Below are 144,179 nucleotides of genomic sequence, written 5' to 3'. Positions count from 1 at the left end.
GCTCGTTACCAAGGTTAGATGTTACACATTTTTGAGGAATACTGAAAGACTCGTTCGTATTTTTTTTAAACTCAACCCCCCCCCCTTCGCCCCCCCCCCCCCCCCGCCAAAAAAATCATCAGCCCAAAATATTGCGGAAATGATGCTCGCCCACTTCTGATGATGGTTAGTAAGTATGAATTAAAGAGGCGTACACTTTGGTGGAATAAATTTGAGGATGCAAGACACTTTGCCACTATCATTGTGAAAAATCTCATCATGCAAAGTGTAATACGTTTGCCCACCCCACGAATAAATAATGAACATAAATTTATCTCTTTTTTAACATATGGGACGAGAAAGTTTCCACTTACTGTAGGTATGTAGAATTCAAATAAACATAATATTTTAAGTTATCGATAAAAAAAAATTGGTTGTCTGTAAAGTCGGTTTACGGACGATAGTTTAACGTGACGTCATAACAAAACATTGATGAAATGATTGATCCAGAAGAAAAGGAAATATCATATTCGGCCTGAGACTGAGCCGTAATAGGCTTCTGCAACCAAACCATTTAGGCATTAAAAATATTATATTCTTTGAGGAAGAATTTTTTTTTAATTTGAATCATTTTTATTGAATTATCACTATTTTGTATGGATACAAAGGAATGAAATGAAATGTACAATTTAATTAATAAATTTACTTTTTGTTGCATTCATTCATTAATTCAAATATATTTATTACTATTGAAATGTTGCGTGCGCCGTATTTATTTTTAGAAGTACAAAAAAGAAATTTACATCTGCCAGGATTTGAACCGACATTCTACGGATTGTACGTTTGAGACGCTGACCGCAAGACCACGAGGCCATATATTAAAATAAGTAGTTTCAAATGACATATATATATTTATTAACTGTTTTTCAGGGTAGGGGAATAATATTATTTCGCTTTTATAACACAATTTGATAACAAATACGCATCCCAAATACACCAAACTTATTTATAATGTGTTACAATATTTTTTAAAACATTGTGCAAAAGATCCCGGGTGTAATTTGAATTATAATGTGTAACTGTAAAACTCCATTGTTGGTTCAAAACATATTTGAATATTCAACATTACTTTTAAATAACCGTACCAATTGTGCTGAAAATCGGTGGACGATCGTTAAATTACATAATATTAATAATTCAAACGACGAAAATATGATTGAAAAGTCAAATCGATGGTTGTTCCAATTGAGTGGAAGAGAGATGCCGCGCATGCGTACAATGAGCATGAAGAGAGATGCCACGCATGCGTACAATGAGCAAACACGTCACATCCGTAGTGGGACATCCGTAGTGGGACACTTTTTCGTGCGTGCAGCTGGCGTTCATTGATTTATTAGACGTTGTCACGTCAAAAAAGAAAAAAAAATAGTTTATCACTTCACTTCAATAGATTTTTATTTTCGATTTTAACATCCTACTAATATTATAAACGGGAAAGTTTGTAAGTATGGATGGATGGATGTTTGTTACTCTTTCACGTAAAAACTACTGAATGGATTTGAATGCAATTTGGCCTACAGCTAACCTATAACCTGGATTAACACATAGACACCATATTAATATGAAATTCCATCCCTAAAGGAGTGAAAAAGTGATAATTTCATTTTATAACAGAAAATAATAGGCCATAGACATACAAATAGTGAGTGAGTGTCATTTCTCTATGTCTGACACAAAATCATACACATATTAAGGTCTGGCAAATTAATATTTTTTTCCTTGGTGAGACCAGGCCGCTTAGTGGAGCTCGCAGCGGCTAGCAAAATAAAGGCGCTAATAACAGTTTTGTTCTTAACTACGTCAATAGATAGAGTTGCCTTGAATTTTAAACGCACCATCGTTTGATGTGTTTGTCATGTCTTTAATTTTCGTTTGTTTGTGCCGTATGCGTTCCTATACCATTCATCCGATTGCGATGATATTTTGGTGATTTGTTATGTGTATGCCAATGAAGGTTACTGAGACGGTATAACTATTTTTCAATAGTTGGAGCACGAATCGTGTCAAAAAATGTGTTTATTTCATTTTAGGCTATATAGCGGAGCTTCGTCTGTTTTTGTTGTATAAGTGCGCACGCATGACACAATTTATTGAAATATAAAAGAGAGACAGAGAGAGAGTGATATATATATATATATATATATATATATATATATGAGTGAGATAGAGATGGAGAGATAGTTGAGATAGAGCGAGGTATAGAGAATGAAATGGGTTAGATAAAGAGATATACCTATAGATGTATAGAGCTATATAGAGACTTATATATAGAAGATATGGAGATAGTGGGAACTATATATGTAGATATAAAGAGATAAATAGAGATAGAGAGATACATAGATGTATATATATATATATATATATATATATAGAGAGAGAGAGATGGATAAATGATTTCTATATGTGGAATTACTTCAAACATATTAAAAAAAAAACTGAATGAGGCATTGCAATACAGGCCGAGCATTAGCTAGATAATGGAATATTTTCAATATTAGTAATCTCTTAATGTTCAGCTTTTTTCTATATTGCTTTATAAAGCCTAAATAACATACAGACCAGGTAAATAACTATAAACTGGCAGAACAACGTCTGTGGATCTGAAAGTGATATGAATTAATTTTCACACTTGACATTCAAATTAAGAAGACAATTACTAACTACACCCAGTGTTCAGACTAGTGTGTAAATGTTCCTCCGGCGCCAGTCGTCAGGCGGTGGTGCCGAGTGCCGGGTCGATGACCGATCTCTCTGACGTCACGGCGGCCATCTTGGACTCAAAAATTCCTCAAAATTCCTCAAAAATGACTCAAAATTACTCAAAAATTCCCGTTTTGAAGAAAAATTTCCTTTTTTAGTCCATAAAAATACCAGAGGCTAAAAATGTCCATATAGAGGCTTAAGCATCCATGCTTAAGCATCCATGCTTCGATAAGCATCTGTAGTCATCATAGAATATGTCATCTTGGATTATAACGTCACCGTTGCAATTTCCGTTACGTCCAACATATTGAAAATCTTTATTATCCGATTTTAAAGATATTTTTAAAATTTATAAAAAAATTCAATTAATAAAATGTTAATAAAAATATTTAAAAAAAATACATTTACGGCATGGAGCTCGGAGTCCTCGGTTCGAACACGGTGATGGCAAAAAAATAAAAATGGCGGCCAATCCTTCCCTCACTGTGGCTGCTGGCAGACTGACCCCCGCCACTTGTTTCATAGCATATATATCATCAGGTAGTATGACGTCATGTCCACCATCTTGAAATTTAGACGCCATCTTGGAAATCCATAATTTTTATGTTAGAAAATCGGGAAAAATTCCAAAATTCATCATAAAATTTACTTATTAGAATACTGATTGATTAGATCGATTCCCGTCCTTGTTTCGAAACCGTTAAAAGCAAAAAAACATCAGATCCTTCCTCGACAGAAGCCACCTACAGACTGACCTACCACCACCAATACCAAGGTATATATCGTCAGCTGGTATGACGTCATGTCCACCATCTTGTCTTCGTCCGCTGGGGACCGTCATCTTGTTTTCGTATGCTAGAGTGTGCTGGCGTCATGTTAGTAGCCTATAATTTTCTGTTCAAAATACCTTTAACCTCGACTGTTGGCATTGAACTTTGACATTGAGCTTGAACTTTGACCATGACCTTGAACTTTGACCTTGTCCTTGAACTTAGACCTTGTCCTTGAACTTTGACCTTGACCTTGAAATTTGACCTTTACCTTGATCTTTGACTTTGACCTTGACCACCATCATCGATCCGACATTTTATGTTCAGTACATGCTACCAGGAGCTACCGCCTACTACTGGTCATTGCAAACATATTGTTTTCGTCTGCTGGAAGCCACCATCTTGTGTGTGTACTCGTCTTACCATCATGCTAGTTTTATTCTAACCCGCTACAGTGCAGTAATAATTTATTATTGCTGTGACACCCGCCATCTTGTAATTCGGATGCCATCTGGGAATTGCATAATTATTTAGCTAGAAATTAGGGCAAAATTCCCAAATTCATCAAACAAATTATCAATCAAATTACTTTTGATTCGATCAGTTCCTGTCCTTGGTTCGATACTCGATCGATGCAATAATGATTTATTTTATGTAAAAAAATAATAATTTCAATACACCATGTTCAAATTCTTAAAGAGACTTTAAATCCTCTACTACCATCATCCTATAAACCATCAATACCACCATATTGGAAACTCGTAATAATTAACCTAGAAACTCAGGAAAAAGTTCAAAAGTCATTAAATCAATTTGCAATCAATATACTGATTAATTATACCCACTAAGGGCCTTGGTACGAGCCTGGATGATGCAAAAAAATAAAATATAACATCAATTTAACATAATAGTGACAGGTTCGAAAATAAATCACCACAAGTACTTTCACAAACATAATATTCATTACATAATCTATATTTCACTACAGGATCACTTGCGAAAGCCAGCAATCTTATAAACATTTAGCCCTGCATAGGCGTGAAATGACTAATTCTTAGCTCCAATCGGTTTATACTAGACAAAGACCAACCAGAACCTTTACAGACATTGTCCTCCTCTTCTTGACAGAGTTTCTGGATACCGTTTTTAACAGTTTGCTTCACATCGTCAGAACTGTAAATTACTGCAGCCGATGTCTTGAATGCACACTTCTTCACTTTGTCATCGAACGGATATGGCTTTCCATATAAACAGTCCAACCACTAGTTATACTTCAAAGGTCCGTTGGTTGCTACGTCATTAGTAAGCTGATTGATTATGTACTGTCTGATATCGTTAAGAAAATTACAAATGTCTTTCGACTCACTAAACGTATTTAGATAATAGTAGTCTTTCAATGTTCCACGTCATGCAGACTGCGCCAAGTAGAAGCCATTATCGTTTACTTGTAATGCTCCGAACACAGTCTTAGGTTTATTTTCATGTTCAGACGTCATAGCATTCGGTTGCTGCACACCAGTTTTTTTGGTTGTACGCTTCCGTGTCTCCAATCTAAAGCGAGGAGTCGAATATCTGCAGGTAATTCAGCAGTCGGCGCACGGACTTCACCTTTACAGTTTTTCACATGTCGTTGCAAATTATCAATTCGAGTAAACCATTTAAGGCACTCATCACAGCGAAACGTCATGCGAGAAGGATTCTTCTTGAATTTTCTCCGCTAATGTCTTCGTGCATCATGAGTAAATGCGAACGACGTATCACAGTAGTTGCAAGGATACCGTGGTGATGAAGACGAGCCTTTCAGACCTGATCCAGATACTGGCGTTGCAACATTAGTACAATTTCCAGGCATACTCTTATGCACATCAATCATTCGCTGTTGCACCGAAACCTTTACTTTCTGCAGGGCCTTTGCATGTTTCCAAGTGATGCTTCAAATTAGCATTTCTTGTAAATTGCATGCGACACTTAACACAAACAAACATTTTACGATATAGGTTCTTAGTAGATTCTCTCTTCTCGTGCCGTCGTGCATTGCTGATGTTTGATAAAATCTTGTCGTAGTAACAGCACCGATGATCGTTAGTTGTTGACGATTCTCCATCCATTGAAGTCTCCATCGAGTTCGAATCGTCGTTCATCGTGGTTTCCTGCACAGCCAGCACTACCGGCATTAAAGTCTCTTCTTCTGGTGGTACCACGACTGATGAAGTCTCCTCTAATGTTGACTTCGTCGTTTCCAACGGGATCTGCACCTTCTTCATCGTCGCTGACGTCAAGGTTCCCGTAGACGATGGTACAACGTCCATCAAGTTCGTCGTTAAAGTCGGTAAAGATGCCATAGGGTTCGCAAGAACAAGTAATTACGCGACTTATGCACCAGATGAATCAAATTAGGTGATCCTTACACCGTCGTCGTCAGTAACAAACTGATCGGTCTGCTGTCAAGGACTTGCTTATATACATGCACCGGATGGAATAATATGCTAGTCAAATAAAGAACAATTTACTATAATACTAGAGTCAAAACAACATTAAAAATAGAAGCACCATCATCAAAAAGGCAGCACATTTTGGACGCACCGTCAATAAAAAGGAAGCACATTCTACAAAACGAAAGCTCATTTAACGAAAAGGAGGTACATTCTCACTTACATTCAACTCGGTAGGATGCGATCGTCAGTGTTAAGTTAGGATATAATGTCTCAACCCGTCTATGAATCCATCAGTTTGTAGTTCCATAAGTCATTGGCTCCAATATTCATTGGCTCCAATAGTCATTGGCTCCATCAGCCATTTACTTAAACAGTCTTTTGGATCCAAAAGTCATTGGCTCCTACAGTCATTGGCTCCAACTGCCTTTTGTTTCAACAGCTTCAATGATATTTGGCTAGAATGCTACGAGTCTAAGAGACTATGAGGCCACAAGGCTATGAGTCTAAAAGGATCTAGCTGGTTACGAGTTATACATGGCTGCGAGACTGCATGGCTAAAAGACCGCGTGGCTACGAAACTACATGTCTATGAATCTACAACGATACAAGACTACTCGGCTCCAAATGACTGCAAGGCGAAATGGCTACAAGACCACTTGGATACAAAGCTTCAATTCTACGAGTCTACAAGACTCCACCAACTACCTTCGAGTGAATAAAGCTCCAACTACTCCAGCAGCATTATGTTATAAGATTGCATGTCTACTTGTTTACGTAGCTACAAGTTTACGAGGCTACTTGGCTACGTTGCTACAATTCTACGAGGTCCCAAGACATCATGACTACGCAACTACGAGCCATGAGGTTACGAGACTACGTGACTACGAATCTTCAAGTTTACGAGACATCGAGGCTACAGAGCTACGAAGCTTCTAGAACACATGTTTACGTGACTGCGAGGATACAGGACTACAAGTCTGCATGAGTACTTGACTACGAAGCTACACGTCTACAAGGCTCCAATTGCCGCATCTGTCTTCGACGGAATTTTCTCTTTTGCTCCAACTGCTCCAACAGCATTATGTTATAAGATTACAAGGCTACTTGCTTACGTAGCTTCAAGTCTACGAGGCTCCAATGCATCATGACTACGAGACTACGAGCCATGAGGTTACAAGACTATGCGATTACGAGTCTTCAAGGTTACGTGATCGCGAGGCTATAGGACTACGAAGCTTCCAGAACACATGGTTACGAGACTGCATGGCTAAAAGGCCGCGTGGCTACGAAAATACATGACTCCAACTGACTACAATAGCAGCATTCAGTGGTGAGAGTTAATTTATCTCATTTTAAATAACCTGTTTAAAGTAGTATCGATTATTGTCAACAGATGACACCACATGTTGCTTACAGGTGAATATAATTTATTTATTTTATGCGGGATGCGGGATGCTCACTAACGATCGCAATAGAAGGATGGCTTCGCTAGACTCCAAGGAGAAGGAAGTTTGTTCTTCCAGGCAGTGTTTCACAGATTTCTCAGAGCATATTATTTGATTGAGTAATGATATTTTTTTTAAATTCCACCTGATAAAATATTGCAAGTGTTGATTGAGTAGCAGAAATTATCGAATTAAATGTAACTCCAAATAAAATGACATGACTCATAAGGCAAAAAAAAAAATCCTTCATGCAGAGAGCGGTTTATCAGAAAAGACAGAAGCACTTGTAAAAACCACAGGAAAGATCGCAAGCACACGGAAAAAACCATCAAAATATTGATAAGAATAATCAGGAGCACACAAAGAAAACCATCATAATATTGAAAAGAATAATCAGGAGCACACGGAGAAAACCATCTTAATATTGGAAAGAATAATCAGGAGCACACGGAGAAAACCATCATAATATTGACACGGATAATCGGGAGCACACGGAGAAAACCGCCACACATTTTCTTTGATAAAATAAAATTTAAAAAAAATTTAAAATAAAAATATTACAAAAAATACAAAAAATTCTGGCTTGAACTAGAACTCTATCTTTGCTCATCAATGAGAAGATCACAAGATAACAGAAACAGTTTAAGTGAAGAAGTGTGCATTCAAGACATCGGCTGCAGTAATTTACAGTTCTGACGATGTGAAGCAAACTGTTAAAAACGGTATCCAGAAACTCTGTCAAGAAGAGGAGGACAATATCTGTAAAGGTTCTGGTTGGTCTCTGTCTAGTATAAACCGATTGGAGCTAAGAATTAGTAATTTCACGCCTATGCAGGACTAAATGTTTATAAGATTGCTGGCTTTCGCAAGTGATCCTGTAGTAAAATATAGATTATGTAATGAATATTATGTTTGTGAAAGTACTTGTGGTGATTTATTTTCGAACCTGTCACTATTATGTTAAATTGATGTTATATTTTATTTTTTTGCATCATCCAGGCTCGTACCAAGGCCCTTAGTCGATCTAATTAATCAGTTTATTGATTGCAAATTGATTTAATGACTTTTGAACTTTTTCCTGAGTTTCTAGGTTAATTATTACGAGTTTCCAATATGGTGGTATTGATGGTTTATAGGATGATTGTAGTGGAGGATTTTAAGTCTCTTCAAGAATTTGAACATGGTGTATTGAAATTATTATTTTTTTACATAAAATAAATCATTATTGCATCGATCAAGTATCGAACCAAGGACAGGAACTGATCGAATTAAAAGTAATTTGATTGCTAATTTGTTTGATGAGTTTAGGAATTTTCCCCGAATTTCTAGCTAAATAATTATGCAATTCCCAGATGGCGTCCGAATTACAAGATGGCGGGTGTCACAGTATAATAAATGATTACTGCACTGTAGCGGGTTAGAATAAAACTAGCATGATGGTAAGACGAGTACACACACAAGATGGTGGCTTCCAGCAGACGAAAACAAGATGGTTGCAATGACCACTAGTAGGCAGTAGCTCCTGGTAGCATGTACTGAACATAAAATTTCGGATCCATGATGGTGGTCAAGGTCAAAGTCAAAGATCAAGGTCAAGGTCAAATTTCAAGGTCAAGGTCAAAGTTCAAGGACAAGGTCAAAGTTCAAGGACAAGGTCAAAGTTCAAGGTCATGGTCAAAGTTCAAGCTCAATGTCAAAGTTCAATGCCAACAGTCGAGGTTAAAGGTATTTTGAACAGAAAATTATAGGTTACTAACATGACTCCAGCACACTCTAGCAGACGAAAACAAGATGGCGGTCTCCAGCGGACGAAGACAAGATGGTGGACATGACGTCACACCAGCTGACGATATATACCTTGGTATTGGTGGTGGTAGGTCAGTCTGTAGGTGGCTTCTGTCGAGGAAGGATCTGATGTTTTTTTGCTTTTAACGGTTTCGAAACAAGGACGGGAATCGATCTAATCAATCAGTATTCTAATAAGTAAATTTTATGATGAATTTTGGAATTTTTCCCGATTTTCTAACATAAAAATTATGGATTTCCAAGATGGCGTCTAAATTTCAAGATGGCGAACATGACGTCATACTACCTGATGATATATATGCTATGAAACAAGTGGCGGGGGTCAGTCTGCCAGCAGCCACAGTGAGGGAAGGATTGGCCACCATTTTTATTTTTTTGCCCTCACTGGGTTCGAAACGAGAACTCCGAGCTCCATGCCGTAAATGTATTTTTTTAAATATTTTTACTAACAATTTATTAATTGATTTTTTTATAAATTTTAAAAATATCTTTAAAATCGGATAATAAAGATTTTCAATATGTTGGACGTAACGGAAATTGCAACGGTGACGTTATAATCCAAGATGACATATTCTATGATGACTACAGATGCTTATCGAAGCATGGATGCTTAAACCTCTATATGGACATTTTTAGCCTCTGGTATTTTTATGGACTAAAACGGGAAATTTTTCTTCAAAACGGGAATTTTTGAGTAATTTTGCGTCATTGTTGAGGAATTTTGAGGAATTTTTGAGTCCAAGATGGCCACCGTGACGTCAGAGAGATCGGTCATCGACCCGGCACCCGGCACCACCGCCTGACGACTGGCGCCGGAGGAACATTTACACACTACTGTTCAGCCCGGGCAACGCCGGGTATTGCAGATAGTTTGTACATATAATGTTCATTTGACATCCCAGCACTATGTGCTCTTTTGCTACGATAAATATATGATTTCATTTCAGTATTTACATAAACTTTCATTATTAACAGTATTGACACTAAAGGAAAATTTCAAAAACCTTTAGTGTTGTTTCTTGGAACATAGCTCAATACCTTGTTAGCGTTTTCAAAAACTGTTAACAATAATCGTTGCCATTAATATATTACATTTGTTAAGAAAATTTAAGTTACACTGTGTTACAATTAAATTTTGCCAATAGTTAATATTTAATTACCAGTAAACAAAAAATCGGTTTGGGTTAGTTCTATTTACAATAATGAAACTGTGGTGTTTATTCTTTCTATATACCTACTATTCACTAGCACTATGGATGGTGTCTTCTTTTCTATTTGCAAGTTATGGTTGGGGAATTCGGCTGCCCGGTCAGGTTGGTATGCCAATAACGATGGTCTGCAAGTCAGGGTGGTCTGCCAGTCAGTGATCTGTCAGTAAGGTGGTCTGCCAGTCAAGGTAGTCTGCTAGTCAGGGTAGTATGCGAGTCAGGGTAATCTGCCAGTCAGGGTGGTCTGCCAGGGTGGGTCTGCGAGGCAGTTAGAAGCTCTAACCACTGTGCGTATTGCCATAACAATTTTTTTTGCAAAGTTGCACGTATACCAATATGTTGTACCTCGTTTATCAACTGGCTGTTTCTCGAGAAAAATTGAGTTGGGTTTTGTCCTTCACAGGGTGTGTTGCTATCGGGAAGTACTTTACTCTCGCGAAGGGGCGACCTGAGTTTCGCAGCCCCTCCTTGCTAGTAGTACATGGAGTCGACCTCGTAACTGCCAATATTCAGTGGCGCGTTAAATGCGGTGCTGCGGGAGAAGTGGTAATTGAATAATGGGCAAGACGAAGCGCGACGGGCGGCCTTAGTTGTGAAGGACGCTCTCCGGAGGAGGTGGAAGGAGGGAGGGGCAAGGACACCTGGAGACCTTGAAGCCTGCGAAGTGTGGTTGCAACGAGTCGTGGCGTCACCACTGACGAAGTGGACCTGAACGCTGGTGACGTCATGAAGCCAGACTCCGCGCACCTGCCAAGCACTAAAATGACGATGACGGCGGTAGTATTGAGTGTCCGCTTAGAACTATAATCATAATGTTGCTATCTTCTTCCTGTGTTCAGATTTATACTTATTATTTTATGTGAATACGTCTCATAAATTGAGAGATTAATTTTAAAAGTGGAGTGTAAAATATATATATATTTTTTGAAACGTTATAAAATATCAATCTGGCGTAGTATGATCCAGTTACGCATTATATGTATGAGGGTTTACGCATAAGCCATTATTAACAGATTCTGTATATTTATGTCACTACGAGTAACATACAAGTTTATAGAACGTTCAATTCCGGGTGACCTTCTATTTTGAGAGTAGACATTAGACATCCACGTAAACATGCAATTTTAATCAAATAAATTTCATTTTTTGTAGAACATTGTGAATTAATTAAACCTCTTAAAAAGTATTTAAAAATTTTATCATATAACAACAGTGAAAATAATTACAAATAATAGCTTGAAAAAATTACAATGGCAAGGCATAAAGCGTATTTATATTATTAAATGGTAAGAAAAGACGACCAGAAGATAGAGCAGCTTGTGACGGTTCCACAAGGCGGCACCTACCGCAGCCGAGCGCACCAGACTCTGCAGGGAGAGGGAGAAAGCTAAGATGGCGGTCGTCACCGGGTCTGGTATGAGTGCAGAAATCACCCGTAGTAGTAATCAGCAACGACCTAGTACTTATGTCTTTATTTTAACGTCCAATTTGCACGACGTATTTAGGTTAAAAACTTGAGGTCACATCATGATATAGCCTACTCCCCCTCCCCAGATTTTTAAAATAGGTTTTGACGTTAAGAAATGTGTAAAACACTAACATAATTTTGAAGTGAAACTCTTGTACAGATAGTAGGGTAGTTCGAGGCGATGACTCATCACAGCGTAACAAAAAGTGCAACACGCAGGAATGGTGCGTCGATGGGGGGAGATTGGAGGAACAATATTGAGTGCTCCACTTCTTGCTCCTTGGCAAGCGTTAGTGAACCGACGCCACAGAGTTGCATTTTTCATAACGCTAAAAAAGCTAACTTAAAAAATCCCATTTAATTCAATTAGAATGGTGAGAATTTGTATGAATATTTCAAAGGTGTCATTGTGAACTTAAAAAAAATGTTCCATGAAATAAAAATTCACAAAGTTTAAAATAATAGTTTTATGCTGAGACAGCTTTTTAATCACATACCGAACCTATTATTATGCTATAAGTATAAATCGATATATATGTATATATATAAAAATCGATGTAAGTATGTATGTTCCCTATGGACTCCAAAACGGCTGGACCTATTTTGATGAAATTTTCAGGCAATCTTCAGATTAGCCCAGCGGGCGATCCTGTGAAGTCTGGTAGTGATCACATGAACTGAAATTAATTTTTTTTTTGGCAATTATGTTGCATATTTTAAATACAAATTAATACAAACTTAGATTTTTCTATTTATTTCTTCAGATTTTTTAACATTCACAGTTAAAAGTGATATTAGGGTCGCTAGTGTATAATAAATAAGTTCATTACTGAATCACTGATTGACTCTTTAACGCTGTATTAATTCTGTTCTCATGCGCCAACAGTGTAATATTTTCATTGCTCTTTGCTAAACTGTTCCTCCTAGCATTGCTGCCGAGCATAGAAAAGAGCTGCCGAGTCTGTGGCATAATGATAATATGCATTTAGGAGGTCGGGGAGGAATATTATCATATTTGGAAAAAAAAACGATAGTTTTATAATTTATCAGTGATAAAGTAGCGAGCCATAGCTTGGTTTGCTACATTTTGGAAGCTTATATCTATTTAATATGACTCAAGTTGTTGGCCTCCACTTGCAATTATGAATATACCAGCGACAGTTGTGCCAATTACCAGCATGATTAGATTGAACGCAAATAGATGTTAAGGCACATTTAAAACTGTAGCGTACTAATGTTGTGGCGATATCTATTCAAATGAGCACCTTCATACAAATCGCACTGCCAAATTTGTTGCCATCCTGGTGTATAATAAATCGAATCCAAAGCGAGGAAGATTAATAAAAGATCAGACAATATTACCATGCAATGTAGATTAACAAAAGGTGTTTTATTTTTTTAATTATTATTTCATGTATATATATATATAAAGCTATCACTTGCAATATATTAAAAAAATAAATAATATAATAAATTTAATGTGTTTATTAAATAATTAGTTTCTTACATACAACATTTTTGTAAAGCACCTTTAACTCCTTAAAACTAACATGTAAGAATATATGTTTTTAACTCCCCTGAAACTCATCCTAACAGCCGAAACTCCGACCAAGCCTGATAACAGACACTCGGGCTGACCAGCTGTTCCTCGTGGACAACCCGCTGGAGACACTTGGAGACTTACAGCCACTACACGTGGTCAGCCCGCTGGAGACACATGGGTCGACCTCCAGTAGCTTCACGTGGTTAGTCCTCTGAAGACACTCGGGCCAAATTCATATCACACCTCTGTTCAGCCCGCTGTGATTACACTTGGGCCGACTTACAGCCGCTATAGCCCGTCCCACTCTTAGATTGCAGTACACGGCTTATGGCACGCGCTGTTGCCAAATCTCTAACACATTACGAATTTCAGGAGATGGGTGTCTTTGTAATTCGGATCGAACAAGAAGCATTTTAATAAATCATATCGTTATTTATAATATTTTATACTATTACACATATAAATTTGTAATAATGCCACTTTTATGTAAATTTCAAATAAAAACTACCTATTGTACACGAACATTTCTTATAGTTTTCTTTTATGTTCTAAAAATCCCATATATATATATATATATATATATATATATATATATATATATATATATATACATAATCACATTTTCATGGGCCCGATAAATGCCGTATTTTTGAACAAGTCATGTCCAAAATGATAAATAAAATACGGTAATGGAAATTCTCGGTCGAGTAGTTATAAGAAAAATCCGAACAATTGGGTCGAAATGGGGAAGATTTTTTAAAAAAACAGAAAAATCGCAACAACTCCCATAATATGAATAATATCGCATCCGTTTTAACGTATGATAACTCGTAGTATCTAATGCCAAAAAATGTTTTCTAAATAAATTTTTCTTACGACCAGCCATAACTGCATGGGTTCGAAAAATATTTTCACCGGACAAAAAAAAACGTAACTGCCTTAGTAGACACCTTATCAAATCTGTTTAAATTGTTTGTAAATATCATAATTATTTTCCAAAACTTTGTCAAAATCAATGTTTGATAAGATGCTTGGTGTTGAGAAGGATAGAAAAATAATTCAAAATTTTGTACCATCATCGCTATTAAATTCCTTCGTATTTATTTTATACATTTTACATATTATGTTCAAGATTCGATTAAAATATATTTTGTAACAACCATTACTGCAAGGGGAAGAAAAAAATATGGGTTTAAGGATATAAAAATCCCTTTTTGTTCCAATGTAAAGAAATATAATCATCAAAATCTTCCTGCGCCTTTAGGCTGTGCCGATAAGGAATTTTTTTTAAATTTAACTTACAACAAGAATCTGTTCACACACATTTCATTCATAGGAATTTATACGATAAATGTAACGTTAACTTGATTAAGAAATTAATAACTTCACATACCTACCTTTTAATCACTATCGCTACCGCTGACCAATGTTGATACCCCTTCCATAAGAGTAGCACAGAGCTGACCAGAAGAATTGTAAGCTTCCTTAATTTCATTGCACACACTCATATTTTTTGAAAAATACTCAAATACATTCAACACAATCTTGCGCTCCCTCCCACGTAGCCTACCGATATAATTTCTTTTCGGTGTTCTAACTTCCATATTTTATATGTACGTAATAAAAATAAATGTAGAAAATAAAATCACGTATGTTAATATATAATATGTTTGTCAAAATTATAACTGTAACGAGTCACCGGACACAACGCGTTGCTTCGTCGCGAGACGCGATACGAACTGGCAGGCTGGTTTTCAGAAATGCGTGTCTAAGGAAATACATGGTTGACTAAGGAAGCCATGTATTTGAAATTGCTTGCAGGACAGAACCCCACTTATCTAAACACACGACCCTGTTTCCTCTTACGACGGCAGCTTGTGAGAGAAACCTCTATTGCAGCGCGCTCTTGTACTGATAAGACACATCTTTAACAGCTATTTACACGGAAACTGTAGAAGCAATATAGATGGAGCTGCTTTTAAAAACTAATTCAGTTCATTGTGAACATTTTTCACGCTTTCGTCCCCCATCTATCTTTAATAGAAAAAAGTTTTCCGCTGGTCAACGTTTTGATGTGTCAGTTTGTGAGAAAATGCATTTCAATATATTAAAAAAATTATTTAAGTGAAACCTGTATAGTTTTTGTCTTAACATTTGTTCGGTGGCGTCCTAAGGCATTAATTTATTAATAAAAAAAATCTGAATGAAATACACATGTAGGTTAATTTTTTATGATGTGAAACATCTCGGAATACTTCAAAACAGTTCGCAGTTAATAAGTTATGTTTTTTAATTTTTTCGGACACTTAAAATATTGTTAAGTATTCAAAATAAGCATTGGCTGATGCGTTTTTCGATGCTATACAATATGAAAAAAAGCTTGGTCCAAAAATTTAAATTTTAATTTCGTTTGATATTTGGCAACAACGCACGAAGAAACAAGGACAGCGCTAACGGCAATCGGCGTGTGTTAGAGAGAGAGAGAATGCGCCCATTTGCTTCCACACTGCAATCTAAGAGTGGGATGCTCTATAGTCGTAGTCAGAACGCTGGAGACACTCAAGCTGGCTTACAGCCGCTACTCGTGGTCAGCCCGCAGGAGACACACGGGCCGACTTACAGTCTCTACTTGAGCCCGTTGGAGACACTCGGGCCGACTTACATTAGCTACTCATGGCAAACTCGCTGGAAACACTCGGGCCGACTTCCAGTCGCTACTCGTTGTTAGCCCGCTGGAGACACTCGGAGACTTACAGCCACTACTCGTTGTCAGCCCGCTGGAGACACTCGGGCCGACTTACAGCCGCTACTCGTGGCCAAACCCGCTGATGACACTGGGGCATACTTACAGCCGCTACTCGTGGTCAGCCTGCTGGAGACACTCGGGGCGACTTACATTCTCTACTTAAGGTCAGCCCGCTGGAAACACTAGGGACCATAGCTTTTATGCTTGCATATTTGTATCAGATATATTTAAAACATATGCTGAAGCATATATATGTTAACATATCTAAAATTATAATTTATTTATGATTAAACATATATATGCTTTAGCATAAATTATATAATATATATATGGTGCTCACCTACATCAGAAAAGAAATTGGCCGTCGTGGGAGATAATTTATTTTATTATAGCTTGATTTTTCTTTAGCTGACTGCAGGCAGTTGTTATAAAAAAAAATAATGTTAAAAGCTGTCAACACACATTCATCCGCAACGACATATTCTAATATTCAAATACATTGATACATCTCCTTCTCCAATTTATGATTTTATTTATCTAAGTAGTAACATTTATTCTTGGTGTTGGAATTTTATAAATCTACTTTTTAAATAACATATAAGATCTATAGGCTGTAGAATCTAACATGGATTATTTATCGCTACCAGCATCAGTATCGTATGTTACCTGATCTTTTCCTTGAGAAAGAATTCTTCCCCCCTAGAGGTCTAGCGAATCTCTCCATCTCTTGTGACTGTGAGAGAGCATCCCACCTAATTATATGCAAACTTTATTTTGACACAGCATGTGGTGATATTTATGTTAGCATGAAGCCTAACTACATGCAACTTACATATTTTAAAAGGAAAATTAATTACCACTGATGGCATGTTAAAAAAAATATTTAAGTATTTGTTACAATTTAAAACTCCCAATATGCATCTGGTATTAGTCATAGAAGCTGATATGTATTCTGAGTCGTTGCCAGCAATGTTATCGAAAGGACACAGGTGTGTATATTGCGACAAGGAGTTCACCTTGAGAAAAAATGCGCAGCGACATGAGAGAGCAGAGTGTACATTAAGTCCTTACCAAAAGCCATTTAGTTGCAATCTGTGTCAGAAATACTTTGGTCGAAGATATTTGTTGAATAAACATCACAAGATCTGTGCAACCAGGCTATCTAATGATAACGAGGTCAGGTCTACAACAGCAAAGAAGAGGAAAGAAGATAAATTATTAAAAAAATATTATAAACTCGAAGAAGTTGAAAATGCTGGTTCTACCAACTCTAGCATAGGTATCACTAATGAAATAGAATTGAAATCTAATGAAGAAAGTAGTGTCTTCATTGGAAATAAAAAAAATTATTTACACCAAATTTAAATTGCCTACACTAAATTATGAACAACATAGAACAGGCTGAAGCTGACAACTTCAAAGATGTCGATGAAGCACTAGAAGCTGGCAATATCGAAGACTGTAATGCGGCACCTAAAGCTCACAAGATTATGAACTGTGATGAAGTTTTGAAACCTAAACGATGGAACCGTAGGTATCAAAGATTTTGATGAAGTGCCCGAAACTCTTAAGATTGCAGAATGTGATGAAGTTGTGAGATCTAAACAAGGGAAATGTCGTGTTACTGAAAACATCAACGACTTTGATGAAGCACCCGAAGATAAAAAAGATAAAAGAATATGTTGAAGCGGTGAGACCTAAACGATGGAAACGTCGTGTTATAATAAATAAATCAGATAAAGCTTATTATGATTACTGGGACGATTGTGAGTAGTATGTAAATGGGCATACTGGCACATGGCTTCTGGCTGAGGAGCGAGGAGACGGTCCGCCATATTGGATTGTGACGTCACGGCGGCCATCTTGGATGGTTGTGACCTTGACCTTTGACCTTGACCTTGAATTTGATCCTCAAAATGTGTCAAAATCCGCCAAAATTGGGCAAAATTTGCCCAAAATTCCTCAAAATTTCCATTTCTGTGGAAAAACATTCCGCCAAAAAATCTCAAAAAATTCCACAATTCAAAAATTCCCGTTTTCGAGAGAAAAATTCCCGTTTCGAGGGAAAATTTCCCGTTTTTAGTCCTTAAAAATCCCAGCGGCTAGAAATGTCCATATGTAGGCTTAAGCATCCATGTCTACAGCCTACGATAAGCCTCTGACGTCATCATGGATTATGACGTCACCGTTGCAATTTCCGTTACGACCGCCATCTTTAACTTTTTTATTTATTATCCGATTTTAATGAATTTTTTTTAAAAATTAATAAAAAATTTACTTAATAAAATTTTAATAAAATACTTATAAAAAACAAACATTTACGACACGGAGTTCGAAGTCCTCGGTTCGAACCCGACGAGTGCAAAAAAAATTAAAAATGGCGACCGATCCTTCCCCCGTGGTGGGTGCTAGCAGACTGACTCCCACCACTTTTTTTCAAAGCATATATATCGTCACCTAGTATGACGTCATGTCCGCCATCTTGTCTTCGATGCTGGAAGCCATCATCAATGTATCGCCGGCTAGAGTGCGCCGATAACATGTTAGTTTAATTCGTATCCGCTAGAGTGCAGTAATCATTTATTACTGTGACACCCGCCATCTTGTCATTTGGCCGCCATCTTGAAAATCCGTAATTATTTAGCTAGAAATTCGGGAAAAGTTCCAAAATTCATTAAATAAATCACTCATTAATTTACATATTGATTCGATCGATTCCTGTCCTCGGTTCGATACCCGATCGATGCAAATAATCTTAATTTTTATGTAAAAATACCTAAAAAATGACAGGTTCGAAAATAAAAACACTGCAAGTTCTTTTACAAACATAATATTTATTACATAATTTCTATTTTACTACAGGATCACCTGCGAAGGTTAGCAATCTTACAAACATTTAGGTCCGCATAGGCGTGAAATGACTAATTCTTAGCTCCAATCGGTTTATACAAGACAGAGTCCAGCCAGATCCTTTACAGACATAGTCCTCCTCTTCTTGACAGAGTTTCTGGATACCTTGTTTAACAGTTTGCTCGATATCGTTAGAACTGTAAATTACTGCAGCCGATGTCTTGAATGCACACTTCTTCACTTTGTCATCGAACGGATAAGGCTTTCCATATATACAGTCCAACCACAAGTTATATTTCAAAGGTCCGTTTGTTGCTACGTCATCAGTAAGCTGATTGATTATGTCCTGTCTGATATCATCAAGAAAATTACAAATGTCCTTTGACTCACTTAACGTACTTGGATAATAGTAGTCTTTCAATGTTCCACGAAATGCAGACTGCGCCAAGTAGAAGCCATTATCGTTCACTTGTAATGCTCCGATCACAGTCTTATGTTTATTTTCATGTTCAGATGCCACAGCAATCGGTTGCTGCACATCAGTTTTTTTTACTTGTACGCTCACGAGTCACCAATCTAAACTCAGGAGTCGTAATTGCTGCAGGTAGTTCAGCAGTAGGCGCACGGACTTCACCTTTACAGTTTATCGAATGTTGGCGCAAATTATCAATTCGAGTAAACCATTTATGACACTCGTCACAGCGAAACTTCATGCGAGAAGGACTCTTCGTACATTTACTCCTCTCATGTCTCCGTACATCATGTGCAAATGCAAACGTCATGTCGCAGTAGCCACAAGGATGCCTAGTTGAAGACAAACCCGAACCAGATGTCGCTGTTACTGCAACTGAATCATTTCCAGGCATACTCTTATGCACATCAATGCATCGTTGTTGTATAGAAACCTTTACTTTCTGCCGCACTGCAGGTCCTTTACATGTCTCCAAGTGATGCTTCAAATTAGCATTTCTTGTAAATTGCTTGCGACACTTAATACAACCAAACATTTTACGATAAGGGTTCTTGGCACATTCTCTATTCTCGTGACGACGAGCATTGCTGATGTTTGAGAAAATCTTGTCACAGTAACGACATCGATGTTCGTTAGTTGACGATTCGCCATCCATTGAAGTCTCCATCGAGGGCGAAACAGCGTTCGTCGAGGTTTCCTGTACAGTCAGCACTACCGGCATTAAAGTCTCTTCTGCTGGTGGTATCACATCTGTTGAAATCCCCTCCAATGTTGACGTCATCGTTACCAACGGGATCTGCTCCTTCTCCGTCGTAGCTGTCGATAAGGTTCCCGTAGTCGATGGTACAACCTCCGAGTTCAACGTTAAAGACGGTAAAGATGCCATCGAGTTCGCAAGAACAGGTAATTACGCGATTTATGCACCAGATTAAACAATCTAGGTGATCCTTACACCGCCGTCGTCAGAAACAAACTGAGCGTCCTGCTGTCTAGGACTCGCTTATATACATGCACCGGATGGAATAATACGCTAGTCAAATCAAGAACAATTTATTATAATACTAGAGTCAAAACAACATTAAAAAAATAGAAGCACCATCAAAAAAATAAAGGAAGCACACTTGGAAGCACCGACAACGAAAAGGCAGCACCATCATCGAAAAGACCGCACATTTGTCATTGGCTCCAATATTCATTGGCTCCAATATTCATTGGTTCCATCAGTCTATTGATTCTATCAGTCTAGTGACTCCAACAGTCATTGACACCAACGGCCTTTTTCTTCATCAGATCCAATGATATTTGGCTAGAATGCTACGAGTCTAAGAGACCATGAGGCTACAATTCTACGAGTGTACAAGACTCCTCCAACTACCTTCAAGTGTATAAAGCTCCAAATGCTCCAACAGCTCCAACACGCAATGTACGCGCAATACATGTAATTTACACACAATAAATGTAATGATTACACAGTACACACACACAGGAAACGGAACGTACACACAGTACACACAGGAAACGGAACGTACACACAGTACACACAGGAAACGGAACGTACACACAGTACACACAGGAAACGGAACGTACACACAGTACACACAGGGAACGGAACGTACACACAGTACACACAGGAAACGGAACGTACACACAGTACACACAGGGAACGGAACGTACACACACAGTACACACAGGAAACGGAACGTACACACAGTACACACAGGAAACGGAACGTACACACAGTACACACAGGAAACGGAACGAACACGTAATATTCACGCAATTGACACACAGTACACGCAGAGTACACGCAATTTACGCAAAGTACACCCAATGTACGCAATGTACGCAATATATATATGTAATGTACACACAATGACTACGCTTCGTTCGCGCAGGACAAACATTTAATGAAAACGAAGCACGTTTGGACGGAAATTCTATAAAACGAAAGCTCATTTAACGAAAAGGAGGCGCATTCTCTCGTTCATTCAACTTGGTAGGATACGACGGCGGTGTAAGGATCACCTAGATTGTTTAATCTGGTGCATAAATCGCGTAATTACCTGTTCTTGCGAACTCGATGGCATCTTTACCGTCTTTAACGTTGAACTCGGAGGTTGTACCATCGACTACGGGAACCTTATCGACAGCTACGACGGAGAAGGAGCAGATCCCGTTGGTAACGATGACGTCAACATTGGAGGGGATTTCAACAGATGTGATACCACCAGCAGAAGAGACTTTAATGCCGGTAGTGCTGACTGTACAGGAAACCTCGACGAACGCTGTTTCGCCCTCGATGGAGACTTCAATGGATGGCGAATCGTCAACTAACGAACATCGATGTCGTTACTGTGACAAGATTTTCTCAAACATCAGCAATGCTCGTCGTCACGAGAAGAGAGAATGTGCCAAGAACCCTTATCGTAAAATGTTTGGTTGTATTAAGTGTCGCAAGCAATTTACAAGAAATGCTAATTTGAAGCATCACTTGGAAACATGTAAAGGACCTGCAGTGCGGCAGAAAGTAAAGGTTTCTATACAACAACGATGCATTGATGTGCATAAGAGTATGCCTGGAAATGATTCAGTTGCAGTAACAGCGACATCTGGTTCGGGTTTGTCTTCAACTAGGCATCCTTGTGGCTACTGCGACATGACGTTTGCATTTGCACATGATGTACGGAGATATGAGAGGAGTAAATGTACGAAGAGTCCTTCTCGCATGAAGTTTCGCTGTGACGAGTGTCATAAATGGTTTACTCGAATTGATAATTTGCGCCAACATTCGATAAACTGTAAAGGTGAAGTCCGTGCGCCTACTGCTGAACTACCTGCAGCAATTACGACTCCTGAGTTTAGATTGGTGACTCGTGAGCGTACAAGTAAAAAAAATGATGTGCAGCAACCGATTGCTGTGGCATCTGAACATGAAAATAAACATAAGACTGTGATCGGAGCATTACAAGTGAACGATAATGGCTTCTACTTGGCGCAGTCTGCATTTCGTGGAACATTGAAAGACTACTATTATCCAAGTACGTTAAGTGAGTCAAAGGACATTTGTAATTTTCTTGATGATATCAGACAGGACATAATCAATCAGCTTACTGATGACGTAGCAACAAACGGACCTTTGAAATATAACTTGTGGTTGGACTGTATATATGGAAAGCCTTATCCGTTCGATGACAAAGTGAAGAAGTGTGCATTCAAGACATCGGCTGCAGTAATTTACAGTTCTAACGATATCGAGCAAACTGTTAAACAAGGTATCCAGAAACTCTGTCAAGAAGAGGAGGACTATGTCTGTAAAGGATCTGGCTGGACTCTGTCTTGTATAAACCGATTGGAGCTAAGAATTAGTCATTTCACGCCTATGCGGACCTAAATGTTTGTAAGATTGCTAACCTTCGCAGGTGATCCTGTAGTAAAATAGAAATTATGTAATAAATATTATGTTTGTAAAAGAACTTGCAGTGTTTTTATTTTCGAACCTGTCATTTTTTAGGTATTTTTACATAAAATTAAGATTATTTGCATCGATCGGGTATCGAACCGAGGACAGGAATCGATCGAATCAATATGTAAATTAATGAGTGATTTATTTAATGAATTTTGGAACTTTTCCCGAATTTCTAGCTAAATAATTACGGATTTTCAAGATGGCGGCCAAATGACAAGATGGCGGGTGTCACAGTAATAAATGATTACTGCACTCTAGCGGATACGAATTAAACTAACATGTTATCGGCGCACTCTAGCCGGCGATACATTGATGATGGCTTCCAGCATCGAAGACAAGATGGCGGACATGACGTCATACTAGGTGACGATATATATGCTTTGAAAAAAAGTGGTGGGAGTCAGTCTGCTAGCACCCACCACGGGGGAAGGATCGGTCGCCATTTTTAATTTTTTTTGCACTCGTCGGGTTCGAACCGAGGACTTCGAACTCCGTGTCGTAAATGTTTGTTTTTTATAAGTATTTTATTAAAATTTTATTAAGTAAATTTTTTATTAATTTTTAAAAAAAATTCATTAAAATCGGATAATAAATAAAAAAGTTAAAGATGGCGGTCGTAACGGAAATTGCAACGGTGACGTCATAGTCCATGATGACGTCAGAGGCTTATCGTAGGCTGTAGACATGGATGCTTAAGCCTACATATGGACATTTCAGCCGCTGGGATTTTTAAGGACTAAAAACGGGAAATTTTCCCTCGAAACGGGAATTTTTCTCTCGAAAACGGGAATTTTTGAATTGTGGAATTTTTTGAGATTTTTTGGCGGAATGTTTTTCCACAGAAATGGAAATTTTGAGGAATTTTGGGCAAATTTTGCCCAATTTTGGCGGATTTTGACACATTTTGAGGATCAAATTCAAGGTCAAGGTCAAAGGTCAAGGTCACAACCATCCAAGATGGCCGCCGTGACGTCACAATCCAATATGGCGGACCGTCTCCTCGCTCCTCAGCCAGAAGCCATGTGCCAGTATGCCCATTTACATACTACTATTGTGATATTAAAAGTATTTACAATAAACAAGCAAGTAAGATGGTAAAAGAGATTGATTACACATCATGCAAAGATCCAAACATATTGGTTGACCGGCTAAGACTTCTACATGGCTCGCTTTGTGCAGGAAACTATTCGTGCAGCAAAGAAATATCCTTCATACTCAAAGAACTGAGGAAATCTGGCTACATACAATAACGGCTTGTTTTACTTGCATATGTATAATGTGGAGAAATAAATAAAATATTGAAAATAAAATTTTAATGTTTTTATTTCTTGTATTCTGATTTCTAACTAAGACTTAGTTCTCGTAACTTGTGCTTCCAAATGTGCTGCCTTTTTGTTGATGGTGCTTCCAAATGTGCTTCCTTTTTGTTGATTATGCTTCCAAAATGTGCTGCCTTTTTGATTGTGCTTCTAAAATGTGCTGCTTTTTTTATGACGGTGCTTCCAAATGTGCTTCCTTTTTTTTATTGTGCTTCCAAAATGTGCTGCCTTTTTGATGATGGTGCTTCCAAATGTGCTTCCTTTTTTGATTGTGCTTCCAAATGTGCTTCCTTTTTTTTATTGTGCTTCCAAAATGTGCTGCCTTTTTGATGATGGTGCTTCCAAATGTGCTTCCTTTTTTGATTGTACTTCCAAATGTGTTTTCAACTAACTCCAGTAAATGATGTTACCAAGAGTTGGAGCTATTATAGCTACTGAAGGTATTTGGATCCATTTGGAGCTAGTTTTAGTCACATGTGTGGCAACTGTGTGTATTCAGTGAGTGCAGTGCATGTCCATGTGAATACATATTTATGTATGTAAGATAACTCGGCTTCTTTTAATTGGTTAATATGACGTGATCATAGTTTCGAGAGTATATAAGGCGTGATGTTAATAGCAATCCATCAGTTTGTTTCTGGGCTTTAAATAGCGGAGACTCATTGGGATAGCCTTCCCAGGTTATTTTTTCTCCTGCAATGGGTCAAACATTTAGTGGTAGATCACTAGCGGTGAATCATTCTACTACACAGGAAATAAAGTCGAAGTCATCGTACCCGTCATCACCAACGCCTACATCACCTATAGTGTCACCAGAATCATCATATGCTGAAAAACATGGGTGTATAAAGAATTCCTCCGATATAATACTTCTGTGTGACAGATGTGAAAAGTTGTTGATGCGACGAGAAAATTTTAACCTCCATTTTGTGAAGTGTAAATCCGAAATTTTGTGTACATATTGTAAGCAGAAGTTTGCAAGCAGCAGTAGTGCTCGGCGACATGAAGAACATCATTGTCTTGTGAATCCTACCTCCAAGTCGCATCAGTGTTATTGATGTGGAAAGTTGTTTTCACGAAGTGATAATTTGAATGTACACATGAGTCGCTGCAACATATAATTTCATTCTTATGAAAGCATCCAGCCCAGCACAAACTACTATGAGACTGGCCTCCAGTTTACAAGATCTCGTCGGCTTCCAGATTATGATGATGATGATGATGATGTGATTTTCAACTGAAGCATTTGGAAATGATTGTTCATTAACGGTGTGTAATAGATATTCACCTAAAAGAGATTTAACTTGGCGATATACCACATGAAGTAATGTCCGATTGCAAGAACCTGATAAAAACATTTTCTTTCATGATATGTTTTCGCAGCTGAATCCTGAATCATCAAATATTATCGGCCGTATTTGAAAGTGTAAGAACTTGTCCATGCTATCATGTACCTACCTGTATCAGTGAGATAGTAAAATTAAGCTGTGTGCCAAATTCCAGCATTTGTTGTTAATTCTAGATTCTTCTCATTTCATTTACTTCTCCTTTTTCTGACAATACATTATAGATGTTGCTTCAATATTTTTACTCAATAATCGAATGAGTGCTAATGTCATTAACTTGTATGTATGTATGTAGCTTAGCAGCAATGCAAAAGCTAAATATATGTTCCATCGTTCGGGAAAACTTGTTGTGAACTGCTTTTAAAAGGTTTAAAGTAATGTTTAGCATGTATGGTTTAACTACTCGAATCGTGAAAGTGTTGTAAATACTTATACATATGACTTTACATATTTTTGTTATGTAGATCTACTAACATGTTGAGGAATATGAGAATTGAGAATGATGGTTGATTAATTTTTTTTTGACTTTACGTTCATATTATGTGGGTAAGGAGAGTTATTACCAGTACTTATAATATGACTCGATTGCATAGTAGTTGTTATTTAAGTAAGAAATTTAATTCGGAATCTCTACAGCATAATCATTACAAGTATTTACGTCGTGAAAAGAACAATTAAAATGGGTGATACCTATGTATCGAGTATTTCTTTTTGCTGGCCTTACATTTCATACACTTTAGGTGGATAAAGGAAACGGCTGATATAAATGCGATGGACATAGATCTTATGTCTTAGACTGTGACATCAGTATTATATGTTGACTTTGCAGTTATTTTGATCTTAGACGATATTTATGTGTTTTTTGCCTGGGTTTCTGAATGATAGATCGGAAAGTAATTTAAATTGGAAACATACCTCTTATAATTTACTTTTCTGGTTGATATAGTTGGTATTTGAGTAAAGTTTGGTGTGATTTATGTATGTATGCTACGATCCCTCCTCCTCATATTTGTTTTAATATACAACGATCTCTCTTCCTCATATTTGTATTCGTATGTAATGACTTAGCTTGTGTGTACCCTCCTCATATTTGTATTCATATGCAATGACTCGACCAGAATGTGAGATCGGACTTTGTACATATATTAAGTATTATCTATTTAGTTGAAGATGCTATATTGGTTTATCCTGTGGTTAAGTCGATATATGCTGTGATTTTTTTGTATGGCAGGATGTGACTGGTTATGTCTGTAAGTGGTATTTGACTCAAAATTATTTACTGCAAGAAACATTCAAATAATGAAAGAAAATACATAATTAAATGTTTAATTCAAAGAGTTTGTAAGCTGATGAATGGTGGGTACTGCGGGCTGAGGTATAGGAATGTATGTTATGGTTTGTAGATTTAAAAGTGCCTTTTGACTGATGTTCATGTTGGATTGTTCGGTGGACCAAGTACATATTAAATATGGTGTAGTTAATGTTTGCGTATGGTAAATATTAATGGAATTATATTAAGTAGTATGATGATGATGGACTGATAGTATTAAATTTGGCTGCTTTGGAACAATGGCTAGAGTATAGTTATGCACGATTACGACTTCAACTGATATAATGGGACGGAATGCTAAATAACATTATCAAAGTATTATGTTAGTAGGTTATGCTGTAATGGAAACTATATAAAAAAATACAGTGGATAATATTATACAAATATGCCGGTTTGAGACTGTGAGTTGGAATAGTATTATTGCTTTATACTTAATAAAGAAATAATTATATAGAGAACTGGATAGGATGGTTTTATTATGATTTCCCAGGAAGAGAGAGACGTGGCTGTATTTTTTTGCAGAGAATTTTAAGCATTTTATTTAATGACTCGTGATATTATCAGTAAAGAAGTAGTTGTGTAAACCTAAGTCTTGGAGGTGTTTGTCGTACAAAGAATGATCTAGTGATAATTATGGTTCTGATTGTATGATTGATTTCAAAATGTTTTTGTATGGAATAGTTTCTAGAATTTTTTTTATGGTAAACCCTCTCCCCAATAAATTCCGTTTAACATTTTAACACACACACAATTAATGAATTACATTATAGTAATTTAAATTAACACTAATAAAATAAGTGTTCTTTTGACTCACGTATTGTACTAGCTACTGATGGGTATATATGTGAGGTCTACGCGGCAGCACCCTCAGTCCGCCTTTAGCTGCGGTGTAGTGAGGATCGCCTAGTTTGATTTCTCTGACACGCAAGATTTGTATCAAGCTATGCTTGTGAACTCGATAGTCTCATAACCATTATTAATGTCAGACTTGAAGTAAGTTGTACCAGTGATGGTGTAGACCTCGATGGTTAAGGAGTCAACAGCTGTAGGGATCCCTGTGGAAGGCCTAACATCGCCGATGGAGATCCAGATAGAGGCGACGACAGTGATGCAGACCCCGATGGTAACAATGCCTGTGGCAGCGGAGATAAAATCAACAGGGGTGTCTACAGGAGCTTCTACTGTTCCGGAACTACCGGAGATTTTGACTCTTGCAGCATCATCAGCAGAGCATACCTCGGAGATGTCCCCAGTTTACATTTCACCAGTGTTGACAGCAACCTCGGAGACAACAACATGTGTTCATTAACATCTTCGGCACGACAATGCAAATACTGTGGTGCATCTATTTCTACAATTTCAAGTGCTCGTCGTCATGAAAAAAGTGGATGTCCGAATAATGAACAAAGAACCCAGTTTCAGTGCGAAATGTGTAATAAAATATTTGGACGATGTGATAGCTTGAAAAGGCATCTTAAAACCTGTATAAGGTCTCTGCCCCTGCCTCGGGATAGTATGCCACATGAATATCGGAAATCATCTTTTATTGCTTTACCTGAGACGATTACTAACAAAAGAGCAGTAGTCAATTGTCGAAACCTAAACGATTGGTTTTGTTTTAAATGGAGTATTTTAGCAAGATATATTGAGGGAAGTCATCAAAACCGTGTAAATAAGAGGTACTATGCTTTGGAGAATAAGTACGACTTCAGTGGTCTGGACTACCCACCTAAATTATATCAGATAAACAATTTTGAGAAAAACAATCCTGAAGTATCAGTTAACGTGTATGGGTTAGCTAAGAACAATAAGGTGTGTCCATTACGTGTAACTAAACAAGAAAGAAATGACCATTACGATCTGTTGCTTTTAATTAATGAAAGCAATGCTGCACATTATTGTTACATCAAAAACTTTTCCCGACTAGTGAGACCTCAAGTTACGAAACATCAGCACAAGATTCATGTATGTAAGATGTGTTTTAAGTATTTCGCTGATCGACCTCTGAAATGGGGTCGTACAGCTGTACAGCGACTTGAACTACACAAAATTAAATGTAGAAATAAATGCTGAACATAATTTGCTAATATAATATAAGTATTAATGTTTTTTGTACTTGTAGTAGATTCAAAACTGTAATAAATTTATGTATGTTAAAAATATGTTTTTTTATTTCTTGAACATGCTACTTATGTTAAATTGATGTGATATTTTATTAAATAAATATATATATTAACCTTAAGTTATATTTTTGCAAAGAAAATGCAAGCTTTCTAATGTGCAAATGAAAGCACTTAAAGAAATTGTAGGAGGAAATGAAAGCCCTCAAAGAAAATGTAGACGCAAATGAAAGCCCTCAAAGAAATTGTAAGCGCAAATGAAAGCCCTCAAAGAAAATGTAGCCGCAAATGAAAGCACGTAAAGAAAACGTAAGCTATGTAAGTCAGTTTGAGTAGAGTGCTACAGTGCACAAGTCTGCTGTATGACTTTGGTATAAGGACTGTGATATGTTTAATGGCAATACATTTTTTATCTTAGTATTTGGGAGGACCAGGTGATGCTCATTACGAATAATTAATCTACATACTCTAGCAGAGGATGAAAGTTAGTATGATTATATAATCAAGTATGGTGGGTGCATACATGAGATGATAATACAATATGTTGGTGGTCAAGATTAAAGTGGGTGATAACAAAATCTAAGTAGGCGGCGGTGTGGATATGTTATAAGTCAAATGTGATGATATAGTCCTAGATGGCGGGAAGTTCAGTGTGTCTACAGTAATGTGATGACATACCTCAAGATGGCGGGAAGTTCAGGGTATCTACGGTAATGTGAAATGCGATGTCTAAGATGCCAATGGTTAAGATAGTGTTGGTGACGACATATAGGAAGGCGAACAGAAATTATGTAATCCAATATAGTGGAAAGTTCAATGTGAGGGATATAGTCCAAGATGTTATATGCTAAGTGAAGACGATATAGTCCAAGATGTCGTTCGAAAGGAGCTACAGTGATGAAAATACAATATGTCTGCCTACAGAAGATGAAAAAATATATAATGATATATAATCATAATGAAAAGTAAGGGTGCTTGGTGTCTTAACGACAACTGCAACATGTAGGAGTGGGGCACTAGATTACGAGATAGGCGTGATGTCATAATTCAAAATGATCGAAAGTTCTAGAGTCCGAGATGGCTTTGGAGCTGGTGATGATGACGTAGTTCAATATGATTTTCATGATGTCCTAGGTTAAAGGTGAGGATTAAAAAAAATCCAATATGGCTGCCTTCAAAAGATAAAATTACTTTGACTGTATAATGAAAATATCAACACTAGGAGTAGGGTGTTCGATTGTGGGGTGTTATTTGTGATTACATAATTCAAAATGGTGGGTGTTTCTATAAACCAAATTGGTGATTGTATAATATTAATGTGAAGGTCTTAAATCTCAATTCCTAAGTCTTATCAGTGGTGATGTAATCGAGACAGTAGAAAGTTCTAGAAATCAAAAATGGTGAATGGAAATGATGTAATCCAAGATGGCAGCCGGAAATGACATAATACTATATGGTAGCCGGGTCATCCAAGATGGCGGTCAGATATGATGTAATACTATATGATTGCATAATAATAATGGAATGATAGAGCATGCGAAAATTGAATCCAAAATGACGGTCGGAAATGATGGTGACCGGATATGACATAATCCAAGAAGGGGGTGTCGTGATGTCATATATGGGTGGGTAGGTAAGGGGGATACCAAACCTTTATCCGGATATGGGAGGGTAGGTAAGGATGATTCCAAGCCTCTATGGGGAGATTTGCGGGTAGTTAGAATTTTGGAGGAATGGGGAAATTTTGTAGGGTAATTTGGTAGGAAAATGGGAAATTTATAGGGGAAAAAGGGAAATTTTAAAGGGAAAACGGGAAATTTTGAGGAAATTTGGGGGGAAATCGGGAAATTTCCAGGAAATCGGTGATGATGTCATCGGTCAAAGGTCGTAACAGTGACGTCAGGGGTCAAAGGTCACCAATCCTGAATCCTAATCCATAATCCACTGCGCTCGGATGGGCTATTCCTAACTACTTATATTACACTTTGTGTTTTCTTTTGTTCGTAAAAGTTTATAAAAAATTAATCAAACAATTGATTAGATTTGGTCATATTCATTGTGGCTGTTAGTATAGTGGCTGTTTAAAATTTATACCTAAATGAAAATAAATATCTCCCAATGCTTTATGTGCAGGAGTGGAAAAACACTTTTACAAATTCCTTGTTACATTAATATTTAGTTGAGGAAAAGCCTTGCTGTTGGAGATCGCCATTTTTAATAAATTTTCAATTGGGATAATGTCAGTGATTTCCGAACAAAAGCATCTGGCAAAATATAACTCATAAAAAAATTAAAACGCTTTTTGAATACTTTCATATACTGTATTCTCAATATTAGGGATTCAATACCAAAATGCCATTTGACATATGTATATTATGAGAATGATAATGGTCTAATTTAAATAACTCAGATTTGCATTTAGATATGTTTGGCAATTTACACAAAAAATACATGTACTATAACTAATTTGCAGCAATAGGCAAGGTAAATAAACACTAAAAACGTCTGTATTAAAAAATATACAAATGTTTGGTAATTTCATGGCAAAACTGGGATTCCAAACAAGTTGTTGATCAAAAGCATATTTCTTTATGGATTTTTTTATTCGAAGATATGCTTATTTTTTATTTTGGTTTTGAACACCATATATGATAATTAACTGTGTGTTCCCTTCCACAGAGTATTTTAATGTTAAAGATACTTTATCATTAAAAATTAGTACGCATTTCGTACTAAATGTGATAAGATACAACGTTCGAGCCATGCACCATTTCTTATTTAGTAAGTAAACTGTTACGAATGCAATTTATATCACGTACAATCTCAAAGAGAACAGTTTCGATATCACTTGAAAATCACGTGTTTGATTTGATTGTACATAACAGTGTTAAGGTAACAACTTAGTGCTCATAAATTGAGTCAAAACGAGGTTTGGGATAGAATACACGACCCATGTCGCTTGAGAGTGACATCTAAGCGACATAATTTATTTAGAATATAATTTGGATTGAACTCTATGTTTGTATAAGTGTTTATTTTAAAAATCCACTACCTAAATCGTTGTTTTCTATATAGTGGTTTTTAGATTTCCAATTTAATTTATACTAAATGCATACAAAACAACGGAACACAAAATACATTATCAGTTCTATGTACGTATATAAGTTTAGCAACATACGTGAAAAAAAAAATTACCCTACAAATTTGTCGATTTAAACTGTGTTATGCCATATGCTATGATACGGTCACCACAATCGCTGCAGGACACCAGGATTCTACAGTTGACAGGTGACAGGTAACAGGTGACAATTAATTGTCAGACATATTTACAATTCGACATATGTTCGTTTCATAAAATTTGACAAGTCTACACATATGTCACGACAAATATGTATAAATGTATGACAATTTGACATATAGCTGTTTCATAAAAGTTTAAAGCTGACAGGTAAAAATGTGATAAATGTGTCACATCTGACAGGTAATACTGTTTTATGAAACACAGATATGTAAATTGTATTTAACAATTTTACAAATTTGTAGAATTGTCAGAGTGGAAGTGACAGGTAAACCATTTAGTATCACCTAATGATTGGTAATAGCAGTGTAATAGTGTGATAAAATATTGGGTTAATTTGATGTGATTGGACATAATGGACAGTAGTAGCAGCATTAGCAGTAGCGGGAGTGATGAAGAAAGAGAAAGACGAGTTCGTAGAGTTTTTAGGCCACAGATTAACCTAACCTTCAATTTCAGTGACTTTGTCTTCAAAGAGAAATTCCGCATTAGCAAGGTAACAGCTGAATACATTATAAATAGGTTAGTGCAACAGTTGCGGACAGAAACGAAAAGAAATCATGCTCTTACTGTTCAAGAACAACTTTTGTGCGCATTGCATTGGCTGGGCACAGGAGCACAATATCATGTAAATGTAGATGCACATGGCTTATCAAAAGCCACTATCCACCGATGTGTAAATAAGTTATGTCACTTACTGGTTCACACCTTTCTTGGAGAAGAGGTTCGCTGGACAACTGAATCTGTCCAAGCAATTCCACAGCTTTCATTGAGTGTAGCAAACATTCCAAGGGTTGCTGGAGTTGTAGATGGGTCATTGATCAAGATAGATGCCCCACATGATAATGAAGTCTCATTTGTAGACAGGAATGGCAACCATTAAATCAATATAATGGTAGTGTGTGTACCTACCCTAGAATTTTTGTATGCCAATGCTCGGTGGCCCGGTTCAGTACATTATGTACGAGTACTACGATGTTCGTCGTTGTCACAACATTGGGAAAATGGATGGAGACCATTTCCACATGCAATATTACTGGGAGACAGTGGATATGGATTAAAAATTGGTTGTCTGTAAAGTCGGTTTACGATAGTTTAACTATTACAAAAACTTAAACTAATAATTAGGTACAAAATATACATAACTGCTGAAAATTAACATAAGCTTGTCTTGAAATGTCCGTTTAATTATTTTGGTTTCATTACAAAAGATTATATACATCAGATGTTAATGTGTAGAACATATAGGGGAGACCGGGGCAAGTTGACGATGTTAAGCTTTGAAATGGCCTTTAACAGATAAATAAGCATATATAATATCTAATTTGGTACCAATACGAAGTACATATACCAATTTCTACCTAAATATGTAAAAAGGTTGTATTACTTTGCGTAGTTCCGAAGTTATTGACAAGAAACCAATTAGTTAGCACATTCGTCATCTTGCCCCAGGAGTGGGGTAAGTTGACGAACCTATTGGGGTAAGATGACGAAACCAAAATATATATATTTATGGACAAAGTAAACAATAGTTTTATAGATATCCTACACTAAACAACGTGCAGGATGTAAAGAAGATATATTGTAACATATTTGAACGACTTTGATATAATTCCTTGACTTCATAATTGGAAAAGTTTTCGTGCCACCACTCAGAACATGTGGAACACTGAATACAGTCTTCATTTGGAGGTTCCAAGTAAACTTCTTCACATGCAGGGCAAGGAACGCTATTTAGGCTTTATGGTTTTGCTACAGAATGATCAGAGCTTTGTTTTTCAGTTTTCTTAGTTTTTCTTTCATTTTTCTTCTCTTCATTCTGCTTCTTCTATCTATCTCTTCGTCACTCCAACGCCTCCTTTCCGTTTTCCGCTTATAATATGCCTAGGCATCTACAAAAAAATCAAACAAAATTGTTACGACTATTAACACAGGAACTATTTATAATATTTTATAATTTCATTATTATTTTTATTTTACTTAAATGTTCGTCATATCTGTACATCATTGGTTTAAATAACACATATAATACAAAATAATGCTCACACTGTCATTACCTATGGCAAGTTGACGATTGCAGGGGCAAGATGACGAATTCGTCATCTTGCCCCCGTCAACTTGCCCCAGCAGCCGTATTTTTGCTTTACCAAAATCACGAACAACATTAACAAATTTTCTTCAACAATCTATACACTAAAATACTTCCAAAAGTCAGCATTTCATTTTACATATATAAACATTTAAAACAGATGGACTCTTTTCTCGTAATAGCTTAACATACGTACCTTCAATATTACAACAATGGCTCACGAAACAGACTGCCTCTCAAAACTGCCACATTCAAACTGACTGGAAAATTCCGCTGCACCTGCCTAGTAGGTGCAGATGGTGACACACAAGGTCACAGGTGCGCCAACCGTCTATCTGTGTTTCTGGATTAGTTACATACGATTCGTCATCTTACCCCGTTCGCCAACTTACCCCGGTCTCCCCTATATATTACGTAGTTATATTCACATGTATTGTTAACAATGAAAATAGCACCTTCAATTACACTGTTTGAAGCACCAAATTGCAACGTTTCGATGTTAACAGGAAATATAGTTGAATTTGTCAAATGAGCTGTAAATTCAGATGGCGGAAGGCCTGCTTCTTTCTCCATTTTCAGTAACTCTAGATCCATTTTGTATGTTTCTCGTTTTGCTGTTTCGAGTTTCTGTACCAGTAATAACGTTAGCAGTTTAATTTTTTTTGTTCTTAACAATTAATATTCCTTCTTTGCAGAGTTTACGTTTCTTTTCCTTGTGTTGCCACCTGTGCTTGCTGATGGTGTTTGATGAGTACCGCTCAAATTGTCAGATGCATTTGGACACGTTGGTTCAGCAACACCATCTGCATTATTTACAATAACTTCTCCAGTCTGATTTCCTAAATCCTCGTGATATGTGAATGTAATTGCAGCAATGTCAGTCCCAAAAGATTCAGGAACCATTATTCCTTCAAGAACAGGTGATTCTTTTCCAATAATGTCCATGATAATATGATCTGCCTCGTCATAAATACATTTCTTCCCATCTGCACTTCCCGTCTTTGTTCTGTTATCTTTTTTCTCCTGGGCATGAAAAAGATTTAGGTTTTAGTAATTAAATTATAATATACATCCTATATCACTAAGGCGTGTTCCATTACTAGCACAGGCAGATACAAAAGCTCAAATTTTTATTATTATTTCTTAAACCATATTAATTAGACTACTGAGGCTAAATATGAAGTGTCATGCTATATTAGCAGCTACTTGTTGCAAACACATGAAGATAATTGTTAAGTCTACCTACTCATTGAATATAGGCTAAACTATTGATAATATAAGCAAGATTTATTAAAGAAAAATGCCTCTTTTGTTACGAAAATGAGTCTCCTGTAAAAACGTGTATGTGGCACATGTTTATTTTTTTTCCAATTTTCGTAGATTTTCTGTTCCGCAATCAAAACAAGCTAAATGTTACATGTAATTTGTACACAGAGACTAACCTAACATAACATTACCAAACATAACCTAACTTAACCCAACCTAACATAGGTTTATTTACATTAGATTATGTATGCTTACGTTAGGTTTGTTAAGGTTTGGTTACTTTTGGTTAGGTTACATTATGTGACGTTAGGTTGGTTTGGGTTATGTTAGGTTAGTATATGTGTACGAATTACAAGTCCATACATTTCTTTTGCTTGTGGGACTTAGAAAATCTCCGAAAATCGAAAATATATACATCTGCAACATGCTCTTTTTGTCTCTCGCGACAACTTTTCGTATTAAAAGAAGCAATTTCATTAATACACCTTGCTTCTATTATCAATAGTTTAGCCGGTATACAATGAGTAGCTATAACTAAAAATATTCACATGAATAACATGCCTCTGTGTCCATAACTAACCTATTAATAATCAGGTACACATACAATATTTGTACTTAGAATCGTTCTCTTGCGCCAAATTTGCCATGTAGTATCCCTAAGATACTTCCAATCCCTTGTAAAGGCTCCGATGGCTTTCGCTTTTCCAGTTAGGTATGCATTTCCATGTGTCCATTTTCTGTTCATGTGTCAAACTGCATGAAAATCTTCCAAAAAACACCTCCTTTTCCTCACGAATGAGGTTTAAAATACTTATCTTATCCACACTGATCATTGTACTACTGTATGTGTGAAGGTTATATATGTCGCATAAATATTTTACTGCTTACTTTTTTGTGGTACAAATCGATTGTTCTTGAAACGCAAAGGTATGGCAGGGTTAGATTATCGCACGCACCACTTGAAAGCCAACAAATGTTTTGACATACACGTGGCCGCGGGCGATTGTTTTTGGCCACATCACTAAAAAATAATTTGACCTACAATTAATTGTCACATACGATCGTGTTTATGAGACAGTTGTTTTTAATTGTAGCTATTTAAGATTCTTTGCCTGTCAACTTCTTTGTATATGAAACGTACACGTGTACTTACAAACTGACATATTTGTAAATTTTGACATAATTGTCGCGTATGTCACGCCTGTCGAGGGCCCATTCATTCTTGGCAAGGGACGTGCGTTCCTTCAAGGTCAGGGTTTGCTGAAATCACCTCTCGGCTGTGACACGTCACCCGAGGCTAGCCCGTGGAGTTGACAACACTGGTAGGCTAATCCCTACCCGTCGCCCAGCTCGGCTCGGTAAAACCTTTAAATATATATATATATATATATATATATATATATATATATATATATACTATATAGAAGTCGCGAGTGGATAGGATTTACTCTCCGTTTTTCAGAAGCGTATGATGAGCAGCTTGGGAACTTCACCGCTGCAGTGCGCTGCCGTAACACTCTGTATCGTCTTAGTTGTTATTTACACGCTAGAGCGCAGAACTCTCGCTCGCTGTCATTCCCCGCACCCCCCACCTATCATTCACTGCAGCTCAAGGTCGTTCAACGGGAGGGCGAAGGGGTGTTTGAAGAGTTCGACACTTGTCCGCTAGGGACCACCACAAGTCGATGCCCTAGAGATGGTGGCGATTGCGGCGGTGAATTAACCAACTACCTCAAAATCGTATTAGAAATTTTAACCTGGGCTGGCGACTTCTATACAGTATATATATATTCAAAGGTTGAATATATATTCAATGGTACGACAGAGAGGGCAACTACAGTTTGTAACTGCGATAAGACACTCTTCCAGCCACCAGCGCCTGTAGAGCAGCCTCCACTACCTAGCGGTATTCGGGCGACTGCATTTTGGCTTGTGTTTTATACTTCTTTCAATTTTTGTAATTTGTTTTAAGTATGTACATATATACAAAGCATATATCTCTATCTCTCTATATATGCCCCTCTTTAAATCATACTATATTTCTCTCCATATATAAATTTCTATACATATCTATCTCTCTACATCTCTCTTAGTATCTATGTTTCTCTTTATTTCTCAATATTTTCCTTAATGTATCTTAACATCTCTACATATATCTCGTTCTAACTCTCTGTATCTCCCTCTCTCTCTATCTCTCTATACCTCTCTGTATCTCTATCTATGTCAATATATCTATCCCTCTATGTTTATATTCCTATCTCTCTATGTCTATATCCTCCTATCTATATCTTTATCTTTACAAAACAGATGACGAACACACTAAAATTCATTTATAAATATTTGTATGTACCTACACTTTTATCTTTTTTTTTTACCTGTCGCATGTGTGACATATGTAAATAAAACACTTGTGTATTCGAATGCCACATTGTGTCAAATTTTCAAAGCAATCGGTGAAGAACTTTAGTTGATTTAAGGTTTTGAGCAAACGAACATTTACATTTTTACTTATATAAATATGTTTGTATATAATCTTATATGCATGTATGATTTTTGTCATAAGTTAGGAAGAGTTTAACCAAGCCTCTAATGGCACTGTGACAGGCTAAAGCAATATACTTATGTGAGCTTAAACAACTCCCAATATATGATAACAACTTTGACGATGTGCACTAAACCAGAATTTGAATTGGAAATTGATAGCTCATGGAATGCTATGGTATAGAATCACCCCCTATACCCAGAGTCATCGAATGTTACCAGCCAAAGGAGGGGGAGGAGGGGTGGCAAAACCTCTGGATCCCAAGCCCAGGTTGTTTTTGAGATTTGTTTTATGCGTGATTTACCTTGCTTAGTTGTAGTTTCTTAAAGAAACTTGATCAAAGTGAGGGATTTGTAAGGCAAGTATTGTTCGTCCTAAACGTACAAACGTCTATTGGTTACAACGAAAAACTATTTACTGTCATATGTCTATTATGTAATAGGTCTCTATTTATTTTGTGTCGTGTGTTTGTACAAGCTACTCTATATAACCAGCAAATAATAAATTACATTAATAATTTTATACCCAACCATTTGTTTTTTGTATATTGGTCATCAAACAAGTATTTTTTGGTTTTTAAAATTACAAAGTGTACATTTTAATAGATTAAAGTTCGTAAAATTAATTTAAGGAAACTCCATTGCTTAGATAATTCATTTACTATATTCATATTCAACATTTATACCAGTGCATTGACGTAGATCCTTAAGCACATAACATGTGGTTCAACAATAACAAATTTAAGGGAAAGATACAATTACTATGCTAAACTTCATCATGGTGAAGAAATAATGAATTACACTCTTAGTGTAAAACTTTGATTTGCCATTAAGTTTTCATTTATTTTATATAACTAGGTATATTGCAAATATTAAGCTTATCATGTTTTCCTTCTTTGTTAACAATTTTGAATTTAAAAATCGTTTAAATTACGACTTTTTTGAAACAAGGTACACTATCAATAAAGATTTCCCGGCATTTAAATTAAATTCTCTGCCTTCAAAAACCGATACACACTTTTGCCCCACCTTTACATGTTTGGCCAGTGTGTGAGCAGCGCGTCTCGGGCTGCCAGGCCCAGCCACAGTCCGCGCTGAGTGGCCTACTTGCGGGCACTTGCACACGCCCTGGGGAAGGTTGCGTCAGGCAACGAGGCGCTTCCGCCAATCATGTCACTAGCGAAGTGGCTCCCTTGAACGCACCCTGCCCACCGCCGGCCTTACAGCAGTTTCCTCAACACCGAGCAGTTTGTTACTATGCGTGATGGAAGTGCCAGTGGTCAACGGTTTTCAGAATAATATTAACATTGAAGGGTTTTAATGGTTTTAGTATTGTCGCGACCAAATGGTTACTGTATTTGTTTTATTATTAATAAGAGCTAAAACTGTGTTCACATTACGCTAGTATTATCTCATAACGTACATCTCCGCAAAAATAAAATACTACAGGTCCCTGCCCTTTTCGTGCGATTCGGAGAGCATCTTATTTTATTAATCTAATTATAATTTAATGATGTATTTACTGTCTGTATTTTTCTTGCCAGTTGCCTGCTTACCAGAGTTCAGAAACTAACAAGACTAGCTTTGTCTGTTTTGAGAGACTGAGTTACACTATTATATATATATATATATATATATATATATATATATATATATATATATATATATACACACACACACACCTACACACACACACACACACATCCCGATTCGCGTCTCGATCACTCACTCACGTATACAAATTCTATCCCACTTCCAGATAATGAGCTGGAACTCGAAATTTTGACAGTAGGTAGATCTCGTCCCTTACCCGACGGGAAAATTACGAAAAGTTGAAATTTTTCATTTTGAACCCCCGAAAAAATTAAAAATAATCAAAAAACTACCAAGACAGGCCATTATAACATTATTGTAGACATGACAACACGATCGGACCAATGTATGTTTAGTTATAAGCCATGGACATAGACTACAATAACACGTGAACACAGGAAAACCTTTGCTCTCTTCTGTGAGCAATGTATTGTTTGCTGCGGAAAGGTATTGAGAAATATGGCGTCCTAAACGAATCAAGCTGTATTTTTTAGTGTGTATGTCATTTCTTAATAATCTAACATGCAGTTTTTCCATTATGTTTACGTTGGTGCTGAAAGCGTGCATAGATCAAGTCGTAACTCCATTCTGTAACTGAATTCAGGTTAAGGTTAATGTTACATGTTAAAAAATATAATTTTGGAAATTTTGCACGCTAAGAAATAAAAACAATTTACAGCTCACAGCACGTTTCGCGTAAAAGTGTAAACGTACGTAACGTTTAGCAGTGCTCGAAAAAATATCACTTAGGTACTGAGTTACATACTGGTGGTTAAAATAAGAAGAATTAGTGCTTACGTTTCAAGATTGACTTAAAACTCCGTAAATTTACACCTGTAATAGTCTACAGTCACAAATTATACGCGTAAAAATATTTAATAAATAGTGTTTTCAGTTTTAATACATTACTGTGATTATTAATATCATATTGCAGCATTATGATTTTCCCAGAATTATATTATCTGAATTAAAATAAACACTTGGTTGTTTAGGTATATACTTTTAAAATAATGCAATAAAAAATTAAAAACATCCTTGGGTTAGGTTAAATATATTTAAAATACTGTAAAAAATATTTTAACTGTTTTTTTTTTTTGTAAATTTTGTGGCTTAATCAAAGAAATATAGTTGTAAAATATGCAATTTTTAGATTTTTTTCCATGGAATGGATTGCACTCTAGAATACCTATTATTTTCACATCAGAATACTCAAAACCTTTAACGGCCCTAGCCCTTATGTTGTCATGCAATTGGTACATTTAGCCGCCAGATTTGTAATTACAAGCATGTTAGTTTGCTTTTTAAATATGGAGACCACAATATTTTACTGTTAATTAAATCATTCTTAAAATACCTTATGTGTAAAAACAAAAAAGATAATGACAGCACACCAATTTATAGCTCACTAGCCTTTATAAAGCTACGATTTGTTTCCCTATCCAATTGCTAACCAGTTGACTTCAAATTCAGAACAGACACCCACTGCAGAGAAAAAGAGCTCCATAACTGAGCACGGGTTTTCTTTAAATTCTAATGCATTTGTTAAGAATACATTTACGCACTAAAAAGCAATAAAATAATATATAAACCCAAAAATCTCGTACTAACAATATTGTTTACATCGATATAGTGCATTTCATGCCTCCAGGATTGCTTCGCATCACTTTTCTCGCGGATATTCTACGACATTCATATAAGTATTAACAGTATCTAGTATAGAATAGTATGTCCGGGGACAGGCGCCAGGTGGTGGTGCTATTCCGCCATCTTGGATTGTGACGTCACGGTGGCCATCTTGGATGACCTTGACCTTTGACCTTCAAAATTATCCCAAATTTGTCCTAAATTACTTAAAATTCACAAAAATTTCCATTTTTTTTGGAAAATAATTCCGCCAAAAAATCTCAAAAAATTCCACAATTCAAAAATTAGGATTTCGAAAACCTCAAAACACTTTTTGCCTTAGAAAGAATACAAAGTCCTAAAATAGGCTTAAGCATCTATGTCTAAAGGCTCTGATAAGCCTCTGATGCAGTAGCGTAGCCAGGATTTGTGTATTGGGGGGGTAGGGGGTGTTAAGAAGCATGGTCCCCCCCCCTATTAAAGCGGGTGGTCCGGGGGTCCTCCCTCCTCCCCCCCGGAAAAATTTGGATTTTAAGGTGTAAAATGTGTTATTTGAGCAGTTTTCGGTACTTAACTTTAAATATTGTAATGGTAAAAATATTAAAAATTGTCTGAGTGATGAAGTAAGAAATAAATTAAAGATATTTTAATCAATCCAAGTGCCTTGTCCACGACCACTCAAAATCATAAATCATGCTCAAAGCTCAACAATACAAAAAAAAGGAATAAAAATGGATGGGTTTCAGCAGAACTGGCCTATTCCTGGAAACAATTAGCTTTAGCTTGAAGAATTACCCAGTCACCACCTGCTTATAATTACCGCGCTGGTTAAATATAATAGGTGTAAGATATTTGAAAACTTGGGACCCGTTACGGCGTCACAACCTTATAGCTTCTGCTCGTGACAGGGGTAGGGGAAGGGAAGAAGAATCGGTAGGGCTCGCTTCTCTTCCCCTCCAGTGCAGTGGCCGGTGATAGCAGTAAGACACCCAGGCTTTTAGCTAACCTGCTTTCAGATAAGAAAGAAAAAGGTGGCTAAGGCTACGCCCCTGCTATGACATCAACTAAGATTATGACCGCCATTTTGAATGTTTACGTCACCGTTGCAATTTCAGTTACGGCCGCCATCTTGAAAATCCGTAAATATTTTAGAAAAAAAAAGAATTTTTTTTTCAAAATCATTTAAAAAATTAATCAATCGAATTTAATACTAAAAAATAAAATAAAAAAATATTTAAAAAAATTATAAAAAAATGATCACTTGACATGGAGCTCGCAGTCCTCGGTTCGAACCCTGTGAGAACAAAAAAAAATTACGACCGATCCTTCCTCCATGGAAGCTGCTGGCAGACTGACCTTCCACCACTTATTTCAAGGTATAAGTATATATCGTCAGCTAGTATGACATAATGTCTGCCATCTTGAAAATCCGTAATATCAATGCTAGAAATTCGGGGAAAAAATTTAAATTAATAATAAAATTATTAATCAATTTTAATTAAAAATATTATAAAAAATACCGTTGCAATTTCCATTATGGCCGCCATCTTGAAAAACTGCAATTTTTATACTAGAGATTTGGAAAAATTTCAAAAATTATAATAAAAATTTATTAATAAAATTTTAATAAAATCATATTTAAAAAACGCACTTATGTAGTGAAGTCCTTGGTTTGAACCTGGTAAGAGCAAAAAAAAATGTAGATAGATGCTTCCTCCACGGTAGCCGTCGACAGACTAACCTCCCACCACCAATACCAAGATATATATCGTCAACTGGTATGACGTCAAGTCCGCCATCTTGTCTTCGTCCGCTGGAGGTCTCTATCTTATTTATGTCTGCTAGAGTGTGCTGATGCCATGTTAGTTTGATTCTTACCTGCTAGAGTGCATTAATCATTTCTTATTATTACCGTGACGCCCGCCATCTTGTCATTTGGGTGCCATCTTGGAATTGTGTAATTATTTTGCTAGAAATTCGGGGAAAATCCCAAAATTCATTAAATAAATTTGCAATCAATATACTGATTGATCCGATCAGTTCCGGTCCTTGGTTCGATAATTGATCGTTGCATCAATACTTAATTTTATATAAAAAATATCAACTTCAATAAAGAAGGTGGAAAGTCATATAATATGTATAGTTTCCAAGCGAACCATCATCCTATAAGTCGCTATATCCGCCATCTTGGAAATTTGTAATATATAACCTAGAAATTCTGGAAAAATTCCTAAACTCATCGAAAAAAATAACTTATTAATTAACTGCTTAATTGGATCGATTCCTGTCCTTGGTTCAATACTTGATCGAAGCAATAACTTTTAGTTTTATGTAAAAATATCAATTTCAATAAATCATGTTCAAAATTCTTAAATATGCTTAAAATCCTCTACTACCAACCTTCAGAAAGCTGTTATGAACGCCCTATTATTAATTTGTCATAATTAACCTATAAATTTGGGAAAAATTTTTAAAAATCACACATTACTTTACATATTGACCCGAAACTTGGTTCAATCCCTGGACGATACAAAATTAATTTAATATAACATCAATTTAGCATAATAGTGACAGGTTCGAGAAATAAAACACAGCAATTTATTTTACAAACATATTATTTATTACTTAATTTCTATTCTACTACAGGATAACCTGCGAAGGTTAGCAATCTTACAAACATTATGTCTGCATAGGCGTGAAATGACTAACTCTTAGCTCCAATCGGTTTATACTAGACAGGGACCAGCCAGAACCTTTACAGACATAGTCCTCCTCTTCTTGACAGAGTTTCTGGATACCATGTTTAACAGTTTGCTTCACATCGTTAGAACTATAAATTACTGCAGCCGATGTCTTGAATGCACATGTCTTCACTTTGTCATCGAACAGATATTGTTTGCCATATACACAGTCTAGCCACAAGTTATATTTTAAAGGACCATTTGTTTCTACGTCATCAGTAAGGTGATTGATTATGTTCTGCCTGATATCGTCAAGAAAATTACAAATGTCTTTTGACTCACTTATCGTATTTAGATAATAGTAGTCTTTCAATGTTCCACGAAATGCAAACTGCGCCAGGTAGAAGCCATTATCATTCACCTGTAAGGCACCGAACATGGTCTTAGGTTTAGTTCCATGTCCAGATGCCATAGCAATCGGTTGCTGTGCATCTGTTTTTATTTTTTTGCTTGTACGCTCACGAGTCTTAAACCTAAACTGAGGAGTCGTAATTACTGCACGTAGTTTAACAGATTTATTCAAATTTATTTTTTAAATAAAATTAAAAATTATTGCTTCAATCAAGTATCGAACCAAGGACAAGAATTGATCCATATAAGCAGTTAATTAATAAGTTATTTTTTCGATGAATTTAGGAATTTTTCCAGTATTTCTAGGTTTTATATTACATATTTCCAAGATGGTGGACATAGCGACTTATAGGATGATGGTTGGCTTGGAAACTATACATATTTTATGACTTTCCACCTTAATTATTGAAGTTGATATTTTTTACATAAAATTGCAAATTTATTTAATGAATTTTGGGATTTTCCCCGAATTTCTAGCAAAATAATTACACAATTCCAAGATGGCACCCAAATGACAAGATGGCGGGTATCACGGTAAAAATAAGAAATGATTAATGCACTCTAGCAGGTAAGAATTAAACTAACATGGCATCAGCACACTCTAGCAGACAGAAATAATATAGTGACCTCCAGCAGACGAAGACAAGATGGCGGACTTGACGTCATACCAGTTGACGATATATATCTTGGTATTGGTGGTGGGAGATTAGTCTGTCGACGGCTACAGTGGAAAAAGGATCTACCGACATTTTTTTTGCTCTTAATAGGTTCAAACCAAGGACTTCAATACATAAGTGCGTTTTTAAATATGATTTTATTAAAATTTTATTAAAAAAATTTATTATATTTTTGAAATTTTTCCAAATCTCTAGTATAAAAATTGCAGTTTTTCAAGATGGCGGCCGTAATGGAAATTGCAACGGTATTTTTTATAATATTTAAATTAAAATATAATTAATAATTGTTTTATTAATTTAAATTTTTTTCCCGAATTTCTAGCATTGATATTACGGATTTTCAAGATGACGGACATTATGTCATACTAGCTGACGATATATATACCTTGAAATAAGTGGTGGGTGGTCAGTCTGCCAGCAGCTTCCATGGAGGAAGGATCGGTCGTAATTTTTTTTTGTTCTCACAGGGTTCGAACCGAGGACTCCAAGCTCCATGTCAAGTGAACATTTTTTTTATAATTTTTTTTATAATTTTTTTATTTTAATTTTTAGTATTAAATTAGATTTATTAATTTTTTTAATAATTTTTAAAAAAATTCCCTATTTTCCAAAAAAGCCAAGCAAGGGCCTGATTGTCTGTTTCCAGTAAAAATTAAAAATTCTTTATGTTCCAAACATGGTCGGAATTTATCTATGCCGAAAACTACGGCAAGACATTCAAGTTCATACACCGAAGAGGCTTTTCATTCTTGGTGCATTAGCGTGCACGAGGCGAAAGCTATTGGCTGTCTACAACCCTCAAACTCTTGTGAAAGCACTGCGCCAATGGCTACGCTGGAGGCGTCGGTTTGCAGTATGAAAGGCCTGCTGAAATCCGCCATTCTGAGGACAGGTGGGCTGGCTATTGATTGTTTTAGAAATGTCAACGCTTTGTCTTGTTCTGTACCCCATTTGAAAACGGAATTTTTCTTTCGTAGAGCATTGAGTGGGGCTGTGACGTACGCTGGGCTTCAGATAAACACTCAATAAATGAATAAGTAAAAAAATAATGCCTTGGAAGCGTCAGCCCACAAACAAAAAAACAACTATTATTATCACAGAGGTGCCCAGACGTCGCGTCGTACAAACAAATTTACTTATAACCCACTAGAAACTCTAGGAGGCTATGTGGATCGAGGATGAATAATAATGAAATAACAAGAATGCTGGTTTGATTTATATAACGGCCCTTTTACTAAAATTATTTACTTAGCTTTTTCTTTTATTTTATCTTTATCTTTAAGTACATATTTATTAAAATACATTAATTACTAACAGAAGGGCAACAAAATACATATAAAAGGAAAAACAACCATATCTCTTAAACTTGACCCTGGTTTTATGTGAGCTCGCAGGCTCAAAAGAAAGAAAATTACATTTTTTTAGTTTGCTTTTAAAATTAATCTAACCAAATCCTATGTCCTGAAAACTGGCAGTCCTGGCACCGGAGGTTTCTGTAGATTAAAGTCCAGAAGATTTCGATTTATGAAGAATTTCGTATGTCGACTGGTGTGGGGAGAAATCTTGTGACTCCATGAGCCCAATCACGGACTGCTAATTTAGGCAGTGAAGTTTCATTCTAATTCTTGTACCCTGCCTGTAACCAAAGTCCCAAATTGCTTAGACTGGTTAACATGCGGCTAAGTCTGGGCAAGACTACGCCCAGGGAAAGGCAAAAATGAAGGAGGGGGGGGGGGGATGATATGACGATCACTTACCCAAAAAAGCGGGGTGAAGTCACGTTGGCTGGCTCCAGTAGTTGAGTTGGCAACTCCCGGTGCAGACGTCCGCGGTAGCCATGACGAGAAAAGTACGGGCAGCCAATTTTAAAAATAAGAAAAATAAGGTGTCTATGCCTTGACATTCGAGACTACATGTCGTAGTGCCGAGTCTTGGAAACAATACCGTGGCAGACTCTCGCGAATTGCGATGCGTGGTCCGTACTGTCCAGATGCTGCCCGCCGAATCTTCAAATATGGCGTCGGAGCGCCTAATTAAAGAAAGTTACTGCGCCCATCCTATGAAAGGGGGGGGGGGGGGGGGTGGTGATGGCGCTTCCCGCTACCTCGCCCTGGCGAGTCGCGAGTAACGACTCGTCGGGAACGACCTCTCGAGTTGGAGCCGAGTCGATCCCTTATGGCTGGCTCGGAGGGGCAAGGGCCGTGCTGCCCTCTGGCGGAGAGAAGGGGGAAGCTGCCCGTTAGTTCTGGCAGCTCTCACTAGATGTCGCGTGCATGAAGTACAGTAGACCCGGGTGCGAGTCTTTTCAAACGTCGCGCCCCATACTGGCGACCAATCGTGCTCGGACGGGCAGTCCGGGTCATCGGGGGTCGTTGGCTCCCAACACCTTTGGCAAGGCAGGGGCGGGGGGGTGCTGGAGAGAAACGCTTACCCTGGTGGGAAAGGGCTTCCATCGGAGACACAGACGTGCTTGGGCGTTGTTGAACCTGACCGGAGTTATTGGCGAAAGACTCCGATGTCAGACTGCCTTTCGGAAGAGGTGGTGGGTGGGAGGTTGCCTTCTGCAAGCGTTTTGCGACATGACGGTGTTGGCTACCAACACCCGGGGAATGGCTCCAAGCGCGATAATTATAAGGCCGGCCGCTTGGCTAAGACTAGCCGGAGAAAACTGCAGTTGACGAGTCAGGATAAAAAAAAAGGGGGGGGGGGGGGGAGCACTACACCGAAGAAGCTTGGGTCCGGCCGTACACTGGGCCGAAGAAGATTTGAAAACTGAGCTTATAAGTTTAGATTAAAAAAAAAATTAGGAAATATTCTAATTTTTATTATTATTAGAAATAATGGTGACGAAATGGCGCATTATCGGCACAGGGTGGCAGGTTCGGCAAAATTAGGGAATACATTTTGCATAGAATTTTGCCATGCCAATGAAACGTGAGATTCCTTTCACGTCTTTAGGTGATTAAAAATCTGCTTTGGCCTGGATGCGACTTGGGTCTATCGTCACTCCCCTACTAGAAAACAGGTGTCCGAGGAAAGAAATTTCTTGTACTGCAAATTTTACTTTTTTTTGTATTGATCGTTAGGCCAGCTTTGCGTAGTCGCTCAAGGACTTCTTGCAAATGAGCCAGGTGCTCTTCAAAGGTTTCTGAATAGACGACGACTTCATCCAAATAATTGAAAAATGATTTGTATTTCAAATTTCAAATTCAAATTTGGTCGAGTAGGCATGTTAACACCTGTGCACCCGTGGCTAGGCCAAAAGGTACTACTTTTTACTGGTACAGATTCCACGGATTGCAGAATCCGGTGACATGTCTTAACTCTGAAGTTAGTGGTATTTGATGATAGGCCGAATTGAGGACAAAAACACTAAAAAATTTGGCTTTGCTAAACCAGTGACACGCTGAATTTAAATCTGGTAATGGGGTCATTTCCACTTCAATTTGTCGGTTGACCCGACGAAAGTCGACCACCATGGGGTGACCCTTGACCTTGATCTTTGGGTACCAAAAATTCTGGAGACGTGAAGTTAGAAGTGGACGGCTCGATTATGTCCTTGTCCAACAGGTTCTGTATATGCTCACGCATTACCTGCATTTTAGATCCTAATAATTGATAAGGATGACACCTAACTGGGGATTTGTCCAAAAGTCTAATTTCATATTGTGTGAGATGGGTGGGTCCTAGTTTTTCACTCTTCTGGAAAACTTCTGCATAATTTCTCGATTTCCTGTCTGAGATCAGCTTTAAGGTGGGTTAGCGAAATGTTCTTTTCACCCTTAACACCTGTTTTTGTGGAGTTTACATTACTGTGACACTCTGCATCTGGAGACACAAAGGGAACAAAAACTTGTTTGTTAAATTTGAATTGAAATCTTCGAGCCTGTAAATCAATGATCATGCCCGTTTTTGCAATGAAATCGGAACCAAAAATTAAATCTATGGCTAAATCATCGGCTACCAAAAATGGGAAAATCCATGAAAACAAAACAATTTTAATTTTAACGAAATTCACAAAATTTATTTTCAAAGGCTGTTCAGTCGCAGTGAAACACTGTATATCTATGGGCTGCGTTTTCTAAATGGCATTGTCTTGTTGTAACTTTTTGAAAAGTTTTCCTGATATAAACGAGCGCACGGATCCCGTATCAGTTAGACCTGGGACCTCTTGTTTTCCCACGGTTGTGCTGGCATAGGATAGTACTGTGGGTAGATTAGCAATTATGTTAAGGCAGCTTCGTTTGTCAGTGGTTCGAGGACAATTACATTTCTTGCACATGGGCCTAACGATGTTGCATTGTTCAGTGTGTTATATTTGGCGGACTTTGGTTTTCTTTGTTTTCCTCTGTTTCTGTTTTCTTTGTTTATTTTTCCACCTATTTAGGGAAGCTGTGTTTTGTTGTTGGAATTTTAGGTTGGATTTTTTTTTAGTCCATGTGAAAACAAAAAATTTCTTACTGTTGTTTGGGCTGCTGGCTCAGGAAGAATTCTTCCTGGCCAGCGATTGACATGTTTTTTGAGTGTTGAAAATTTTGATAATTTGGCCGATAGTTTTTTGTACGGCACTGTTCAGTGTAGTGTCCCGGTATTTACAGTACCTGCAAACAGGTATTCGCTCTTCTTTCTACTGTGGCTTAGCAAAGTGTTCATTGCTGTGTCTTTGTTGGTAAGGTGTATTAGAATACTGCTGTTTATTTTCTGTTGTTTTCTTTGCGTACTGCTGCATTGTGAAATTAGTGTCTCTGTTCCGCTGGTGGTCAGCATACTCCACGTTTGTGTTGGAGATGCACAAGCGGTCAACCTCGGCAAAATTTTGCGGTCTGGCCTGGAAAACTGCCCGCGATCGTTCTTGAGGGTTAATTCCGTCTAGAATATTTGAAACTATTTCTCCCTCGGAGACTTGCAAATGAATAACCTGAGGCGCCAATTTAATGTCAGCGATGTAGTGGGGCAAAGCCTCGTTTCTTTGTTGGAGCCGGTTATACCACTTTAACCGGATATTGGTTAATAAGCGAGCTGGTATGAAGAAATTAAGTACATCTTCATGGAACTGATCGAACGAGAGATTTTGTTCGATATCGAGTGTTACTCGTTCGCTCAAAGGTGGTTGTGTGAAAGGAAAAATTACCTCGAGAAGCTCCTTGTCTGGGATACTTGCTTTTTGTTTTAGCCTGATCGTGTGTTTGAGGAATTCAATTAATTTTTTGGATCTAAGCCTGTCCCTTCTTTAAAACCCGCCAGCAATCTTTCCATGGGGTGTGGAATCTCTGCGTAGAAACTGCCTCCAGTTGTCTGATTGAAAGGAGCTAGTACGGGTACAGGGTTCGATGTTAAAGTATGAGATGGAGGTTGAGGTTGCTGGGGTCGAGGATAATTCTGCGTATGATATACCTGCGGTGCCAATGGCAGATATGTGGTGGAGGGGCTGATTTGTGGCACATGTGGCTCTACTCTGCTACCCGTCAGCACGGATGCTGTATGTGGCAGATTTGCTGCCGGGGCAGAAGGGAAATCTAGCAGTGGCGAAACTGCCGTGCCAATGCCCGAGGAGGTAGGGTGAGGTTCCATAGAGATTTGAAGGGATGACAGGCCAGATAGGAATTGATGGTAGGGGTTGAACATGGTGGGTCAGGTGGAGGGGAGGTAAATGGGTGTTAGGACCACTGTGATGTGTGTGGTAAGTAGGAGCGTGTGTATTTATGAATTAGTTGTGGCAGAGGACTTCTACTCTGTGATGAATGAAGGCGGGCGGTCGCTTAGAATGATTCGTGAGCGTTTGTATTTTTGTACTTCATTCGGGTCGTAATTCCGCGTCACGTCTCTCCATGGAAAGGGGAGCGGGGAAGCTCTCTCTCACCCTCTTCGCCGATGTCGCACTTCCCTTCGCTCGTGAAACTCTCGAAACTCCGGAACTCTCGCGGTACACGTTCGGAACTCGCTCGGAACTCCCGCGGAGGCCGGTGTCACTGCTTAAGGGGCCTCCCTAGTAGCATCAGAAGTTAGCGGAACACTATGTTTTTAAAATAATGATGGGACTTTATTAATCGACACTACGAATCTGAAAAATTTTCACCCACGAGAAGATAATACACGAATTGTCTGTATACTTTTACATTTTTGTTTTTTTCTATCAAAATATGAAATAAAAAATCACCAACTGGTCCAACTTTGGGGCCATTTTATACTGCTTAGGAGAATGACAGAAAAAAAGTACAAGTCTAGAAAAAAAGATAATTTTTTTCTGAAGAAATTCATGTATTTAAAACATATAGTCATAGCTTTGAATTCCGAGATATCTTTTCCACAATTTCTGCAAATCCTGAAAGTTTTCCACCGTCTCGTGCTGCCGCTCGGCGAAGCCAGCTCGCAGGTAGCGTGGTGGAGGAACCCGTTTCCGGAGGGGAGTCAGGCTACCTGTGTGTGCGTGCGTGCGTGAGAGGGAGACAACCCACAACCGGCACCGGTAAAAGATAATCCCGTGACCGAAAGAAATTCTCAGAATTGCTTTTAGTGTGCCTCGCCACAGTACCATGTGCTCGACTTACTCTCTATATTCGTGTATCTCTAAAACATTGCTTTTGTTTAAACTACAAATATCCTAAAGCTTACCATACTAGATCATGTATTACGAAATAAAGTATTGAAACTAATCAATCAACACATTGAAAGTTGTCCTACAAACTATTTATTGGTGGCTTTACAGTCTCGCTAGCTAATTAGACAAAATTTATATTTAATTTTTAACATGAAAATACACTTCATTGTTTTTCCTTTTATTTTTAATAAAAATTCAAGAAACAATTATTATACTACCCAATATTTTTTAAAATTATTTTAGTTTTCCAAAAGGATTTTACACATCTTACAACGCCAAGGAAAAATTTTATACTGGTATTAACCAAATGGTTAACTATTTACAAAAGTTTTGATACTTAAAAATGTAGGTTTTATATAAAATGTATCTTAAATTAAAAGAAAAATCGTATTTTGAAAACAAAATGTCATTTTGCTATGCTTTTTGGTTAGATATATATCTGATTGTCTGCACTGTTTTAAAAATGTTCATGGAATGATAAATAAAAAATAAAAACTAGGGAAGTTCTATATTAAATAAGCTAGTCAGAATTATGTAAATGTTCCTCCTGGCGCAGGAATCACGAGGAGGATTGAAGATGAGGTCAGTGACCGATCGCTCACATATGTAGTTATGGATGGTACGTTATTAATTACAAAATTCAAAAACCATTTTGAAGTTAAAAAGTATAATTAGTGGCAATGTTTAATAAAGATGACGTAAATTTTCAGATAAACTTATTTCAACAGCTCAATTAATTAATAAGGGCAGGAAATAAATTTTTTACAGCAATTATACAAAAACATTTTAAACCACAATTAATTTATCCAAAAACCAAAATTAAGTAAATATTGCCCACACATTACAACATCCACGAAAGAACCTTGCAAATTATTTTTGTTAGATGCATTATTTTGCATACAAGTTCTTTATTTTTTTATACTTCACCTACTTATAATTGTTACATATTTGGCACATGGTCCGTCACGCCCAATTAAAGGGCCTGAATAAGTAGAACGCGTTTCTGATCAAATTGCACGCCTGTTACTTTACCTGCAACCCGGAGCGGTGTGAAATAAATTATTGTACATTCGTGACGTTGGCAATCAACTTAAATATGTATGAGTTAAAACCAAACATCACTATAACGGATAATCAAAGAAATTTTGAAATTTTGAAAGTTTGTTCTGTTTTTATATAGTACACAAAGCAGTTAAACCATAAATTATTTGTTGTTGAAAAGAAATAATCCTTAACCTTTCATGCTTTTTTTCATTTATTTTTATTACCAGATATTTCCGTTTAAGTAATACTTATATATATATATAACAATATAGCAATCTAGAAAAAAAATTAAGGTAGCCTTATTCCAAATATGTTATGATAGACGTTAGTTAACTAAGAATATAAATTCGCTTTACAACCACAGCTTGTACACAAGTAAAAAAAACATGGTTCTACTTACAGGCCGTATTGAACGTAGGGTAGGTTTATGACAAATACAACAGCAATAAACATATGGCTGAGTCTGCTTTCATGTACACTTTTTTTTTAAGTTATCACTTTTAAAGCGGGTAAAGGGTACCTATCAAGTAGCTTAGCATTACCCAAAGTGAATGTCGTGCTCCAGAAAATGTTCGAACTATGTAATATTTGTATCACTGTTGCGTTACAGACCTGCAAATTTTTTCAGTGCGCGATGTCACTCTCATGTAAAAATATGTCGTGTTTAGCGCAAACGTGTTCGAATGAATCCACATCGAGCTGCCAAAGAATACCTATCGATGTCGGCAACATACACAACACACAATATACAAACCAACGTTTACAAGTGTATTCATACGTAAGTATAAAACTGGCGGCGGGCCATGATGCAGTTGGTTCTTCGCGTACAGTCCACTGACGGGATTAGAAGCGTCAAAGATCTTATATGGCTATTCTGTAAACTTGTATGTCATTTCACTGCCTGCTTTAGACAAACAACATCCATTACTTTTAGCTTTGGCTTGAAAAGAATTACTCCGGACGGCTTTCTTATATGACTTATTTCAGCTCCTCGTGCGACCAGCGTGTATACCTAATTTGTCCGCGGCCTTATCTTTGGGTGAAAGTTATTTGTAAGGGAAGTTGTATCGGTAATGTTCATCATGTATTACATAACAATTCGACTTAGATACGCACATGTGTTTTTAAAATATATGTTTAATAACTTGCAATACAAAGTATGTGTTGAATTTCATGTATTGAATTTTTTTTTACATTATGTACGAACATAATAATCACAATATTTCATGAGAAATTTTTAAAACATTTTACAAAGTAATCTCTAATTTCTTCCACACCTCATGGTTAACCTTACTATTTTATTTCATGTTTCAGTTGATTTAAACTGTTTGGAATCATAATATGACGGACAATGAAGAATATTAGTTTCAGTAAATTTTATGAGAGGATTTACTTATTACATTAAATATACCTCAATTTTTACCTCAAAGGAAAATAGTTGCATATCATTAAATGATAAATATTTGTTTCCCATTAATATAGTTTATGAACATAACTTATTGTTATAATACCTACATTAGTTAAATTGTGTTTTTGTAATGCTCTCCTATTTCAGTAAAATTTTTGGGCAAATTGAATAGCATATAGTAGATCTTTAACATAAGCTTTTGGAATACATAAATATAATAAATTATGTTCTCGTGATTTTAACAATTAAATACTTCTTCGCATGAAAAAATTAATTAACTAAAAAATATTTCAGTAATTTATACTTAAGGACTAAAAAATTTTATTTTTATAATATAATAATATTGTATGTATGTATACTTTTCTGAAAAAAGTAGATTCAAGAAAACAAATTTTCTTTTTTTTAATTTTGTTCTTGAACTTACTTGACAAGCGATATTAACTTCAACTTTATACTTTCGGTATAGCACTTTTCGATTTATTTTCTCCAAACGGGAATTAAAAGTAAAGAATAAATAACATTTTCCTCTATAATTATTGCAGCCGTATACTGAAAAGTTTAACTTTCCTTTATTCGCATGACGCGGAGCTCCTAACTACACAAAATTTTTGTTATTTATTTTGAACGTTGTATTTATGTTTCCTTACAAACTTAAATGAACCTCTTAACATTTAATTTCATCAAAAGTTATACAATGTAAGTATCAAGTTAAAATATTTTTAAGTGTAGTTGTGGCTATTTTGTTGTTGAAAATGACACTCTTAAGTTTGAATGAAAGTGAGATATGATAAAATTATATTTGTAGTTAAAAACAGATAATTCATTTCAAATTCAATCTTTTGTTACATGCATATTTCCAAATAAATTTGACAATATATTAAATTCTATGCATTTGAATCTATTCGTATATTCTGCAGCATTAATTCCTATAAGCAAATACTTATTACGTACAATGTACTTTTAGTCCTGTCGTATAGTTATGCAAAAAATTGTATCAAAAGTATTGTTTCTTCTATGCGGTTATGGTTTAAAAAGAGAAAAAAAAGTAATTTAATTTATTTTTAAATTCGGTTGTCAGTAAGAACACGTATTTAGTGTAATACGACATATATTATTCTGTTTATTAAAACATTACTATCGATAACTCCATTTTAGATTTATCTGTCTATGTTATATTTCAAATTGATTCTTTTTCTTCGGCTTATGACAGCAGCAAATTTTGTTTTATCGCATATGTAATGTTTTTATGTTTTGCATATTATAATTAATGAGTTAGTATTGTTGGCGGGTGAGGCTTTTTCACAAATGGACGCGTTCTTGGCGGCTAGCAGGTAGGACGCGTGTATTACGCAGGCTGGATAGGGAAGTACGACTGCGGGCGAGCTCTATGATAGAAGCAACGGGAGTAGTAGCACTCGGCTATTTGTATAGGTTGGGATAGCTGTGCGAATGGTAGAACAGACCACGGGTCTATGGTGAGGAAAAAGGTCCCAAGCTCGACATCCCGACGATGAGACCGTTTACGAACTGTCGATGAATCATCAGGAAAGTTAACAACTTCTTCAGAAACTTGAGTCCCTCTTTCAAAATTCAGTTTAATACCTGGAGATGACTATATTCGGTGTTCTACCAAGCGAAGCATACTCTTAATTCATTACTAGTTGATGTTTAATATTTTGACGCAAAATAAAATTGTGAATCAGCTTACTTTGCTCATGCCAGGTTTTACAAGTTTTGTCAAAGTTAATTAAATGAATAAAAATTGTGTCCCTTTGTTGCTGGCTACCCGCAAGAAATTATCATGGTGAATAATAATAATTTTAAGTCGACATGTAATATTATGATTTTTATGGGATTGTGTTTTGGTAATGGTGTGTGTAACTGTCTTGTGTATTTTATTACATTCACTTCACGTAACGAATTGTCTGAACGTAATGTTATTGTTTGTTTGTTTTAATATTTCGTTTTATTGAACAAAGATACATAGTTTGCCACTTCGAGCGACTACAGAAGTGACAATACAATTAGTTTACAGTGTTCCAAACATTTTAGTTTCCTCTACTGTACATGGGGCGAATATTTTTTATGTTATGTTTACTGAAACCATTTTACGCGCTAAGTGAGATGTTGCGATTGAGTAGAAGGGAAAATATGTCTTAAAACCCTGCGTAATGTTATGAATTCCATTCATTCGTTTACTCTGTGATCCGGAGGGTCTAATGTTAAGACTGAATACATGTGCATTTCCTCTATGTAGAGTGGCTTCATTGAGATGAAAGCAAAGCTCACGTTGATGAAATACTTATTAATTAAAAAATTAAAATGTTGTTTTATGCTTCAATTTCTGTTAGTGTCGTACACAGATTAAAAATGTAATGCAGAGTTCCTCAGTTTTATGTATATTGAAATTTGCTCATGTGTAGAGTACCTAGTTATTAAAAGCATAAAAAACATATATGACGAATTGTTGTGTATTATTTCCATTAGGCGTGACCATGAAAATAGATAAGATTTTATCATTATGTGAAATCTACATTTTAAATGTTGGCGTTTAAATATATTTATGAAAGCGTGTGATCTTAAAGTACTATTTATCTATTTAGGAAGTAGGTAGTTTCTTTGGTTTTAGAAGGGTTTTTTAAACAAACAACTAAATTAATTCAAAAATTTGAACTACTGCAAGCAAAAAATACTTTATTCCATTTTTATTTTAAAATTAGCCATTGTATTCTACCTTGCTTACACTCTATTATCGAAAAATATTTTTTTTTGACAGAGATGAATACCGTAAATTAATACACAAAACATACATGTTTTCGTATGATACAATAATAGCTAGTGACAGTGACGAAACCAAAATTATTTTGATAGTTTGTATAGAAAATCCCCAACAGTAGTGGTGGTATATTTAGGGATTTCTTTGTAGATGGGTACTATTCCACAATAAAAAGGAGTTATCGTCAATTATCAAAGCAGCCATATTTCGTATCTTCTTTGACAGCCTAAATACAGCACCAAATGACGTACTTGGCTAAAAATTAATTCCAGCTGCATGCGTAGATTCCGGGAGGAGGGGAGAATCTCAGGGTGGCCCGAACCTCCCTGAAATAAAAAAGTCCGTCTGAGGGGGCCCGCTTGCATTTGCAAAATCTTCACGTTATCCCGTGGGCCTCATGGGAATCCTACAAATTTTCGCCCGTGATTCCAGCTATACATTTCACTGACACCTTGAGCACAACAGTCAGTGCACACTTAGTTCTTCCATACCACCCGCACTTGTCTTCGATAAAATCTGAACTCAGGTGGATTCAGCGTGACTGACTAAGCCTGCAGTCTGAATCCACCTGTAGGCCGCTGTTGCAACAGCTAAGAAATGTACACTGCTCGTAGTGAACAGTCTGTATGTAACTCGAAACGGGATTCCAGTTCATTCGTGTATACTTATTCATCATATTATGCAACGTTAAAGTCATCAAAAAAATATGCAAAAATAAAATAAAATGCTAAACATGTAATAAGAGCCAGAAAATAATAATATGCAGTAATATTTAGTGTAACTAAATACGACGTGAACCCTAGAATACAAAGTTGACGATGTGTCGTTGGTGGGAACACTTGTTTGTTCCTGACATTTTTTTTCTTTACAGAATTTAAAAGTAAGTTTGACATGCACTTTTTATTCAGGAAGTAAGTTAAAAATTTATTTGTCGTTATTTCGATTTAAAAAGTTGATTTGTGTCTAAGAGTAAAAATAATTAATATTATTTTCATCATTTTATTCCCAGTTTTATTACTCAATTATTAGTAGGACGTGATTTCTCGTCGCGGTGCGGAATACTTTTATGAATGAAAGCATAACTGTTCGTGCAAAACCATTCATCACACAAATGTCAGTTCGAAAGTATAATGTTGGAAATTTTTTTAATGATATAATTTTTGCATTTTTCCCCCCCTGAAAACACAAGCTAACACATCGATTGTTGGTGACGGCATTTTTTGTAATGTATGTAAATCTCTTAATTATGTAGAACGTTAATTAAAAAATAAAAATACATGTTTTAAACAGAATTGACGATTGTTTGCATTTCATGGATATGGACTGGATCGCAACACTAATTTAATGTTTCAAGTTAATAAACACTGTCAGGAAGCAAGCAAGGCAATGCGAGAACATTATCCTTTTGGTTGAATGTAGCGAAAGGGAAAAACAGTCACCTTTCTTGCCACGATCTTGTTCGCAGATAACGCAGGTATAAGTAGTAAATGGACTCCACACAATGACAACCCTCCCATTTTTCCGCCCCCCTCGCTGAAACGCCCTCTTCCCCCTCCACCCCGGCGCAGGCGACAGGCTCAGGTATATCGCCCCGCCCAACCACTGGCTGTAGCACGTGGCCAGTGGCCCACCGCGCTAAAAATTTTTACTAGGGAGGCCCCTTAAGTACTAGTGGGATGTCTTTCCAGAACCGACGAGAGCGACTGTGATGATTCGCGTCATCCCGGGCCGACCCGACATCAGAACAGTCCAGAAGGACGTCATCAATTCAGACCACTCCGCGCGGCTGCCCGCCGATATCTCAAGGCCACTCAGCGATAGGCAACAGCGCCGTGGCAGGACGAAGTGCTGGGTGCGGAGGGTAGCGCGACACTTCTAATCCGGCCAGGCACGCGTGGAATGCCTTACGTCAGTGGAGGGTACGTGACACGGCGCATGACGCCAGTGGCCTGGCAGGGCCGCCAGCTAGCTCCGAACCTGGCACGTGTCGCGGTCATGTTTGCATTCGTAACAATATTTTAAGTTTGTTTGAAAAATTATAACACATGAATTTGTTCGTTGCCGAGGTTTTACACTTCACTGGCGAGTACTGAAAGACTCGCTGACATATTTTTTTTTTGTTTGTGTCTCGTGGCCATTGAGAAGGGAACATTACAGAGTCTTCTCTAGTACGCCAACTACGTAGAAATATAATACATCCAATGACAGGGAGTTTTTTTTTTTAGCCGGGGCCGAGCACGCTCGCAAAGCCTTGACTTTCACTGCTTGCAAAGCCTTGAAGTGTTTCCCCGCGATCGGCTGTGTGTTAGGAAGAAGCGACGGTTGGAAAAAGAAGGGGGGAGAATATGTTTGCTGTATGGCTGGAACATCATGTTGCGGCCAGGGGTGGGGGGAGTGTGATCTCATCTCACCGACACCGCCGAAAGTGGCTGCGGAAGACCTTTCTACATACCGACGTGAATTGTGAATATTGGCGACGCGATCAAGTATCATCTTTACATCGTCATACTTTCGAATAAAGCATGACGAAACGAGCAATAAAAAAAATCACATGAAAACATATCGTTTTGACAAAGGTAGTTGGGGCGAAGAACCTATCTATGTGAAAAACATAGGAGTCGTAAGTGTTCTTCAAGTATGGACGTACTAGTATACAGTAAGGTTCACAGATGGGGCAGCGAAGAGACACTAAGATATGAAATCATGGAAGTAGCACGTAATTATGCATCACGTTTTCCATCTGCTTTTGAATCACAGTACCATTGCGGAATCTTTTCCGAAACACCCCCCCCCCCCCCCTCATTAAACCAAAAATCGATCTTTTCTACCTTACCTCGAGCTTCAGAGGTGCCCCTAACAACCTGTGTGCAATATATCCCACCATCAGCGTTTAACCTGGCACTGGTGGTGTAACACAGTCATGTGGCTATGCCACAAGAGTGATGATAATACAAATTTATTACTAATTTTTAGATTTATATTGGATTCAAGTGTATGTGGAGCTGCGCTAAGTTGCTTGTCCGTAGCCATCGAGATTCAAGGCATATTATATAGAAATTCAGTTTTCTCAAAATCAAAATATGACTAATCTCAGCATGCAGCACAATTTAGTCTCCACTATGAAAAATTGTGGTAGTTTCGTATGCGAATTTAAAGTTCCTATACTACGACGCAAATTATTACACTTATAACACATATTATCAAACACATCACCACATAAATTCACACAAATCGAGCCAAACCGACACACAAATCTAGCCACACCGACACACAAATCTACACAAAAATTTACGCACATTGACACACTCCAGACAGTAAAAATAAATTTGTAAAGGCGGGTATCCATATGTTACAAACGACCGTATCGTGGCCCCGTGGCGTAACCAAAATGTTCATATGTGGACGGGACTCGTTGCAGCGTTGCGTGTCAAAACTTGACACGAAGATACGCAACGGGCTCGATCCGCCAGTTGTCGGTATTTTGCCGTCACTTCAAAGGAAGTTACGGTTCGACGAGAGAACCAGTGTGGACGGGTGGCGTGTCATTCTTCCGTTGCTCGCTCACACACTCAACGTGAAGCTACGAGAGAACATCGTGCCTGTTCGTGTTTATTTCCTGTTTGTCGCTCCAAGTGTACGTTTTTTTTATTTGGCGAAATGGAAATGACTAAAGAGGAGACAGTTCATTTGATTGAAATTTATAAAGAAAGGGGTGTGATTTGGGATCCACAGCACCCAGACCATTATAATAAATGGCGGAAAGAAAATGCCTGGGAAGAAATTGGTACACAAATGGGGAAACCAGTTGAGCAGTTAAGGAAGGAAATGGAGAATCTTCTAGCAGCCCTGCGGCGAGAAAGAATGAAAATGAAAAAGAGCATGGGTACCGGTAAAGGTGAGTGAATTACAATTATCAGTGCGATTGGAAATTTCCATAAACAATATCTAGTTAATTTAAAACCCCTTATGTATAAATTTGGAACAAACATTTTTGTTAGAGATGAGTACAAATTAAAAAGGTAAAACAATAACAGAAAAACCAATGCCGCAAGTAGTTATACGCGTCACATAACTTTATCACACAAGAGTAACGCGTGTTATCAGTTTTATGAGCTAATGTAGGTAACTGTGCGTTCTTCAAAGAGAAAATTGTCAACGTTTTTGCCCATGTTTAAGAGTAGAAATTATTTCAAATTGAACTTTAAGTTTGTAAGTCAACTAAATCATCTGATAAGAAAGCAGTTAAAATTTCTTCCTAAAAAATTGCTGAATTAGTGGTTATACAAAATAATGACAATAAAGTGAGATTTTAGTACAAATCCCAAATAATAAACAAAAAAAATTATAAATACTACAACGTATATAAGATGACTAATTGTTGAAGTAAATATTGGATACTGTTAGTTTTTTTTGTTAATAATGTGTGCCACAAATGTATATATTTTAGCGCACGTAGTTATCTCACAGGGTCAGGTATATATACAAACATAATCAGCGAGATAGCGCGAATATTGACACACAATTTATTTAAAAGATATATCATGTGTTATGAAATATAACACGGAGCTACATTAATGTATTAACATAAGTTACTTGATGTAAAAACATTACAACAAAGTGTTTTGTTTTGCAGGTGCGGATCACGTTTACAAAAGCCACTGGTTCGCATTTGAAGCTCTGAAATTTATATGGGACAAGAATAAGCCTAGACCAACATTAAGTACAGTGAGTAAAACTTATTGATATGCTATCACTTCTTCTCATTAATAATTATTTCGCTATGCTAGTTTCCCTTCATCCATAAAATAGTCTGCGAGTTCCTCTCTTACTCTTACAAGCATAGATTTTGTTCTGGGTATTCTTCTGATAGGCAGGAGTGAACCCATCGTATCAGGTGTAGATAGGCCTACTCTCCCATTCCCATCTGCAACTACACCAGCTTCTTCAGAATCAAATGTTCCTGGTGGGGTATACAATCCAAATGAATCGGTTCTTCGTCGTAGGAAGTTATGTAACAGACAAATTGTCAATACAATAAGTGAAGCCTTTTCTGGTTCCAAAAGCATTGGTTTCCTTAGGACTCGGAACACTGATGACACTATTCCGAAGACATTTTCAACTACTCTGCGTGCCCTACAAACCCTGTAGTTATAAATTCTTTCTTTATACCCTTTGGGGTTGTAACCTGTATAAACTTTCATAAGATTTTCAGACATTGCAAATGCTTCATCTCCAAGGAAAAAGAATGGCAGTTCTTGGTCTCTTCCATTTATAGGTGTAGGCCAAGGCAGATTTAAGTGGTTTTCCTCCATTTGTTTGTACAACTCAGTGTTAGCGAACACTCCTCCATCTGAAACTCTACCCTGGCAGCCCACGTCCACAAACATGAAGTTGTAGTTAGCATCAACTAAAGAAAAAAGCACAACACTAAAATAGCCTTTATAGTTTATAAACTCGCTACCACTTTTTCTTGGACTTTGCAGAATCACGTGCTTCCCAACAATAGCCCCCACACAATGTGGAAAGTTCCATGTTGTTTCAAACTCTTCAGCTACTTTTAACCACTGTTTTGGTGTTTTCGGTATCTGGAACAAAACATAACCATGTGCTTAACATTCGCACATATGTATGTGTATGTTAATATATATTATAAAGTTCATAACATAATGAATCATGAATATATTGACTTAAATACTAATTTTAACATTTGTAGATCGAAATTAAATAAAACACACTAAGAGATATTTCTTAATGCATATTTTGAATGACTTTGAGAACAATCGATTTCTCGTAAACGTTTCATACAAAAGAATATTTTATTCTTGTTTTGAATTTCAGTTCCAAACTAATGGCGATGAAAATGAATCCTTGGGAGAGACTTTGGTGGATGGAGAAACAGTAGGAACACTGTCCCCTGCTGTAACTTCAGAAGGAAGTGTGGCATCAGCCACAGCCACCTTGCAATCGCCCCAGCAGTCAAGGCGCAAGCGGAAGAAAGCACCATCAGCAATATTTGAGGATGAGCGTCTGGAAAAGGCTTTTGGGATTCTGCTCAAATCGTCTAATAAGGATGACGAATGTAGTCACTTCGGCAATGTTGTTGCTTCAAAATTACGCTTATACAACGATGAAGTACGCTGTATAGTTCAAAATGAAATAATGAACATATTTGTAAGGGCCAATAGGGGATATTACACAAATCCACTTATTAACTCTCCTACTCAGCAAGGTGTCATTCCCTACCTTCAACCCAGTCACTTTGACATACCACAGTTTCCCAAGTCACCTAATGCTGTGAGTGTCAACAGTTCTCAGTTGTCATCACCTACGCTTTCTGACGATTACATCATTCAGGATCTGATATAAATTATTCTGTGCATTGTTTAATGTATGTAGGTCCTTATCAATACTTTATAAGCAATAAATCATTTTAAAGACATTTATGATAGTGTTTTTTTTGTTAAACCAACTTTTGTTAAATAAATCAATAAACTTAACTGATATCACTAAAGCTTATTGTTGGAAAATTAAACAAAAATAATGAATGTCTACATTTCCTCCCCAGTAGTATATAATAGGGCATCCTGAAACTGGCTTCTGGCTGTGGTGCCTGTGGTGCCGACCGCCATCTTGGATTGTGACGTCACGGCGGCCATCTTGGATGACATTGACCTTGACCTTTGACCTTGACCTTGACCCCGGCGGCCATTTTGGATCCGCCATCTTGGATCCGCCATCTTGTATCCGCCATCTTGTATCCGCCATCTTGGATGACGTCATTTTGTTTTCTCGAACTTTCCGCCATTTTGAATTATGACGTCACCGTTGCAATTTCCGTTACGCTCGCCATCTTTAACTTTTTATTTATTATCCGATTTTAACGAAAAAAATTTAAAAATTATAAAAAAATAAAATTAATAAAATTTTAATATATTTTTTTTTAAAAAACGTACTTATTAGACACGGAGCTCGGAGTCCTCGATTCGAACACGATGGGTGCAAGAAAATTAAAAATGGCGACACGCTCCTTCCCCCTGTGGTGGGTGCAGGCAGACTGGCCCCCACCACTTTGTTAATAGCATATATATCGTCAGGTAACATGACGTCACGTCCGCCATATTGTCTTCGTTGCTGGAAGCCATCATCATTGTATCGTCGGCTAGAGTGCGCTGACACCATGTTAGTTTAATTCTTACCCGCTAGAGTGCAGTAATAATTTATTACTAAGGTGCCCGCCATCTTTAAATTTGGCCGCCATCTTGAAAATCCGTAATTTTAATGCTAGAGATTCGGGAAAAAGTTCGAAATTCATTAAATAAATTTGTAATCTATATACTGATTGAATAGATCGACTAAGGTCCTTGCCCGATACAAAACAACTTTAATATTTTTAAAGAGTACCACAAAAGTACCACTAAAGTGACAGGTTTGAGAAAATAAAAAACACCACAAGTTCTTTTAAAAAAACTTTTATTACATAAATTCAATACACTACTACAAGTACAAAAATAATACACAGACAAAGAACTAAAGTCTTGGTTAAGATTTATTTCCGCATTTAATCTTGTGCTGTTCAAGACACTGTATAGCTGTGAGTCCTGATTTTCGAGGTCGATTAGCGAAATACTTAAAGCACATCTTACACATATAAATCTTATGTTGATTTTTTGTAACCTGGGGTCTCACAAGTCGGGAGAAATTTTTGATGTAGCAGTAGTGTGCAGAACCGCTTTCATTTGTCACAAGCAACAAATCGAAATGATTTTTTCTTTCTTGTTTGATTACCCGAATCGGACACACCTTATTATCCTCATTTAGCGCATACACATTAACTGAGACTTAAGGGTTACTTTTCTCAAAAACTTTTATCTGATTTAATGGTGGCGGATAGCACAGTCCATCGAAGTTGTACTTATTCTCCAAAGCATAATACCTCTTATCAACACGGTTTTGATGACTTCCCTCGACAAATATTGCCAAAATACTCCATTTAAAACAAAACTGGTCCTTCAAGTTTTGGCAATTGACTACTGCTCTTTTGTTGACTATCGCCTCAGGTAAGGCAATAAATGATGATGTCTGATGGTATGGAAGCATACTATCACTTGATTCGTTTCCTATGCACATAATCTCGTGACTGTCCAGACTGTTACAATGCGAAAAAACCTTATCGCATTTGTCGCACTTATATGTCTCTCGAGAGATTGTCAGAGACCTACTGCAGGTTATTGATGCACCACAATATTTGCATTGATGCGATGTACGCTCTTCATTAATTTATGTCTGGAATGCAGATGATGAAACGTCAGCTGTTGGTGGAACAGCACGTATCGTTGTCTCCTCTGCAGCAGGTATCGGGATCTTCACAGCTGTCGACACCTCAGCCATTGAGCTCTCCGCTGCCGTGGTCTCCTCTGCAAATGGTATCGGGATCTCCGTCTCCATCATCGTTGCTGCCATCGAGGTCCCCGCTGCTGTCGGTAAACATTCTATTCCGGTCGACATAACTAAATCTCACGAAACTTAATGGAGAGAGCACGTCCGTACTGCACCGCGGCCAGAGGTTAACTGCGGGTCCAGTCGTCTGAACCTCGCTTATATACCCGTGGTCTACTGGTATACTACATGAGTCAAAATATTGTCTGTATTTAAAATTTTTTTTATTAGGTACCTAAAAATTGTAGAAATAAAAAACACACGAGTTCAAGTTTTACACATTTATTTATAAAGAGTACACAAATACATATTAGGTTAAGGATTCAAGCATTTTCACAAGCAAAGTCTTTAATGCCGCACGAACTGACTCGTCGACTCCGGTTCCAACTGGTTCGTTGACTCCGGTTCCAACTGGTTCGCCGGTCACGAGATCAGGAACACAGGTTTCCAGCTGGTCATCTTCTGCAACGTCGACAACTCCGACAAGCCATGGTCGGTGACGTCTGTGACCACATCTACGCCTTGGCTCTACTGCAGTGCTAGTTGGGACAGATTCACTGCCTGAACTTCGACGACGAGACGAACGTCGTTTGGACGTCTGCGTAGAAGCATCACAGGTAGAAACAGGTTGCAACACGTTCATGTTTGGTGTTGCACATGCAGACGAGGCGACTACCTCATCGATGCTAGCAGGAAGTAATGTGTGTGGTCTCATGTGATAGACGGCACAGTTTCCAGGTTCGCAACAATCTACCAGCTGCTGAGTCGGTTCGTAGGACACAGGAAAGTGCGCAAACCACCAATGCTGAGCGCCTCCATCACAGGTTTCTGTATATGTACGTAGATACCCGGAATCCCAGTAGCTGTACTCGACACTGCTGAAGCTAGGTCTTGCGCTCACGTACACATTAGCAGGATGAAACGTAAACATCTTCTTGTAGGTCGAACGACAACTGAAGGCACGTACGTAGGTACATCATTTATATATGCAGGCTCCTACTAACACTGTGCGTGCCATTTCTGCATTAACTGCGAGTTTGTACAGGCACAGACACGTTCAAACTTGTCACTTGGCTGCACATCGTTAATGCACTAAGCTTGCGCAGGGAAGGACAGCCATAGTCGGTCTGTAGGTCTACAATTTCAACTGCTCCGACATTACACAGATCTTGTAACCATTTCCTCTGTTCCGGACCGGCAACGTATATTGTTTCGTTTTGAACTAGTAAATCTTGCAGCGTGTTTTTCACTTGGTGGTATGGGATTTTTCCTTCGTCCCACTCTAGTCCGTGATAATATTTACATAGCCATTCGTTCGACCGTTTACTTTTTTCGTCTAGTAGTTTCCACGGATACGGAGGTCGGAAGCTGCGGGTTCGAGTCTTGTCTCCGGAGGTGACGGCAATTTCTTTGAGAACAAAGCCGTTTTGGCTCTGGAAAACTTGCAGGTTGCAGTACATCTTGTCGCTAGCAATGCTCGATCGTAACTGAATTCTTATCGCAAACGAAACAGTATTTAAGTCAGAAATTTCACAAGTTTGTCGCGACAATTGTACGATGCAAGCCGATCGTGAAGGATCAGACAAAAAGCATAGGTGTTTGGTGGAATATTTCCGCTAGTCGTTATCTCGATCCTACAGTCGATGATGTTTGAATTTAATCGATCATCCTGTTTGGAAACATCAAACACCATTAACGGAGCCTTGTTCTTGAAACTGTCGGGACTCAGTATCGGTGACTGTCTCCGCCCATAGTAAGCTTGCTGAAACTTGGCATACATTTGATATGCGAGAAGAAATCTTCCACTTTCAAAGTCCATGTTCATATCAACGTACGGATAACTTTCGCTGTTTAAAAATATTTTTACATTACGTAATTGACAGTTATCGAATAAGGAGCGACTTACTCCTGCATTGAGCTGTCTTCCGGTCTGAAGCCCGACGATGATGTATCTTGGTTTTTCCGTAGCGAAGCTGGACTTTACTATTCAATTGATACGCTGACTATGAGGCAAGCCAGGATAAGTTTCCAGGCTCCAGGATCGGAATGGCACATCGAAGTTCTTGCCATTTTCTATGTTCTTCAACATCTTGACTCGTTCAACGGTGCTCACTTGGATGTGGGGCAGCATCCACTCGATAGACTGTAGTGTTAGCGAGACATCTTGAGGGTTTTCTGCAGCGACGACAATTGCATTAATGTGCGTGTTAGCTAGAAGCAGTACGAGCTCTTGTTTCAAATTAATGATTATATGCCTGTAGTCCTCAGCGAATCCAAGAAGCATGGACAGAGGAACACAAACTTCGAACTTTCCTTCGGCATAAACCGGAAGCTTATATTCATTCTCGAGAGCCCAACCGGCCATCTTTGCAGCAGTCAGTTCATTTGGCGTGAGCGAAAGGTAATTTTTCATAACAGATGTTATGCCTACATCTCTCGTCTGGTCTACCTCGACGCCATTGAGTACTTAAGTAATGCGCTCGATGAGGTGAAGAATACCATTGCAGGATATTGTCGTCGTTGTCGGATGCGTACCATCCGCTTTTGTAAGCACGCCTCTTATACGTAGAAATGATTGTGAAGGTAAAGTACAAATATCTTGGTGCTGTACAGCATTGCGTACTTCCGATGGAAGTGCGTACGGTCCGAGCAGGAAAGGCTGGTACTCGTGCAATTCCATTTTCGTAATGCTGTCATCAAAAATGACCGGATCTTCCACGTTGAGGATTTCGTCTTCCATATTTATTCGGCACTTGTCCAATACTAAGAAGATACTTTATATGTTGTCAGGTGTTAATGCACCGATGTATGGTAGAGAACTGTTCTTATTCACGTCAATACGACTTCTTTTATAACTGTTCGGTGTTACGAACTTTATGCCCATCGCTTCAAGTGCAGACGTAATGTAATTTCTTCGTCTTGAAAATTCACCAATCGTCCTCGCTGGTCAACGATTCTGACGACGACTTCGTGTGCGCACTTCACGACGACTGGAACGTAAATTATACTTTGCGGTACTTCGACCAGTTTATATCCTGGCGGGACCATCGGCGAAAACTCGTGCAGCATGTTGCTTAGTCTTCCGTTGAGATACGTTCCACTTGCCAAATTACAGTTTATTCTTATGACATTCACAGGCAAAATGTTTACTGCGCGCGTAGATTCGTACGTTCTTCCTGCATCATACACCTTTGATTCGAATCCTAACATCGAACCTATGGTCCCAGGTTTCGTAAAGCCGACAATTTCACTGTATGTTAGAATGCTTTTTTGAGTGTTTGGATTTCCACGTAGCTGAAAGTCTACATCCTGTGGTAATATATCCCTGATGTAATTTGCAATGTCGTCAATTTCGTAAGATCCAACAGGTAACTGTATTTCATGAGCGGTCCCATCGCTTTTCAGGAAGCAGATCTTGCAGTTTTCTTCGTCGATATTCGGTACGGCATTATACGTTTTAAAATCTACGAGTCCGATACACCATTCTCCGTCTAAATCCAGAGGCGGGAAATGAACCGCCCGCAGCTCAGATGCGTGACCTGTCAAGATAAGTGTTATCGACATGACTAATAAATTATCATCACTGCACAACCTTTAAATAGCAATTGTTTTTGTCAGCTAAATTTTTTTAGTTAAAAAGCGAAGACACAAGTGTCCGCAGTTTGTTTGATTAGGCCTCTGTTCCGTTTCGTAATTGTAGAACAATGTAGTGGTCCGGCCCAGGTACCGCCTAAGTTCAGGCGGAGGTCTCAAATTACCGAAACTGTCGTAGTAAGTAGCTTTTTTTCCAGACTTTATGTACGCCACCCAATGCGTGCCGCGACCTGCCGTCGTGTCTAAATTAATTATGGCGCGTTCGTTGGTTTTTGGTTTGCTGGGTAAAGTGTCTCGCATAAACACGCCAAGGAAATTTGGTATTTTCAGTTTGCGTGCGTACTTTATTAAATCTACGTTGGTGAGCGGTCGTTTCGGCAGAGAACTTAGAATTTTCGTTTCTTTTTCATGCCTCGGCCTGATTTGTGAGGACGTAAGTATAGTCCTGCGCCGTTTTTTTTTACCCATGGCAATGGCTTCCATGCTTGCATTATGTCGCTGTGATTCTTTTAACTGCTTTCGCTCATTCTTCGAAGTGTTGACTGCCTGCACTATACCGCTCGTTGCACCGATGAGACCGCCGACATCACCCAATGCAGGCAACAGCAAAGGAAGAAATCCTCCTATAATCTTCTTGTCGAGAGTCTGTAATTTTTGCTTGGCTTTTTGTATGACTGCTCCAGTCTTGCGTTTGGTCTTGCGTGAGTTAGTCTTTGACTTGATGGAGCTGGTTCGACGAGCACCCATTCCTAATTTGGTCTTTGCCTTCATGATTTTAGATACTCCCCAGGCCGCGATTTTTTCTCCTAGACCCGCGTGCGACGATTTACTTATTTCTTCAGCTTCCTGTGCCAATATCTGATCTGCTCTGTGCCTAGATTCCAGATCCTTGCTGAGCGAGTAGGCGATATCGTGTTGTTTGCACTTTTCGTCCAGAGAATTAATTCCCACGTCACCACGAGCTAACCTTTTCGCTAGTTTCATGCCGGGGCCGCAAAATTTGTAGCCGGAAATGTGTAGCTCAAATGGTAGATTGTTTATCAGCGAGTTCACGAGTCCTGCACCGATGTGTTTTTTGTTCTTATCTCTTCGAGTCATTACGCACAACTGACCAGAAAGTATAAATGTTTTTGATTTTATACAATTTCGTCAGTACAATGCAAGTCATCAGGCAATAAGTGTGTTTGCCCGTGCGCATTACGCAAGACGAAGTATTAAGTGCACCTGAATCACCACATGGCTTACTGTTGCCTTCTGCTGTACGTTGCATAATGGGGGGTCCGTCCAACTGCAGCAAAACGTGCGTTCTACTGAGTTTATTGGAGAAACCATGCGGTCTTCGGTTCGAAAATGTTTACCTCTATTCCAAATCGTTGCATCAGCCAAAGAACCAGCGCCTAGCTATGGTTCTACAATCGGTGGATGGTCTGGAGTATTTTCCGTTTAATGATAATGCGGATGTGGTGTCTACCGACGAAGCAAAGCCTAATTACGTGTTTGTTTTCGACGATGTAATGTGCGAGAAGCAGGGTATTATACAAGAGTACTTTTCCATGGGCAGGCACGCCAAGGTAGACTGCGTATACCTGTGTCAGACGTACAGTAGAATACCCAAACATCTCCTACGAGATAATGCGAATGTTATAGTGCTTTTTCGCATGGACGAACTTAATTTACGTCACGCCTACGACGACCACGTAAACACTGACATGTCGTTTCAGGAATTTAAAGACATGTGCTCCTTGTGTTGGAAAGAAGAACACGGATTCATAGTCATCGTTAAGGACTGGCCTCTATATAAGGGCAGGTACAGACGAGGTTTCAATCAGTTTATCACCAAACATGAGTCATAGCATTTCGAAATTCGGACGCAGCAGCAGACATACTGTATGCCACGACTCTGATATCCGCAAATACATTATACTACTGGCTCAAAAAGTAGAAAGTGTGAAAAACGAAATAATAGAGTATCTCGTTGCCATCGACCAGCGTGTGGAAGCCTCGGATTCTCGCATTCGCGACATGATCGAAGTATCGAATGCACAAAGACGTGACGAATTGAGGACTTTACAAAGTAGTCTGAAAGCATCACTATCGCACTTGACAACTAATTCAGATTTTGCCACACACAAGAAAGAAGTTTCTGCGAACGAATAAAAAAGTATAAAAGGAGGACTTGCAGTATGTTTTCAGCCAGTACAATGTCGGACCTGGACAGTGACCTTCATCGAGCTATACAGTCTGTTCGTGAAAAATATTTACTTGCTAGACGAACCAGACTTGCACGTGAGATGGAAAATGAGGAGATATTTAAACCAATCACTAGTCACCTCGACGAACTTAAAAACAAGGAAGAACCAGCTATCATTGTGAAGACAGAAGTTGAAGATAAAATGCCAACTGTAAAGAAGAGAAAGTATGAACCAGATCTAGAAGAAGAGGATTTAACAAGTACAGAGTTCATGCACAAGAAGAAAATACCGAAAAAGGGACATCAAGTGAATGCAATGGTCCGACCATACCTGATATCGTTTACGAGCCGGAATAATGACACGACCTACGGAGTGTACAGAAAACATAATAAGTGGTTCCTCGGTGCTAAAGAAATAGAATTTTTACCAGGAAATATCGTTCGCGTAGAAGAGTTCAAAACGCGCGGGACTCCGGGTCTGTACGAATTGCTGTTTCGCAGGGAGCCTAAAGGATATTCTCACAAAGACTTACAAGAGTACAAAAAACTGCTAGAGCTAACCAATGCACATTTTCGCGATAACGATCCAGATAGTGGTGTATATAAAGACGAAGATCATGAAAAAATCGACATTCTCGCTAATCTCTTCAGTGAACTAACAATACATGGCGAAGGTTTAAAAAAGCTAGAAAGAGGTCAGATATTTGACTATGTATATTGGGACGACCCCAATGAATTAGTTGATCGCCTTAGAATTCTACATGCTTCGCTTAGTGTAGGAAACTATTCGCACATCAACGAAATAGTCTCCATACATGAAGAACTGAGGGAAGCCGGCTACATACAATGAGTCGAACCGGAATCGCTCACGAACTTCATGCTCCTGCTAGACGAAAATACCTTCGTCGCAAAGTCATAGTTCGTGGAATTGATGATTTATTCCAGGCGGACCTTGTTGAGATGATACCGTATTCGCGATTGAATAAAGGTTTCAAGTACATGTTGACAGTCATCGATGTTTATAGCAAGTTCGCTTGGGCTAGACCTGTCAAATCAAAGACTGCAACTGAAGTAGCCAAGGCCATGAACAATATTTTGCGTGATGGACGTGTACCGTCGCACCTGCAAATGGACCTCGGGAAAGAATTCTACAATGCAACCTTCAAGGCTTTGATGAAGAAGTATTGCATCAGACACTACTCTACATTTAGTAACGTCAAAGCCTCTGTTGTCGAAAGGTTTAACATAACTTTGCGTTCCAATATGTGGCGGCAGTTCACGGCTAACGGAAATTACAAGTGGCTTGACATCTTGCCGAAAATAATAAACGAGTATAATTCCACGGTGCATTCTACCACGAAAATGAAGCCAAAGGACGTAAATGACAATCGCCTGCTTCAAACAGTGTTTTCCAACACGAAGAAGAAAGATCCACGAAAGCGTAAAGCTAACGTCGGTGACATTGTGCGAATCTCCAAGCAGAAAGGTATCTTCGAGAAAGGTTTCACTGCGAACTGGAGTCCCGAACTTTTCCGTGTGACACATGTTCGTGAATCAGAGCCTAGGACCTACTACCTCAAAGATTTGGACCACAAACCTATCCATGGCGGCTTCTATGCCGAAGAGATTCAGCCTACATTGTATCCCGATATGTACTTGGTGGAGAAGATTATAAAACGGAGAAACGGACTGTCCTGCGTCAAGTGGTGGGGCTTTCCACCTCACTTTAATTCGTGGGTGACAATGCAGACATCGAGATATCCACAAGACTTTAGTTCTTTGTCTGTGTATTATTTTTTGTACTTGTAGTAGTGTATTGAATTTATGTAATAAAAGTTTTTTTAAAAGAACTTGCGGTGTTTTTTATTTTCTCAAACCTGTCACTTTAGTGGTACTTTAGTGGTACTTTTTCAAAATATTAAAGTTGTTTTGTATCTGGCAGGGATCGAATCAAGGACCTTAGTCGATCTATTCAATCAGTATATAGATTACAAATTTATTTAATGAATTTTGAACTTTTTCCCGAATCTCTAGCATTAAAATTACGGATTTTCAAGATGGCGGCCAAATTTAAAGATGGCGGGCACCTTAGTAATAAATTATTACTGCACTATAGCGGGTAAGAATTAAACTAACATGGCGTCAGCGCACTCTAGCCGACGATACAATGATGATGGCTTCCAACATTGAAGACAAGATGGCGGACATGACGTCATGCTCACTGGCGATATATATGCTTTGAAAAAAGTGGTGGGGTTAAATCAGTCTGCCTGCAGCCACCACAGGGGGAAGGAGCCTGTCGCCATTTTTAATTTTTTTGCACCCGTCGGGTTCGAACCGAGGACTCCGAGCTCCGTGTCTAAAAAGTACTTTTTTTTAAATATATATTACAATTTTATTAATTTAATTTTTTTTATAATTTTTAAAAAAAATTTCGTTAAAATCGGATAATAAATAAAAAAGTTAAAGATGGCGGGCATAACGGAAATTGCAACGGTGACGTCATAATTCAAAATGGCGGAAAACAAAATGGCGGAAAGTTCGAGAAAACAAAATGACATCATCCAAGATGGCGGATACAAGATGGCGGATCCAAAATGGCCGCCGGGGTCAAGGTCAAGGTCAATGGTCAAGGTAATCCAAAATGGCCGCCATGACGTCACAATCCAAGATGGCGGTCGGCACCACAGGCACCACAGCCAGAAGCCAGTTTCAGGATGCCCTATTATATACTACTCTCCCCCCCCCCCCCCGGACCCATATTTGTACAGAGTTAAACAGTTTTATAACAAAAAATCATGTAACTTACCTCAATGTATTCTTCCAGGGTTTTCACAATAACAGCACATACTTCTGGAACAATTTTGCTTATACACTGTTTCGAGATTTTGAAAAGGTATTGAAGGCTGGAATATGAATCACCGGTGGTCAAAAAGCGCAGTGTTACTGCCAGCCTTTCCTGCACGGAGATGGCTTTTCTGAAATGGCTATCTTTCTTCTGAATTTTCGGCCCAATCGAACACAACAAAAATTCGAATTCCGTCGGATGCATTCTCGTAAAGTTCTTGTATATTCCACTTCAGTGGCGGATCCAGAAGGTCACCTCGGAGGGGGCACTCTAGGATTTCTGAGTAGCTAGAGAATATATGTAAAAAAAAATACTAAAAATGTTTAATCTACAGACACTACACATAACATCCAATCAGCAGATTTTATAATTATACAAGAAATTCATTATATTAATATGTTTTATTAGTTTCAGTTTCAATGACAAGTTATTTTCATTATGTAAAAAAAGTTAATTTTACAGAATAGTACATTTACACATTTTAAAGCACATTAAACAATCTAATATGTTCATAATACATCACTTTCAGTCACTGAGTCACTACTAGTAACATAAATATAAATACAAAAAACAATTTTATTGAATACTGATTAGGAATCTGTTTGGTAACCATTCTAGGCAAAATGCATGCCTATTACAAAATAAAATCCAAAGCGATCCTTCGTTTACCCACTTTAGAGAAACGTTCTAGAAATCTATCAACGTCAACATTTATATCACGATGAACAAATAACATACACAAGCCATTCAACCTTTCCTCTGTCATTCGCGTTCGTAGCCATGATTTAACAAGTTGTAGGCTGCTGAAAGATCTCTCTGCACTTGCAACACTAACAGGAAAAGTGAGAAGTATTTCCAAGAAGCGTCGAATAGTTGGAAATAAATCAATGTCACAAGAGTCAATCACATCAAGCACAGTTTCTGGAAATGGGTGGCCTTGTTTGCTCTCTCTCTTCCACTTTTCCTTCCAAATACACATGTCACCATCTAGAACAGTAGCAACAGTTCTGCCATCTCGGACACCTTCTTGAAGAAGAGGGCTGTAAAAATCAACAAGAGCTCCTATTCTTGACTCGAAGTCACGGTCACCATCCTTCAATATGAAAATAGGCAAAAAAAGGCGTAAATCATAACATTGTAATGATTTCTGTGAGAATCGTTGCTCCAGGTCAGTTATAACATTGTCCAACAGTGGAATGTAAATGGATTTCCTGTAGAATTCCTCGGTGCTGTTGGTGTCGTAGTTTGCTCTGTGCATTTGTCTTGCAGCAAGGCGTGGCATTGTGAGGTCAACTCCTAGCTGAGTAGCTGTACATGTGGCATCTTTGTGCACTACTGAAAAACATTTCTCACTATCATGTCTCAGTGTACGCAGTGTAGCCAGTGTATCCTGTACAGCAGCAGAGGCTCCTCTCAAATCAAGCGAAGGTGACTGTAAGTGACGACTAAGTGGCAGAGTATGCTTAAGTACATCAATCAAGCTAATTAATGAAAAAATGAATTCTGTGCTGGATACAGAGTTGGCATAGAGCACAGCTTTTTTTGCAGACTCAGATTCGGACCACTCGCTGATTTCTGCCAAGGCTTCTACAATTTTTGGTAAGGCATTAAAAAAAAGGATAACAGCATCATGCCTTTCAACCCAGCGAGTTTCACACAAGCGTATAAGTTGGGAGCCTACATGAGCTTTCAAGACAGCATTTTTCTTAGCAGACTGACTGAAGAAAGCAATAACTTCTTTCATAACAGCTGTAGCATTCCTTACACTCTGAATCTTTGATGATTTTGAGATAGAATTATTTAATGCATGATTGTAGCACGATACATGCTTGGCATTCGTAGCAACCCGGAGAAGTTCTGACACAGCACCACATTTCTCGGAAGTCATAACTGCACATCCGTCTGTACCAACACCAACACAGTAGTTGAGATCAAGACCAAGGCCCTTTGTGTAGTCAATAACTATCCGGGCTAAAGCATTTCCTGTTAACCTTACTTCTTTTCGTACTACATCTGGACCTTGATTATCTACATGTGGATTTTGCAATGATTTAAATGCATCTACAAAGAATAGGAAATCTTCCCTTACAGTGCTGTTATATACATATCTAACTATAAGCGTCATTTGCTCGGCATGTGCTCTGTCTGTTGTTTCGTCAAAAATGATTGACCAGTACTTAGCATCCTTGATTCTTTCAATAATCACATTAGAAATTTCTTCTGCACAGTACTTGATTATGACATTTTGGGTATTCTTACTGATGTAAGTAGCACGAGAAGAAGCATTCTCTAAATGTTCCCTTAGTTTTGTATCCCCAGCCTGAATTCGAAAGTTAAGCAATGCCCTAAAATACCTTCGTTGGTGACAGACCTTGATTCGGAATCTAAACACAGTTCCCCATCGTCCCTGTGACCTCTAAAAGATATATTTTGACGCCCCATAAATATTACCGTCTCTATTATTGGGCGTAGCCTGGCACGATTTTCTTCAACTAAAAGTAGTCGCTGAGAACTAATTTGATTTAGAATTTCTTTTTCAGGAGCTTTGTATGTCCTGAGGAAATCCTTGCCTGATGCAACACAAGCTCGGTGGTAGTTACTTCTTTAGTGCGTTTCTAAGTAGCCATCTTTTGCTGTGAGGTCTTTGAAAGTTGTAAGAGCCTCCGTTACAAGTCTGTTAACTTTTACACCTTTGTTGTGTCCTACTTTTTCTTGTGCAAAAAGAGCACAGTATTTACAAAATAAACCTTTACTGACATCAGAGTATACCAGCCAATGGTATTTATCAATGTGCGATTTAGAAAGATACCGTCTAACAGTTTTCCCCTGACCTTTTGAGTGTACTGAGTACGGGTAGCAATAGTCATCTGTAGGATGCCATGGCTTTTCAAGGAGCAGACACTTGGTGAAATCATCTACTTTTTTCCCAGCATGGAGTCCTATATCAGCTATATCATTCAGGTTCTTTGGTGCTGACTCTGTAAGAACATCCTTTGGATATGCTTCGAAGGTTGTGGACTCACTGTGTGCACTGCTGTCTGTCGTGAACACCTTAGATGTAGAAGGCTCACAGATGACTGTTTCACTCGTAACTGGTCCTGAAACAATAAATTAATATTTATATAGATTATTATGTACAAATTTGTTGATCTTTTCTTTAGAAATGAGTGTAATTAGGCCACATTGGAATGTTAATTTAAATTCTTACAGCATCCCAGCATTATTAATTATTAATTTAATATATGCCCATTATGTCAAAATGTCAAAGGAAAATAATAACTATAAGAAGTAAGTTATGGTGGTGTAACAATTACAGTTCACTGGCTTTATCAATGCAGAGTTTTATAATGTTAATTTTACACTCTCGTATGAGAACCATGAGTGACAAGATAGAATTAAACAAACTTGTATTTTCGTTATTACCGTGTTTAGTGACAGCATGAAGGCATTCATCATGATGATGCTGAGAGTTGTCCTCTTGTGACTGATGTCGTCTACTCTTTTTTTGAATCAGTTGAAAGTACGAGTCGATCTTATTTATGTTCGTCCGCTTGTTTTTTGGTAAATCCTGTAAAAAAATAATTTCGTGTCACATAATACAGTAATACATAATGCACATTATGGGTAAAGTATAAAAATGGCTACAGGTCAATCCATGCTCTAGCACTATCATCAACATATAACTTAATTTTCATTTACTTTACATGTACTAACTAGTAATACTTGGCTCTGAACATTTTTATTAAATAACAAACTAATTAAGTATAAACAAAAAAAATACATATAAATTCTAATTACGTACCATAATCTCTCCATAAAGAATTTCAATAACCACAGAATAAATACATCATAAATTGTCTAAACGAAGCACAGGCGTAGAACACTCTCACAAGGCTGCAAGTCCGTCCGCTTCAACAATGTCGTACCGTCGCGGTGTGTTGTCGAGACGTGTAAGCAGGTAGCCTGGTGCGTGGTGGAAGGGATAAACTTCCGCTCCAGTGACATAGGTGGTGTACCCCTTCTTCCCCTTAACACATTGCGTCACTTTTACCATTTTTGAGCGAACCTCACCCACCTGTAGATGTGAAGCATGTGACAACTGACGAGTTGACAGCCAGGGGAGGTAGTCGGGCGCTACTCGATTTATTTTCTTTCTTCTCTCACGCTGCAAGGCTTACGGTTGCTATGCGTCACGCGCCAGGAATGTTAGAATATGGAGGGAGTGGAAAGGAGAGGCTGTAAAATAAATATTTTTACAGCCCTGCTAGATTTTTTCGTCTAAGAAATTTCGAAAATGTAGTAGATATGTGATTAAAGTATAACTAGTCATTGTTTTTGTAAATTGTATATTTTGCCATAACTTATAAAGTTTTAATAACGATAAATAGACATCGTGTAGGGCTTAGACATATTCATTTACTGTACCCTACCACGTGGTTTCGGGTGGAGGAGTATGTTGACACTTTCTCATGCTGAAGGTTGCACAAGAGGAGGGAAGGATAGACTTTTAAAAGGTTGTGTAGAATGGAAAGAGGGGAGGAAGAGGACAACCATACGACGTCTCGCTGCCGCCCGCCAGCCTGATGGGTGCCGGCGCCAGACGGGGTTTCCCATGCGCTCTTACGACGCAGACTACCGCCGCCACTTTTTTAAACGGAATGTATTTTTGGTTTCTGTTATAGGAACATAATTCTACAGCAAAGACTTTACTTGCAGTGCAGTTTGCAGAAACATTCATTTTTATCGGCAATATCAATGTAGCAGACTACTGGATTTTCGGGGGGGGGGGGGGGGGGGGGGGGGGCACGTGCCCCTGGTGCCCCCCCCCCCCCCCTGGATCCGCCACTGGTCCACTTACTGCCTGAAACTTTAAATCAGCCAACAAACCTGAACCACCGCACAGCTCTCTACTTGTAAATACTTTTGACATCCACCAACGTGGTGACTTTCTTTTCTTTCTTCTTTTAAGCATGTAGTGTATGCAAATGTAGGCTGCTGCTGCTGCAAGCTGAGTTGCGCTCATGGCTATACACTGCTCTTCTGGTGTAACGGGACAGGGCCGGAACTAAGGGGGGGGGGGGGGGCATGGGGGGCATGTGCCCCGGGCGGAAAATATCAGGGGGCGGCAAAATATGAAAAGTGGTTCACTAAAACAAAATGAAACTAGTCATTAAAAAAAGTTTTGAAAGTGTACATATCGCAACCAATAAGTTAGCCAAGAAATTAAGAAATTATATTTAACTTGATTATGCATAATTTGTAAATATATTCGTACTTCTAATGCGTTACTTCACTCTAAGAAACAAGTATTACCATAATTCGTGGTCTGGAGTGAGTAAAACCACTGCGATGAGAGCTGGCATCTCAAGGACCCGTTGCGCGGGTGATCACTTGGCTGAGCAAAATGTAGCCCTTTCTCTGATAAATACCCTCATTTTTCCAGCCCCTACTCAGTCGCTCCTGTGTTTTCGTACCATGTGCGTCTCTGCCTGAGGACGGGAGCAGATAGCAGTTCCCGAAACGTCGCTTGTTTCTGTTTTGGAAAAACTATTGTGTTTGTTTCGTCTTTTCGTTTTGTCATGTTTTTATCTCGTTTCAACCATTGTGCTGAATTTTTTTTTGGGTCCAATATTTTTGTGTCGTCATGATTTGTGGGTTTTTTTCGTTCTCTTAGTACATTTTTCTTTGTTTTTCTTTGTTTGTTGACCATATTCCTGTTACGGAATATTTTGTGGTGTTTATATTCTGTTGACAACAGCAATTTTTTGCTTATTTTGTGCTTTTTGTCTTTTGGTTATTTTTAATTATTTATTTATTTTATTTTTTAGTTTTCTTTTACAGAAGAAGTGCTTAGCAATGGCGTATGTTCAAAAAACTTACATCAAGTAATGTTGAAAGTCATTGACAGATTAATTATGGAACTGAGTAACAGGTTTAAGGCTTTGGAGAACATTAACAATACGTTTGGATTTTTTAGTGGTGTTCAAATTCATAAAATGGAAGTAGAAGATTTAAAAGTCAAAGCAGCAGAATTAGGAAACACAGTGCCAATCTTAACAAAGAAGAATTCGTATTTTAAATTGAAAGTTTTAAGCACCATGCATTAACAGTAGACTATGAATTAAAAGATGCTACAGCATCAACAATGTTGAGCCTTATCTACAAAAATAAACTGGAGGAGGCACATCCTAACATTACTACTGCTCTGAGAATGTTTCTCACCCTTCCAGTTACAATTGCGTCAGGTGAAAGAAGTTTTAGTAAACTTAAACTTATTAAAAGCTATTTGAGAAGCACGATGGGCCAGCAGAGATTAACAAATCTAAGTATTATATCTATTGAACACAAACGAGCTGCTTTGATCAATTTTGATGATATTATTAACACTTTTGCAGCTAATCATGCTGGAAAAATCAAATTTTTAACTGAATTTCTATGTATGGTTATCAGTACAATATTTAATTCAGAATCACGTGTTCCTTATGTAATTTTAGTACTTAATAAACTTATTGGTAAGACATTAATTTTCACTGCTGTGCAAACAATAAACAATAGTTTGATAACAGTCTACTTCATTATAGTAAAAAATGTAATTGTATTAGTTTTCCAATTAGTGTACTTGATAAATAAAAGTTCTCAATTATGTATAAGTGAATGGTATCATTTCAACCACCGCTTCTAACGAAAAAGGGTATTTTATAATGTTGGTAAGGAGGAGGCGGCAAATTAAGCTTTGCCCCCCCTAACGAATCTCCTAGTTCCGGCCCTGTAACGGGATGTAACATTTGTTTTTGATACGGATACGTTGCAACGGATGAATGACACGGTATGAATTCTAACATCGTTGCACCGTGTCGTGTCAGGGGTTTATACGTTACGATGACACGCAACGACTGACAGGCAACATATAGGTATATACCCGCCTTAATATTCCAAAAAAAATTTGGAAACCAGTTGCCAAGAATATTTTTGTGAAAGTAAAATATAAAGCATTTTTATGGGGAGAATACAAATAAAATGCTGTATTGTATATTTTTACAAAATAGTTTGTATGGTTTTAGTAAACTGTTATAATTTAGGATCTGAACAGTGCAACATGTTACGTTCTTTAAATGTTCATGCAAGTGGGAATTTTGATTTAATACAACTTTTTGGACATATGCGATTGCGCTTTCGCAATGTTTGTCATGGAAAAAATTCAAGAATGAAAAATAAGAAATATAGCCGTCGTGACGTCAGAGGTCGGTCGGTCGGTCATTGACCCCACCACACACCACCGCCTGGCGCCTGTGCCAGGACATACTATTATATACTACTGATGAAGCCTGGTTCCTAGGTCAGTTCAAAGGCACTAGTAACATCAGAATTAAATATGACGGCCGACTTCCCGACACCATAACCTTAAACCTGCCGCCGAAGTTACTATTATATACAAATATTAAGATGCTATTGCCGTAGAATCAAGTGAAAAATAGGTGTATTTCGCCGAGCGATATGATTTAAACTTTATGACAGGTAAAATTATCAATGACAGACAGAAAATCATATTCATAGCCGGGATACCCCATAAACTTGGCATGTGAAGCTTTGTTAAGAATGTTGTACTCAACCGAAATACCAGGATGTTATGTTACCTTCTCTGAGAATGATTTGAGAAGAAAAAAAATCTCCTTGTAATTGTACGCGAACAAACATCCTCACACCACAACTGGTGCCACAAGATACTGGCCAGCGTTCGTGTATCGAACAGTCAATGCATCGGCATACGTGCCATTGCGTTGGTATCCATGACAGCTGCCAAACAAAACACAACACGATCGATGTCAGTTTTGTTTGCGTCCTTTGCTCTCAATCTCGCTCTTCAAATATTTTTTAAAAAGCATTGCGATAAGCTTTAATTCGGCAACTTAACATTCAGCCTCAACTAGAGCCTATTAATGAAAGTTCTAAACCCCAGACACAAATGAACGATCAAAAGTGAGGCATTATAAGGATATTTCGAGACTTATATCAGGTTGGGTTCCATTGCTCTGGCGAGTATAAAAATCTTTTTTTTTATTTCATAGTCCGATATTTTTGTGTTGTTTATATTTCCCCGGAAAAATGATTAAAGAAACTGGATTATAAATAAAAAAATGCCATATAAGGTAATGGTAAATAAATAAAATTTGAGGCACAGCTTGATTATTCGCATTTGAAAAAGGATTGTTGTCAGAGTATGTGTACCTATTCTCCCTGTTTTCGTGCCCACAAATTTGGCAGTATGTGCACAATTAAAATATTTAAAAAAAAAAACTATCGGAAATACTATACAGAGCAATTTTTAAACTCTCAAGAGTAGTGACTGCTATCAAAGTTAACGATGATTTTTTTTTACTTCATTAGTTAGAAACTAATAGATCTGCTGCCATTAAAAAAAAATTTCGTACCACTAATGGCGCGTCCTCCTCTTGACTTACAATTTTTTTTTCAGGTAAAAAGGGGTATGTGGCTAGAGGGTTTAAGAATTAAAATTTTGGTTCTTACTGCATAAGGCCCATACCATTTCCTTGATGTCTCTTAACTTCATTTCCTAATATGACTGATAATAATTAATTTTCATTTCTAATGGTACATGTCAATAGAAGGTCGTCAATTTTGTTAATTACTTTTATTTAATCAAACTTTATTATTCATATATCTTCTTTAGCTCGAATATTGATCGTTGAAGGTCAACTAAATTGTCTTGAATATCCCAGCGATAGAAGTCCATATGTGAGTTTTCATTAGTATGATTAAAATTTACCAATTATTAGTTATGAGTGACGGTAATGATTAAAGTGAAATGTATCCAATATCTTCGAAGGTTATGGACTAAATATCACAGAGGTTTACCTAACACCAGTTGATACTGAAAGACTGCTTTCTAAGGGAAATGGCAATGGGTACTAAATATAATCTGTTGAGTACGTCGATAACCTCATTCGATGGAGTTCCTATTAAGAGGATCTAACATATAGATACAGAATGCAATTTTAAAATATGTTTCTTTGCAGCTGATAATACAACATTTCCATGAATATTATTCGTCTTGAAGTATTTTCAAGTGATGCTATATTTAAATACTAATAACCCTTGCATGTATTTTCCATAGTTAAATGCTAAAATCCCATTTTCAACATTTTGTTTGCCTACCCAAAAAGAGAACTAAAGATTACAGGATTGAAAAATTTCAGATTAAAAGTCAATCGTATAGCTTCTACACGAAATATTTATGAATTTCTCTCATAATTACATATGGTGCTTTATTTTCGTGCCAAATTGATTGAGGTTTTGATTATTTTGACACCCTAATAAAAAAAATCGAAGATAGATAATGAGAATCTCACGAAGAGTCCGGTAATCCAATTAGTAGATACCTTTTTTTTGGTGTGGTGAAGTAGAGATCCAGTAGATTCAAATATTTCATCTATTTCTATATTTTACACCATTGTAGGAAATCGTATGCATCGCAGATATCATAAAGGAAAGATTTAAGCACTAACGGATCTGTTGCACTAATACCGTGGCAGATATTGGAAGCATATGATGAGAAAATAAAAAAAAAATATTAGGCACGATACACTATCACTGAACTTGAAAACGTAGTTAAGTCCCTTGAGATTCTAACTACTATCTGCTAGCGTAGAGAGATCGACTTCTTCTAGTTGCCGTACGTGTCAGCGCCGACTGTGTAGAAATATATTTTGTATGATAACCTACTTTATATGAGATTGCAGGTTTTAATTGTACCATTTGCATTAAGAACATGATGTGCAGCTTACACACAAGGTTTTCCCATCCAGTGTTTGTTTTTACTTAAGTAGTGCATATTGGCTGGTCCGGCACCTGGGTTCTGGGTGTGGACCGGAGCCGATATTCGCCATTTTAATTGTAACGTCAATGTGGCCATCTTGGATTACCTTGCGCTTTTACATTGAACTTGACATTAAAAATTTTGCAAAAACTAACAAAATGACTCAAAATTCTACATATTCCCGAAATTCACCAAAATCCGCAAAATATTCCAGCTTTTAAGGGGGGAAAAATTGCCAAAAAATCAAATAATCTTATAAAAATTTCCCTATTTCGAGGAAAAAATTCCCGTTTTGACGGAAAATTTCCCCTTTATTAGTCCTCAAAAATTCCAGTTGCTTGAAAAGTCAGAAAAACTGCTTAAAGTCCGCATCTACAAGCCGCGATAAGCCACTGAGGTCATCATCTTGACAATTAGGATGCGACTGCCACAATTTTGAATTGTTACAAAGTCGTTGCATTTTTCGTTACAGTCGCCATCTTGAAAATCAGTATTTTTATGTTAGAAAATTGGGAAATTTTAACAGTTAATAAAATATTTACTTAATAAATTTTATAAAAAGAACTTCTGCCATTTTATAAACTGTCTGCCATCTTGAAAATCCATTATTAGTATCCTAAAATTTAGAATAAAAAAAATTTTCAGTAAAAATTACTAAATAAATTTTAATAACTTTTTATTAAAAACGCACTTACATCATGGAGCGAGGACTCCTCGGTTCAAACCCAGTGAGCGCAAAATAAAAATTGCGACGGATCCTTCCTCCACCAAGATAAATGACTAACTGGTCTATCACCGCTAATGCTAGTAGGTATATATTATGGCAGCTAGTATCACGTCACGTCCATTGTCTTGTTTTCGTCTGCTATAAAAAGCCATCTTGGATTATGACATAATAGCCGCCATCTTGTATTCATCTGCTGAAAGCAACCATCTTGGATTATGACATAATAAATAGCCACCATCTTGAAAATTCATAATTATTTAATTTAAAATTTGGGGAAAATTCCAAAGTTCATTTAAAAATCTACAACTAATATACTGTTTGATTCGATCGATTCCTGTCCTTGTTTCATTACTTGATTGATGAAAAATATAATTTTATGTAAAAAGTACTAATTTCAACAAATATGGTGAAAAATTCTAAAAGAAACTTAGGTTCCTAGTCTACAAGACTCCAGTAAGCTGTTGAAGGCATATTGCCGCCATCTTGGATATTCAAAATAATTAACTTAGAAATACGGATAAAATTCTAAAAATTATCAAAAAATCGTCAATTAATATAAGATTGAGTCGATAGATTTCCGTAAAGGTCTGTTTATCGGCCAGTGATAAGAGTAACTAAAGTTTAAATTATAAGAGTTTTAAATAATGTTTCACATTACCTTTCATGGAATTTATAAATAATTCGCACTACGGAAAACGAAAGTATACAAGATACCTGTCGAAGAAATAAATATGCTGTCGATGTGCCTACCATGGAAGTCAAATTTGTCGATAATTGGAATATATTCCAACCAAGTATTGTTAAATATAAGACGTATAGATCAAGCGTCTACAAACAAACATGTATTTTTCGAATACTAAAAAAAAAAAAATAGTCCATGTCCAATCTCAGGCGTTTAGAACAGACTTTTCCGAAATCAATCACGTCTTGAGAATAAACTTAACGACCCACAATCAATTAAAAGAAATACAAAATAACACAATCGAAAGCATAATCAAAATGAAGAAAACACAATCAAAGGAACGGAAGCACAATAGGAAGTACAATCAACGAAAAGGAAGCACAATTGGAAGCACAGTCATAGAAAATGAAGCATAATCGGAAGCAGAATCAACGAAAAGAAAGTACAATCACGAAAATAAGCACACTTGGAAGCTCAATAAAAAGGGAAGCACATTTTAAAGTACAATCAACGAGAAGGAAGCAAATTAAAAAGGAAACACAAACGGAAACACAATCAACGAAAACGCAGCATAATTGGAAGCACAATCAACAAAAAGGCAGCATAATTGGAAGCACAATCAACGAAAAGAATCACAATCATCGAAAAAGAAGCACAATAAACGAAAAGAAAGGTCAATCGAAAGCACAATCAGGAGAAGGAAGCACAATTGGTAGCACAATCAACGAAAGGGAAGTACTATTGGAAGCTCAATCAACGGAAAGGAAGCACAATAAAAAAATGCACATTTGAAAAACTATCAACGGAAAGAAAACGCAATTCGAAAGGAAGCACATTTTAAAAACAATCAACGAAAAGGAAGCACAATTCAAAAGGAAGCACATTCGGAGGCACAATAAACGAAAAGGAGGCACAATTTGAAGCACAATCAAAACAATGAAGCACATTTGGAAGAACAATTAAAAAGAAAGGTGTATTACGAGAACTCAGTATTAGTTAGAAATCGAATTACAAGAAATAAAAAAATATATTTATAAAATCAAAATAATTAATATATTTTTCAATAATATACACATGCAAGTTAAACAAGTGATTATTGTATGTAGCCAGCTTCCCTCAGTTCTTTAAGTATGGAGGCTACTTCGTCGATGTGCGAGTAGTTTCCTCTACGAACCGATGCCTCCAACAGTCTCAGGTGATCGAACAATATGTTAGGATCTTCCCGTGACGTATAATCAATATCTTTTGCTATCGCCAACTTCCTGGTATGTCTTTTATTAATATTTTTAAGAATACTAATGTCCCAGTGTTCATCGGAAGCTTGATCAGAATAATTTATTTTATCACGCCGTTTCCATTGTTTCTCTGTCAGTGCTTCATCACAGCTTTCGATCTTGCCAGCTTTAAGTGTTTAATAAGAGTCTTTGGTCTTCTCACCAGCTTCAGAGTCACTGACACCATCAACGTAGAAGTCAGTGTTGATAATAATTACGAATTTTCAAGATAGCAGACAATTGAAAAAATTGGTTTTCTGTAAAGTCGGTTTACGGACTATAGTTTAACGTGACAACGTCATAACAAAACATTGATGAAATGATTGATCCAGAAGAAAAGGAAATATAATATTCGGCCTGAGACTGAGCCGTAATAGGTTTTTGCAACCAAACCATTTAGGCATTAAAAATATTATATTTTTTGAGGAAGATTTTTTTTTTAATTTTTCTATCTTTTGTATGATAAAATCTACCTCTGCATACTTTTATGAATAAAATTGAATCATTTTTATTGAATTATCACTATTTTGTATGGATACAAAGGAGTGAAATGAAATGTACAATTTAATTAATAAATTTACTTTTATTTGCATTAATTATTCAAAAATATTTATTACTTTTGAAATGTTACGTGCGCCGTATTTATTTTTACAAGTACAAAAAAAACTTCGCACCTGCCGGGATTCGAACCGTCAACAATACGAAAAGTAAATAGCGCCGCTGACCGCTCAGCCACGAGGCCATATTTCACAATTATTAGTTTCAGATGGTATATTTACATTTATAAAAATTATGTGTAACTGTAAAACACCATTGTTGGTTCAAAACGTATTTCAATATTCAACATTACTTTTAAATAACTGTACCGATTGTGCTGAAAATCGGTGGACAATCGTTAAATTACATAATATTAATAATTCAAACGACGAAAATATGATTGAAAAGTCAAATCGATGGTCGTTCCAATCGAGTGGAAGAGAGATGCCACGCATGCGTAGGCCCTACAATGAGCATGACGAGAGATGCCACGCATGCGAACAATGAGCAAAGACACATCCGTAGTGGACATCCGTAGTGGGACACTTTTTCGTGCGTGCAGTCGGCGTTCATCGATTTATTAGACGTTGTCACGTCAACAATAGTGGAAGTTCTTTTTATTATAATTTATTAAGTAAGATTTTTTATTAATTTTAAATTTTTTCCGATTTTCTAGCATAAAAATACTTATATCGGTTATGTAACAGTTAAAAATGTCTGCCAATTTATCCTATTTGTCAAGGTCATGACCTAAGCGGCTAATGGCGGCTTGTAGGACTGGACTTTAATTCGCTTTGAGGGCTTTTCAATACACTGCATTTCTGAGGACTAAAGTGGGAATTTTCTTTCAAAACGGGATTTTTCCCTCGAAATAGGTTTTTTTCAATTGTTTTGAATTTTTTTTGGTTGGAATTTTGTTTTCTAAAAACTTAATATTTGTGCGGATTTAGCGATTTTTGGGCAAATTTCGAGGAATTTTGAGTATTTTTGGGCAAATTTTGGAAAATTTGGAAGATTAAAGTCAAAGGTCAAAGCCATTGTCATCCAATATGGCCACCAGACGTCACAATCCGAGATGGCGGACGTCGGCTCCGGCCCCAGAACCCAGGCGCTTGACCGACTAGTTTATACTACTTACATACCTAGATTTTTTAATTTTTTTTTTTTTTTTTTTTTTTTTTGCGATTTGTAGCATCTTAAAATATTAAAGTATTCAGGTGTTTGCCATAATGCGAAATTTTGATCTACCTACACATACTTAATTGTCATTAGAAGTATAAGATATAAAATATCCTCTACCTCTAGTGAAATATAAGTAGAATGACTTATGCTTAGCACTTTCTGCTTTTGACCTATTACCGTTCAAATTACTATGTTGTATCAGTTTCATAAAATTAATATGATATAGCAAAGATAACACTTTGAAATATAAGCTAAAAAAATAAAACCATTAAAATAGCAAACAAACACTTAACACATACCTTCATGATCCAAAGACAATATAATGATACAAGTGGGGGAAGCGTGCTCGTAAGGATAGACCTATTAATTTTTATACAGTTTTATTAACTACTAATATTTACATTACTAATTAAATAACCACACTTAATGTCTGTTCACAAATCACCAAATATCTTTCAAGTTCTCAGTTCACACTCCTCACTGGAGCTAGGCTCAACATTGATTTGGTGGCGTTTACTAGTAGATGGTATGTGTATCTACGCGGGAATCCCATTCATACGAATGTCAATAATATTTATGCATCTAGTGTTGCTTATCCGTAGTGAAGTCGTTTTCAGAAACAGAACCTGTTGCTATATGCGTGACTTCCCCTTCCCAGTTGGCTGTGCATGTCACAGGTTATTCATGTTGGTCGATAGACGTCTCGTGTAGTGCCTACAGCCGCATGTTTCGATCGCTCGTAGTGGGTTGCAATCGCAGCCAGTGGCAAAGGCACATTTGGCTCCAATTTGTAGTCTTTGATATTTCGGAATCTCACCTGGTTATAATTGTCAAATATTAATTTCAGTGTTACATTTAGGTTTTAACAGTATGTTAAATAATATTTTCTTAAATTCATTTGAAACTAAAGGCACGAACAAGAGAACCTGGGATGTTCGTGAGAAACTAAAAAAAAAGTTAAGCAGTGTGAAGAGAAGATGCGTTTGCCGCTCAGTGCTCTTGTTGGTGGCTGGGGTAACGATTATTTGCCTGGTGCACGCCAGCGAACTCCCTTACCTCGCAGAGTGCCTCCAGGCACGAAGCGTGCATATTGGTGGAGGCGCCGGGTACGACTTGGCGCAGAGGTTCCACGTGCTCCGCAGGTACGTGCCTGCGCGCCGCACCTTCTCGCACAACGAGAGCATCACCCTGTGCACGCACGGCGACTACGTGCACCTCGAGAACCTGCAGCAGCTGGCCGAGCGGTGGCGAGGTCCCGTGTCCGTGGCGGTGTACGCTCCGGGCGACGACCTCGGCCCCACCGTCGATGCCATCGTGCACTGTCGGACTTGCTTGTCGCCGCTCATCGCAGAGCTGGTCACCTTCCACGTGTTCTTCGACCGCTCTGCGGCGAGAGCCGGGAGCTTCCCGCACAGCACGCTGGTGATGGCCAGGATGGCCAACTGCACGTCTGTGCCACCGTGGAGCAAGGCTTATGCACATCAGTCGTTCAGGTGAGTCCTCCACTCTACAACAGCATATTCTGTGTGTTTTGCTCTGACAATATTTACCACAATTGTTGTCTTTTATTATCACCCCATTCCTGGCATTTCCAATTCATTATTATTAGCATTACAATTACTACACTACTATTATTTTGCTTGATTATCAAAATGTTATAGATGAACTTTTGTCGGTCAATGCGAATTTCTGAAATCCTTTTGGTTATAAACAAGGACTATAACAAAAGTTTTCTACCTAGTGTTGCCATCGCTTTCAGTACACATATCTATAGGTTTTTTTAATGATTTTGTATGCTCTAGCACAGATTACAGAATAAAGTGCAGTAGCGTAACCTGCATGAGTCAGCCGATATTAGAAGACACTGTTGGCATACAATTCCAATGCATATCAGCTGGCGATTGCCTCTTTCCTAATCTGCGCATTTCTATATTAATAATGTTTTAAACGATCTGCACCCAAAATTATAGCAATAGTGTTTGCTTTAAAAAACCCGATGCACACTATAATATACAACCAGGGTCATGTCGTGCCCTTCGTGGCATTGTGACTCCAGCTTTACACTTGTCAGTCCAGTGTATGAATTATATTCCATCCACATCCATGCAATAACGTTTATGCAAACATTGAACATTGTTTCACATTAATTTGCTTTCATTTCCCAAACATCTATTCAATAAAAAAATGTACAATCTGAAAAGTAGAAAAAAAATCGTGCAGACATTTACTACATATTTTGGTTAGCTTTGATTTTTTTTTAAAGATATTATTCAGAGACTGAAAATCTAAAAATGTATTAGCCTCCAAAAACTTAAGTTATTTATTTAAACAAGTATTTTCCTAATAATATAAAAATAGGTTTTTTTTTTACACTCGTGTAGCATATTCCTTCTTTCGGGCTTTCTTCATGTGCCCCTTGTGACACTATCAGCTGGATATTTTGTAAATATATGTAATGATTATTTTTTATTTAATATTGAGTTTTATTACAGTTTTATTGATTACTGATATTTACATTAATAATAATTAATCGTACTTCAAAATGTCTGATCACAAAACACTAGCATTTAAAAATGTTTATTCTCAAGTCACTCAATGTCTGCCAAGTTCCACAGTTCGCACTCCTCACCGGAGCTAATCTCAACAGTGGTTTTCCCCTTACCTCGCGCCTGTCCACACACACAGTCTCGCGTCACTCAGTCACTGTACTCTCACGATCCAGTCGAACTCCGCGTCGCGCCACTCTCAGTACTCTCAGTACTCCCAGTACAGCCGATGTCGCACTTCCCTTTGCTCGTGGAACTCTCGGGACTTCGGAACTGTCGCGGGACTCACTCGGAATCCGCTCAGAACTCTCGCCGCACTCTCGCGGCACACTCCGTCGCTGAACTCGGCACTCACACGGCACTCTCACTCGGAACTCTAGTGAAGGCCAGCGTCGCTGCTTGAGTACTCTGGCGCCCTTCTCGAACCGACGAGTCGCGTCAACCCGGGCCGACCCGACGCCCGATCAGTCTATAATAGCGTCACTCGCTCACGCCACTTCACGCGATGGCCCACGGAATTCCCAAGGTCGCTCAGCGATAGATAACAGCGCCGTGGCAGGATGTGCCGTGAGCAGAGGGGCAAAGGGGTAGCGACCACCCTTGTAATCTGGCCAGGCGCGCGTGGCATGCCTTACGTCAGCGGGCCACACGTGGCCGTGCAAGGTCGCCAGCCAGCGCCGAACCTGGCATCGCAGTCTGGTCTCTCGCGTTCGTATTGGTAATGTTGTAGAAAAGTAATTTTTTTAAGATCTTGGGAAGGTTTAAAGGAAGTTGTTAAACGATGGTAATTGTAATTTACTGAAGAATAGGAATTAAATGTTTTAAGTTGGCAAGGAGAAAAGACAGCAGTAACTTTGGAAACTTTCGACCCGAAATTAATAAAATGCATTTATTCTTTATAAAGTAGATTAAGTGGTTGTAAATATTTTTTTAGTGTTAGTTTAGAATTATAATTTTTTATAATGGTTACTATTTATGTAGGTATTTATTTTAGTGGATCTTTGGACTCTCTAATTACGCGTGTTTTTTTTTTTTTGCGGGTGTAGTTTATTCAAGTGTTTCGGTGCGGCGCTAGTGCGCTCGTGAAGTAGGCAGTCTGTTGTGTGCAGAGATTAGGAAAGGGTACAGAAGATGGACCATTAGTCATCATACTTGAGCGATTGATCTTCCATTTTGTCTAATTTTCACAAACCAATATGGTGATAGTTTGTTTATATGTGTATCAGTAGTTCTAACCTGCTTTTATTATCGACTGTATTTAAGCTGTTCAGAAGAAAATTAGGTCTTAATATTACTGGTTTATATGTTTATATTTATTAAACGTCCAAAACGAATCTTTATAATACAAATGTAATGATATGAGTTGACATTTTTCTCCAATTTAACCTCCAATACAGGTACAGCTGATACATTTGTAAACAAACGGCAGCCATCAATCCCCCTCCCGCCTATAATCGGACCTTATGCTCCACCTGTATACATCCCTAATCTCTGGCGCAGACACGCCGCGACTTGCCACCGGCGGGCGCGCATCGGGCGACGCTGGCCGTGTTTAGCGAGCTTGCTAATACTGTGGCAATGCGTGAAGTGTATTTTCGCACGTCGGGCCGCCATGGGCGAATCAACTATTACGACGTTTTCGCCACTGAGTGTTACGGCATGATGTGGATGACTTCGCCAGCGTGGTTAGCACGCCTACATGGTGCAATTTGGGCCGTGCGTAAGGTCTCGCACGCCAAATCGAGGTACCGTCTTCGCCATGGATATGACAAGTAAGTGAGGCTCCTACAGTATTTAAGTAGCCTCCTAGCCTGAAGATTTTAGCACGTTCTTTGAAAATGCGTGAACTGCATAGTAATTCCCAGCGGTTGTTTATGTCGCAGATATAAACGGTTGTGGAATTTTAGTCAAATTACCAAACTTGTTTTCGTGTTGGCTACAATTTTAAGGAAGTTATTGAATTGTAGAATTTTAAGTCACACCTGAACAGGTCATGAGAAGCAGCTACGGTTTAAAGTGCCCTTGCCCACACAGACTATGAACTGTTATTTTAAGAATTGACAATTTGTTATATTAAGCCCGATCTAGTAATTTGATAGAATTTCAGTAGCCATTTTATATGTTTACAATCTTTTCTCTTTTTGTATGGTTCATATTTTTATAGTTTTTTTTTATTGTGTCAGAAAGATGTAAGTTAACTTTCCTAAGTATTATAATATTGGTAGTTTATTGATATTGGTAGTTTATTTTAGTTGGTATATTAAGGTACTCAATTAATGTCAGTCTCGAGTCTGTATTTTATGGCAATGTATGAAATACAATTACTTATTGTAATATTTTTGATAATGAAGTTGCATGAAACATATTTGAGAGTTGTAAATACTACCATATCTGTACTCCTATATTTTTTGTAACTCTTTTATTTTATTTTTTTGTTAAGTAAATTTATCTTTACCCTTTAAGTAGTAAGAACACATCAGGTAAAAAAGCGGGCTTAGTGAAAAATGTAATAATTTCTTCATGTTTTTGTCCCGTTCAATAGACGCAGCTCTTATTGAGGTGCAGGATTTGTGGACGCTCACCCTGTGGAAGGGGAGTGCATTCATTCCAGTATGTAACAATTATCTAGCTTCTTTCCCGGCTTCACCCAGTCCTGCACTAACCCAGGGGCGGTCCTATGGGAGGGCGATGTGGGCAATGTTAACACCCCCCCCTCCCCATTTCCAACATTGAACTAAAAAGCAAACTCGATGGATTACAAAAAGTCACATGTTCAACGTTTCACCTGACCTTTGAAAACATTCAATATTTGGTCAAATTGACCTATTATTTTGTTCTTTTGTAGTACTACTATGTCTGATTTTCTTAAACGTTAACTTTAAAAAGTCATGAAATCATAGTTCTCATAATGACTTTTTAAGACATCAGGAATACATTTAGATAGCCTTTAAAGGAGTTGTTATGTTTTGTTTTTCCCCAAAATTCTGGATTGTCCACTGGCAGGTATTCCACAGAAACCGTCCCGTCATTGCGGCCTCAACAAAACTCAAACCCGGGCCCACCACTTCGCTAGATCGACAGCGAGGTCTCTCCAGAGGAATCGAATTAGTTGAGGGTTTTTATACTGTTAACAGGATATTAAGTTTGAGAAAATATATCTTAGTTTATGAAACCTCTAAAAAATATAATTTATTGTCACCAAAAGTAACTATCGAACAAGGTATATATCTATCTAGATGCTACTCCACGACATTAAGGGTTATTGCGTTTAACATATAGTTTGATCCTGATATTTAGGCAACTATAACTTTATAAATATTAACTTTAGTTTAATAATACTTGCTGTAACTGAATTTTGTAACTAAAAAAAATTGCCATTAAAGTCATGTATACGCTGCCGATACTCAAAATGTGTTGAAAATTGTAATTAAAGTAATTTTCTAAATGTTGAAAAGCCTGTGCTTATTCCCCAGGCACAAGCATGGCCTGCACTACCCCGTGAACGTGGCTCGCAACATAGCGAGGCACTCCGCCACCACCCGGTATGTGCTGGTCAGCGACATAGAGATGTACCCGAGCGAGAACATCATACCCTGGTTCCTGAAGATGATTGGCCGGCGGCCCACGACACCAGCAAGAGACAGGCCCAGGGTGTACGTGCTGCCCGACTTCGAGGTGCGGCGCAACATCCGGGCGCCCACCACCAAGGCACAGTTGGTGAGTACTCTGGGTAAGAGACGTACAACAAGGCACAGTTGGTAAGTACTCTGGGTAGGAGTCGTACAACAAGGTACAGTTGGTAAGTACTCTGGGTAAGAGTCGTACAACAAGGTACAGTTGGTAAGAACTCTGGGTAAGAGACGTACAACAAGGCACAGTTGGTAAGTACTCTGGGTAAGAGTCGTACAACAAGGCACAGTTGGTAAGTACTCTGGGTAGGAGTCGTACAACAAGGCACAGTTGGTAAGTACTCTGGGTAGGAGTCGTACAACAAGGTACAGTTGGTAAGTACTCTGGGTAAGAGTCGTACAACAAGGTACAGTTGGTAAGAACTCTGGGTAAGAGACGTACAACAAGGCACAGTTGGTAAGTACTCTGGGTAAGAGTCGTACAACAAGGCACAGTTGGTAAGTACTCTGGGTAGGAGTCGTACAACAAGGTACAGTTGGTAAGTACTCTGGGTAAGAGTCGTACAACAAGGTACAGTTGGTAAGAACTCTGGGTAAGAGACGTACAACAAGGCACAGTTGGTAAGTACTCTGGGTAAGAGTCGTACAACAAGGCACAGTTGGTAAGTACTCTGGGTAGGAGTCGTACAACAAGGTACAGTTGGTAAGTACTCTGGGTAAGAGTCGTACAACAAGGTACAGTTGGTAAGAACTCTGGGTAAGAGACGTACAACAAGGCACAGTTGGTAAGTACTCTGGGTAAGAGTCGTACAACAAGGTACAGTTGGTAAGTACTCTGGGTAAGAGTCGTACAACAAGGTACAGTTGGTAAGTTACTCTGGGTAAGAATCGTGCTCCAAGGTATGCCTGCTTATTAACATAACTGTAAAGGAATGGTGTTATATTACACAAAATTCATGTGGCAGAAGTGTCTATGCCGATACTAGTGTGATTTTACACCAATGTGTATTGGTGTATTTTTAATATTCTGTTCAATTAAAAATACTATATAAAGGAGGGTAAAAGTACAATTGCTTTGGTTTGGTAAATATGTCATAGCAGTTGGTGTATTTTTACTCTTTGATATTTAAATTTACATATGCATGCATGTGTATATTTAACACAACTGTTAGTTAATTTCATGCTGAGAAATTTACAATAAAACTGAACAAGTTAATTTTTATTACTTCCAAAAAAATTGAATTTTTGTAGATTTTAGCTGTTTATTAACAATTTGTTCTTCAGAGCAGTTTTTTTTTAATTTTATCACTTTAATTGTTTAAAGTAAACTCTTACAACAATCTGAGTGACGTGGCGAAGTATTCAACGCACGACAGTATGGTTATTAATTTAGCATATTAACCTCTCGTCAATCGTGCACCTCAATGAATCATTGTTTAATAGGAATATAACTTCCGTAACTTATGTTCATTCAATGGGGTTTTGTCAGTATAAAAGCCAAACTATTTTTGCAGTTCCTTGGTATTTGTAATTTTACTGTGACAAGTAGTTTGCACTGTTCAACTGACGTATGTGTGTATTTACAAGTAATGTCAAAATATCAGGGCACTGATTAACTTAACACTGTAGGTGTAATTTCATCTATACATCCAAATGTGTAATTTAACATGTAAGTTACTGTAATGGCAGGTGTATATTCGGGTATTTAAATCGAAGTCTGTAGCATTATTTGCTTTTTGGAAGTATTGGGTTTTCCAAATTACATGAAAAAAAAATTAAACCTTTGTAAATTAAATTTTACGATTTATTTTTACAGTTAAAGCGCTTTCTAGCGCTGGTTTTGTAAAGTTTTTAGACTAATATGTGAACTATGTTTATCTACTTACTTACAACACTTTTATTAATGAAAATATTCGCCAACTAACCTCATTTAAGATTAAACAGTGGTTGTCATTCCACAAAGTAAAAATAAAAATTTCTTGAAGAATATCTTTCTGGTCGCACATGTAAACAATGTTCGTATTTCACTTGTATTTTAACATCAGTAAAGTTGTAGACGAAAACACTTTAATTTAAAAATACATATCACACATATTTACAATACAACCTCTCCATTCAGATTGCAACTAAAAAGCGTCCCCTCCTTACTGATAATGTGCCTATAAACTGAAAAAAAGAGCTTAAGAAGGCGATAACTTGCATTATATACGTGCTCATTTGAAAAGTATGTTTGATCTCGATATTTTTGTGTTACATACCTAATATCATAGTCAATGTCGAACAAAATCATAACCGTTCCCGTCTTCTCACCACTTGAATAGCTTCTTAGTTTAAAAGTCATTCTAGTAACATATATATGAGTAAAAATGATTTAAAAAGTAATTTAAACTGTTTCAAGCTGTTAGCAAGGGATGAAACCCCGCTGATGACCTAAATAATAACAGGATTTTATAGACTTCTGTAAGGAGAAACATATCGGCAGCTTCACTTAAGTACCTAGTGGGTAAAGACCAAAAAGTAATGTAATACAATTCTTTCGACATAATGCTATTGTAGTTTTGCACTGTTTGTCGTGGGAAAACTTCAAAGATGCAAAATAAAAAATAAAAACGAATATTAAACCCACAGACAAACCTAACTCAGCTGATGTAAATTTTAAATACCAGACAGCACATACAATTCTGTGAAAAGAATGTTGTCATGAAAAAATAACAGCGCAGTCGAACACAGTGGGCTAACAATGACAATACAATTTCAACAATAACAGTAAATGCAGGCCGACAACAACCCTGGACAACAAAGAGAACAGATGAACCCAACGATGAAACTAAACAAGCATTTTGGACAACAAAACGATGACAGCACAGACGAACACGTTAAGCTTCTTATGACAAAAACAGTTGCGAATTTCAGGAAACGGTATCTGTTCTCGTCATCAGACACAAACACACAAAATTAACCATTTCCTTACCTCAATGAAAATATTTTACTACAAATAAAAAAGGAAACACAAATTAGTTTAATACATCCTCACTTTATATCTGCAATTACATATTTCTTTGGTGTAACTTTATTTCTTCCTGGTATGCATGTCTTCAAGATATACATATATTAATTGTGTATTTGTTTACTATTATTTTTCAGTATTTTATAGTTTCATTTTAGTATTTTTTTTAAAAAAAATAAAACTTAGCCTATTTCCATTTGTGCAGTAATGTAGTGCACAGAAATGTCGGAAAATAAATTTTATTAATTTTATCATTTCATTAAATTGTTGACGAAACCAATTTTTGCTCCTTCGATCCGCACATAATGCTATAGCGGATCGTCACCTCTCTAAAGTGTGTGTGTGAATCGGTGCACGCGGGACCAGAATCCACTTTCAGCGCAGAGCAGTGTACGTACGACTGTCGGGGCCGGTGAATCGATTGCACCCGAGCGTCTAATAAATCAATGAACGCCGGCTTCACGCACGAAAAAGTGTCCCGTTACGCACATTGTTCCGTTACGCTGTGTCCCGTTACGCGTATTGTTCCGGTACGCTGTGTCCCGTTACGCTCATTGTTCCGTTACGCTGTGTCCCGTTACGCTCATTGTTTCGGTTACGCTGTGTTCCGTTACGCTGTCGGCGAGTGCAGTAATAATAGGTTATGTTACAATTGACTAAAAAATTATGGTGATTCATATAATTGATGATAGATATATCATTACAGTTTATTTATATGAAAACGTGTTCATAATTATATTTAAACTTTATAGCTAAACGCCAGTTTTTAAAATTAATTACAAGTCATCTACACGTGAACTGTTTCGTCGACTGTTTATAAAGTGAAGTGAAAAGTTAATGTGGTTTTCATTGCTTATTACAACAACAATTTCGACAATAAAGGTTAATTATGCTTGCATTTTAAAAATCTGATAACTAGTATAATTCAAGTATTTATTCTTTAATTGTTAAAATTAAATGATTCAATTTTATTCATAAAAGTATGCATTCATTCATCAATGTTTTGTTATGAAGTTGTCACGTTAAACTATCGTCCGTAAACCGACTTTACCGACAACCAATTTTTTTAAATTATTTTTTTGGGATACGTTTTTTGCAGTTCTTGTGATCGTTACATACTATCGATTCTCAAATTCTGGAGAAACGAATCTGGCGATACCGGTATTTACACAGTTCTGGTTATTCAATAAAAGTTTAGGAGTTGAGTTATTGGGAACTGTTTATTATACCCAGTTCTGGACAGTTCTTGCAATCAATATATAGCTGAAAATGTAACTTTTTTGAATTACAATGCAGGCTGGTCGATGAAATCAATTTTATATTTGTTCTCCGATAAAAACTGCATATTGGATATTGTTTAAAAAAAATGCTTAGTAGATACCTAGTTTTAAAATTTCGTTGCTTTCATACGATTTAATTTTAAAAATCTTTCATTAGCCTATTTCAATTTGTAACCAAAATAAATTAATTATAATATAAATATTCAACCTAGCATAGTTTTTGGGCTTATGTTACAATATAGTGGTCTTTTTATAACATAATTGACGGTTAATATGAGTTTTACCAGAATTCTCAAATAACAGTTATTCAATAACAGTTTAAATATCCTATTATTCACCAAGAACTGTTATGAAAATAACTATTACAGAAAAATAACCATTAAGATCATCACTAGATGTAATTTAGCTGCTGTTGCTGTTGCTCATCCTCGTGCTACATAGGTTACTATGGGTTCAATGCAGGTATTATAAAGGATTAAGTTAATTTTAACTATATTAAAGTGTTGTCTACGTTTTTTTTTTCCTAACCTAACTAATTACTAAGTGTATTTGGGAGGGGTATGGGTAGGGAAGACTCTAAGTGCGTCTCAGGCCGAAGCCTATACGCTCTAGGCATGCAGGTTATGAACCATGCAGGAGAGGAAGCATGCATCATGTGCTAGGAGGGGATTGGCCAGCCATGGCAACGTTTTAGCCATGACTAACTCCCCTCACTGACTATTCTAAGTTAAAACTAGATAAGTTGGGCCCAGGTAAAACCTGCATAGACACAGGGAAAACCCTGGACACTGACATGCGGGATGCAAAATTTCATGCATTAATTACAAGCAGGTTGGTTACAGGAAACAGAAGGATGGTTCTGGAAGAAGAGTTGGACAGAGTAGAAAGACTATTATGCAAATGGGCGGGAGCTTGGGCATTTTGTCCGCATTTGGATTTGGTGGCACTGTTTGTTTTGGGGGCGACTTTAGTCGTTTCCCACCAGGCTGCCAGCCAGCCTAGACTAAGTGAAGAAGGGGGGAAATTCGTGTGCGATGTTGTCTAAAAGCTTGTATTAGCTATTTATAATTCAATGTTGTACATTAGTATATGACCTGCATTTACATGACACATGTACATAGGGGATTTTAACCTCGTACCTTTTTTACACAAGTATACAACACCTAATTATAACATAAAGAGGATTCAATATTCATCCTAGATAACTGTAGACGATGTTACAAGCCAATTTAGCATACTGTTTTTAATTTAATGCAACACCCATCTGTGGGCAACTCATGACACTAAACTTTCCATAGGTGTAAAGGGCTGCAATCAGGGCCGGCGCGTCCATATAGGCGAACTAGGCAACCGCCTAGGGCGCCAAGTAGCTGGGGGTGGCGCAGCACGACACATAACAGCTGATATAATATGTTTAACAGTTTGGAATGTTTATATTGATGTAAGTAATTATTTAAAGTCCACGGTGACCTGTTTATGATTTGTAATAAGTAAAAAAGTAAAAAAAAAAACCTACTTACATTTGATTGTTGACAAAATCTTAGGCTTACGTGATGTTTGAGGCAAGGAAAATTTTTTTTGGGGTGTCTGCGGGAGGGGGGGGGGGGAGCGTTAAGGTTTTTCGCCTAGGGCGCCAATTTACCTTGCACCGGCCCTGGCTGCAATGCACACTCGGTGAGAAGATTGTCCCGACTGTATTGTAGCGTCGGTCGAGGCCAAAATGATGGACATGAAAAATTCTTTCATTTGATACTGCTCGAAGACTTTCGGGATCCACCCTTTCGTAACCCATGTGGCTTCTAACTTAAGGGCGAGTGCAAATTTAATTAATCTATTTTTACTTTGTTATTAACTGTCCATGTGGTATGTGCTTTATTTTTGTATCTGCAGATTGTGATTTAGGATCATGTTTGGTAGTGTAACCACTGGGGGATTGTTACTACATGTAATGGTGTTGTAATTTATGTATGTCCTGTCAAGTTGCCTGCCGTGATTATTATCTTTATGCCTTTTCAATTCAATGCAGTGTGTCAGTGACATCTGTCCATCTACCATTTGGTCTACGACCCGACAACCTGCAATCAACTAGTAGCATAAAGATGCTCTCGTTAGTTACAACCTCATGACTAATTAATATGTGATGCACCGATCCATGGCTCCAGGTTTAGACAGGTTATGTCTAAGGCAGCACAATGTACGAGGGCTGATTTATCAATAAATACAATCTTATCAGAATTTCTGAATTGAAGATTTCGTGATTAACATTTACTAATAGTATAGCATTCCTGATGGCTATAACAGCCAGGTGTATCTCTGTCCGACCATCACCTGCTGTCTGGCAGTCACATGGCGACATCACACACCAAGTAAGTGTTCATGCTCTATGTGTGAACTAACTCACAGAGACTGTAATCAAAAGCTATTTGGTACCCTTAGCATCAACATCATTAATTCGGTAGAAGGTGACAAGTCATCAAATGGCGCCCAAATTGTATGGAATTAATTAACAGCAAAACATTAAGTAAAACAAGGCAGAGATAAGCATAGGAATGGCATAAATCTTAGTTTAGAGATAAGACAGCAAGTGTGATGGAAAACTCACTAGCCCGCACTCCTAGCTGGCACCAATTAACGGTAATTGGCGAGGAATATGGATCACACCATCCCATCTCTCAAACCCCTTAGACGAGCAGTCGAGCACCAAGAGGGATGGACAGTTTCACCACCTCCGCCCATATGCCAAGTACTTTTGAACATGCCCAAAGCAACTCCACTAAGCCTCAGCCAAGATGAACCGAGCCAGGCCAAACAAAGCCGAGCTGGCTCACTTGACCACATCTCGAACCCACACCAGCATCCATGAGATGTGTGTGTACAACGGAGCCGCTCATCCAAGAGTCAGGAGGAGCGATCTTCTCTACCTACCTATGCCCGAACCGAAGTGACTGCCCGCCAATCGAGCCGGACATTCGCATACTGTGAAATGCATACAGGCGCTGACATTTTCAACAGCATGGAGATGTTATGAGGCAGCTGCTAAAAGCTGCATTCCACTAGGTACAACACTGTTAAGTACTGCCAACTGTACTGGGTATACCAGACAGCATGCGTGAAAATGGCCCATACCGAGAAGAACATGGCAGATGCGCCGTGCGCAGCAAGCCAGAGTCCAGGATGCGAGGTGAGATGGCTAAATGCAAGCAGTGCGGCAAAATCAAACACTGTGAATTAACAGATGCAATCAATGTTTATCTGTTCCCATGCATTGAGTGTGAGGAGCATGTGTGCAAATTGCTATGTTTACAATTAGCATTAGTGCATTCACCATCTGAGTGGATACATCACCCACCCAGAGTTAATGGGATACGCCCACAAGGACCCATGTTTCTTTCTATATGTGTCAAAGATAAGCTTGGTGTGAGACAATGTAGCACATGAAGAATGGGCGGAGCAGGTGAATGGACAACTGTGCTGGGATGTATGCACCTGGTGGTTCAAATGGGAGAATAATAAATGGACTGAAAGAACTACATCTCCTGGCTAGAGGTCCATTTCAATGATACATGCATCCAGACCCAATCCCCAAGCAAACTGTTCACCCGCGGGCAAGGAAGTGGCGAAATCGTAGAGGTGTTTGTACATAGTAAACTCTGGATTTACCATCGCCTTTTACCCAATCTTTACGCTGGCGACATATTCCCGTGCATAATGAAACAGCTGTTACAGCCATTTTTGCATGGAGCAGAACTTGAAGGCATCGCGATCCACTAAATGTGTATTGATGCCCTGCCTGGCCCCACTGGCACAAAAAACTGTGGGGCCCTAGGACACACTGGCTATCATTCTGTAAATAGGGCCATCGCCACTATGGGAACACTAACGACTCTCTGCTTGGACCTCAGGGTGGGGGTGCATAATAGGCACATCAGTCCAGCCAGGTCACATGAAAAATGCACCAAGAGCAGACCTCATGGTGTGCAGGACAGGCGCCCACTTCTCTGTCGCTACTGTCCCATCCCAGTGATCACTGGCACAATGTGTGTCTGACCCGCGAAGTACTCTGGCAATCGCGGGGATGAGATCCCACTCCTCGAGTAAATGCCAACTTGTTGAGCGGTTACAAAACTGGCCATTGATTTATGACCCCCTGCCCAGCTTGGCTTGGCCGTGTGCCATCCCACTACAATGGACTAGTGGGGACAGAGTGAGACATCACTTACTGGCCCTACCTGAGTCATCATCTGGCAACACTTCCCCATCATTGTTGACCAGTGGTGCTGCCCTCCGGGCACTGTTAATGAATTTACCTGCAGCTGTGATGCCCGGACATAGCCCCCAACCTGGGACCAGTGGAAGCGGCCCGCAACACCCATTCGCGACCCACCATGGGTCATGGGTAAACAAAGCCACCCACCAGGCATCACTGAGGCCCCCACTCACAGCCGGGACCCAGAGTAGCACCACCTCAACTGGACCTTTTGGGCCAGAATCTGGGGCAATGGTCCATATCCTGGTCAGGCTCAACAGGCAGCTCATAGCCGCACTAGTGGACACAGCATCGAGCCATACGTGCATCCTGGTCTGCCACATGGATGCCAGAGGTTGGCACCCTCCATCTGGCAACCACAGGAACCAGCTAACTCACAACTGGGTGAGCCCATGTAACAATCGGCATCAGGGATTTTGTAAGAAGTATTAGGTCCCTTTGTTTTGTGGGACCTCTACGATGGCCTCTATAATGCTACCATCGAGGTCCGCGAAGGGACCCATAACGGTCGAACTGTGTACGGCCTGGACCACGCCATACCATCCACGCTGGAAAGCCTCACTCACCTAGCCAACCTCCACCATGGTGCTCCTCTGAGCACGTCGCCTTGTTAGATGCAGTTCTAGAGCAGCAGTACCAAGTATTCGCCACAACTGATCGGTTGCATCACACAAAAATCACCGAACATTGCAACCCCAATACCTCTCACAGCCCCCTGTTCGAGAAGCCATTCTGGTTCTGCCCCCGCGAAATACTCGCCATTAGGGAGCAAATCACCGAGATTCTAGGCGACGCCATCATCGAATCAATGAGTCTTCATACAACTGAACGATCATCATGGCCAGCAAGAAAGACGGTTCCCTTAGGTTCTAGGTCAATAATATCACCATCCCCACACCACCTTCACTCATGCACATTACTGAGGTGCTCACAAGGCTGGGGGATGCTCACATTTTCACCTCGCTGGATCTCAAGTCGGGGTATTGGCAGGTTCCAGAACGACCCGATGATCGCCCCAAGATCATGTTTATGGCGCCCGATGGCATCATTTCAAGTTCTGTGCGATGATATTTGGGCTGATTGATGCTCCCACAGCATTCCAGACCAAGATGGTCTGCATCTTGGATGGGTATGTCGGCCAGTTTTCTACCGCATACATGGATGATGTAACCATCTGGTCCAGGATGTGGGAGGACCACAGGAACTGTATGTGCACTACACATAGCCTTACATGCGCACTGCACAAGTGCCACATTGGCGCCAGGGAGCAGGAATTCTTGGGTAAAATCATCAGTGTCAAGATCAGTCACCCCCTCCCCGAGCAACTGGCACTAATGGATGGTAAGCAGGCCTTCCACACCTGGAAGCAGCTTCAGAAGCTGATGAGGCTGCTCAACTAGCTGCAATTGTTTTTTTCCTAAGTATGCATCTTTAACAGCACCAATGACAGACCTTCTCTCCCCAAAATCAAATTTCTAGTGGATGGAAGCAGCATAATGGGCTCTCACCCTGGTAAAGCAACAGGTTCAGGAATGCCATGCCCTGTCGCGCCTGGTCCCGGACGAGCCCAATCTTCGTCCAGACTGATGCCAGTCAGGACAGCATGGATGTGGTGCTCTGCTAGTTGCAGAATATGCCATGGCCAAATACAGTACCGTAAAGCAACGCTACCATGTCAACAACGAACAGGAGTGCCTTGCGATGGTGTGGGCCCTCAAATGTTACCAACACCATCTTGAGGGAAGACCATTTACCCTGCGTACTGATAGTCAGTGCCTATGGTGGCTAGACTCCACCCAGGGATGGAAGTGCCAATTCACCCAATGGGCTTTGATGCTGCAAAGCTTCACATTCAGTGTCGAGCATATTCTTGGGTGGGAGAACCAGCTGGCAGACGAGATGTCCTGTCACCCCAACTCAGCTGCCACTTTCCAGGATGACAAAGGGTGGGATGACCTCCTGCCCCCGTCCCCTAAACGACTCTATCGTATCACCCCAGTGGCACTATACCCCATACAGAATGCCAACCCCATGTCCCCACCAGGGCTCCCGCTCACCATAGCTACCTTGGTCGACTGCATGTGAATCGCACAGCAGGACAATCTCATCACATAGCATGACATCACTTCATGCAGAGAGCATGCCTTGCTACACCAATGCAGTATGGAAGAGGTGCTGAGAACATGAATATGTGGAAAACACACGTGTTCCCCACTGCACGGCAGGCAGTACTGCATTATTTACACAACTGTACCTAACTGCATTACCTTCCACAGCCTTACCTCCTGTGTTTTCTCTTAGCCACTGCAATATTAGTTAACCTAAATTTATGTGCCAAGGACAAAAAGAACTATAAATAATTTGTTTGGATAAAATCTGCATTGTTACAATATTATTACTTGGGTGTCTGTTGGTGTTAATTTTGTGTGTAGTGTTATTGTGTGTTATTGTTTGTTATGTGATGAAGTGTCACTATATAAGCTTAAAATCATTAAAAATTCAGCACATTTAATTGTATGAACTTTAATATTTTTTTCTATCTTACATATGTATAATTATATTAGGTACCTACTCCACATATTCATGCATACATTAATAGACATTGTTATTACTATAAATCAATGAGTACCTACCTTATATTTCTATGTTTCTTGAACGAAGTTTAAAATATATGGATTACTCCAAACCCAAGAAACATTGAAGTTTAGTCACTATAATTTACATAAAGTACACTAAGCACATTCGATTTAGTGACACCTTAATCAGGTTAATTAAATATTAAATTACTAATGGGTAGTTTATACTTAGTGTATTGATCATGGAACCTAATGGGTACATTCCTTTTTCATGCACCAGTGTTACCATTTACTGGTAACACAGCATGAGTATAAAATCAAAATCTTACTATTTGTGGACATCGTGATTCCATTATAGACACTGACAATATCATGCATAAATATCTGGGGCCCTAACTTTTCTCAGTCTTCAGAAACATAAATATGGATCACTGGTTATTTATAGTTTGTATCTGATTCCCGATAAACATAAAGTTTTTAATAATCCTTTCAATGAAATGTGACTTTATAAAATGTACACCATAGTATATCACAATCACAATTATGTGACAATTACAGTTGCATGATATTATTTGTGAACTAATGTCTTAGTTCAGGCATAAAATAAATAGTAGGTACCTAAATAATTATTAAATCCATGCGTATTTTTATTGCCATCATAATAAAACTGATGTTACTTGTAATACTCTTCTTTTCCTAGACTTTTTACTACCTAACACATAACTAGTTAGCTCTATACTCTTGCTATACAGTAAGATGTTAAAATTTAATATTTTATAATTTTAACAATATGGCACAGGAAAAAGCTACTAATTACTCCATTGGTGTCCGTATTTACACAATTTTGAATATCCTGCCAATTAACAAAACCCTCATATTTATGTGGTATTTTGAAACATTATAGTAAATCTGATGATAAATATCATAAAATGAAACGAGACATAGTACTCTTGTGGTATGAATTGTATGTTTTGTGGCATTCCTGTAAACCTAGTGTGAATAATGCACACAATTTCATTCTTTCATTATGTTCTAGGACTGACAGGGAAAGTGGCCTTATGTTCATAAAAAAGTGAAAAAAAGAGAAAAAAAAAACATTTACAATACAATATGGTTAAATAATGCATTTATTTAAAATCATGTAAACAACATGAAATAATAGAAGCAAAATAATGGATAATGTGTGTTTTGGGTTAGGTGAAACTGTTTTGGAGGCAGCAGGTCCTGCCCTTCCACAAGCAACTGTGCCCGGAGTGCCACCAGGTGCCCCGGCTGAGACAGTGGCTGTCTGCCAGGCCCGGCACGGAGCTGGCGGTGACCTCGGTGGCCAGTCGGCAGGGCGCCCTCAGGTACTGGGAGCCTGTGTACATCGGCACCCGCAGCGAGCCGCGCTACGACGAGCGCTTCACCTGGGAAGGCCAGCGTGACCGCATGGTGCAGGCAAGCATTGGGGCATGGGGACCATTACACGTTCGGAGGTTCTATCCTAAAATATTTTGCTTCGATGATTTCGTTTTATTGATCATGATCTTAAATAACTTTATAGTATAACTATATTTAATTGTTTATAAAATGTTTTATTAACTAAACAAGTCCTTATTTCGTGTTTTGGACATGATTTTTCGACAAGAATATTAATGGCTTTAATCTCAGTTTGTGTGTCACTTCGGCTGAGGATTCGACACCACTTAAAACTCGTAAACTATGAAAGCTACAGAGTTGAAGTAAATATATCTTAGTAGAGAAGATTTTGCTCGTGATCATTACATATGACTCACCAGGTTCAAATTTTCAGTGATGATGTAATGAGGGTTGGTGGGGAGCATCGAATTGAACTCATTGAGAGCTCTAACTCCGAAAGTAATAGCCCGATTTGCGTGATTTTAAATTCAATTTTCTCGTGAGTGAGCACTGAGTGGTGATAGTTGACTGGAATAATAATTATAAAGTCAATAATGTTGGTTTTAGATCCATTAATCGTAAAATGCCTAAGCGAAAACGGGTTATGTTGAAGAAAAGAAAGAAATGAAGCAAAATAATTCGAGCAGAAGCAATTACAAATGCAGAGAAGTGTAGTAGGTATGGAATGAGACAAAAAGTATCAAAGGGAAATGAGCCAGTGGGGTAAAACGAGCCTCGAACGAGGCGCGAAATTTGCACTCGAGCAAGCCTCAGCCATCTTCCTCACGAGAAGCAACGGGGAATGCATAAAATTGCTGGGTAATGGACGTGGATATGCTGTCTGATGATTCTGATGTTGACATGGAGTCAGTTGATCCAGTAGTTGTGAACGATGGGCCAAGTTTGTCGCGATCTGGTGTCGCAATTTTTCTGGCATGGCCATGCGACCTTCACGTAAGACGTTCATCGAATTCACGTCAAAAAATAAAGCAACATCAATTTGTTTAATTATTTTATTTATTTCATATACAAAATTCCAATTCAGTGCAATGGAATTTCATGAAAAAAAAACCCTGGCAGCTGTAGTACAAAATACAGCCTACAAAAGATTATTATTTTAGGAACATCAAGGAAAATATTTGTGTCAGTCCTGACATCTATTGAAAGCATGAAATTGTGTGATATGCAGTTTTAAATTAACAATTAATATATAACCTTTGTTTTAAAACTATTTTTATTTAGTATGCAATTCGTAAATCAATAATAAGTTAGGTCTTCCAAAAATCATAGAAAAATGAGTTTTACATGTTTTGGGAAACCTAATTTTTATTTATTTACAAATTATATTCTTCATACAAAGAGTTTTAAAACAACAGCTGTATACTATCCGTTCCTTCAGAACTATACCTACACTACATTATTTCATGCTTTCAATACAAGCCAAAACTGACATTAAAAAAAATTGGTTGTCTGTAAAGTCGGTTTACGGACGATAGTTTAACGTGACAACGTCATAATAAAACATTGATGAAATGATTACATACTTTTATGAATAAAATTGAATCATTTTTATTGAATTATCACTATTTTGTATGGATACAAAGAAAGAGTAAAATGAAATCTACAATTTAATTGATAAATTTACTTTTATTTGCACTCATTAATTCAAATATGTTTATTACGTTTACGAAGAGATTATTTTAACTATAACTTTTATACATGTTTGCTATTTAACTTCAAGATCGTCGAGAATGTTTTACGGTTTTTCACAATTACACATTTAACGACGAAGTTTGTTGGTCGTGAAATTAAACGTATAATTTAATAAAAATGCTCTTGCAGTTAATAAAATAAGTATTAGTAAGTTTAAGAAAGAAATTCGGCTTTAATCTTCAACCCAGACGCTCGTGGTGCGATGGGGCCGAGATTAAAATTCGTCGAGAATATTTTACGTTTTGATGTCTTCCAGTGCTCAAAATGATATGCAATTGTGGCCCCGGGCTCGAAATTTTATTTATAATTCATTAATAATAACGCCCCTCGTGATAAACAAAGGAAAATATGTATTAACGAGTGCCTGGTTGCCGCGGACGCGGGTACATAGCGCGATTCGTTCGGTTCGCGTCCATCACCGTAGAAGGCAGCACCGTAGGGGAATAATATTATTTCGTTTTTATAATACGATTTTATAACAAATACGCATCCCAAATACACCAAACTTATTTATAATGTGTTACAATATTGTTTAAAACATTGTACAAAATATCCCGGGTGTAATTAAATTATTATGTGTAACTGTAAAACACCATTGTTCGTACAAAAATGTATTTAAAAATTCAACATTACTTTTAAATAACCATACCGATTGTGCTGAAAATCGGTGGACGATCGTTAAATTACATAATAGCCTATTAATAATTCAAACGACGAAAACATGATTGAAAACTCAAATCGATGGTTGTTCCACTCGAGTGGAAGAGAGATGCGGCGCAAGCGTACAATGAGCGTAACGGGACACATCGTAGTGGGACAATGTGCGTTACGGGACACTTTTTCGTGCGTGCAGCCGGCGTTCATCGATTTATTAGACGTCACGTCAAAATTGCCTTTAAGTTCTTAACAATTGTTGAATAAGGATAATTTAAGTTAAAAATTCATAAGCAGTTAAATATCATTATAATTTGAATCTTTTTGTCAATATAGTTGGACTCATTCGTCCTATGTGATCATTAAATGCAATCCTCCTCTTCATCAACATGTCATTTATTTTTTCCTCATGTGTGAAGAGTTCAATGGTTGTGCTAGCTTCGGTATTTGCTCTTTACTTTCATGTAAATGCCCTTGTTTAGCTGATATGCCATTTCCATTTTCCTGATCCGTGCTGCAAAAGCTTCCTTCTTGGAGATGTTAGGCACTATCCATAACCTAGGTATTTGATAATTATAATAAGTTTTAATATTTTCAATTTTACTATTTTTTATTTTTATAAGATCATAAAATACATAGTGTCTTTTGGCAGTATTATTACAGGCATATACATTTTGAAAGAAAATAATAGAAATTATAAACACCCATTACCTATTATTTGAATAAAATGTTTTTAGCTGTGGGTCACTATTGATAACAACACATGAAATTAATTATGTACTATGGTCAAACAGAGCCAAAATGTTTAATGTTAAATATATAAAAAAGATGAAAAAATAGCAGATATTGTGTACTGGAAAGTATATTCCACATGGTATTGGCATCTCTCATAACGATTACCAAATTCAGCATGTGCGAGGAAATGTGGACCTCAGAGGGGTCTCCTGGGTACCTGCTGAACATCAGGCTGTTTATAAATTTCGTCACCAAGTCTCTCGCAAACTTGTCGCTCATTTATTTTTTTCCTGCCATGTTTGAAAAGAAAGCAGGTGTTTTCCAGTGAGGTGGCCAGTGAGGCTAGTACAGCATTCTGGAAGCTATGTTCTCCACTCTAGTTTTGGATAGGTAGTTCTTGTACTGCTAGATGCTATATTTAATATAGATGCATAATCTTTAAGCTTCAGGATTAATATAGAACCTATAAAAATATACCAGAAGTGGTCTATGAACCGTGAAGGAAATCCTGTGCAAAAATTCAATACATGTTATGCCTACTACGAACCCAATGGCAAGTGCATATACAAAGCGTCTCCGAAACAAAAGACATAGATTATTCATATTCAGAATATATTTAGCTAACATACATCGCCAACATACATCAACACAGTCATTACGCCACCAAAACATGTTACTACACTCAGACATTCGGTGGCCTACTTGTCTGTGGCAGCATATAGTCATTTGATGCAGGGCACATCTTCGCTCTTATTTGGCTTAATTTGGGAACAGGTTATACATTTTATTTAGTTTTATTTTTTTTATGTGAAAAATATTCTAGGTGTCCAATTTCAGGCGAAGTTTCATATTTCAGAGTCCAAGTTCAATGTCAAAGGAAAAAAGAGAAATTCAAGATCAACGAATACCCAAGTTATGGCCGCACTGAAACAAAAATTTTTTGCCGCCATAAATTGTGGACCCAGACGGTTATTTTTGGTTTCAAGAAAATAACTTTCTAGTGTGTAGAAGTGGCTTAGTAAAGACTACAAAATGTTATTACAAATATAAGATTTCGTTGAGACTACAAACTCCATGCTCCACATCTCGAATCCTACTTCTATCCTACTACCACTATTCTAAGGGACATTTGAATGTCTTTGTCTCAAGGAATGTGTGCACTTTCAAGGGAAACATAATTGTTACATAAGGATATAATTTTTCTTACTAACTTGAGCACCATATTATATAAAAGTTTTTTTTTCTGGAAGAAGGTTCACCACAGGTTTTTACTAATTTCAGTTTTCATAAACGACTTGATGTGTTTTTGTGCAGGTGTTTGAATTGTGCGCTCTTTGCTACGAGTTCCATGTGCTGGACAATGCGTTCGTAGTGCACAAGCCAGGCGTGAAGAAGTTCAAGAAGGAGCGGGACAGAAGTGTGTATGTTCACCAGACGAAGGAGATGGTGGAAAGAATTGTATTGCCAGAACTGGAGAGAAAATACCCAGCAAGCCGCTACTGCTACCTTTGACTTAGTCTAGCACATCAAAAATGACATTTAACACCAAACAATGCTGTCGTGTGCTAGCGCATTCTGAATTTTATTCTAATAAGTTGTAAACTACACACCACAGTGCATTGTTATTTATATAGTTATCCTAATATGTTACTGTCTAGATGTTGGTACCTACGGAAAATGTCAGGATTCATTCAGCATAGTCTCATTCACCGTACAGCCATTCTTCTTATGCAATTTGGCCTAAAATCAATCATCATATAACCACTCATGCTAAGACTACACAACATAAAACTTGCCATTCCAAATTATTGCATCCCCAAACCATTTCAACCCCATCCAACACCAAGAAAATAATCCCAAATCTAATTTACTTAAACTTAAAAATGAAAATGAAAACATTTACTTTCTTACAGTAATAGTAATACTTCATTCATACATACTTTATATCACCTCAATGTAATCCAGCCTTGGTCCATGTATTATAAATGTGTTGTAAATGTACTATTCTTCTTCTCCCTCTTTACTTCCTTTTGTGTTGCTCCTACACTGCTACCACCTCGATAATTCAATTACATAAATTACATACAAAGTGTGAGGTTGAATTTATGTTATCTGAGTGTGGTAACTAATATTTGTAGTTATAATTAATAAAAATGGGCGCCATGTTCCTATTATTGTTAATATAATAAACTTTAAATGGAACAAATATATACATAAACCAGGTACCTAAGAAATGGCATGATTGTAGTGTTTCCACAATTATTGTATAGAATCATCCACTAATATTCAACATAAAAATGATTTTTCTAGGGTTGTCAAATTTAATTACCAGGCGACAAAATACTTCCAACAACATAACACATATAAACAAACCCATAAAATTACATCCTTACATAAAATCTTCTCTTACATAAAATATTAATTAATTATGTTGAACCAAAACCTTACTCAAAACAGTACTTGTAATAAAAATAAACTATTAAAGTAGTTATAAGATAGTCAGCTTTAAAATTGGATGAGTTTAATGTTTTCATACTGAAATATAATCATGACTGCTAACTTTCATGGTACTCAACAGTTTGAACGAAAAATCATATAACAGTTTATATTTCCCAAAACTAGCTTCACTCGGTCACACTGAGATTCTCACCCCTACCTCTGGGGTTTATCGACAAAGTATAATTTTGTTTGTTGTAGAGTTCAACATATCAGTTTAATCTGTGTCAAATGATAATACGTTACGATGCTCGGGAACATTCAGGTATTTCAGGCTTACCTTAAATCTTCTTTTACAGAATCAAGCCTGAGGTCTTACAAATCCTGTAAATGGCCAAACCAAGCCAAAATCAAACCTGATTAATACAAATTATTCTTCCACTTGTAGACAAACATCACAGGATTTTCCTCAATTATAAATCTTGATGAATTAAGGTCATTTCCTGACGTTAAAACCCATTTTAGTAGACATCAATCCTCGCTCAGGCCATACTTAAACAATGGCTTCCAAAGACCCTTTTCCTTCTATAGCTTTCCTGCACTTCATACAAATTTCATTTATCTAATTGTTACAAAATTTAAACATTCATTGTTAGCCTAAATCAAACTTATTACAATATGGCCGAAAATACATTAAAGAATACTCAGTATATGATGAAAAATACGTTATCACATAATCAATATATTGCCAACAGACTAATTTTAAAAATAAAAATTATGTAAATACCTGCTCGCCACATTAACATTCAAAACAAAACTAATTGTAAATATTGTGCACAGAAAGAAAATTAAATTAACATATAGTCAACATGAACAAAAATAAACTTCAGAGTCTAAAGAGTAATAAATAATTGTCCATGGAGGTAACACAAGAATAAAAATCTGAAACGCTCATAATTACAGAAACTAAATATTGTTTTGAGGCAAGACTCTGTACGTGGCTACGCGTACAGTGTTTTTCATATATAGATATTTCCAATTATTTATCATCAAAAATTCCATCATTAAATAATGCTTTTAACTATTATTTATTAAGATTAATTCTTGCACATGCGAATGTTATCAATAAACCCTGTGTAATGGTTTACCCAGAAAATAAAACTCTTGACATGCAAATAAAACAATGAACTAAAATTGTTTATTATCAACAAAGAGAAATAAAAACTTAAATAATAATAATAAAAAAAATAATATGATAATAAACAAAATCTTTTAGTGTAAGAACATCAATACAAAAGATTATATTGTCAAATGCCACTTAAAATAACTACGGTTGGGGGGGGGGGGGGGGGGGACCCCCTGCCGTTATAGAGGAAGCAAATATTAGAAGCTACGTCACAAATTTCAAATTTAAATAAATTACTCATTGAAACATTCTAAGAAATGTATTCAAATGGAATTTATTGCTATAATATTAAATCAGCTTAAATGAAACAATAATTGGGTATGGATTAGGCTGGTATTCCAAGACACAAAAAACTAGTATTTAGGCGTTGAATGTGCTACACATGTACCCTAGTTGTATTCCAAGTGCCCGATAGGACCTGGCCAATCTCTTACTTTTAGGGAATGGATTTCGCTGTCCTATCCATTGCCAATCTGTTACCCGAATTCCGCGCGTGCGCGAAGCTCAATTATTCGCGAGTACCTGTACTGTTATATCCCAACAAGGCAGTCCTTATTCGCTACCTTGCCCGAATGTCTTGGAATATTGCCCTTAGGCTTGTATTCAGGCAGTGTAATCTTTCGACTTCTGTTAAATTAAAATATTATGTGTATTACTCAAAACATTTCAAAAACTTACGAGGGTTTATTACTCAAACATTTCAAGAACTTACGAGGGTTTCTATCGATTTGGTAGCAAACATGGGCATGTCTTTGGCCCAGTGGCGCAAAAGATGGCTCAGTTTTGTCGCCGCATCCAGAACCAAAATAGGCTCTCTGTCTGCAGCTATCTGTCAGCGGGTTCTGCACAAAATGACGGGCTATCTGTGCGCATATGTGAAGACGCGACGTCTCGCTCTGTTTTTGAAATCTCCAAAATAAAAATATATACAAATTGCTTTCAGTTCAGCAAACAAATGTAATGAACGAAACCCGTCTGTAGTTGATGATGTTTAGTGAGAGTATATGGTTAGTGGAAGTGTGTCTCTGCAGTACTCGCACGAGATGTAAACAACCCGTGACTCATTGACACTCAATCCACAGCGAATCCTGTCCGCAACTGTGGGCCAAGCCGGACAGACACCCCACATTTTTCTGGTGAGTTAGTTGTGTATTGTTACTGAGGCTTTATAGTGCCATTTCGTGACATTGAATTATGTAAGTAAGTAATGTAAATATTCTAATGCATGCTAATTTGATTGTATTTGTTTGTATTTGTACATTAACTAAAGTTGCAAAAAAAACATACATTTTTATTTGGTGATCAAGTAGGCCTACAAGATCCATGTTATAACTGGGCAGATTGGGAAAATGCTAGGGCAGTGGGAAGTAGGGGGCGAGTGTATATATAAAGAGTTATTAATTAAATATATATTATATAATGAGATATTTTTCATTGTTGTAGACAAAAATCAACTTAATAAAGAACAAGCCTTTTGATTTTGCTTATTTTATGCATGCATATGTATGCTCCTACATCCCTCTGCAAAATCCAAATAGGCTATAGCAGTTAGCAAGCAGTATATAATAAATAAATGTGTAAAATTAAGTGGAAAGCATACATCATTTCGTCCGGCTATTCTCTCGCAGATTGAAAATTATATCATATTCTGGTTCGTTTATATGTTTCCGCTGCTGGCAAGATGTCATTCCAGAGTCTGAATGTTAAATGATGTAGAGAGATTGTGTTGTGGTATACTTCAGCTACACTGTCACAGAAATTACGTGACCCGATTATATATATTTTTTGCATTTAATTTTTGAAGCAAAATAGTATGTTCCCCATTTTCATATTTCAGGTATATGACCATGAAATGGTGCACCCAAGTGGAGCGCAGCAGGAAAAAAAACAGAAAGGCAAAGCTTTATATGTGCAGTCGCTGGCCAGATCGTTATCAACATTTATCACATCTAACAATTCAGCATAAAATGTTCCAGAGGAATTAAACTTTCGTGGAGATGTGACAAAAAACACCGAAACAAAATCTCAATCAAAGGGCCATGATCAACTTGATTAGGAAGCAAACAAAAAACTATAAGGGCGATATTCCAAGACATCCTGGCAAGGTAGCGAATAAGCAATACCTTGTTGGGATACAACCGAAACCTAACTCGCGGACCATATTCCAGAACGTGTCCAAACCCTATGCCTGTTAGTTAATGAAAAAGCAACCATTTTAATAAACTCTACCCTGCACTAGGCTATAAACTAAATTCAATGCATTCTAGTGGACATTTGGCAACCATCGATACATTTCCTATGCCGAAAATAATACATATAGCAGCTCTATCACATGAATTAAATTTAGTAATTTTAATTTTCCCAAGTAGGCAGGGCCGGTGCAAGGTAAATTGGCGTCCTAGGCGAAAAACCTTAATGCCGCCTCCCCCCCCCCCCCCCCTGGGTCGTCCACCCCCAAAAAAACTTTCCTTGCCTCAAAATACATCACGTAAGCCTAAGATTTTGTCAACAATCAAATGTAAGCAGGCTTGTGTTTTTTTTTTATTATTTAGCTTTATATTTTTTACACACTTCAATGGAAAATAGTAATTTTTTTTTGCAGCTTCATAATTTAAAAAAAAAGTTATAACATATTAACTGCCAGAGAATCACAGTGAAAGGTAGTGGCAGTACATCAATGGTTGGACTCTTAAATTACTAACACGATTACGTGCAAAATTAAAATGATCCATTTTTCATGTTCCAACAACCTTAACGTTAGTTTAAAACTGTATAAAATCACTATATTATACCGACTCTCCCTCTTAGTAACAGAAAATGAAAATGATATAAATGTATTATTTAAAAATATTCCACTAGAAAACATTAAGTCTATTTAAGTATGTGAGTGAATGACAGATTTTGGTCAGTGCCTAAGCGGCCCGCCTCCCTTGCTTTTGAACTGCGTTGCAGTTGGTTAGGAATATCAGTTTATTTGGAGAGTTGCTATAATTTTTTTCAATGTACCTGTCACGGCCGTAGCAATAGCTTTCACATGGGGGGTGTCCGCGGGTAAAAGCTAAAAATTTAAACGCTCAAATCATAGTCATTTAACAATTACTTAAATATGAAATGGGTACACACTAGTTCAGCTACATACAATTAAACTACATACAAACAATAGTTACTTTAAGTACATTCGAATAAAATTTGTAAGTAATGTCCGTAAAGAATTTATTTTAATATATTAAAAGCAACAAAGTATAAGATAGATAACATAAACATAATATTGTATATCAATAGTTTTTTTTTTAACTACATAGGTATTTTATTCTATCTTGTTTGCGATGCTTCGGCTTTTATTTATTTCTGTATTGCACAATCAACATAAAACATTTTGACATAAAAAAATACTACAATCAATTAAAACATTTGGCATAAAAAAAGCCTTCAAAATAAAATAATAAATTAGAGGTAAAAAGTTAAAAAAATGAAAACTTTAAAGTATTAAATTTAGCCTTTTAGGTCTTATGGCCAACATATTTATATATTTATGATTTCATCTGAATCCAGTTCAGAAACTATGTCATGATGAACGCTCATCAACGCAAGCCCAGTTAGTCGTTCATCTCCCATGCTGTTTCTCAAGTAGTTTTTTTTAACCTCTTTAGGGTTGAAAAACATATTTCTGGGGTTGCTGTGGACACTGGGAGTGTGGCCAAAATAGTGAGCAGCTTTTTTATAGTAGGAAAAAATTGATTCTCGCACTGATCTAGACTTTCTAATGCGGTGGATGGTTTTTTCGCCATATGCTCCCAATAATTCTGCCATATTTCATAATCACTTGAAAAATGATTTGCCTTAGTTTCTCCTAAAAATAATAGTGCTATTTTTTTAAGCCTTTCGCTTATCCTGGATCCTTATTGATCTTCTCAGGCAGAAGCATTTGAATCCCTTCTATTGTTTTTTCATGTGGTTTAAAGCGTGCATCAAGTTTTGTAATCACATTGTCAATGAAAGGGTAAAATACATTTCGACAATAATATATCTCAGCAGTTTCTCCTGGAACATTACTGCGCTGAGTTTGCCTTCCAGTCGTTCTTGGAACATTTATGTCGTGTAAACTGATATTCTTTGCTTGCTCGAAAAGGATCGCGAACTCGTTTTCATTCCGAATATTTTGTAAAGTATTTTTTATTGTTTTACATAACTGCAAATAATGGTCAAATCGACATTGATCTTTTGCATTGCCTTATTTAGATTTACTGCATATGAAAATACTTTTCTCAGTACAACTAATTGGCTGTTTTCCATAGCTGTTTGCAGTTGGTATGCTTCAGTGCTGACATTTCTATTAGCAGAATCCTGAAGTGTTTCAATTGCTGTGCATTTCTGCGAATATTTTAACAGCCACATGTTTTTCTGTCCATCGCGTCTCACAAAGAGAGATAAGCATTGAATGAGTTATTTTGATTCGCAATTTTCTTCATAAGACTGTCTCTAAGTGGAGATGGACGAAAAAAAAAGTTTACTATACTTTTTATGGTTCCGATACAGTTTCTTATCATAGGTACCTCACTTGAATGCGCTAGAACCAAATTCAGAACGTGAGCCACACAGTGTACGAATTGCGCTTTTGGGTATTGTTCTGCGATAATTGTTCTCACGTCTCGTAAGTGACCACTCATCACTGCAGCACCATCAAACCCTTGCCCAATAAATTTATCCATGTTCAAATTATAGCTTAAGAGATGTGTTATAATAGTCTTCGCTAACGCTTGAGCTGAAACATCATCTACGTTGATAAATTCTAGAAAATCTTCTCGGATGACAGATTTTCCAGTCGAGCAGACTCTACTTCTTCAAGATGGGATTTCACTCTCTCCTTTTTTTCAAAAAAATCCAAAAGTGATGCTTGGTTTGATGACCGTTTCATAATAAATTTTTATTCAAGAGTAGACATTTAAAAACAACAAAAGATGGCTTGAAAAAACATGTTGGCTGGCGATGGCGCGTGGTTCTATCAAGGTCGCGAGACTCGACTGTTGTGCGCATGAGCAGTAAGCGCGTCGCGCGGGAGGCGGGTGCGGTGCATGCGCAGTATGAATGATGCGCAGAAGTCGGGAGGGGGGATGTGCAAGGCGCAGTGGTCACGTAGCATATATAGGTAGTTCATTGTTTTGACGCGTGCTCATATTTTGTGGCACAGATTATATTATTCATCATCAATATTCTGCTAATTTTAATTATGTCATATGCTAAAAGGGGGGGGGGGTCTGACCCCCTGAACCCCCCCCCCCCCCCTTATATACGCCCATGGTACCTGTATATAAAAAGAAAACACATTCCAGAGAAGGGGTTTAAGTACATTGAAAAAACTTAATGGGCATTGGAAATGCTATTTCCGAGCCCTCCAACATGACTAAAAATTACCTTTCGCACAGCTATATCACAAAATCTCTTATTCAGGTTGATACGAAATAATTTAAACCTACAGTGAACTTTAGTATATATTTTTTTTCCAGCAATAAAATTATAGTATGACCGCTTTTCCAGCGATACAATGGCAACACTGCGTGCCAGTTTAGCACCTTGCGCATAGGGGCGAAATGACACTAGGCGCGCGCGTCTGGTGGTTCTTATTGCTGCCTCACATCCAGTAGCGTAGCCAGGATTTGTGTATGGGGGCGGGGGGGTTAAGAAGCATGGTCCCCCCCTATTAAAACGGGGGGGGGGGGGGGGGTCCTCCCCCGGGAAAAATAATAATTGGATTTTAAGGTGTAAAATAGTGCTATTTGAGCAGTTTTCGGTACTTAACTTTAAATATTGTAATGGTAAAAATATTATTAATTATTTAATAAAAAATTGTTTGAGTGATGAAGTAAGAAATTAATTAAAGATATTTTAATCAATCCAAGTGCCTTATCCACGTCCACTGAAAATCATAAATCATGCTCGAAGCTCGACAGTACAAAAATAAGGAATAAAAATGGTTGGGTTTCGGCAGAACTGGCCTATTCCTAGAAACAATTAGCTTTAGCTTGAAGAATTACCCAGTCACCACCTGCTTATAATTACCGCGCTGATTAAATACAATAGGTGTAAGATATTTGAAAACTTGGGACCCGTCACGGCGTCACAACCTTATAACTTCTGCTCGTGACAGGGGTAGGGGAAGGGAAGGAGAATCGGTAGGGCTCGCTTACTCTTCTCCTCCAGTGCAGTGGACGGTGATAGCAATAAGACACCCAGGCTTTTAGCTAACCTGCTTTCAGATAAGAAAAAAAAATGATGGCTTAAGGGGGGGGGGGGGGGGGTTAAAAACCCCTAACCACCCCCCTTGGCTCTTCATGTAACTTTTATGTAACTGTTTTTTTAGCATCCATGTAATAGACCCTAGGGGCCCTCAGCCCAGGCTCCATGCCGGCAACTGTTAGCGAATAGGCTTTTAAAGTAAATTTGTAAGTGTATGTAACTTTATACATGTAATTTGTGCCAACTGCACCGGTGACTACATAACAGGACCAGTGCATATGCGCATTGTGTCCAGCCATCGGTATAACCACTAGTTTTGAATCGTCATCCGAACTATCTACGACAGTGCATCGGGACGAGCCCTGGCTCTCACGTCAGACAGGCTAAGTTACTAATATTAAACACGCGTCCAGAACCTCTGCCTTTCATTCAATAACTAATGGTATCCCGAGGGGCCACCACCTTGGAAATCCCTGTTGAGAAATACAAACCGCCGCCTCCTGCCATGTAGAGAGTACCCTCACTTGGAGATATTTCATGAACTAGTGCATGGTAACCCGATAGTGCAGCATCACAACACTGACGAAGTCAGGTGAGATGATAGTAAACTGTGCCCAATGTATGTGGCCAAATTTGCACTAAGGCTGGTATTCATTGTAGTGTCTTGAGCAAAGTATTGAGATTGTCTTGGCGAAGACCATCCATTTTCTCAAGGTGGCGATTTCAATAACCATGTTTCATAGTCTGTTAACAAGATGAGCTTCATGAAGACTACGTGCTCAAGCAGAGCTTGTTTGACGTACTTAAGGCTTGACGAAACACTTACTTAAGACAGAAGAAAAGACACGAGCATACACGAATCTTGCTGACTGGACCCGTTCTTTAAAAATTCTGCTACTTTTCACACAGAGCACTTAAAACCCAGAATTTGAGCTATTTACAGTAGCAAGATTTTGTGATTATATAAAACTGCATTCGAGGTGTGTTTGAACGTTGAGTTGAGGAAGTTTTTTATTGTTTTAATACTCTTGAATCACACCTGGAAAAAAAGGTGTTTTGCACCACAAAGATGCACACCTTCTAGTACATCTCAACTTGTATGACTTGAGTTGAATGAAAGTAATTACTTGCTATTATTTTGTCTTTCCTGTGCAATATGAACATTAAGACATAGTTGTTACATTTTTATTTAGCAAATCCATAACTGGAGTTACACTTCATAAAGACATGTCGCCATCATCTTTCAACTGTACACTTTGTTCCCATGGTGGCCAATATTACAAACTAAAATATCCCACACTCCTCCCCCACATAACCATTAGGAAGAATAGGTATATAAACAAATACTAAAAAGAAAGTACAAATACACCAGAGATGACAAACCAGTCACTCATGCCTACATTACAAAGAGTACAACAAACGAATACATTGTTGCCAACAAATGTCCCACACTGCAAACAACACACTATACATTCGTAACCTTCTTTGGTACTCTGTCTCTCATCGGGTACCTACGACCCTTAACAGTGCTGTTGCTTAATGAAGGCGCCTCTACAGGAAATCCCTTGAACTGCTCGTCCTCCACTATGCCCGCATACGACGTACTGCTGTTTCCTAAAACCTGTTGGTTCGGTTTACCACTGTCACTGTCAAGCACACTCTTCCCCCTTCCTATTTCGTGACTCTTACTAACCATTGTAGCTGGACTGAACCGCTTGAAGAAAACACCACCATTCGCACCAGTAACCATCCCTGGCATAACACACTTTACTTTACCGACAGTATCACGGACATTGGCAGTGACTGACTTTGAGGGAGTTCTTGCACCCTGAGTCGCTACTGCAGCCAATGAACTCGTGCCCCTGTCACTGTCTACACCATGCTGGTCAATGGGTGACACAAATTTCTGAAGTGAAGAAAATAATCTTATCTGATCAAGATGACGATGGAAAACACCTCCTCCAATACTGTTTACCCTGTAAGTGAGTGGACCCAGTCGGTCTACTATGATGCCTCTGTCCCACTTGTTCTCTTCACGCCCATAGACTCGAAAAACCACTGCACTGCCAGGCGCAAAAGTGTCCGACCTGCGCCGAGGTGAAGAAGCAAGAGGCGGTTGGTGGGTGGCAACCCTGGCTGCTACGGAAGGTGTAACCAGGGAGAGTCTATTGCGCAATACCCTGCCAAACATCATACAGCTGGGACACTCTCCAGTGACAGCATGTGGTGTCGTCCGGTAACTCAGAAGGAACCTAGGAAGTGCCACCTCCATTGGCACACCAGAGTGGAGAATGGCTTTGATCTTCTGCTTGAACATCTTGACCATGTTCTCAGCTTGCCCGTTTGTTACTGGGTGGTACGGTGGGGAAAATGTGTGTCGTATGGCATTCTGACAGCAGAAATGTCGAAACTCTTCCGATGCAAACTGAGGGCCATTATCTGATACAAGCCGCTCCAGGAGGCCATGCTTTGCAAACCCCCCACGCAATTTGTTGATAATGGCTGTGCTGTTAATGCTTGTGAGTTCACACACTTCAGGCCACTTAGAGTAGCTGTCCACTAACACTAAGAGGTTCTTTCCCAGGAAGGGGCCAGCAATGTCCACGTACACTCTATGCCACGGCTTGCCAGGCTATACCCATGGCAGAAGGATAGACTTATCAGGCATAGACTTCTCCCGGAAACACGACTCACACGATGTTGTGACCTTTTCCAATGTATCATTTAACTTCGGCCACGAAACATAAGTCCGTGCTAGAGCTTTCATTTTACACACACTTAAATAACTGGAATGCAATTCCTGCAAAATTGTACTCTGTAGAGACGATGGCACGACCACTATGTGGCCCCACATCAGCATTCCCTGCTCAAGTGTCAATTCCAGCCTTCTTGTGTAAAATGGTTTCAAAGCCTCTTCAACCTGAACAGGCCAGCCATCACTAACACACAACAATACTTTGCTCAAAACCCGGTCATGCTCTGTAGCGATCCTAATTGCTTGTGCCATCACTGGTAAAAACTCAGTCTTTGCAACATGCAGATACGAAAGCTCTTCTGAAACCTCTACCCGGTGCAACGGCAGCCTGAAAAGGCCGTCTGCATTGGAATTTGCTGAGCCTCTCACGTACTGTACCTCGTAGTCAAATCCTTGCAACAAAACGGCCCAGCGCTGTACGCTATTTGCAGCCAATTGAGGAATGCCACAATGGTTCCCAAATATATGCGTTAGGGGCTGTTGATCGGTAACCAGGCAGAACTTCCGCCCATACACATACTGGAAGGATTTCTTGATGCCAAAAACGATTGCCAAGGCTTTCCGATCTATCTGCGAATAGTTCTTCTCGGCTTCTGACAATGTAAGAGAAGCAAACGCAATTGGTTTCTCCTAGCCGTCCAGATACACATGTCTGATTACAGCCCCGAAGCCATATGGTGAAGTATCACACACCATCTTCATAGGCAAATCAGGGTCATATTGGGCCAGTACAGTAGACGAAACAATCAAATCCTTGAGCTACTTGAAGGCAACATCGCACTGCGAGGTCCAACTCCAACGACATCCTTTCTTCAAAAGCCCATGCAAGGGTGCGAGGATTGTAGAGAGGTTAGGCAGGAACCGAACATAATATTTTACCAACCCAAGCCATGCACGCAGCTGCTTGAGGTCTTGCGGAACTGGTGCATCCACAATTGCCCTGACCTTGTCACCGCAAGTGTGTACCCCTCTTTTTCAATAGTGTGACCCAAAAAATTTACTGAAGACTGGAGGATTTACACTTCTTTGTATTTACCTTGAGACCATATTTGTCTAGATGCTGGAATACTGTACCCAGATTTTTCCAGTGCTGCTCCCTTGTCGGACCAGTAACCAGAACGTCATCTTGAAAGAAAACCACTCCATCTAGGCCCTGAAGAACCTGCTCCATTGTACGCTTAAAAATGGCCGGACAGGACACAATTCCGAATGGTAGTCTGCTGTATTTTAAAAGACCCTTGTGTGTATTGATTGTGCACAATTCTTGAGACGCCTCGTCTAACTTTAACTGCTGGAATGCTTGAGACAAATCCACTGTAAAAAATTCCTCACCACCCTTCAACCTTGCAAACAGCTCTTCCACCCTGGGTAGTGTGTAATACTCTGCTACTAATCCAGTATTTACAGTTATTTTAAAATCAGCACATACACATACACTGCCATCACTTTTTGCCACTGGCACAACCGGTGAAGCCCAACTACTGAATGTTACGGGGTGCAGAATGTGCAGCCCTAACAGTCTGTCTAGCTCCGTGTCCACCTTGTTTTAGTGCGAACGCAAGGGTCCTGGCAGACAAAAACACAGAAGGAACATTTCCCTTTAGTCGTAAGGAGACCTGCCCGCCAGTAAATGTTCCCAGGCCCTCATCAAAGACCAATGGATATCGCCGTACCAAACTGTTAAATAACTCCCACTTTTGCTTGGCTGATGTCTTGATATGATACAAGTGTGGTCGTGGTAAATGTAAAGCATCATACCAGTCTCTCCCTAGCAAATGTGGACCACCATTTGGTACTATAAAAATATCTAATTCTGCAGTCTCAGGCTTTCACTGGCACCCTCAATGTACCACACGGACTCATCACCTCATTTGTATAAGACTTCAATCTGACATTGGTAGGCCTCAAGGGATAGGTTGCGAACAATTGTTTGTAGGTATGTTCCGATATGGCGGATATAGCTGCACCGACTTCCATGTCTAATTGTATTTCCCCGACTAAAACAGGTATTACCCATGGCTTTTGTTTTGTTCCAGTTGATATACAAAACACTGACGTGAACTCACTTTACCACCGATATACGAGGCCAACTTGGTTCTCTGCACCGTCATGCTCCACAAAGTTGTGTGCTCTCGACTCCCCCTTCTTTGACATCGCTAGATTTGAACACATGCGCTGCAAATGACCCAGCTGTTTACAATTGTGGCACCTATAATTCTTAAATTTACAGTCTTTCACCACATGGTTAGCCCTACCACAGCAAAAGCATTTCACTGGTCCTAACCCTTTTTCATCTACCATCCTGGGCCTAAACTTGTCTACATTTACGGCCTCGGTCACTGGAGGCTGCTCACAGGGTACCTCACTAACCTTCAGATCTGCCACACCTAAAGATGCATTATCCATTGCTGCTTCATAGGCAGCTGCAAGTGCTATGGCATTCTCAAACGTGATGTCTTTTGGTTCCAAGTATAACCTATGTGTTATATGTTTATCTCTTACCCCAACCACAAATTGGTCACGCAAGGCTGAGTCTAAAAAGTCCCAAAATTACAATACCTGGTTAATTTCCGTAAACCAACCACAAAGTCAGAAACCGTTTCAGTATCTTGTTGCACCCGCTTGTGGAAATTGTGCCGTCCAGCTATGACCGTTGGCTTGGGAGAATAATGATCACTCAACAACTTCAAAAGTTCCCTGTAACTCACATCCTTAGGTTTCTTTGGTTCGCACAGATTCTGTAACTCTTTGTATGTTTCTTTGCCTAATGATGATATCAAAATTGCGCGCCGCTTCACTTGGTCCTCTTCTTTATCACTGACGCCATTGGCAATAAAACACTGATCCAGCCGCTCAGCGAACGATTCCCACGAATCCTCGCTGCAAACAAAATTTTCCACCTTGAAACCTCCCATTTTAACAACGCTGAATAAACGGATTATTCTTTCCGGCACAACATCCCATCCTCGTCGCCACGTGTTACGTTTTTATTTAGCAAATCCATAACTGGAGTTAAGCTGGGTTTACGATTGATTTCCTTAAGAATTATAACTTAACATCTAGCACACGATTAAGTCAAAACAACATTTTCCAGTTTATGATTGACATAGAAGTCGTTAATTCTAACCAATCACAGCACAAAACACATGGTCGGGGTCGGCCATTGTTAGAAACGGAGAAGCAGGTTTGAAATAGGTTATTGACAAATGGGATATCTATTTTTCGAAATGGATGATGATTAAAAATGACAAATATACGAATTCTAACCCAAAATACTGCCTCGCTCGGTCCAATAATAAGACATAAACTTCCGGTTGAAAGGTTCCAGTTTGTTGTGATTGGTCGCTTCCCTTAAGTCTTAACGAAAAATTAATATAAAATATAACCATTTCTGTTAAGTCTTAAGTCATCATATGGTTCGCACACGACCCGTCAAAATTCACACATGACAATCATAAACCATTCCACTAGTTTACATAGAGTCATATGGTAAGTACACGACTAAGTCTTAAGTCTTAATTCTTAATTTTCAATCGTAAACCCACCTTTACACTTCATAAAGACATGTCGCCATCATCTTTCAACTGTTCACTCTGTCCCCATGGCGGCCAATATTACAAACTAAAATATCGCACAATAATGTATCTAACAATTTAATAATATCCTATTTTCAAATTAATGCTATGACATAGTTTAAACTGTTTGTTAAAATAGCTTTGCTATATTTCTATAGTTATTTTTGCTAATATGAAGTATCAGTTTAACCTAATTTACAATATTATTTATGTTGCTAACCTAAACTAATCAATCATTTTCACTATATTTTTAGTGTAGCTAACCTATCTTAATCAACCATTAACTTGGTTTTGCCATTTTTCAAATACAACTACCCTAAACTAGCATTTCCAGAACTGTTAATACTGAATAACTACTTGTTTAAATGAAATGTGCCTTTACAAAATGATCAAAAACATTTCAGGTACCTAGTGAAAAACTGAAAAACTGCTCTTTGTAATTTTTTTGTTGAAATTTCACTGCTTCAGCTTCTGGTTAAGGTATGTACCGTAAATATCAGTTTAATAATAATATAATATTTAACTACACAGTAAAATAAATTTTTAACATTAAGTAAGAAAGATTTATGTTTAGAAGTTTAACAATAAGTTTGAACGAAACTGGTAGTAGTGTATGCTACGTAGGAAGGTATTTTAAATTGTTTAAAACTCGTTTGTTATTTCAAACTCCAGCAGTAATATTTCGTCTCATGCAAAATTGTTCAGACAAATTTTTTAGATAGTTTTTCAGTACTTTTGCACCCCTTACGGTAATGATTGTTCGTATCAAAATTTATTTTCAACGAAAGTTCAAAATAATATTTAAAAATTTAAAAATAAATAAGAATTGATTTGATAGTGTACAGGATATGGAAGTTATTTTATTTTTATTTCAACCCCTGTTTTTTTTCTATTACTTGCAGTAATGGTTCTTCTTTTAAAAAATTGTTTCAGAAGAAAGTTTTACGCAGTATTTGAAGATGTACAATAAACTGTAATAGATTTAATAGTGAAAGAAATTATGAATTTATTTGTCCTCTAACCCCTGCTTTTTCCAACCCTTGCAGTTATGATTGCTCATTTTAAAAATATATTATGAAAATTATTTCTTATCGCTCTAACGAGATATACAGATACGATACAGATGTGATATTTGATTTTTTAAGGAAGTTCGTAAACATGTCCATGCAGTAGCGTAGCCAGGATTTGTGTAGGGGGGGTGTTAAGAAGCATGCCCCCCCCCCCCCCCGTATTAAAGCGAGGGGTCCGGGGGTCCTCCCCCGAGAAAATTAGGATTTTAAGATGTAAAATAGTGCTATTTTAGCAGTTTTCGGTACCTTCTTAAATTTAAATATTGTAATGGTAAAAATTTTATTATTTTTTAATATGAAATTTGTTTGAGTGATGAATAAGAAATTTAATTAAAGATTTGGAGCTAAGGGGGGAGGGGGGTTTAACCCCTACCCCCCCCCCCCCCCTGGATACGCCCCTGTGTCCATGAATCAAACGTGAAATGTTATAAAATTTCTGACATTTATTCTAAAAGTATGTAACCTATGATTAATTTATATTATACTTTCTGCACATCAATTGGGAAAAATAACTAAGTAGGTAGGTACCTAGTCTTATTATTTAAAAAAAATAGTAGATTTAGGCTTAACTAGATTGAATTTAAAACTCTAGTTACATACATAAAAATTAAAAGGATACACGGAAATTGGGTTTTGCTTTAATGTATTTTATTTATGATATATTCATTATATTTTACTAATAAGACATCACATAGTAGTGCTAATTCACAGTAATAATAATTGTGCTAATTTCATCATTAGAGTTCGAATTGCTTCCGATTAACTTTTTTAAATATGTTGATTGATTATTAACTTATAATTCTTCTTTGAGAAATTTTAGCTAACAAATATTTTACCAAGCGTAATAAAGAAACAAGCATTGTTTAAGAATGTATAAATTCCTATAATAAACTTAAATCTTAAGTGAAAGAACGTCATCTCATATTTTCATTTAGGCTAACAGGGGCATAGTTCCTATAAAGTGTTTGTCTATTCATCAATAATATTATATATTCATTTCCCTATATAATAGGTTAATTTTTCTTGTTAAAGTTACTTGTGATCCTATAATTTAAAATTATTATTAAAAAAATATGTCAAAGTCTACCGAGTATGAAATAACCACACCAATGGACTTAGTTATATATTTAAATATATTATAACAGTTAAATAAAAAATATTAATACAATTTACTTGAAGCTATATTTGTATTCAATAACCTGTAAATAAAAAAAAAAGTTCTGTTAGTGACAAGAATTGAACCACAGCTAGAATTTCACCTTTACTTCTTTGTTCGAAATCAAATTCAAATGTTTTTATTTACACATACTATACACTTCACAAAGTTTTGAAGCGTTAGAATCGCCGCTTCTTTCAAACTCCGCGCGTTTGCGCGGGCGGTGGGTCGTCGTCCCCTCCTTCCTTCCCCCTCCTAGTGTATGCCTGTTTGCTTCTCGCCTCCCCTCTCCTCCTCCGTTCGGCGCAAGCGCGCTGCGCGGCACATATGTTATAAAAGCAGACGTTTTCAATTTATTCGGTCTTGTTCTTCTAGTATCAACTAGCTCGTCAGATCTCGTTTAGACTCTTTTGAGTGCTCGAGTAATTGTTAGCCAGCATGTAGTCAGTCAGTTAGACTTTAACTTTGTACGACGTGCGCGACCTCGGGGGAAAGAAAATGTAAGTTGGAGTAAGGCGGTGGCCCTTGCCATAATGTAAACGTTTATTGAATTCTGTGTGTTTTGTCTAAATTCCCTTTCGATCGCCACCTGGAAAATTACTTTTGGTTTTCATGTAACTTGATTTAATTTAACTTAACTTCACCTTGTTTGTAACTGTTCTCCCCTGAGTCGTCGACGTACGTAAAACGTAACGTAAATATTCCTTTTTAGATAATGTAACTTACTTTTGTAACGCACGTAATGCGCATAAGGCAGTGGGTTTTCTCTGCATTTTTGACAATCTTGTAATTTGGCAGTTTCAATGCGTCTACCTTGTGACGCCCCCTTTTGATGGGACCGCGCATGTTTTGTACCACGTTGCGCCGGCGTAAAATCTCACCTTTTTTGTAGCCTTGATAATGGCTCGTTCTCTTTTACTGTGTGTTTTAAGCACTTGGTTTATTTGTTACGTAAATGATTACCTTGTTATTTATTTTTGTTAAGTTTTATTAAAACTTTATTATTGTTTCAAACTTGTTGTGTTACAAATACCCGTTCGCAATCCTTGCCATGCTATGGCGTCCCACCCCGTCCTTATGCCTGTAGGCATTACAGTTTTACAATGCAATTAAACACTCCAGCACTCTGGGCTCTTTTGCTCATGTTTACAATTGTTTATAATGTTAATTAAAGTAATAGAAAACAGGGGAAATTAGTAATTAAAAGGAAAATTTAAAAAAAAACTTTTAAATAGATTGTTTTTGGGAGCACATTAGCTCGATGTATTTGTCGGCGCTTTACAATAGAATACTATTCCTAATACATAACACTGTCTTGCTTTTCACTAACCTACTTGCACTTATGATTAAATTGTTTTATATTCTATTAATTATAATGTGTACGCTATTTACATTATTTTGTTTCATTGGTTTTATCCATGCACTATTTACAATAATCAGAATTAAATTCACTGGGATAAATAACGTCGCTATGGTTGGCGTTCGTTTTTCAACACTACACTGGCACTTTGGTCGGTGTCAATTGCTGGTGGATTGGATGCCCAGTCAGGGTGGCCTCAAATTCTCTAACCATTACACTACCGATGCTCTTACGAATTTGTGAAGAAGATTATGTATTATCAGTAGTGTAATGTTACAATTTTTTTTATTATTTTTAATGGATTCTGTATGTCACGAATGTAGATTAAATTTTTGTGATGGTGATATGTATATTATAAACCATCATTAAACGCATCGCCTTTCACATCCATTGTACTCATTCTGTAGGTAATCGATATGTAAATAAACATGTCTGTTTAGCACTGGAAAATGTAACCACCAGTCACAAACAAACACTAAACTCATTTAAAACACATATCAAATTGCTCCAGCACTTCGTACAGTATTTATAAATTTAAAAATACGAGGTTCTCGAAAATCAGTCATTTTCTACACTGCGATCTGAACAAGCAATTGCTTCAGACATCTTTGCAGTGGTCTTGGTAGATATGGTCTTATACATGTTATTAAGCAAGGTCTCAGCGACTATGAAACATGCTTATGCAACGACTAAGATACAGGAGAATGCCCCCCTCAGAAATAAAAAATATGGGACTATCATAAGATGGTCTTCATCAATACTGTCTTGATTGCGATCACTGGAGACAATCGCAAACAACGTCTATGGTACCTAAATATTTAAATAATAATGCATATTAGAATGTCTTGACGAAAGAAATTGTTCAAGACATAAATACGAATACCAACCAAAAACTCAAAATTTCAAAATTAAAACTCAGCTGGGATTTGTGTTGGGACAGGTGCGCAGGCCAGTCACATGAGAACAGTTGCCACACCGGAAGCAGAGTCTGATAACAGCATATCAGGTTTGAATGCGTCCCACGTCGCGATCCAGCAGCCGCGGCAGGACCAACACTCTCTCTACCCACATACCGAGCACAGCGAGTGTACATAAAGACAGCTTCGACCTTGTGACACCTGAGACAAACCGAACAGAGCCCAGCACGGCCAACAACTTCAGTCTCGAATCAACACGGTCGTGCAAACATAGAAGCTTCCAGGAAGGCTACGAAGGGTGGACCAGTGCAGGCTACCTAGAACCAGATGACAGCATGCAACAGACTATAAGTGCGAATGTTAATTCAAGAACTGCACATATGGCATTGCAGAGTGCGACGAGTATTCATGTCCTGGTAGCACACCCGATGGTTTTCGTTGTAACGAGTGTGCAGACTTGTGACACTTAAAATGTTTATCCTCCGATGCCCAAGAAGAGGCATTGATAGATAGTTTCACGAGTGTTCCTTGTCATGCAACCCTGATGCGAAACAGTCAGCACCCCACTATAAAAAGCAGTTGATAGATGCAGCACAGCACTTGTTGGTGTCTCTCTTCACACTAACCTCTGAAAGTACATTCTTTGATGTACCACCGTAGTAGTTATCACTGCATCATGTCACTTCATACGACCCAATGGCAGTGTTCCCAGCTTGACCTTCACCACGCAGATTACATTCACACCTTCCGACATGGACATGCAGTGAACCGACGCCATGGCATCATCCCCATCCGACTGCACTACCGTACATCACATTCCGCCAGGCAATGCACAATTGACCAACAGGCCACCGCCTCCACAAAGACGCCGCCCCTGGAACAAGTGACTGAGGAATCCACTAACAGTCTGTCACTGCCTTCTGAAGATATCACGATCATGCCACCCCTATGTTTCCAATGAGACATCAATATGGTGTGGATCTGTCAAACCACCCCTGACATGCCATCCCCAACAACGACACTGCCCCCAGCTACTGAGAAGGCTGTCGGTATGGCATCGCGTCGCTGCTATTTCGCATTGCCGCATTTTTCAGCCGACCAACAGGTCATCGACATAGTGTAGGGCCACTCGTCCACTCATGTGCTGCACCCAGCACGATTCGTTGGCATAGGTTTATTGATGTTTTATGCTCTTACAAGGCATTGCTGGTGACATAGGCTATTGCTTTCTCTACAGTCAGAGCTCGGCACAGCACGCTTTACTGCTCGCTTTTTCAGCAGGGCAAAATTAATTTAAATAACTGTGTACACGGTATCATCATTTGTTACTCGGCCCTCTGACTGGTTGGTACAAATCTAGGGGTGCAAGTGCTCTTGGCATCCTACCTTATATGGTTAAACTACATATGCCATATCGTGACAGCGCTGTATACATATACGTGGGTTCCATATGAAAGGTAGCTACACATGGTTGTCAGAGGCCATCCCCCAATGGACATGCTGCTTAAAATCCACTTACACTAATACATGCTCTAGCACACTAAAACCACAGAGCACGTGGGCTCATCATTACGTATTAAACTTCATACAAGAAATGCATGCGGTCTTAACTTAAGTTTATGGCACGTGGGCTGGACAAAAGTAGACACCGAAAGTCCTCGGGCCATATTACATAAAAAACAGGAATGCTGCAAGTCTCACCTAACCGACGGCCCTGTGTGGACGAAACTGCAAATGCCTTGAGCGAAGAATATCCATTAGCTGAAGTCGAGGCAACGATCTGCACCCAGATTGAAAGCGATAAATTTATTTCTAATAAAATGTCTTACATGTAGATATGCATCAATACGTTAAGAGGCTGGTGAATTCAGGCCCACCGAATAAAACCAGCCGCGGGAACGATGCGAAAGGATTTGGAAGACTTACACTCTGACTTCAAGGTGATCAATGAAACAAATGTTGAGGGTCCTGTTGAGCGCGGCACGGCTGGTCTCGATGAAGGGTGATGACGAACTGTTCAGCACTGGTTCACAGCATGCCAACAAGGGCTGGCTTTGCGCACAAATGAGCTGTGTGCAAAAGTGTAGCACAAGCCCTGTTAACTACTTAGTCGCACAAAGAATAATTCGCTTATTATATAATTATAGTCTGTTCCTGCAGAACCATTCATTAACAAATATATCATTATCAAATAACCTTACTATACGAGGAGTAAAAACACTGGTCGATTGTCGTTCGGGTGTCAATCGACCTGTAGGCGGCAGCACGCATTCATCGTGCTACACTCAATCGCGTTGGGGCGCATTTTGATTGCACACGCCTGTGAGGCAGTGAGACGGAATAAAATTCTGTGCGAGCATAGGGAGCACTGACAGCTGTCATCAAATGCCCCCCTCTCCCGAGGCCTTATGCCTATCGATACCCCATGTTACACAACTAAAACACTGATCTGATGACTCTGAAAGCAAATACCATAAGGCAACGAGTGGCACCTACTTGGCTGCACCAGGAGTGTTGCAGTAGCAGGTCACTCGGTAGCTATGGGAGCGGCCGAGGTGGGCGGCGGCATCAATGTCGGGATGCCTGTGCAGGTCCCAAAAACAGCCACGAGTGGCCAAAGTGGGCAGCTGTGTATGTGTCTGAAGGTCTGAGTGAGCCATGTAGCAGCCATAGGGTGCCCAAATCGGGTGGCTGTGTCAAAGTCGGGATGCCTGTATGGGTCACTTCAGAGCCATGGGGATGACCGAGTTAGGCAGCATTTTCGGTGTCGGGATACCTCAGTTGGCTGTGAAAGCAGCCAGGAGAATGGCTGTCGTGGGCAGCATCGTCGACTCCGTGGCGCCTGGGTGAGCCGTGTCAGCAGCCATGGGGACAGCTGAGGACAGCTTCATGTTGGCTGGGTAGGCCGCCCCACCAGTCATGTGGTGGACTGAGGTGGGCAGTGGTATCTGTGTCAGGATGCCTGTGCGGACCACATCAGCAGACATGGGGGAGGTTGATGTGGGCAGCTGTGTCTGTGTTGTGGTGCCTGGGTAGGTCACTCCAGTGGCCATGGGGATACCGAGGTAGGCAGTGCCATTGGTGTGTGTATGCCTGAGTGGGCCGCATCAGGAATCATGGGAACAGACGAGGTGGGCAGCAGCATCGGCTTTGTGGTGCCTGGGTGAGCTGCATCAGCAGCCATGGAAATGGCCGAGGTGGGCAGCATCGTCGGTGTAGGGACGCCTAAGTCGGCAAAGGCAACAGCCATGGAATCGGCCGAGGTGGGTTGCAGCATTATCTGTGTTGTGTGCTTGGGTGGGCCGTGCCAGCAGCCATAGGGAAAGCTGCGGTGGGTGGCAGCATTCTTGTCGGGATGCCCATGCGGGCCACGTCAGCAGCCATGGGGGTGGCTGAGGTGGGTGGCAGCAATAATTTTGTGGTCTGAAAAAAGCTTGGGCAGTGGAGTCACGCAATGCCTCCGTGGAAGCCTGCAAGGCAGCCGGGGGCGACATCGTTGGGGGTGGCATGTCGGTCATGGGGTGGGCTGGCACAGCATCGGTGATCTGGTGTGCCACCATTAAGTGCAGCAAGGTGTGGTGTGCATGACCCGACGTCGCACCAGCAACCTGTGGAGCATCTGGGGATGGTGTCGGGGATGGCATGACAGTCTGGGTATGGGCCATCCCTACTTTGGCAGCCTGCTGACCACCAAGGGTGTGTGGTAAAATGGCTGGTTCGCAACACAACCTCGCACAAGCAGCCTTCTCAGCAGCCGGGGGCAGTGGCATCGGGGTCAGTCTGTCTTGACAGGTGTGGATTGTCACAATGTCAGAAGCCTGGTGGGCCACCAGAAAGTGCAGCAAGTTGATGGCGCGGCATGGTGGCAGCGCTGCATGCCAGCACTGCATCAGGAACTTGCTTACTTACCTGTAGTGCAGCTTTGTAATGAGGGTATAGACTGAAGTCACATCAACAACATACGGGCCAGTTCGGGCGGTGGCATTGGCGATGTTATGTCTGGACAGGAACGAGCATTCATTAGTCAGTGGCCTGGTGGGCCACCAGATATTAAAATAATAAATTTATTTTACCCTGTCAGGCCAGAACTTGCTTCCAGGCCTTTTTGTAATGTGGTAAATACCAATCAAAGAGGATCTCAGAGCCAGGTGTTAAAAGTGGTAGCCATGAGCAATGTTATTGTGAATTTCAAAATGGTACTATATATCTACGTTTGCTTGGTTATTAGTAACACTAAAGATAAAAATAATTTTATGTATGTAGCTTTCATAAATATATTTTTTTATACAAGCATAAGTTATTTGCAATGCCATTCATTTGTACATAAATTGTAAGCTCCTTACCAGCTTCTAATGTTTACATTATCGCAGTGACAGACCTATTTTCTTTACTCTAGATAACAAATCTCATTTACTGCTAATTTGCGACTTTAGGTTAATGCTTTTAGCTTCTTGAATCCAGAGGGTAATGTGTTAAATTATTTATTTTCTTCGCACCTAAATTTTCTCCTAGGCACTAACCATCTCAGCGAATGTGTGTGACTTAGTTTTATATGACTGTTTGATGTTTATATTATTGTGTTTTTTATCAGGCTGTCACTTTTACAATACTTTAATCATCTTCTCCTCATTTCCCAGTTTTGTTTACATTTTGCAGGTGTTTTCTTAAGCGTATGCACACGCAGCCATTTGTCAGGGCTTTCACCTTTTCTCTCCGGCATGATCATTGTTCCCAGCCGCATGTGTGCCAACCCATTTCACACCCTCTTTTCCTTTCCCGGGCCGCTCAGCTGTCCACTACATAACACCCCCTCCAACTTACCACTTTTCCAGGCCTGTTGGTGGCCAAATGCCGACCTTGCGATAAGCAATATCACGTACAGCGAGGCCATACCAGCCACTACACAGTGTACACATGCCATGTCTCTTACAAACACCACAGCATGTGTTAATGTACACACACTGAATTATTAGTTATCTTGGCAAATTAGTAGTTAGTCTAAGCTAAAAGCCGGCTACTAAAAATAAAAGGTACTTGATTTCTCATTTACATAACACATCTCCCTTGCAGGACCCAACTTAGTCCCCACAATGCCTCCGTTCGTTTGCAAACACACACACACATCTTCCACGTGTCCTTTTAGCCACTCTAACCTCTGCCTGTCTAGAGTCAGACTTCGTAGCAGATCTGTCGCCGAATCACATGCGATGCAGCTCGCCTGTCGACATCCTTGCGAAGAGGTACGAGGGCGACATGCCAGAGTACTTTGGCTCGCTGGTATTCTGCATCGGGCTGTCGTGGGACAGCGATCTGCAGCCGAATCAACTAAGACAGCTGATTGACGAGTACCTCGATCACCCAGGAGAAGAGTATCAGCACGAAGTTGTGGTAGTACCTATACCCATTTCCCCGAGATGGACGACTCCAGGTACCGCATGGGGAGAATCCTCGCGGCCGTCCGCATCCCGGGGGACCCCGAAGACGAGTACATCCCCTGGGAGATGTACAGCACTGTGGTAACTTGCGAAGAGAGAGTCCGGCTGAAGTGCAAACACAGCACTGCCCAGTCAACTCTCTCCAGCGAGACTTCTCAGACCAGCCAGTCCACTCCAGAGCTGCAGGACAGCAGCACGCAGACGGACCAACCAGTGAGGCTCCGACACACCTCGTGTCAGACGCCCGCCCCAGCCAAGTGGAAACACTCTGGCACCTAAACCGCCTTTCTAACGGCTGTGAAAGGTACCAACACTGTTCCCAAGCACAACACAGCATCACACCAGCTGCAGACGCCCAGAGCCCACCCAGTGACGCAGGCCACCCCTGCCAAGAAGAGGGAGGCGGCCGCAGCTGCGCGGGACCCACGACCTCAGCCTGCTCCAGAACGACGCCAGCAGCCTCCGCAACTGAAGAGAGTGCCCTGGCACTTTGTCATCCTCTGGGGCGGCGGAGGGGCCGGGGTGCTGACTGAAGAAGTGGAGTCTGCACTGTGCGAGGCCGGCCACAAGCCGACCAAGTGCTGGCGCATCCGCAGCAATGCAACAGGGCGCCCCACCGGCCTTCACCGAGTGGCTTTTGCTACACCCGAAGAAGCCACTCGACTCCTGGGGGCCGGACTCGTCACCCAGGGCGTCCAACTCGCAGCTGAACCAGCTCATACCAGACCGCAGCTCCCCAGGGCCTGGGGCCGCACCGAGCTGCAGTCTACTCCACGCGGCGCAGTTTTGTAGTTGGAAGCAATGCTATCTGCAGCTCTGAGCCGCCCCAGCAGGTCGAGCATGGTTCTTTCGCTCGCTACCGTCATAGCAACGACGCATCGCCGGTATGATGGCTGAGTTATGACGGCCGCGTGAAAATGCGAGCACAGATCCCATCGTCATATCTCTCCCGTCATCGCTAAGGTGCCTTACCTACGACGGCTTGGCAATCGATAATATGCAGAGGTTGGCAGTGAATTTACAGAAAGGAGATGTTTTATTTGGCAGTTGGTGTATCTGCTAGAAATTTACAGCCAATAGAAAACTACCTACACGAAAACAAGATTGTGGACATTCATAAAACTGCAGTCGCCAGGGTTCTCGTGTTCGAGATCCGGCATAGTTCCTAGCGGGAAGGCTGGTTTATTACGTGAAACGTGTCTGGGAGGGCGCCAGGCTAACTCGGTGGTTAACCACGAGATGGGTCGGTGGGTACGAAAGCCCCTGAGTGGCCCACTAGAAACGGCGGTGGTGGTCGTGGTGTTAGGGATCCCTAACTGATGCACTACTGGCCCTACACTGCATAGCACGCTGATTCCTAACTGGATTGGGGAGGTTCACAAATAACGTACACGGGTTTGCACTGTCGTCTACACGTCGCGCACTGAGTGTGCGAAGTTGACGTTTATTTAACGTGGGCAATTACACTTGCAGTTACACTATTTCCCTACACAAAGTACACTTTGATTACACTGGGCGCTCTGTCGCGCCGTCACTAAATTTAAGTCCTCACACCAGTCGAGGTTGAGGGGGAGAGTTCGATTGGAGTCGGCCAATCCTGTAAATTGCGAACGGCGACGGGCGGGCCCACCTGTGTGGACCGCAGCTCGCTATGAAATTAGTTAAAGTCTTCAATTAGATGTGGCCAGTGCCTGTGCACTTAGGCAGTTAACTGAATGTCTGTTATTGCGGGAGTCAGCCCGTGCCGTATATTGCACTGCCCCGCGTAATGCATTGTGCGGGGAGTGTTACGTTTACGCGGCTGGGATAGGCTCTACACTGTAAAAGGACCAGGCGCACACGGGGAGTAATTAAAAAAGGTTTTGAAGCGTGACTATATTTACCAGAATGAAATCAGTGTAGACAATGGTTGAAGTCTCCCCGTGGGACGCACGTCCGTCCCGTTCCGCGAGTCGCTTTGTACTGGCGTCTGGCCCTGGCGCGAGGGGAGGGGTGAGCATCCTCTCACGCCAAGGTTTCTAAAGTTTCGTTATTCGTAAAATATTATATTACGTGATCATAAACTCGGTTAACTGGTACGTGTATCAAGAAACTGGCACGTCAATCATTCCTGAAATGCCACGATTTTTTTTCCTAGCCTAAATTATTCTAAGTGTGTAAGGGGAGGGTCCAGGTTAGGGGAGGACCTAAGTGTGTCACAGGCCGAAGCCTATACACTCTTCCATGCGAGTTTTTAACCATGCGGGACAAGGGCGCGTGCATCGTGTGCTATTGGGGTTTACTGGCCAGCCATGGCTGCGATTGGCGCCATGACTGAAGCCCCATTGGTCGCCTAGCTTAAAAGCTAGCAAATGTGACCCAGGTAAAACCTGCATAGACACAGGGAAAACCCTGAGCCGGGTCATGCGGGGATCAATTAACATGCATTAAGCAAGCAGGTAACTACTGGACAAGAGGGAAGAAGGGTCCAGGTAAGAAGAGTTGGAGGGGCTGAAAAATCAACCATGCTGGAGTTGGGTGATTGGGCCTTGCGGCCCGCATTTAAATGTTGGGTACTCCTGGGTTATTATTAACCAGGGGCGCATGCACCCCCAGGGGCGGGCGACTTCACTCGTCAGCCCAGCCCAGCTGCCCAGGCAGCCACAGTTAAACCAGATGTGGGCAGACGAGCCAGTAAACCGGCTCGAACTGCGGGCGTACGGGGCGAAAGGCAGACTGACATTGCGCCATCTTCATCTTCCTTCTTCCAGTCAACAGCCAACAACAACTTTTCAAGCCAGGGTGGGGGTAAGTCGTTCAGGCGAATTAAGTATCTTGCGAGTCGGACCCTCTTGTCCTCCAAAATCCCGGGACGGTTGAAGGTCGCGCCGCCCAGGCTACCACTGGCTCCAACAGGGCCCCAACTTAAAGGCGCCGCCATCTCTTCCTTCAGAGTTACGATGCTGTTCAGTTCCGTTGCGCGCGCGGCAGTTCACAGCTCCGCAATTTCCAGCCCGCAGTTCGTCTACACTTCGCATCTAGGGCACATCGAGCTCCCCTGCGGTGCTTTCGCCGACGGAACTACTTTCTGCCACGCGCCGAGCTGAATTCAGGATACCTTTCACCCCGATAGCCGTAATAACGACTCCACAGGCCGGCCATTGGTCCGCGGACTGCTATTGGTTATTCACAGTCACCCCAGCGAGATTGCAACTCTCGAGCTGGGATCCCGTATACGCCACCCGCGGGACGCGTACGCCCACAAATCCCCCACCCACTGCCAGCCAACAGCTCGCGGGAGAGATGCGCGCGCCTCGAGAGACGACCGCCGACTGAAACGCGACCTCGCCACCTGCCCTGCCGAACTGTGGCGGACATAGCCGCAGCAGTCGGCGGAAGAATTCCACTGTCTGCTTCGGCCATGTTCGCTTCAGTTTGGCAAGAAAGCGCTACCTTCGTAGCTTCTACCACGTGTTTTTACAGCCAATCCCCTCCCTGAACCTTTGTACCATGCCACCCCCCCTTCCGAAAGGAAACTACTGCGGCAGCCTTCCTGCTGAAAGCGGTCCTACCAGCGCTTCTAAACCTAGCAACACTTCTAAAACAGCATGTTTTGTGTGTCAACGAGTTCTTTTCTTATAGCGCACAGCGCACAGTACTGGGTCCCAAGAAGATAGTGTAAATAATACATACACCTAACGGCACGAGCCAAAGTAAAATACTATTCTGAATAAAATATTTATTTAAAAAATACAATGTCTGGAAACTGCCTGGGCAAGCACTGCTTGCTTTGCTTGCCCTGACGAGACGCCACTGACTACTCCAGTGGCGAATAATACATGAAAATTGGGGTGGTTTTAATTAAGTCACACACTACGTTATTGAAATTAGGCTGAAGGCCGCAAGGGGAGTAATCACAAAGGTATTAATACAAATCCACACGTGAGTGACCCGGGCACTCCTACGTCGCACTTCTATTGCACGGGGTTGTTAAAAGTGATGTGATCATTAATGTAAATTGAATTTATAATGTACTGGAATCGTGTTGTCCGGTTGATTAGGGCATGGGCTTTAATTCTACCTTTGTTCCGCGGTGCTCGCCTAACTCGGGTGGGCCATGGCTAGGGGTGCGTTCTGTTAGCGGGGTCGGATACTGGCGGTTGCAGGTCGGGCTTTAGGGTGGCCTACGGCCGGACGACATCAAAACTTAGGCATGATGTGTCTACCAAATTATATATTTTCCACAACTATATTCAATATTTATATCATTTTTCATTGTACGCCTGTTGGTTTTCCGTAAATATAAGTTTTACAGACTATTTCTTGCCTAGTAAAACACCCGTCACGTCTCAGTCACAATATAATAAAATCATTTTACATAGCAAAGTCTTTTATGATTATTAAATAGTATATAAGAAGGATAAGGAGTGCATTAGAAATGGTGAAAGTTTGTAGTTTTTAATATGAAAATATTATTTAGTGATCTTGTGAAACGTGTTGCCCATTATTATTAATTTTGTTTTAAATGGTCAGTTGTTATTACTTTAAATCATATGATGAAAAATAAAATTTAAAAACACTTTTGTGACTCGACGTGAAACATTACAATACTAGATCTGATTCAATCATTATTTCGTAATTTTCGTCACCGTTAAAGTTAATTTGCCGATTTGAAGGTAGCGAAACAACTCGGTGTGCTATACATTGCCGTCACCCGACCTCTGATTAAGGCCCGGGAGGTACCTGACGGGCGCTACGGGCGTCGTGGTGCTGCTGATGTCCGGGGGGCGACAGGCTAGTGCGGTACTAGGCCGTTGATGGTGGGTCGTGGGTACTCTGCCCCCGCGTGCCCCACCAGGTACGCGGCTTGAAACCTATCCTGAATTGCAGTGCTCGGCCGTGTTGAGGAAAGAAGGGTGCAGAATGACGGTAGACGACACAGTTTGTAGTAAACGGGGTTTAATTCACGTACTTTCCGGTAGTACGCGTGGGTACCTTGTATGCCCTACACGTACACTACGCGGTACAAAGTCGCTACACAAACCACGCTAATGTGCTGTGTGGCATCTACATCATATTACATTTACACTTTAAAACATAACGCGACACTACAACAACCCAGTAGTCTCGCGGGTACGTGATTAATGTTTGCTGGAGACGGCCAGGGCCGAGAGTTAACGAGTCTGGGAGGGCTCGACGAGCATGACCCTAAATTAGCGATAACATTTACGTGACGTTGGAGCCGCCAGGTGTGTGCGCGGCGAATTAGCTAAAAACACTGTGGCTGGAGTCGGCCAGTACCGTAAATTGCGTGATCCGCGACGCGGTGCGGAATCATTAATAAGATGGTCGGGATAGGCCCAGCTCCGCGGAATACACGCCGAGTCGACATGAGCAGCAGCGAATTAGAAAGGTTATGTGATTACATTACTTACAGAAAGAGCAGTCGGTGAGCAAAAAGGTGAATGCTCCTCAAGGACGAACACATCTTGACCCGGCACGGAGTGTTGGAGCTGCCGAACATGGCCGCCTCGCAAGGGAGGGGAAACTTTCCCTTCCTTTGTGAGATGCCGCCAAAACCTTATATTATATTAATTGGATGAATTATAACACACATCACATTCCAGGAAACTTAAATAAAATCTAGCAGCTGGTAATTCGGTGCTAAAGGTTTAACAGCTGTTTTGTATTATTTAAAGATTTGAAATGTCGCACCTAGTTGGCGACTGTCAATATAGTGACAAATTGTCTCCATGTAAATTGTTTAGGTTGGATTACTCCTAACCGGACTTTGCCGTCACCCGCAGTCTCGTGATCGAGACCCAGAGCGGTCCTAGTGGTTTTCAGTGGCTCTAAAGGAAATCTCCGGCGGGCACCAGGGTAATTCGAGGATTAACCGAGGTGGTCATGGGTTTTTGCCCCTGCGTGGTCCACTAGGATCGGTGGCTGTTGATGGTGGGAGGGAGTCCCTGCTTCTAATACGCACTGGCCCTAAACAGTATAGAGGACTGTTTCCTAATTGTTCAGAGGCCATTTACGAAATAAAGAAAACTGTATTTAGATGCAGGTTTTTTTTTTAATTCCGCATCTCACATAGTGTGGATGGGCACAAGTTACACAATTACACTTGACAAAAATACGTTGGCACTACACACACTCGCACTGACAATTAATTATGTGTTACGTTGCGGCACTTGCAAACAAGGTCCCTACATTGGTTTGAGGGTCGACAAAGAGTTTGGATGGGTTAACGGCCCCTCCCGTGATGAACTGGAGATAGCTTTGTGCCCGGGCTCACCTGTGTGAGTCGCGGGCCCACAAAGATAATAAAGTGACTGCGTCGCGAACCGTTGTTCTGCGACGAGCAAAAACTAAAGCGGCTGGGTTAAGCCCTGCACCAGAAAAGGGCACGGGGGCACATGGGGAGAGGAAAAAGAGGTTTTAGTGAAATATTATATTTACCAGTATGAAAAATCAGGAGTACAAACGTTGAAGTCTCCCTGAGGGATCACACGTCCGCCACAGTACGTTGTTAAAACTCTACTGCCGCTTTGTGCCAGCTTGGGAGGGGAGGAAGCGTCATGACGCACCGAACTTTCTAATGTGCCGTTATTCCAATGTGATAATTATAATTAGTCATTATTATTTCTAGAACCCTCGTAACTTAATTACCTCTGTCTGAATTAATTGGCGGAAGGCCTATAATAATAATACATAGTAAAATTGAGATTAATGATATTTGAAAATCAAAGTCGAGCTGGAGTCTGTCTGTCACTTGTTGACTACTCCAGTGGCTATTTGCAAGTGAAAACATGGAGGTGAATAAGGTTGATTAAAACTGTGGTTAATCATTGGCGGAAGGCCACAAGGGACGTTCTGGATGTTTATCAATTGTGGTTTCCTTATGGGGAAACCGCTGCACCCCTACGATGCACTTTCACTATTAAGGGTTGTTCTTTTAATTAAAAATCGCTTAATTACTCACAGTAATTAATGATGCATAAGAACTGTTTGGTGGTGTTTGCATATGGACGTAATCTGTGAGGGCACTCACCGGTGTCGACCGCTCGCTTGACTCACGTGATATGGGCTAGGGGTACGTTCCGTTAGCGGGGTTTAATACTGATGGGTGGAGGCCAGGCTTTATGGCCTTCGGAGGGACGACGACAAATGCCCCCCCCCCGGAAAAGCCTGTCCTAGCCCCAAGATAGACCCCGCCGAGGTTTGGCACCCCTAGCTCCGGCAGCCGGTGTGTGTAGGTGTCGCCTTGTTACTGCGGCGGCAGTATGGCCGAGGGGCGGCATCGTGGCACCTGTGGAGGCTGAAGTGCGCACCTCCTCGGCGGTGCACGTTCGCGCGTAGGTGGCGCGCCCACAGTGGCACGCGTGGCGGGCGGCAGCGATGCACTCTCCGTGGCGGGCGGCAGTGGCGCACCCTCCGTGGTTGGTGGCAGTGGTGCACCCTCCATGGCAGGCAGAAGAGGCGTGGTGCCTTTAGCAGCGCGCGTGGCTGGCGGCAGTGGTGCACCCTCCGCGGCGGGTGGCAGTGGCGCATTCTCCGTTGCGGGCGGCAGTGGCGCACCCTCCATGGCGGGCGGAAGTGGCGTGGCGCCTTCAGCAGCGTGCGTGACAGGCGGCAGTGGTGCACCCTCCGTGGCGGGCGGAAGTAGCATGGTGCCATCAGCAGCGTGTATGGCGGGCGGCAGTGGGGCACCCTCTGTGGTGGGCGGCAGTGGCGTACCCTCTGTGGCGGGCAGAAGTGGCGTGGCACCTTCAGCAGCGCGCATGACACGCGTTGGTGGCGTGCCCACAGTGGCGTGAAGGGCAGTAGTGATGCAGCGCCTTTGAGTGCCAGAGTGCGCACCTCCTCGGCGGCTGCTGTGGCAGGCTGG

General features: G+C 39.0%; 1 protein-coding gene across 1 annotated transcript; it reads left to right on the top strand.

Annotated features, from left to right (window-relative positions):
* Positions 1 to 28,024: 28,024 nt before the first annotated feature.
* LOC134527169 (beta-1,4-glucuronyltransferase 1-like) lies at positions 28,025 to 111,697 on the top strand. The gene is made up of 6 exons (XM_063359574.1): positions 28,025 to 28,069; positions 89,500 to 89,842; positions 92,605 to 92,695; positions 94,397 to 94,640; positions 106,880 to 107,122; positions 111,500 to 111,697. Exons 1-6 carry the CDS (start codon positions 28,025 to 28,027, stop codon positions 111,695 to 111,697), a joined length of 1,164 nt encoding a protein of 387 aa, XP_063215644.1.
* Positions 111,698 to 144,179: the final 32,482 nt, after the last annotated feature.

Source organism: Bacillus rossius, chromosome 1, assembly GCF_032445375.1.
Source record: "Bacillus rossius redtenbacheri isolate Brsri chromosome 1, Brsri_v3, whole genome shotgun sequence".
In the NCBI taxonomy this organism is placed as follows: domain Eukaryota; kingdom Metazoa; phylum Arthropoda; class Insecta; order Phasmatodea; family Bacillidae; genus Bacillus; species Bacillus rossius.
This window is presented reverse-complemented; position numbering and strand designations above follow the sequence as displayed.

Excerpts from the sequence above, each read along its gene's own strand:
- LOC134527169 (XM_063359574.1), top strand. The coding sequence starts at position 28,025 with ATGGAGATCCAGATAGAGGCGACGACAGTGATGCAGACCCCGATG. Across the intron at positions 92,696-94,396 it reads CTTCGCCATGGATATGACAA|GCACAAGCATGGCCTGCACT; the intron begins GTAAGTGAGGCT and ends CTTATTCCCCAG. Across the intron at positions 94,641-106,879 it reads CCACCACCAAGGCACAGTTG|GTGAAACTGTTTTGGAGGCA; the intron begins GTGAGTACTCTG and ends GTTTTGGGTTAG.